Below are 144,179 nucleotides of genomic sequence, written 5' to 3' on the forward strand. Positions count from 1 at the left end.
AATAAGCAGTCACTGCACCCAGTACAGGGATACAGTGTTCCTAAGCGTGTGATCAGTATACTTACAAATAGGCCAGACCTGGGGAAAAACCGGTCACCCTGGTGTGCGGCAGTATGATCAGATAGGGTTTGATGAAGCACCCTCAAATTCATAACTCATTATGGCCTTTAACAAATGAATGATGTCATTGCTAATTACTGACTTCAGCTGCAAACCAGTTTAAGACAATTCACCCCTAGTTTCCATCTTAATCCAGATAAAAACCACAGCCTCCTTCCTTCACAAGGCCTTTCCTCCCCTCCTTGTTGCTGTCCAACAGGGTTTCCATTGTGCTTGGGTTCACATAGGCTTTACTTTTAAGAGAACGTTGGTAGGTGGGGTGGGAAGGTCCACGTTGGCTCCTTTTGTCTTACTTAAAAAGACCTGAAGACACCTCAGAGACCTTCTTTTTCAAAACTTCCCCTTATCTCAATTATGTGAGCCAGGCATCCTCCCTACTCCATCCCTTCTGGCTTGATCACTCATTATTTTCAAGGCCTTCCTTCACTTGCTAATCAGGGTCTTTATTTACAACACATAGCACCAAACTTAAGCTAATCAATTCTTTAATGCCATATTTCTCCTGCACTCGGGCACATGGAATGTTTGCAGCAGCCAGTCAGTCAAGGCTAAAAACCCAGGGACATTGGCTTCCTTGGCCTCGTGTCTTTCTTTTGGAACAATGAAGATTTTAGCATCTTGCCTGGTGCTTTGAAAGGACAGGGTGGTATCTAATGTTATGAGAGTTGCAGGGATATCTGAAGGGGGCACATCCTTTTTTGTTCAGAAAGCTGCATAAAACCATTGACATTCATCTGGAAGGACAAAAGGGAAGGGGAAAGCCTCACAATGGCTCAGTCGGGCAGCCCCTTGTGAGAGGAGCTTGCGTTGAACAGCTGTATGGATGGTCCATAACGTCACCACCAGTTTACTTCCTCGGCTTCCCTTCCACACTAGCTGCAAGTACTGCCTTTGATGTGCTACACAAAAACCCCAGCACATTGTGCCTTTGAGTTACAAGCACGTTCCAACATGGCACCTACCAACCCCTGCCGGGAAGCTACTACCATGCTGCCAGAGTAATTGAAATAGTGCAGCTCAGAGAGTTGCTAACGGGGGGCCGTGGGAGTCGCTATGTTGAGGAGGAACCTGCCAAATACAGGAGATGTGTTTGCCAGATCTCAGGGGCTGCACGCTGAGCTGGGCTCTAACACAGGAAGGGCAGCGCCACTCAGACAATTAGCACCCTGGCTTGATATCTTTGTTCAGCAACCTGAGGCCGTGCTCTCTGTTTAGAAAAAAACTCGGTGAGTCTGCAATCTCCTGAACTACTTTGAAGTGAGAAATACAGCCCTGTGGGAACAAGCCTCTCTCTGCAGCAATGCTGTCTCAGGAGAAAACAAACCCAAGATCACTTTATCCCTGGGTGCATGAGAAAGGAGAGGAGCCGAGTACTGCAGTGTCCATTGACCTCACTGAAAATCAAGGGTGTTCATCGCCTGTTGGAAGTGGGGTCAGAGTTCCCAGGAACGCTGCCTCAGCCCAAGTGATTGCAATCTCTTGGGGCAGGAACCATCCCTTCGCTCTGAGGTTATACAGCACCTGGTTCATGACTGGGGCTCCTAGGATCTACCACCGTCTATAAAATAAGATTCCAGGATGTCTCTCGGAAGCCTAGACAAGCTGTTGAATCAGCGTGAGGCATAATTGGGAGCTTTTTATTGTTTAAAATATGACTAGGCTCAATCATCACTGGGCCCCAGAAGAACTAGATGGAACAGAGACTAGAGGTTCTGGGGTGGTTGGAACGTGACCGCTGAGCAGACAAAGTGGGGTCCGGAGAAGTCATGATTTGTGCCTTTTGTACTTCTTCATGTTGGATGGAGAAGGCCACAAAAAGTCAGGGATGGGTCTGGGTTTTTTCTATTAGAAAACAAGACTCTATGGAGGACCAAATTCGATAGGGTTATAACATCAGAGAAGCCATGCAAGTGAAATTCAATTAACCGAGCGAGGGAGTGATTTTTGACTCCGGGTCCTTTAAACCTTGCGTTTCCTGGTAATTATCTCTTTAACGCTAATGCCTGAGAGACTCATAGGAGAAAGATATCCTTGTTAAAGATGTGGATAGGGGTTGAGAGAGCTCTCAGTCCATATTTCCATGTTTTCAGCTAAGACCCCCTGCAAAAGATAGCATAGGAGAGTGCTCTCGCTGCTGGCATGCTCCCTTGTGGCGGGGCGTTGGTGTGGTAGGCTTTTCTCCATCTGGCTCCCTCTGCTGACAACCTCTCCTGACCTGCAATGGTCTCTCTTCCCGTAACTCAGCCCTCTGGCAGAGTCACGATTCAGTCCCACCCCAAGGCTCACAACTAAAAGTCCAAATGTTCCTTTTAAAATGGGCTTCAGCCCTGATTCTGGGCCCCACGGTCATCACACCCTCCTCTCAGGGCTCTGAGTCATCTTTTCCCCCCTCCCAGGGCCCCACACCACCAGCTAATAGGGAAACCCAGCCCCCAGCCCCTCCACTGGGCTCCAATCCAAGGACCCCAAGACAGGCAGCCAAGGTTCATGCCACTAGACGTCTTCCTACCAGGCTTTTCTCAAGCCCTCTCCACCACAACCGCTCTAGGTTCACCCAACTGTCAGCACTGGGACTCACAGAGTCATCCCCTGGAATCTCCCAATAAAATCACAAACCAATAAGTGTATTTAAACCGACTGCCACCCTCCTTGCACTTGACCTTGCATCCTTCTCTAGCTTCCCTCCTCTATTCCCCAGTTAAAAACCTCCTGGGATTCTCCCTAGCAGATCCGCTCCTGCTCTCTTTTCAGGAAAAAATCACCAGAGCCTGCTCCACCCTAGCATCATTTCAGAAAAATTTGCGTGTTGGGGGGGGGCACAGGGGCAGGGCACAGATCAAAGTTGCATTAGCATAGAGAATATTATATGTGATTATATTGTATCTTACAAGGTCAGGTGGGGGACACCCAAAATATGGAAGACATAATGGAGTAGATAGCCCTATGAAAAGTCTGGGTTGGGCAACTGCCCCCCTTGTTCCATCGTAAATGACACCACTACACCCTGGCTGCTTGCCAGCCTTCTCTACTCCGGCAAGGACCCCGTGACTAGCTAGCTCTCCGTCTGTCTCCCAGTGTTTCTCCTTGACCCACTCTAATCCCCAACAGTGCTTGCAAGGTTCCTCTCTCTTTCCCTCCAACCCCATTTCTGGGCCACTCTTTCTCTCAGCCCCTTCCCAGCTGGGCTTCATCTTCAATTAAGCAGCTGTGTGTTAGTTGGCCTCTCAGGCTCACTTTAACCCTTTCATCACCTGGATAGGGAATACACCCCACCACAGATCGAGATTACCATACTGGCTCAGACCAAGAAGGTGCAAGCAGCTCTGCAGTAGGCAGATATGGCATATGGGGGGGAGGAATAGCTCAGTGGTTTGAGCATTGGCCTGCTAAACCCAGGGTTGTGAGCTCAGTCCTTGAGGGGGCCATTTAGGGATCTGGGGCAAAAACTGGAGATTGGTCCTGCTTTGAGCAGGGGGTTGGACTAGATGACCTCCTGAGGTCCCTTCCAACTCTGATATTCTATGAACCTGCCTCTAAGAGAAGTTTCTTCCTGACCCTCACCTCCATTAGGGGTGACACGTTTCAGAGGGGTAGCCATGTTAGTCTGTATCAGCAAAAACAACGAGGAGTCTTTGTGGCACCTTAGAGATTAATAAATTCATGTCCGGAAGCAGCAGGGTTGATATTCCCTTCCAAAATTTGGATATTATTTTGAACAAGGTTTGACATTCCTGATATTTCTAGGGTTAAAAAAAAAACAAGCAGGGAAAAAATGCAGACCCCCCCTCCCTTCCCCCCAAAAAGAAGACCCAATCCAAGTTGTTTTTCCTTTTGAAAATCAGCTTTAGGGGCAAAATCCTTCAGTCCTTTCTGAGGCTGATTTCTTTGGCATTTAGCCAGCATAAGGCACACAAACTTTGGCCCTAAATACCCCACATGCCAGGCATCCAATTACTCCCTCTGCCCCGTCCTCTGGAGTCCCAGATAGCTGTTGATGTTTTTCAGCACCAAACTGCTTTGCACATCTGGCTTTCTGTTTACAGTGCCTGTCATTCCCTTAGCTGTTATAGGAGTGAATATATTAAAGAGCAGTCTGGGTTTGCAAAGTGACTCCTGCAAGAGACGTGACATATTTATCTTCCCCTTGGCAACTTCCACATCAAATCTGTTTAGTTTTACAAATTTCAACGGGGACATTTATTTCTCCCCTCTAAATTTGCTGGCTCCAACTCACTCCTGGAAAACTGAGCTGTGCTCTTCTTGCTGTGCTCTCTGCATCATCCCTGATCATGAAGATGAGGGTGGGGGAAGAGAATCAGAATTTAGCAGGTAACTGGGTTAATGCAACTGAATCCTGCTTCCTCTGCTGGGCTGAGAGTAGTAGCTACTGGTTTTGTCAGTAAAGGAAGCATATGTGACACATACGGCTCAAACGGTGAGAGGGTGTAGTCCAAAGAGTTGGGCACTGGTCGGAGAGTCAGAAATAAAGATCTGTTTCTGGCTCCGCCACTGGCTTGTTGCGTGACCTTGGGTGAGTCATTTTAAAAACCCCCCTCCCACCACTTTGTTTTGTTTATTTAGACTGTAAGTGCTTTGGGGGCAGGCAGTGCTTTCTCTTACTATAGGGGTGCATCTATGCTGCAGCTGGAGGTGTAATTCCTAGTTTGGGTAGATGCACACGCTTTAGCTCCGCTCAGGTTAGCATGCTAACAATAGCAACCTGGCAGTGGCTGCTCAGGCCATCTACTGGAGTATGTACCTAGGATTCCAGATGGGCTTTTACTCTGGCAGCTTGCTTGAGCTGCCATCTGTGCCAACGTGGCCAGGCAGCTGAGTTGGCATGTCGCCATGTACCCGAGCTGGGAATTACACCTCCCCGCTGTAGTGCAGGGATACCATGTGTATGTGCACCTCCCAGCACAGGGGAGCCCTGATCTGTAACATTGGTACTGGCACCCAAGAAATGAACAGTTTCACTTTTTGTTTCTCGGAGGAGGGGCCGTGCAGTGCTTGATGGTTACTGTTCACAAGAGGATCCTGCCACCTGGCTTCATTCCATGCAGAGCATCAAACCCAGCATTCGGTGCTGAGGAACTGATGCTGAGCAGCTGCAATGTCCCTTGAAGTCAACTTGCAATGCAGGTGCTCAAGGCATTGTAAGGGGTGAAATTCACCCTGTGCGGAGTGCCAGTGCAAAGCCCAGACATCAGCGAAGTCCCACTTCGTAGCGTGATGCTGGTCCTATACCACAGAATGAATTTCACCCTCCCACTCCTGCAATGGGAGCTCTGAGCACAGAGCTGAGAGCAGCCATTTGCTCCTTGTCACAGAGTCCTAGGGTTTAAGGCCAGACGGGACCACCGGATCACCTACTCTGACTGTCTATCAAGCCACTAAACACCATCGCTACACCAAGCCCAACAGCCAGAATTAGACGAAGTATTACAGTCCTCAAAAGAATAAACTGTAGTGTGCCACATGCAGAGAACTAGAGGGACCAAGGTGCATGCCTCTGCAATGGCGGGGAATTGCTTTAGTGAGCTATACCCAGATGATCCCTGCAGGCGAACGCCAGCCCACACGGCAGAGCAAGACAAAAAAACTCCAAGGTCACCGACAAGCTGACCTGGGGTGAAATTCCTTCCTGACCCTGAATCTGGTGATCAGTTGGACTCTGAGCCTGTGAGCTAGAATCAGCCAGCAAAGCACCTGAGAAAGAGAATCTCAGTACCACCTCAGAGCACCAGTCCACCCCATCCATCCAGTGTCCAGTCCCATCTATGTGTACAAGAGATCCCCTGTCTTAACGGCAACTTTGCTTACGAGAAAGCTTGATCAGTTGAGCCTCCATTGGCCCATAAGGAGTTATGGAAAGCAGGAGTGCAGCCCAAATTGGTCTCAGAGGATGTACAACATGGTGATGAAAAGAGGACTGTGGAATTGTGATTGTGCAGGACTCCAATTCCTGCAGGAGGCTGAGGACTTGTGGCTAAACAACAGGGCATCTGGTGTTCAGTGCAGGCTCTGAGAGGGCTTATCTCACCGCTCTTCACAAAACCCCTCCCCTGGCAAATTTCAAGTAGCCTTGGGGACAACCTTGGGGATTCTCCTCTTTGAGGGCCTTTGTCGAATGTGTCCGTGCCGAGGGTGGGGGCTTGCATGTGTGTGGCAGGATTCAGGGAAGATTTCTGTGATTTTCTGCCCTACTCCATTGAATCACACAGTTCTGTGTTTCATAAGGAAGGAGCTGTTTCCCCTCCGGTGAAGGGGGCCCACTTCTGCAGAGTAAAGAGCACACATGGCCATAGCAGAGCTCTTCCTCCCATCATGCAACTCTCTCATTCTGCAGGGAGCCTTCTCTCTCAGAGCTGTAAGGTAGCAGGGGGGGCCCAAAGCAGAAGGAGGTTCAGTCTCGCCTCACCCTGCAAACTCCAAGGGAATCTGATAAACAGGACACAGATCTGGCTTTGCAAAAAAACCTCAGATCTGATCAACTGTGTTATGCAAGCCCCAAACCATGCTTCATTCTGCCGAATCTGTATCACACAGCTCCACCGAGTCAAGCCCAGCGGTTGAAGAGAGCAGGCACTGAGCTCTCTCCCTCAGACAGGCACTGCTGAGGGTAATGTTAATGCCATTAGTAAAAGGTGTCATTTCCAGAGCACGCTAGGGATCCTTCATGTACAGCAAATAAGTAGGCAGGTGTGCGAGTAGCTCATCATCCCCAGTGGGAAACACCTGAAGCTACTCACACAGGTATTGAGAAGCATCTCTAAACAGTAAACACAAGGAGATGCAGGGAGAGGAGCTTGACGTATATACAAACCAACTGTGCAGGAGTAGTTCTACGGGGGAGGTCCACAAAGAAAGCCCAGACCCCTCCAAACAACGAATCCTGATGGGGAACCTCGAGGAGTGGGGTGGGATTCCAGAGTGGATGGGCCAGTATAGCTGAAGGTTATAGGAAAGGATGGGGCAGCATTTAGGTGACAGGACTCAGGAGACCTGGATTCACTTCCCTGCTCTGTCACAGACAACCTGACGAAGTCACTAGGGGCCAGATTTTTAAAGGTGTTTAGGTGCCTATGGATGCAGCTAGCACCTACTCAGTGGGAGTTGGGCACTTTTGAAAATCCCATGATGCGCCTAGCTGCTTCATTCAAGGCCTAGATCTCTTTAAAAATCTGGCCCTAGGTATCTAACAGCCTTAGGAGCCCATGTCTCATTTGCAGAAGGGACTCGGGCACTTTGGAGCCTAACCACATTGAAAGCCAATAGAACTAAGGCTCTCGGTACCTCAGTCAGGTTTGAACATGAGACATAGACTCCTGAGTCACTTAGATGTGTTTGACAATCTCCCCCTTAGCCTCTCTGGGCTTCAGTTCCCCAGGGACAACAGCAGTGCCCGGCCTTATAGGGGTGTGGTGAGAATAAATGCATAGACTCTGTGAGGTGCACAGACACTGTGGTAATGGGGCCATATAAGTACCTAAAATAGAGAGATTACCTGATCTCACATGGAACGTAAGATACCCGACTACCCAGTGTGGACAAATGCCTTCTCCCAGCCCAGTCATCCCTCTGCTTCCAGTTTCCATGGACTGGGTCAAAAATGACCGTTTAGAAGCCACACACTTTGACTGCTGCTGCACTTGGCGGGGGCACTGTCCACAGCCAGCACGAGGACATCAACAGAGCAGCAGGGGCCAGGCGCTTTGAACTAAACAGGACGCCATTTGCTTCCTATGATGTTTATTTTAGCCATTGGTTAAACTTATTGGTCGCTCTCCTGTTCCCAAAGCCCCATCAGCGGCTGGGAGAATTAAGGTTTTGTTTTTGTTCTTGGTTTTATTTTATTTTTTCCATTATAGACATTATTAAAAAAAATAAATTTTACAATAATACATTTTGTTGTTGTTGTTGGTTGATCATTTTAAAAAAAGGAAAGAAAGAAATTACAAAAAAAAGCCACACAGTATATGGATATGGTTATGTATATACATACATATATGTTGATATAGGTGGTCTCTATATACATACACTATATATGTATATATAAAACAAAAGAAAACGGAAAGAGAATAACATACAGAGGCCCCCATCCATGGATGGCCTCTCCCGTCCAACCCAAACCCAACAGGATAAAGGAAAAGATCCCCATCGAAAGAGCAATTTGGAAACATCGAGACAACCTTTTAATGGTGGAGGCTTTTGTCTTTGATTTTAAAATTTTCACCAATCCCAGGAAAGGAAAAGATTTAAAGAGACACCCACCCCACCTTGGAACTGGCAAAAGAATCCCCTGGGTTCCAAGCAGCCTGCATCCTGATCCAGTGTTTGCCCATCCAGTCAGGGATGCAGCCTCAAAGGGGAGATTGGGGTCCGCATGTGAAACGTTCATTGTTCCCCCACACACACACCTTCCCCACAGTGGTTTGAGTGGGGGACGTAAAACACTAGCATGTGGATTTCCCAGGATACAGAATACCAGACTTCATCTGGGGTGGGAATTAAACATATAGAATTCTCAAGCAGCAAAGAGAAACTGAACATGGGAAGGAAAAAAAGTCTCTGTCCTTCGCTCCATCCTCCCACCAGCCTCCTGCAAACAGCTATAGTGATCCTGGCACTGCCAGAGTCCATCCAGGAAGTGGCAGGTCATTCTCTGTCCCTTGGCCTTCACCAAAGCTTCAGTAGGTCACTGCCTGTTCCCCCTAGTTCTGTTCACAGCTTTGGATCCATTGTTTGTGTGTGCACACGTGTAAGTTTGTTGTGAGTCTCAGGCTCTTGCTTCAGAAAGGAAAAAAAACATAAGTACCTATAAAAGAAAATGATCAAAGTTCATCCGCTGGGATGCATGTCCACGCAGAGGTCGGTGCTCCCAGGGCCGGCGTTAACTCTATTCTTGCACATTAAGTGTCTGACACAAGGATTCTCTTTTATTTAATTTCTCAAAAGCAGAAACCCTGGGAGAAAACAAGTTGAGAGAGAGAGAATTCTTGCAAGAGTTTTTGGGTGTGTGTGCGCGCGAGTGTGGGTTTCGTTGGCATTTCCTTCACAATGCGGTTCCTCTCTCCTTTATAACGCCAGTTTCACAAGAAGGAATGGGAGACCAGAGAGGATACCTCTGGCTGAATGTCGGCTGCCAGATGCCTTCTGGTCCACAAAAGTCTTCTGGTCTGGCATAATGTCTGTGGTCAGCAGTGTCTGTGAGCAGAGGAATGGAAAACAGGAGTTTAGTACAGTGGCAGAGCTCTGTGTTTGCATAAGGGAAAGCATCTGATCTTATCTTGGAATAATGTATCTGCTGTAATAAACACTGTTTCTACCTGCTCATAGATTTTAAGACCAGGAGGGACCAATACATCTTCTAGTTTGACTCCTGCATAACTCAGGCCAGAGAATAACAGCCAGTTATCTCTGTACTGTGCCCAGTAACTTGTGTCTGTCTACAGCATATCTTCCAGCAAGGGATCCAATATTGACTTGAAGACATCAAGAGATGGATAATCTACCTCTTCCCTTGGTAGCTTGTTTCAGTGGCTTTTTCCCTCAGCGTTGAAAAATCGTGCTACCAACTGTAGCCAGATCTGGTTGGCTACTAGGGTAGGGTGGGGATCTTTGGGAAATAGCTTTTAATTTCCTTCTGAATTTGGGAGGGGATTTAAAGAAATCAAAGAGCTTGCATTTTTCTCAGATATCGGAATTTTTTTTCCACATTTTTGATTATTTTCAAAACTGAATTTTTCATTTCAAAATCTTGATTTTTTTTCAAAATTTTTAGGGGTTTTTCCCTCAAAATTTTTTGAAAATGTCAACCCTGCTCTGTCATTTGTTAAAAAAACAGGTGAATTTTTTGTGTGTGAAAATTTCATCCAAAATCTCCCCTTTTTTGGTATTTAAAAATGTCGTCAACATTTCAGGAGCTGAAGAAAAAAAACATCGTGTCAACCAGCTCCTCACAAAGCTGCCGGGTCACAGCTGTGCCAAGCCAACTCTGCTACAGCAGATGTAAACAGAACACTTTGAGTCTCAGTCGTTATGGTGCCAGTATGGACGCATCTAGCTGAACAGTAATGCTATGCCTCCCACTGCTATCCTACGGTGCACCAGTGGCCTTGTGAAATCTCCCAGAATGCACTGCATATAGAAGCTGAGCTGAGTACTGTGGGAGAGATACCCAGAGGGCATTGCAACTGAATTGCTTTAGTGCGGATGAGAAGCAAACCTTCAAGGGGTCCTTAAACCGATTCAGCCTGGCTAATGTGGACACACTAAACGGTTTGTGCTTAATCCAGCTGAATAGAAATGGTTCCGTTCTCTCGTGGAGACAAGGCCTAAGATGCTAAGCACTCTCTGGCAAGATGATTGGCCCCTTCAACTTCCCATTGCTTCGTTGCCTGGATAACACCTAGATTCCAAGGTGATAGGGGCTATGGATAGGTCTACACAGCAATTAAGCACCAGTGGCTGGCCTGGGTCAGCTGACTCGGGCTCGCAGGCTGTAAAATTGCAGCGTAGACACTCAGGCTCAGGCTGGAGCCCTATAGGAACACTTAAGATTGAACACATAGAACATTGCAGAATCGGGCCGTAATTAGGGTTCGCACATATTCTAGAGCCAGCAAAACACAACAGGGGTGAGTAGGTGTTAGGGATACACACATGCAGTACCACTGAGATGTGGAAACGGAGTAGGAACAGGCTCATGGGATTTTAAAAGCCTGGCTTTTTTCTTTAATTCCTTAAAGAGTAGCCCTGTAGATACAGCAGTTGAAGACCAGCTCAGCTTAGAGAAACCTTACAGTCCCAGTAGATATGCTGAGCCTCATTTGTAACTGAATCTGGCTCCATCTCTTGCCTCTATTGGCATGTATGCATGGCACAAAGCACCCCTATGCTCACACTTCCATGCTCTCCAGCCTGCCCCTTTCTCTCTTCCCAGGAGATGCCCCTGACACATACCTCCGAGAAGCAGAGACTGTGCTCTTTGGATTTGTTTAGCTTCGGTCCATGTTCCTGTGGAGGAGAGAGAACAAGCCAGGAGGTCTTGCCAAAGGTCTTAGGGTTTCATGCAACCTGAAATCAGACCTGGTAGCCAACTATCATTACCCCCATTTTATAGATGGGCAAACAGAGGCAGAAAGAGCTAAAGTGACTTGCCCAGGATCACACATGAAGTTTGTGGCAGAGGGGAACAGAGCGCAGGAGCCCTAACTCCCAGCCACCTTCTCTAGCCACTATATTACATTCCTTCACGGAGCTGGGAACAGAACCCAGGAGTCCTGACTCCCAGGCACTTGCTTTAAGTAATAGGCCATCCATGCTGCATCGTGGACAGACTGTGCTTGGTCAGAGATTAACACCTGTAACGGCCATGGAACATCACTGGTCACTCCTCACAGTCTGCGACAGACTAAAGGGGGTGCAAGGAAGCATCTTTGTTGGGCAATTCCAGACCAGGCTTCCTCCTTCCTGTCACTTCTCTTTAATCTCCAAAAAAAGCAGTAAGATCTACCTCTGGTGTTACGTTGCGGATGAGACAAATCATTCCCTTTAGCTGGTAAGAAAGGAATGTGCTGGCTGTTCCGTGCCCTTGGTTCTAAAGGCCTGACTCATTCCACCAGCCCCGCTCAAACATACTGTCCCTCCGGAGCACACTAAGCCCAATTTCATGGGAGCTGAACTTTTGTCATTATCCACTGTCCTTGCAGAGCCGGCCTGCAAGGGCATCCCAAACTGTTTTTATTCTGATCACAGGCCTGCAATTACCAGGCTTCCACATTTGCATGGGGCATTTGAAGGCAGTTCAGAGTGTGTGTCTGGTGTTGAAACATTAAGTCTCTCGGTGTGCTCTGCGTATGCTGTGGCTGCCATAAAAGCTTTGAGAAGGAGAGAAGAAAGAAAATTCTCATCCCTCACTCCCTGGGCTGCTTAGCCTCTCTGGTGGACTCCTGCCTAGATCTGGGCAGATAGTGCAAACAAAATAAATCTGCAAATATCCATTCAACTTCTGCAAACTCCGATTGACCACATTCACATCTCTCATATTCCTTGCCTGAAAGTCTTCCAGCAGATGAATCCAGATATCATTATTATTTTTTATATGGCAATACTGCTCGCAGGCCCCACCCAGGTTGGTGGCCCCACTGCGTTCAGTGCCATACAAACATATAGCAAGAGACAGTCCCTGCTCTGAGGAACTCACGGCACAAACACTCACAATGTAAAATTTCACACGCAGGGTATGTCCACACTGCAATTAAAAACCTGCGCCTGGCCTGTGCCAGCTGACAGGTTTGCAAGACTCAGGTTACGGGTCTGTTTAATTGCAGTGTAGATGTCCAGGCTCGGGATGGAGCTCGGGCTCTAGGACCCTGCAAGGTGGGAGGGTCACAGAGCTCAGCTGCAGCCCACGCTGAATCATCTACACCTCAATTAAACAGACCCGCACACCAAGCCCTGCAAGCCCGAGTCAGCTGGCACAGGCCAGCCGTGGGTCTGATTGCAGTGTAGACATAACCTTTGAGAGGAAATTCTGAATCTGCATCAGGATGGGCTTGTTATCTAAGGCCCTGTCTTCCCAGCAGTGTTATCTTGAGGTATAACTCAAGTGTTTCCCCTAAACCAATTTCCTTCCACACACACGCATCTCTAGCTTAAGATAAGTAGTGCTTTCAAATGAGGCTAGCTGGCTTGTTGGGTGGGGGCTGGAGGTCAAGCACTGCAGATGCTGGAGCTAGTCATGCAGTGGGGATACAGCTACTCTGTGCAACTCGAGCGTTGTTTGCTGTGTGGCCACTCGCACGCGAGAGGCGTTAACTCAAGTGTCAATAACTCAAGCTAACCCTGCAGTGAAGACAAACCTGGAAAGCTTGCCTTCACTGGAACGCCAGGTTGTGTTAGAACACATCCTTGACGAGTTATGTTAACTGACATGCTGTCAAACACGACTTTGCTGGGACTGTTGCTTTGAGCATTGTGTTGTAGGCAAACCCTTCTGGATCTATATATAGGCTCAACCCCTGGCATGGTATTAAACACGGAGGCCCCTGTGGACCCTGACACAAGATGTGATTTTTAACATTGTGTTGGTTAAAGGGACTCCTGATGGCTGTGTTCTAACATCACCTACATTTCTAGGGAAGACAAGCCACACATCAGAATCCAGCCAGGGAGCAGAAGCAGTTCAATGTAGCTTAGGCAGCAAATGGCGCTTGTTGTGTGCTGCAGCGGAGGGATTGTGGGGATGGGGAAACAGCCCTGAGAAGAGTTCAGATTCTGTATCAGGTGGGTTGCCCCTACAGACAATTTTGTGACTTGTCTCCCACCAGTAACAGCCATATGGGCCAGCACAAGCATAGACAAGGGCAAGCCGGGGTTTGCATGAACTGAGCTAGCTGGAGGTGATTCCACTTACAAGTTTCCATGGCTTCTGAGGGCTGAGCTAAAAACTGGAGCATAAGTGCCAAGGGGCCACAGCCGCTGCTTGTGCTGCATTTGGGTTTGGCAGCGGGGCAGCTACTCCAACTTCGGGCCATCAGGGCTACTCCGGAGCGTACATGAGCCTAAATATCCTTCCAGTTTGTGTCAGTCTGAAACGGGCTGTGGGTTTTGCCCCATTCCAACCACTGGTTCTAAGCCAGCGGACTGGCCACTCATACCCAAGCCATGCTCTCCCATGAAACCCTTGTGAGAGAGAGCTGAGAAAGGTAAGCTGAGGGAGGGGAATAAGCCTCTGAAAGGAGCAGGTACAGTTCAAGAACAAAAGCACTAACAAGAGGCTCTCCCAGTCTCGCTGCAATAGGGCTTTTAGTGCTGGAGATGGCCATAAAAGCACTGAAGTCTCTCTCTGTGAAGTGAGATGGGGTCATTAGACTTATCTCTTCCTTTCATCCTTTTGCGGTTCCAACAGTTAAAGGGGAAATGGGCAGACTCAGGAAAGTGGGATTTACACTGTCTGAGTGAGTTGCTGGGGCACGGGATTTTCATTCACACTTCAGAGCCCACAGTGCGCCCAGGGAGGCCACCGATGCACAATGGTCAAGTGCACGCACACACACAAATACACATGTGGACACACACATGGGGCTATTGCTGCTCTTCCAAGAAAAACATTTACGGAAGTTCAAAAAATACAAGCTAACTTTTTCTTTTCATTTTCTTGCCCAACGTCAGATAGTGAGTCAGAAGCAGACCGAGACATGAATCCCAGGAGCGTTTTCTAGTCCCCTGGCTCTCACCGACAGAGCACACCCTTAATTCTTGACAAAGGAGTACAAACTGAAAAGCTAAGTGCATAGTTCTCTTCTCAGCGGCCCTGGTGTAAATGTGAGTAACCCCACTAAGGTCAATGTTGGTGTCACTGCACTGGGCTTAGTTCTTCTCTCACTTGCATTAGTGTAAATCTGCAGTAGCTCTGGTGAGGTCAATGGAGTCACACCAGTGCACATGATAGGAGACCGGGCCGGCTCCAGGCCCCAGCGTTCCAAGCAGGTGCGTGGGGCGGCGGTTAGAAAGGAACGGCAGTGTTTCCGCCGCCGCAGCAATTCGGCGGCAGCTTCTCCCTTTTGCTGTCCACGGCAGTTTTTTTCACTGCTTGGGGGGGCAAAAACTAGCTGGCCCTGATAGGAGAATTAGGCCTAATGACGTTAATGGAGATACTCCTGATTTACCCTATTCCTGATGTACCCAGTGGATCAGTGCTCACTCGGGGTCAGATTCTGATCTCACCCAAGTGTACATCAGGAGCAACTCCGCTGACTTTCATGGAGTTATTCCTGATTTACAAAGGAGCGACTGAGCCTGATTTTGGAGTAAATCCAGTGTCACACCACTGAGGTCAGTGGAGTAACACAGGCCAAGTCCTCTGTTGGTATATTTGCGGCAGCTTGGCTAAAGCCAATGGAGCTGTACCTGTTTTCACAAGTAGAGAACACAACCCTCCTCACCGTATAGAGGATCAGAATCAGGCCCTGTGTGTTACTCAGGTATCACTCCTATTAGGGTTGTGCTAATAATGGGTGTTTTGGTTCTCTGGCAATTCTGAAAAAATCAGGGAAAAATTGTTCCAGGGCAAACCGAAAATGATTTTTTTTTAAAAAAATGTCAGCATGTCGAAAAACAAAAAGAAATAAATAAATGTCAGGTCGAATGAAATGTTTTGTCTTGACAAAATCACAATGTTTGGGGTTCTGGACCATTTAAAAATATCTGGAGGGTTTTTCCAATAAAATTACAGGACATTTCAAAGCACAAAGTTGTTCTTAACCCCCCCCCAAAAAATCGAAACATTTTGTTTCATAAAATGTCAAAATGAAACGTTTGATTTTTTCCGATTTTGTAAGGTGTTTTTCAACCAAAACTTGGTTGGATCTGACTCCAATTCCCAACCAAATCTGCATTCCTCACTGAACAAGAGTTACGGCGAAAACATTTTACCTAGCTCTCTTCCCATTGAGTTCTCCCTGAGTAGCAACTGAGCTCAGGGTCTGACCTAGTAGAGTTCACTGGGTTTACTACAAGCAAACCTAGTCCACTAGTAATTGACTCCAGCAATATACCGCCACAGCACCACCACCAGCCCTTCCGTCATCAGGTGGCAAATGGAGCAGAAGATGCAGTAACGCTGATAACAGCGTTGTTTTTCCCTTTCTTCCCACTTAGAAGGAGAACAATTCTGCCAAGCGTGTCTCACAATGAAAACTGAGCCGAGTGCCCACCAAGGCAGCGGCGGGGCCCTGATGTGCCGCAATTCTAGCATGAAATTGAGCTGCTGATTGTCTCACGGAGTGGTAACTAGAAAACATAAGATGTAATTACTCAAGCATGCCGGATCTAATTAGAGGCTGCCCAAGGGTGACATTGCTGCCTTCACATGTGCTCGACAGCCTGAAGGAGAAGAAGAGACTTATTTGTTTCTGCAGAGGTGGATGGAGAATCATCCTCCGGTTGGGACTGTGAGTAGGAGATGCCCGTCTAGCTAGCTAGCTCTTTGGGGCAGGGACTGTGTCTTTCTATGTGTTTGTACACTTCCTAGAGCAGATCAGGGCCTCTGGGCATTACCATCTGATAAACATTAAAAGACAGGGGGGTCTGCAGAGCGATTCCATTATCTCTCTGTACATCACCCCAATAAGTGTGGTAGCTTGATGCTTCCCCTGCCTTCAGCAATGCAGCTTCAGGTGCAGGGATGAGGGGAGCAGTAATTTCCATATGGGTCTGAGGCTTCATCTAGACTAGGATTGAAGGTTATTGGACTGAGTTAGCTATCTCGATTCCAACACCTTCTAAAACTCTAGACCAGATGAGGTAAATTGTACTAAAGCACGTGCTAAACTAGCTGAGTTAAAGCCTTGCTATAGTGCAACTTGCCTTGTCTTCACTAGAGTTTTAGAAAGCATTGTATCGAGCTAGCTAACAACACATCTTTCAGTCCTAGGTATAGCTATACTGCAATCATTGGGCAGAGTAGACCTACTCGAGCTGGCTTTAAACTAGCGAGCTCAAGTACCTGAACAGTGCAGCAGCACCCAAGTTGGACAAGTCCACCTGGGTGGGTAGCCCCTGCTGAAGCACATGCTGCTGCCATTTCACTGCTCTCAGTACCCGAGCCAGCTAGATTAAAGCTAGCCCAGGTGTGTCTCCACAAGCTGCAATCACACCCCGTGACCACCGTGTAGACAGATCACTCCTCTAGGCAAAGCTGTGAAGGAGAATGCCAAATGGGCGTGGCCAGCTCCTGCTGCAGGATGAGAATAATTCCCAAGCAACTGGAAGTCTGCAGGGCCAGAGGAATTTGAGGAGGCCAAGGATGGAACCATGAACTGTGGTTTGAGGTTTAAATTCTAAGACCCTTACCAGCCCATGTGGGTTTGTTGTTGTTTCTGGATTCGATTCAAAAGCAGAAGGGACCTTATTTTCCAGTTCTGCTTCCTGTTTGATTATGGCTGAAATCTCAGGAGGGCAGCTCAGAAGATTTCAATCAAAGGTGGGGGTAAATCCCACAAAATCAGCTATAGTCCTAAGAGATTAGCTATTTGGGGTCAACATCTTTACAGAACCACTTGCCAAGGTTTCAGTGCCCTGGAACCTGAGGACTGGCCCTGATTCAGCCTCTGACATAACCTTAATCTTGATCCAGATCCAACCACCTCCTCCCCAGCCCATCACCAGCAGGATTACATAGCAGTGTATGCACATAGGAGCATACGTGCGTGCCGTAAATCCACGGACTGAGGGGCACTTTCAGCTCCCAGTGCTCAAGACTAGCCTGTGTGTAAAGCCAACCTGGGCAAAAACTGGTAGCCAGTGGGCCACTGCATGGGAAAGCATTAGCCTATGAGATATCCAGCCCAAGCAAGAGAAGGCTAAAAGAAATCAAACCATCTTATACACATAACAGTGAGCACAGCACTGGGGCTGTTCAGGAGACCTGGGGGATTCTGGGTAATAGACATGTATCAGGGGTGGGCAGAGCCCAGGGAGATTCTGGGTAACAGAGAATACAGTACTGGGCAGGGGTCAAGAGGATTCTGGGTAACAGAGAATTTGGTGCTGTAATAACTCAAGAGGTACACTTGCAAACAGCAGCCTTCAATAGACAACCCTCACTTTCCAAGGCCGTAGGCTAAGCCCCGGCAGGCACATCGATGTGTGGAAGGCTTTGGCCAAGATAGGTCCATGCATCCAATTAACATGCGTCTTCTGTAAAGAGGGAGCAGGAGCTGGAGCTGAGGTCCTACCTGAACAGAGGTGCAAGTTGTGATCACACTTGTGTCATAGATGGTGTTGCTGTCATTGATGTCATCTGGCAAAGCAGGGCTCTTTTCTGTCTCAGGTGGCAGGGTGACAGGCAGTGAGGGGTTTTTGGGGGACAGGTTGACATCCGTACCATTGCCGAAGGCCTGAATGGCATTTCCTGCGAGTAGGAAGAGAGACAGTGAAACCACATCCCCAAAGCCCTATCAGCTTCTATGCAGACAACTCACAGGGCAGACGACAATAAATACTGAACATGCTGTGATTCCCCATGGATCTGAACACACTTTACAAACATAGGAATGGATTAACGCTCACAAACTCCCCCTCCTCATGAGACAGGTCAGCATAATCCCCATTTTATAGATGGGGAAACTGAGGCACACAGAGGGGCTGCAGCTTGCCCAAGGCCACACAGCAAGTGGGTGGTAGAGCCCAGCTCAGAGGCCATGGTGGACGTGACATCCAATCACTATACAGCATTACTTCCTTAGACTGGGAATGGAACCCAGGAGTCCTGACTCCCAAGCCACTGTGCTAATCACTAGACCACAATCCCTTTCCAAGGCAAGGAGTAGAACCCAGGAGTCCTGACGGCCAATTCCCTGCTCTAACCACTAGAAATATTGCTTGCTGTGTTTTAGGGTTGCTCCCAGCTGGTTGTATCAAGCTTCATGGTCATCAGGGATCGGGGCCAGAAACTGACTTAGATAATGACTGAGAGGCAGCCACTACCACCTCACGCCCAGACTCTCACACCAGCAGACCGTGAGAGGAGACAGTTGCTGGGGCTCTGTTGGACCAGCCGGACAGCCTCTTCCTCGGGAAGGGGTCTGCTTGCTTCGAGGCAGCTGCAGAAGCAAAAGCCCTCAAGCTTTAGTTGCACACATCCCACTTTGAGAAATATGCCATGGCAGAGAAAGCCAGGAGCCCCTAGCTGGCAGTGGGATGCCAGGGCCGGGGGTGGGAGTGAGCTGGCATCAAACAATGTGGGCAAGTTATTTCTCTTCCTGTCAGGCTGTCATCACTCATTCATACGCTTCTTTCTTCCTGGCCTCGCTCCTTCTCTCTCTCACACACGCTCTCTATCCACCTATTCTTCCAATTCCCTGCTCCTCTCTCCCGCTTCTAATTCCAGCCCTTCTTCCTGCCCAGACCTCATTGCTCTGGGGCCTGTCGCCTTGAGGTTCTGCTTCATTAGCTCTGACACAGCCCCTGCAGATCAAAGTGTTTTCCTCTCCTTAACCCCTCCTCCCTCCCCCAGCCCCAAGCCCGTTTTTCAACTATCACTAAATCCCACCACAGAGGGCATATGTCTTACGAACTCTCATCTCTAGCAGGGACCCCACCCCCTCCCTGAGCCCACGGAAGGGGGCTGAGGGCAGCAGTGCTGGAACTAGGGGTGTTGCCACACCCCCTGGCTTGAAGCAGTAATAACAAACACCAAATGCATGGCTTCCATCATCGGCACCACCACCCCTGATCAAGGGGACTTCGTGTCGAGCATTTACACTTCCCACGGATCTCCCAGGACGGTCCTGGAGTCCTCCCCACTCCAGCCCGTTGCTGTGCAGAGCTTGTCAAGTGGCTCTCCCATGCAGAAGATTGGGCTGGCAGCAGTTCTGCTGCTCCCATAGCAGCTCCTCCTTCCCAGTCTGTCTGTCTCTCACACACACGCACACGAGGCCCTAGCCTGTTTCAAGGTGGCAGCTTGGGGCAATTCTACCCAACGGTACAAGAAAAGCTTCCAAAGGGGGTCGGCAGGGGAAGGGGCAACTAGGCCCCATGCCCAGCGCAGAGATAAATGCTCAGGTGCACTGCCTCCAGCCCCGCTCCCCCCTGCGGCGCCGTCACAGAGCATATGGCAAATGCTGACGGAAGTGGCACCAATTACGTCTTTTCGATTGAGCCCCCGATTCCTCTCCAGCTCTGCATGCAGGAGAGGCATCTCGGGGGTGTGGCGGCAGCGTTTAGGGAAGGCAGAGAAAAGGAGAGAGCGATGGGATGGGAGTGACTGGAAAGCAGAACTAAAAATACTGTCTGGTAGAGGATCTTCCACCTCCACCTCCACCCTCTCCCTATCTTCCTTCCCCATCACGTCCCATCCTCCTCTACCTCCTTCTCATCCTTCATCCCTCTCTGCCCCTTGCTACACTCACCCTCATCCCCCAATTTCAGCATCCCTGCTCCCTTCACCAGGCTTCTCTTCCTGCCCATAGGCATTCTCATCGGCCCTAGATGCACCATGGGCAAAGCACACCAGAGGCAGAGGTTTCCAGCTCCCCCAGACAGGGACAATGCACAGGAGCCAGAAAGCTGGAAGAGATCAGCTGCCAACCACATGGTTCAAAGCCACTGAGTTCAAGGTGCTGCCCTTCCCCCCGACACACCTTAATCTTTCCTCTCTCCACCTTCTGCGCCCTGAGACCCCTATTGCTCATTGCAAAGGAAAAAGAAATACCAAATGAGCAAGGGGGTAGAAGAGTTAGGTAGCATTGCCAGGGTATATGGTTTGATTGTGAGTTTCATGATAGTCGGTGTTTTACTTAGAACCCAGTATCTAATGTAAGTGACTGCATGAGAATCTCAGTTCTTTTGAAACGAAAGCTAAGATTCCAACCTTCCTGGTGTGACAGTCACTAGTCAGCCCATCAAGATACATACAACATTTATAAAGTCAGTGTAGTAGTCTTTGAATATTCCATGTATCTACAGCATCTGTCACACCTGGTTACAGAGAAAAGCTTAAAAACATGACCCAAGTGGTCCTTAAAGGCTCAGAAACTAGAAGGCAAAGAAAAAAAAGCCCCAAAGTTGTGGGAGTATGGGGGTTAATCTTATGCATATTAAACTTATTTCATTATATTGAGGCCCTGACTCGGGGGTTGGGGTTGGCAGTACTGGTAACAGGAGAAATTGAGAAGAGCTGAGGAACTCGGAATTCACAAACCTGAAAGGAATTATACTTGGAGTGGAGACAGGGATTGGGGCTTAAGGACACAGGGTACAGGAAGGCTAGCAAGTTAAAGAAGTATGGACGGGATGAACGGACTATAAAGTGAATAGAAAGCTGGCGAGATCATCGGGCTCAATGGGTATTGATCAACGGCTCGATGTCTAGCTGGCAGCCAGTATCAAGCGGAGTGCCCCAGGGGTTGGTCCTGGGGCCCATTTTGTTCAACATCTTCATTAATGATCTGGATAATGGGATGGATTGCACCCTCAGCAAGTTTGTGGATGACACTAAGCTGGGGGGAGAGGTAGATATCCTGGAGGGTAGGGATAGAGTCCGGAGTGATCTAGACAAATTGGAGGATAGGGCCAAAAGAAATCTGATGAGGTTCAACAAGGACAAGTGCAGAGTCCTGCACTCAGGATGGAAGAATCCCATGCACTGCTACAGGCTGGGGACCGACTGGCTAAGCAGCAATTCTATAGAAAAGGACCTGGGGATTACAGTGGATGAGAAGCTGGATATGAGTCAGCAGTGGGCCCTTGTAGCCAAGAAGGCTAACGGCATATTGGGCTGTATTAGTAGGAGCATTGCCAGCAGATCGAGGGAAGTGATTATTCCCCTCTATTCAGCACTGGTGATGCCACATCTGGAGTATTGCATCCAGTTTTGGGCCCCCCACCATAGAAAGGATGTGGACAAATTGGAAAGAGTCCAGTGGAGGGCAACAAAAATGATTAGGGGTCTGTGGCACATGATTTATGAGGCAAGGCTGAGGGAACTGGGCTTATTTAGTCTGCAGAAGAGAAAAGTGAGGGGGGAGTTGATAGCAGCCTTCAACTACCTGAAGGGGGGTTCCACAGTGGATGGAGCTAGGCTGTTCTCAGTGGTGGCAGATGACAGAACAAGGAGCAATGGTCTCAAGTTGCAGTGGGGGAGGTCTAGGTTGGATATTAGGAAAAACTATTTCCCTAGTTGGGTGGTGAAGTACTGGAATGGGTTACCTAAGGAGGTGGTGGAATCTCCATCCTTAGACGTTTTTAAGGCACGGCTTGACAAAGCCCTGACTGGGATGATTTAGTTGGGGTTGGTCCTGCTTTGAGCAAGGGGTTGGACTAGATGACCTCCTGAGGTCTCTTCCAACCCTAATCTTCTATGATTGTATGTAGATGGAAACAGACCTGAGTCTATCTAGCATATCAATGGCATGTTGCAACTGCAGCGGCTTAACCGAGCTACATGATGAGGTGGGGAACGGGTGTTGGTGGGACAAGGCAATAACACATTTGTTAGCTACCTCTGGACTCCAACATCTCTAGCACTCACAAGTGAAATGAGCTTTGGCAGATCTCAGTCTAAACCCTGGCAGCCATTGAGCCGTACAACAAAACGGACACATGCTTTTGACGGGACTGGTAAGCTCTCCGGAGAACCTGGAGTCTGGAACAGTGGAGGATGAAGCCAGTCCAAAAGTCCCATGCGTCACGCATCTCACACAATGAGATTTGGCAGCTCTGTTGTGCCTGCCTCTGTAGCTTGTAAAATGCCATGCCACTCTCAAACGTGACATAGCAAGAGTCATTCACTTTGTGGGTTGGCTGTGGTGTCACCGACCACTAGGCCACACTCTGGTCCCGGGGCTAGGAAGCCTGACACCCAGCATTCCAGTGCTGCCTCACAAAAAGTACTATAACCCGCTGATGAAGTGTGTCTCCCTGTATGGGCTAGTCCATGTAGAGAATAACAGCCTGCTTAGCGCAACAGCTCGTCTTAGATGGCTGAGGTGTATGCTGTGGCACTAAAGGCCCTGGGTTCAAATCCTGATAACTCATGTGGGGAAAAACAGCGTGTAGAGGTATAATTAAACACTGGGTCCTAATGAACATGCATAAGGGGGCTGTATAGGTAACCTTATCTGCCCAATACCTTTCATCAGCATGAAATCCTCATGATATTTTAAAGGAGAAGTTAAAGAGTAAATGCAAACTATCGGTGAATATGCCCACTTGCATAGTATGTCCTACATGGGGCTGTACAAAGTGTGGCAACTGTGCACATCTGGATGGAGGTGCACTGGTACAGCTGCATAGGGTGAGCAGGCAGGAATAGCAGGAGGGTGGGGTCTGCAGGCCAGGATTATGGGGCAGTGGAAACATTGGGGTGGGGTGGGGAATGGGGCCCCATGATTGGAATAACAGGTGGTGCGCTAAAGGTCAAGAGTGAGGGGAATTGGCGGAGCTGCATTTGGGGAATCCAGAACTGGAAAAACAGGGGTGCTGCTGGTCAGGATTGAGGTGCATTATTAATAATAATTATTATATTATTTCTTTATTTACTATTACAGAGTACCAAGGGAACCAGGGCTCCTACTTCCTTCTCTACAGTGCCTCCTGGTGTGAAAGCGTGCTTGGTAACAGTGCCTTCTGTTTCATGAGTGTGCTAGGCTAATCCTGCAGGGCAGGGCTAAATTGCAATGGCAGAATAATCCAGGCCTGCTTGCACCCTGTTGTTATCCCCAAAACAGATGAAATTAGCTTGGCCATTAAGCAGGAATGGGAATGCTGTTAGCACTAAGGCGAGAGAGCTTGACGGTAACATTTTCAGATGATTAAATTGAATAACAACTGATTAAATGGATACCATTATAATAAGTAACGGAGAGAATGACGCTCCCGGAGCTCAGCACACCAGAGCCTCCTTCATCAAAGGGACCTTGTCAATAGCAATCTGGAAGGTTGTAACGTTTCCCAAAACTCCACAGAAAGCAAGCCCAAGCCAGAAGGAATGTCCTACATCTCCTTCCTGTTCAGAGACATGGAGCAGGAGCTCTGACAAGGTCTCGTGGAGAGGCCAGAATAGCTAGGAGGTTACAGACACCTGCAGCACCACTGCTGAAAGAAGCTTGCAATACTGACGTTGTCAGCTCCCACCAACACAAAAATGAGTGCTTCTGCAGCATAGCATACAGCACTCCTTGGAGTCCTTTGCATCAGTACTCTTAGACTGCTTCCCACAGCTTCTCCTGCTGGGAGAGGCTGGGACTGGAATAGCTGGGAGCTCCCCCACAGCCAGAGCTCCTGCCCTGCTCCCTGGGCAAGGCCAAAGCCCTTTCAGACAAACAAAGAGTGAAGAGCGGTGCCTTACGGAGACATGGATTTTCCGTGAAGTCTCTCAGGAACTTCTCACACTCCTCCTCCATGTTGCCGCTCCCTCTGCAGGAGCACCAGGGTGACACCGTGATGCTGGCGATGCTCGAGTCAATGTAGTTGGGCGTCATATCAAACCCTGCTCAGGAGGAAGGAAAGGGAAAGGGAATCAGGGGCCAGTAGAGCAAAGTCTGACAGAGAGAAACAGCTCTGCGCTCCCTCCTGCCCCGACAGCCTCCCCTCACAGCAGGGTGGGCTTTGCACCAGCTTGGCTCTCGTCTTCCATGCCCAGTGGATTCCCCATGATCCAGGCAGATCTAAAGGGAACTGAAGATGGCCCATTCTGGCCCCCAGCTCTCCCCAACCCAAATGGCTCTGAGAGACCCCCACTACCAGGGACTCTCCCTCCAGCTGCTCACTCAGGAACCAGCTCAGGGTGGGATCCACAGGACAAAAGGGGAAGCAGGTAACTCAGTGGGAGATGGAGGGAGGGTAACAATTTGGTGTTGGGCGAAAGGCTCCGTGTCCCATAACTAGCCCCTGGTATTGTCCTGTCTAAGCAGACACATGGCTCTTGGTCCCTCTGAGCTGGCCTGGTCCCCTGCTCCTTCCTTCTCTCTGTGGGAATCTCATCTGACTCAGACATGCTGCTTGCCTGCTGAACCTGCCCCTGTGTCTCTCTTCAGGCCCAATGAGCAGAGCTGCCCTGACAGCTTCACACGGGGACCGGGCCCACCCATCATCCCCTCTTCGTTCCTGGTGTCAGGATGCCTTTGAGTCCTGGTGTCAGGATCATAACAACACTTCCCAGTTGCCCTCTGCGGCCCCTGCGACACTGCGCGTTAATTGTGGGGCAGGAGAGGCGCTCCGGGTCAGAGCGAAGCCGAGCAAAGTGAAACCCTGGACTGAAGAGCGAAACTGAGTTGGAGTGACAAGGTGGCCGGATTTGCTATCCCTGAAACTCACAGCTCTCTCCCCTGCAACCTGCACCCTAGGATCTAACCTACTGCCAAAGACCGAGGGAGCACCCCTGTGGGGAAAGGCCAATCGGCATGGGCTGAGCATGGCAAACACCTCTGCCACCTTCAGTTGTTTTCTCCCAGTTGCGCCTCTAGAACCAGATTTGTCTCCAGTAATAATACATCCTCCTTTAGCAACAGAGCTTGCTGTACATAGCAAGGCCAGCATCACTGTCCCCCTTTAACACGGGGAAACTTGAGACTTACCCAAGGTCATGCAGCAGGTAGAGCAAGGAATAGAGCCCAGCTCTCCAACCTGGGCCCTATCCACTGGACCACAGCATCTCCATAACCCCACCCCGCAGCCAATGCACAAATGGGTTTGGCGCCTTTGCTCTTGTGAGCAAAGTGGAAGGCTCCTGCAGATACAAGTGGTTGTTCTTGCTGGCTGCAGCAGCCTTGCTAAACTTCCAACATCTGCATCCACTACCACCCCTCCAATACGCCCCAGCACTAAGTTATTGTGTCTCTAAAGTGTCAAGTCCCCCAAGCCACGATCCATAAACCAGTCCCCCCAAACCCAGACACTGATTGAGAAAGGCAACTCCACTGTGCTCTGCATGATGAACAAGACAGACTCACCTATCATCCCTGCGTAGGCGCCCAGACACGCCTGGTAATTATCCCCGGGGCAGCTGGTAAGTGACTGGAAAGAGACTTGACAATTTGTGTGAAAATCTGCCAGTCTCGACCTGGTTACAAAACACAAGAGAGAGAACAGGGTTTGGTTGGTTTGTCTGTTTTATTTTTCTCCCTCAGAACTAGTAAATTCAGTGGTTTTAAAGCAGAGAGAAAAAGAAGTGAAGAGAAAGTATTAGAGAAGAGAGCTACAGGAGAATAATGGCTAGGATCTGCCAGCAATATTTTCATGTATATGATCTCATTCTGTCATCGATCACACTCATGCAGCATCTACCACTGTATATCAACCATGGCTCAACACCGTTCAGGGAGATGGTGTTACTGCATCACCGTAACAGGGCATTTATGTGATTGGGAGACAGATTTGAGTGCAAACACGCACAAATACATTGACACATGGTGACTTACATCAACCTAACTTTGTAGAGTAGACCAGGGTAGGTTTTGAACATAGCTCACACCCAGAACATGAGGATGCTCTGAGGATCAGTTGCCCCCCCCACCCCCTTAGATGGGCCAACTAGTGTGAAAAGCACCAGCAGACTCAAGTGAGAGGTTTCTGTGCATGGATGGGACTCTGGTTAGGGGCAACACTTGAGTAGAACTCGAGTTAACTTTGCACTAAAGACACAAGCCCTCAGAAGCAAGAATCAGAATGCACAGAAACCACGAAGGGGACAGGGTGGGCTGAGGTCCCAGGCCTGCCCCTCAAGAACAAGCAGGTTCCCAGATCTCTTTGCTGATTACGGCCATGCTGATCACCGCAACCTTACAAAATTCCACTCCTCACAGGGAGTAAGATTTCCTGATGGGCGAATGAGCTATTTATAGGGTTTGGGTTGTTTGGGGGGTGGGGAGTGTTGTTTTTCAGGATCATGCCAAAGGTTGGGTGAGTAGATTCAAAGCCTGGGCTAGTACATTTCCATTGGGCTTTTGTAAGGCTGGATTTACAGTGAGGAAATGATATGGCTATACACATATGGAGAGAAAATCAGAGTGCCTAACCCAAGCAGACCCATGCAAATTTCATATGGCTTCTCATAGGAACATAACAATTGCCATAGCAGATCAGACCTGGCTCTGACAGTGGCCAGCATCAGCTGTTTCAGAGGAAGCAGCGAGAAACCCCAGTGGACAATTAAGGAATAATCTGCGCACACGGGAAGATTCTTCCTGATCCTCATCAGTTAGTGGCTGGTTTGTGCCCTGAAGCAGGAGGATTTATATCCCTCAGCTACTCAGCAGCTCACTGGGGACAGAATGAGACAAAGCCCTTCTTTTTACGCACACCCACATTGGGAAACCAAAAGGGAAATATTTCACCTTGTTTCCCCATCGTTGTTTTAAACAGGCTCTCACAAACCCAGGGAAACCCAGGCACAAAGGCCACCACTTCTCCTGCCAGTAAGAGACGCTGGTTTGGAGCAGGAAGGTCTGGGGAAAAGATTCTATGAAACATCAGTGACCCATTCTCTCCTGCCAGGCACCCAGCCACTGTACTATGCACTGCGCACACAGCAAAAACCAGGAGAATTCACATCAGGCCTCTTGCAACCTTGCTCGCAAGGAGAGACACAGATCAAAGCTCTCCTTCATAGCCTACTTTTTCTGCAGCTCACTTGGCAGCTGTCCTTGGGGTCTCCCTTCCTTGCTGCTCCTAGGGATGGATGACACACTGCCCTAAGGCCCACTGAAGTCAGCGAGAGCCTGGCACGCTTTTCCTGACAATTGACGGGGTAGGGATTTCTGAGCTGTTTACAGTTTGTTCCTAAGCCAGGATGGGAATAGGCACTAAGGGACTAATTCTGAGAGGTGCAGAGTGCAATCAGCACACCCCGGCTCTAGAGGGAGCAGAGAGTGCCCAGCACCTCGCAGGATCAAGCCTTAACGCTTTCAAAGCCTGAAGGGCTGGACAACCATTGAGGGGGTTGGGTGACAGGCACATCAGAGCCCCTTCCCACTCCTCTGAGTGCAAACGCTCCCCGCCTGAATGGCTTGTGCTTGCTTGATCTCAGAGAGATGTGGCTTCTGAGCACAGACGAGGCTGATGTGCCTGTCCGGCTTGTTCCGAGTGGCTGGGTCCTGCCATCCCTCAGCCCCCCGGGGGGTGGCAGAAACAGAAGGCTTCAGAGCCTCGCCAGCCAGAACAGCAGGAAAAACTCCCTCTCTTCGCTTCAAACCTCTCTCAACAGCCTGACCTGCAAGCTCCTCTCTGACCCACTGAGGGGATGGTGAGAGCAGCCCTGTTGCAAGGCGTGGGGCCGACTCTTCCCGTTGCAAGAGCTATCGCTGTGCTCTCACATTGCCACAAGTTTCACGCCATTAGTGTCTGGGTCCACGTACACTGAGAGGTGTTAGCATTACGGATGGGCCGAAGCAATAGCTCCTTCTGGGAACATCCCCGCCCCAGCAGTCACAACTAATGGCTGCAGCCAAAACAGGGCTCCCATTGTGCCAGGTGCTGTGACCCCATAGAGCGAGAGAAAGTCTCTGCCCTGGAGAGCTTACAAACCGAAGCAAATTAGACAAACGAGGGCAGTGCCGTCCCCCTGTTTCACAGAGATGCAGAGAGACTAAGGGTCACCCAAGGAAGTTTTCAGAAGCACCAAGAACTGAACTCAGATCTCCTACATCCCTGTCCAATGCCCAAATCACAAGGCTACCCTTTCTTGTGCTTGACGCTTTGGATTCAATAAAACCTGGATCTAAATCACCCTTTGCTGGTTTACACCACGCTGCTACAGTCAGCCAGTTACACGGCTGGCTGTGTATGTTACCCTGGGCCATAGTAGCTACACTAGAAATACTAGGAATAGCAAAGCCATAGCTACACCATTATACAATTACATTGGTATCCATGTGTGTTGCATTATTATTTACATTGCATGTACTGTGAGTAACCCTACACTCATTGGTCCTTGCTTACTCCGGGTTCTTCCACTGAGGAAGGAGTGGTGAGCTGGGGCCATCATTCATGTTGGTGTCCATGTACTGCACACAGATTCCTAGTTACCCTGTAAATACTATAAGGATGGCATACAAGATACTGCCCTAATATGCTTAGCTAGTTATCAGCAGTAGCTGGTGTGCTGGGACATTGCTCACTCTTTAAGTACTGCCTAAATTCAGAGTGCTCTGTAAATTTCATATCCTTGTTTGGCCATGCTGCTGCCAGCATCGTTACAGGATTGTATAATTTCATTGCTGGATCTTATCGGCCCCTGAAATGTTAGAGGTTGGCGTGCAGTTGAAGTTGCCTGGGGTTGGGTTGTTTTTGTGATTTGCCAGTGACATTGAAATACAAAATTGCAGGTTTACAAAGGGAATAAGAAACCAGAGGCTCCGCTTCCCCATATTAGCTCCCCTCTAGGCTCTCATGCTCACCCCAATGCACCACTGGCAGTAGCTCTAAGCAGAATGAAGGTGAAAAACAGGCCATAAGAAAGGGAAAGGATGACAGTGGTATCAGGGACTAGGGGCAATGGGGGAACGGACCAGAACATCCTGCTTCTGAGCATCACATAAAGATGCAAATAAAGCCTCTTCCCTTTCTTCCGTGCCTTTGCTGGGGCTAGTGGCTAAGTCAGTGGATTGAAAGCCAGGCAACTTCAGTTCTATTCCTGGCCCGGCCTCAGACTGCTGGAGAAGTCACTTTGCCTCTGTTTTCCCTCACACCCCTTGTTGTCTTCTCTTGCTTCTCGGTGGCAGGGGAGAGACAACCACCAGAATATTTGTTACGTAATGGGAGGCTCTCGGACACCAAGGTGATGATGGCCACGTGGGAGCATGGCTATTATTATTATGTGTGTTATGGTAGCACCCAGGGACCCCAAGTGAGATCATTGCGTGAGGTGCTGTAAAAACACAGAATGAGACAGTCCCTGCCCTGTAGATCTTACAAAGACAGAACCAAGGGCTGGGGGGAAGGATGGCACAAACAAGCAGAGCGAACACAGTGATGGTCTGCAAATGACATGTTAGTGCCACCATTTCGATTGATGTCTTCCTTCCTTCGGAGGATGGGGTTTTCTTGGGGCTGGCTAAACAGGGAGAGAAAGGGAGGAAGAGGGGACTCTGAAGAGAGGGAGGTGAGAGGAATGAGGATAGATAGATAGATAGATAGATAGATAGATAGATTTCCAGAAAGGCCAATAACCAGGAGCTCCATATGGAGTTAAGGAGTTTGCTTACATTACAGCCTTACAGCTGTAAGGCTTGCTGCCGCCAATCGGGATTTTCTTCTCAGTTACATCAAAGCTGCCTTGCAAATCGTATCATTTCAATCTAAAATTGAACTGGCAGCGCTGGGCAGGGAATTTTCTACAGTTGGGAAAGCTGGCCAAGAAAGAAATGGGGTTTCCTCCCAGGAACAGAAGTAATAGTTGAACAAGAGATGAGTCAACAGAAAAAACCACAAATCCAAGCATAGAACAGCTTTGGCATCTCTAAATGAATACTCTTCTCGATTCAGTTTAGTCAGTTCCAACCATCGAACCCATGGTGCCTTATCATTATGTATATTGCAGTAGACCTGCATACCCCACTGTGCATACACCTAGTGAGAGACAGTTCCTGCCCCGAAGAGCTTACAGTCTAAACAGACAAGACCAGCAGAGGAAGCAGTCTACGTGACAGACCCAGTCACAGGCAGAACATGGAATAGAACCTAAGTCTCCTGAGTCCCAGTCCAGTGCCCTAATACCTAGATTATACGGCCTCACCATAATACCTGGAATAGGTGCCCCATATGCACTGAAAAAAACACCACATTGTGGAACTCAGAAACAATAACAGAATCTCCCTCATCAGGGTTTGCAACATATTGAGGACTGAATTGTGACTCAGCCAAACCGGGTCAATGTAGCCAGGTCCCCTGACATCATATTGCTCTGTGTAGAGAAGACCTTGGCTTTCACAGGGGAGTCTCCCCTGAGCAATTTTTTCTTGCCTCTTTCCCATTTTTTTCTTTTTGCTTCCTTGTTAATTAAATGTCAGCTCTCTACAACCAGTGATTGAATTATCCAATACTACCTGCCTACAGCCATCCAAATGGATCAAAATAAAGGGCGGAAATTGTGTTATTTTTTAAATACGAATGATTTGGTTCCACGGGTTTTTGATCACATTAAATGGAGGAACAAACAAAGCCGTGATTGAATGAAGTGGAAGGATCTGCAGTAATACCCTCCATTTATACAATGCTTTTCATCACAACAGATATCAAAGCCCTCTACAGAATGAGTGACAGATCCTGCCGAAATGAGGCCTCTCCTTGGGTGGAACACAGCAGTTGTTTACGAGCACGTAGCAATAACAATTGAGGGCAGGATGCAAGTGGTTGGAAAACAAGGGTCAGAGGGAAAGTGGTGTAACTTGTGCCAGTCTGGCATTCCATGTGTGTCCAAAACTAAGTGTGGCTGGCTCTGCTGTACATGCCAAAGGATTAGAAGTGAAACATGCAACAGCCACCAGGAAACTGGAAGATAAACAGTCGTCCCATGCGCTGTATCTTATACCCTTCTCCTGCTGCTTATTAAGCCCTTATGTGTAAGTTACACTCATTTTTGCTCTGAATTAGCACTTACACCAGTTTGCTGACCCACTTACTGCCTATCTACAGACTACATTTTCCAGGGCTATGTTAATGGGATGTGCCAATCTTAATGGGATTGGGGCCTTTAGACACTAGGGTAATATAAATAATTAACAGTAATAAATAATAACATTATAACAACAGTAATAATAATAATGCAGATGACACCACCATTTAGTCCACTGATAAATCTGGCCCAGAGACCTGCAGTGGAGCTGCATCTACTTTAGACAGAGAAGAAAGCTGGTCTTGTGGTTAAGACACTGGGACCTGAGAGAAGGGGGCTCAATTGCTGGCTCTGCCACAGACTCCCTGTGTGACCCTGGGTAAGTCACTTAGGGAATGTCTCCGCTGCAACTGGGACTGTGCCTCCCAGCCTGGCTAGGCAGGGTTGTGCTAGGGTCAGCCTGAGCTAGTGCCCTAAACACAGCAGTGTGGATGCTGTGGCACTAGTGGAGGCTTAGGCTAGCCACCCCAGCTCAGATCCACCTGAATCCCTAACTCTGAGCTCTGATGGCTTGGCCAAATCTCCACCAGGGCAGCAATATACACACAGCTATTCATAGCACAGTTCTGTCTACCCGGGCTGGGAGGCAGGCTGCCAGCTGCAGGGCAGACGTACCCTTAATCTCTCTGTGCCTCAGTTCCCCACTGTGACATGGGGTTACTCATCTTCCTCCTTCCCACTGCTCATCTATTTAGACTGTCAGATCTTCAGGGCAGAGATTGTCTCTCACTGTGTCTGTACAGCGCCTAGCTCTGGGCTTTTGCTACTGTAATTACATAACCTGGGCCCAATTTGCCACGTCTCCCATAAACTCATGAACACCTCTACCTGCAGAACACAGGAGACTACAGGACTGGGTATCCTGAACCCCTACTCTTGTGGCTTCCAATGTGCCTGGCACAGACATTCTGTACTGAGAGTAGAGAAGCCCTGACTTCAGCATTAGGGTTAATGATATGCACTACTATCCAGTTGGATCATGAATTCTGGAGTTGCTAAAGCTAAAAGGTCCCAGGGGATTCCTGGATTTGCAGAGCAGCCCTGGTAAAGGGCAATGAAGAAATCTTTCTCCTCCTCTGGATACAACATTCTCTCGCTGGAGTTAGGCAGCGTAAAAACAATAGTTTCCCTCGATTCATTACCAGCCCGGAAACAAACAGCAAGGTATGATACAGCTCACCAGAATTAATGAGCTCAGATATCACTTCCTCCTGCATGTCTCACCCCTGGCGTTTTCAATTCTCCTAAGCAGGCGAGGCGACGCTAAAGGACACAAGTGCTCAGGCAGGAACTTAAAAATGGATCAGTCCTGATTCTCAGTGACGCTAAGGCCCGTTCTGTGCTGCTCGGGAGTGGAAAGGAGACTTAATGTGGGAATAACTGGCCCCATGAGAATAACCTCTGTGCAGAGTGTCTTCCCCGGCTGTTGAATAGCTGGTTTTATCAGGTCCATACATGGAGCCTGCTTCCAGCCCCCTTGGGTAGGGACGTGTCCCCAAAGAGCAGTGTATTACAGCTGTTCTCTACTTCCCAGGGCCTACAGGGGGCCAGCAAGCATGGTAAAGAGTGCAGGATGATTTCAGCTTTGCTTTATTCTGAGACTCAATTGTCCTATGCCCTCTGTCTAGCTAGGTGCCTATATGGCCTTTGCCACCACAGGATCTGAGTGCCTCTCTCCTGTTTGAAGGGATTGCCCAAGAGAAGTATTCTGAATAACCAGCAGCATAACAAATTTGTCTTTAATGACCAAGCGGGAATGGGCAGCACAGAGGACAGCAGGGGAGAGAGAGAAACAGCAAAGGGAAAGGAGATTCTCTATTACACCTTAGCCACCAATTCCCTGGCTTCCATCTCCTGGCTAACGCCTCCCGACATGCTGCAAGCAGAGACACCAACCGAGGGTATGTCTACACTGCAACTGGGGTGCGATTGCAGCTGGGGGGACATACCCCCAGTAGCATAACTAAAACTAGCAGTGAAGATGTGGCGGCATGGGCTTTGCAATGCGAATAAGTACCCAGCGTTCCCGGTGGGCTTGTGCAGCCCACACTGCAGCCTGCGCCGCTACCCCTACGTTGCTGTTTTAAGCCATGCTACCGTGCGTAGAGCTAGTGCAGGGATGTCTACCCAAGCAGCAATCACACTTCAGATTGCAGTGTGGACAGACTCTGAGAGAAAGGAGTGCTTGCTGCTTGCGTGGCGGGAGTGTTCCATTCAGGAGCCACCGATGTGGGTTTTAATTCCCTCTTCTCTTGTGGAAAATGTGAGAACAAAAGCAAATCGGAACGTCCTGGCCCCTGATCCAACTCCCCCACCCTTCAGTACGCGAACTGTACATGTTGTCAGCCCTCAGGAGGGAAGGACGTCAATGCATACATCCGCCCCCCTCCTTCCTCACCCCCAGTTCAGAGCCACCTCCCACTCCTTGCTGGAAACAAACCTCTCCTTCCTGTCATGCTCAGCTCTTTTGTTTTAGTGCCACTCGTAAATCCAAGGCAAAGCTACCCTGATAGCACTCCACTCCTCCTCACAATGCAGTGGATTAGGCTTCAGTAAACCTGCTTGTTTATTTCCCTGGTCTGTGATATTATGCTCCCAAAGGGAAAGACACTTTTCCACAGTCTGCGGCAGAATCAACTCAGTGACAGGCGCCCTGGGCTCCAGCCTACAAGTCTCTGAGCACTCCATCCCATACCCAGTAAAGCACCTACACACCTGTAGAGTCTCAATGACGTCAACTCATGTGTTTAAAGTCAAGCACGTGTTGAAGTGCTTTACTGGAGTGGCTTTGGAGCACTCAGAACCTTGCAGGATTGAGTACCCCCAGGGTCTTCACTGAGGAGTTAATCCGGGCTCTTACCACTGTTTTAGACTAACTCTCCCTCCCGTCCACACCGAAAAACCGTTTACCCAGGTCTGGAGGTGCTTCAAGCCCGGGCTACCTGGCCCAGCTGGGGGGTGCAGGGTAGAACCCAGGCTACACTTTCACTTGGGCTAGAACCCACCTGCTTTGCAATGAGGACGCAGGCTAAATCACTCGAGTGCTGATAGTCCTGTAATGTTTTCCCATAATTCCCTCGGTAAGACAGACAAGTTCTCCCACAATTGACAATTGGCTGGGAAAGAATCAGACTATCTCTGCTCAAAGAACCATCGGTGGGTGCAGAAACAGTGAGGTCACAGTAACTCAGATATGGCTTTGCGCAGCATGGGTACTCACACCCGAGCGAAGCTAACACACGTGTTCAGACAGCCATGCAGATCAACTGGGCTAACTCTGCAGTGAAGACACACCCTAAAAGGGGAAGGAAAGTTGTGCCACCCCTTTGCAAAGATTTCACCCTTTCTGCAAATTTCCTAGCAGGAAGGTGTTTTCAAGGAAACAGCCAAATTTAGGAGAATATTCATAGGAAGCAAATGTGGAGGGACAGAACCTCCCCTGATGTAAACCACTGTAGCTCCATTGATTACGCCAGTTCGCCCCAGATGAGGATAAAGCAAACTGAATTTGCAAACACAGCCATTCATGCTGGAAATCTGATTGTAAGGGTGACACTCCTCCCACCAGGGAATGGAGTTAACACCATGTGACGTAGGGGCACACGACACTATCTCCGGCTATGGCTACGCTGCGGCTGCAGGTGTCATTTCCAGGTTGGGTGGATGCACATCTACTAATGGTGTGGACAGAGGCATGGATTAACCACCCAAGTAGACACCGAGGGTCTTGGATAGGATTGTACTTGAGCGGCCAGCTGCTGCTTCTGCTGCCTAGCACCATTCCAGCCACACAGCTGTTTTTAGCATGCTAGCTTGATCAACGCTCGTGTGTGTGCATCTACCCGAGGTGGAAGTTACCCCTTCAGCTGCACTGTGGACATACCCTCAGTATTTGAATACGGAATGGTCATGAAGAGCTGCTCACCAACAACCCACAGACCAAGAATTGTTCTGCAAATAATCTTGAACAAGGGTCTGTTCACAAACACACAAAAAAGTAAGAGGGAAACTCACAAGAAAGAACACAGGGATTGCCAGACTGGATCAGAACTGTGGTCGACCTAGCCCAGTACCCCATTTCTCTCAGTGGCCAAGGCCAGCTGCTTCTGAGGCACGGGCAAGAAACCCTGCAGCAGGCAACTATGGGATAGTCTTCCCCCGACAAGAAGTTTCTTCCTGACCCCCATTAATTAGAGGTTGGTGAATGCCATGAAGCATGGGGGTTTCTATCCCTCACTGAATACATATTTTAGTACAGATCAATCTGAAAAGGCAGCATCTGTGGAGAAACAGGAGGAAAGGTTTGCTCTTGCTAGTGGTACAACTGGAGATACAACAGCAAGCAGGCTGCAAACAGAAACAGCTCCTGCTGAGAAGTGACACGTGAAAGGAGAAGGGATGCCAGGATAGATGCTGAAGGGAAAGTTAAGCAACAGAGCCCAGTACCAATGGAATGGAAACCTGTGGATACAGCACCCCAGGGGGGGAATGAGAACACCAGTTTGTATCATTCTGATGTGGCTGAGCCACCTTACTGAGCATCTGCTCAACCCCACAGAGTCGAAGACATCGAATGCAACCAGCTGTGAGCTTTGTCAGCTCTGGGTGTGAAGAGCCCTGCCTGCCTTCCCCAGAGAAAGAGCATCGGCAAGGGTGAGGAAAGAATACGGTGCTGCTCAGGAAGCCACTGCTGCTGGCACCTGAGAAGGCTGGGTGCCACTCACCGCTTCCATCTGAGACTTACATTTCACAGCTGGAGTGTGCGCTCTGCTAAGTGGGTGCTGTCTAATAAATAGAGCAGGGGGACTGTGACTCAGAGGACTTGTGCTCTATTCCCTGCCCTATGCCACTGATCTGCTGGGTGACCTTGGGCGAGTCATTTCACCTCTCTGCACCTCAATCTGCCCATCTGCAAAATGGGGATACTACTACCTCCTGGCGTGGGATGGGGGGCATTTGTGAGGATCAATTCATTAATGTGGAGCTCAGGTACTATGGTGATGGGCACCAATGCAAAAGTACAGATAGCATGCTTGCAAGGTGCCTAGAGATCCAGAGAGGGCAGGGACTAGAGAAGGGCAAAGAATTATTATTAGAGATGATCCTGGAAGAGAAATCTAGATCCAAACCAGCCCTACGGGGGTTGTGCAAAATCTGCACCCAGATCTGGATTTCCCAAATGGCCCCTAGCTTCATAATGGGCCAGACCAAATCCCTGAATCCCAGTTGCCACCCAGCTCTGGGCCATTCAGCATCCAGGCAGCTTGAGCCCATCTTTGATGATGCAACATGAGTCGCAGACCATGTGAATTCAGAGCAGGGGAGACCTAGCTCCCACATCTGCCACCTCTCTTCTAGCACCCATTGCCCTTGGTGTTGCTATTACCACCTCCAGACTGACCTCCATGGATGTCCAGCCTGCGCCTCTTCTACTTCTGCCTGACCCCTTTCCTCGGTGCCCATCCCAAACATTCCTGCCCTGCTGCAAAGGAATGAACCACCCTGCAGGAGACAGCCAAAGCTGCAGCTAGACTGCAGGGGACAGAGGGCTGCAGAGTCCTGACTCTAACGGATGGGCAAAGGGGTGGTGTAAGAAGCTCTAACCCCATTGCCCACCGATGCAGGGAATAGTCCCTGTCCCTGAGCTCCCTGGGGGTCTGATCCTCCTTGCAGATGTGCTGGTGTAAATCAGGAGTGACACCACTGAAGTGGTGCTGCATTGGTGTGGACCCAGTGCACGCAAGCTTAGAATCAGACTGCATGAATGCAAGCAGCAGGGAGCGTGTTAGTGCAGCCAGGGGTGTGAGATGCTCCAAAGTAGGTGTGCCCCCCCCACACTTCTTTTTCACACCAGCTGGTGTAACTGCGCTATGCATTGGAAAGCGTGCTCTTCCCATGAACAGGAGGCCACTTCTGAGCATGCACCTCCTAGGGCATTCATACCCACTGCAGGTTGTATGTCTCTAGGGGCTGCAGCAATGCCTCCCCATGCACAAGGCAGAGAGAAGGGAGGGAGACTAAGAACGTAGAGTCTAGTCTACCCTAGGAGTCTGGAGTCCTGGGCTAAGGACCTGATCCAGCTCCCACTGAAGTTAATGGGACCCTTTCCACTGACACCAGCGAGGTTAGATCTGGCCTTAAAAGCCCCCATAATCTCTTGCCAATCTGCAGGCAAGGGGGGACTTGCCCCACTGCAGAAAAACTCTGATGCTTTCTAAACATCCTTGTGCTAAGAAGGTACTTGAGCCCCTTCTTTCCCCCATCCCCACCCCCGCCCTTCCTCAGGAGATAAAGTTCATGACAGCATCTCCCTCTCCCAGAATTAGAGACAAAGTTATGTCAATTCCCTTAAAAAACTGTGGCAAGTTCATCACCGAGCGTGATGGAAATTTGTCAGCCCACTCCCCGGGGCCCTGCTCCTGGCTTGTAGAATCCTCTAAGGCAAATGTTATTCTTTTCATAATACATGACAAGCCAGCTGGTAATCTTTCCATAATATCCAAGCCAGATGTCACTCTTTCCATTATATACAATGAGTTCACAGTCATTGGATGAGATCCTAACTGCCAGGAATAAACCTTATTGGAATAGTTCCATGGCTTCTCAGATTTCTGCCTTTAAGTGCCTCGATGAATAGAGACATAGCCAAGTCCATTTTAGCAGCAACGCGGGGAACTCATGCCAAATTGCTGCTCACAACTCCAGGCAGCAGGTGGGCCCGGGCAGTCTTTGCCTAGAAATCTGAGATCTACTTTGGAGTCAGCTTCCCTGGCAGCTGAGGTCAAATCCCATGAAAGAGGGAGGAGGAGGAGGGAGAGAGAGAGCGAGCGTGCACCAAAAATCTTGGCTGTCAAGTTTTTTTCCTGAAATCCATCCAAGAAAAAAAGGAACAAAAAAGGATTAAAAGAAAAGAACAAAGGAGCCCAACCCAAATGCTGAATTTCAAAGTTAAAATTCTCCGGCTTGTTTCCCCTTTGATGAATTCATCTCGGAAATGTGTTTTCCTTCTGGACGAAAAGGCCAGGACAATTCAATTTGGCCGGGATTCCCTGGCTAAGGTTTCCTTGTGCCCTTTAAAGGAAAACAGGCAGAGCGCTGTTGAATTTGACCACATTAAGTTAGCTAAGTCACCTGCAGCTGTTCCAGTCATGGGAGGTGGGAAGGGTGCAGTGCCAAGATTTTCCAAGTAACTAGTCATTTGGAGTGCCTCCATTGTATTATGACCAACATGGGACAGCTTGAAGGGGCTTGAATGTCAAAGTATGGAGCACTCAGGTCCCTTTAAGACATCTGAACCTGGACACCCAAAATCACTGGTCACTTTGGAAAATCTTGGCCTGCGGTCACTGACATCAGAGCCAAGGTGGTAACAACAAACCACTGCCAATCTGACCTGGGAGAAAATTCCCTCCCGACCCCAAATATGGTGATCAATTAGAACCAGAGCATGTGGGCAAGAACCATCAGCCAGACACCTGGGATCATCTACCAGGATGATCAAAGGAATGGGGAATCTACCTTAGGAGAGAAGACTTAAGGAGCTAGGCTTGTTTAATCTAACGAAACAAAGGCTGCGGGGAGATACGATTGTTCTCTATAAATACATCACAGGGATAAATACCAAGGAGGGGGAAGAGTTATTTAAGATAAGGGCCAATTCTGGCACAAGAACAAATCAATATAAACTGGTCTTCAACAAGTTTAGGCTTGAAATTAGAGGCAGGTTTCTAACCATCATGTGTTGGTAATCCATCGCTGACCATAATGTGGAACTGTATCAAAAACTTTACTGAAATCCAGGTAGATTCTATCTACTTCATTTCCTTTGTCTAGAAAATCAATTACCTTCTCAAAGAAAGAGATCAGGTTGGTCTGGCATGATCTACCTTTAGCAAAACCATGTTGTACTTTATCCCAATTACCATTTACCTCTATGTCTATAATTACTCTCTTTCAAAATTTGTTCTAAGACCTTGCATACAATTGAGGTCAAATTAACAGGTCTGTAGTTTTCACTCTTTTCCCCTTTCTTAAATATAGGTACTTTGTTAGCAATTCTCCAGTCACAGGGTACGACCCCATAGTTTACAGATTCATTAAAAATCTTTGCTCTTGGGCTTGCGATTTCATAAAACAGTACCCTTAAGATTCTTGGATGAAGATTATCTCCCTGCACCGTTTGGTCCCATTAAGTTGTTTGAATTTGGCTTCCAGCTCGGATATGGTAATTTCTACTTCCATATCCTTGTTCCCATTGGCCACCCTGCCGCACCTCCAAGCTCCTAATTACCCCTATTAAAAACTAAGGTCCCTCACAATCTTGTAACATATTTATCCTCACAGCACCCCGTGAGGCAGGGCAGTGCTATTATCCCTATTGTACAGATGGGGAACTGAGACCTGATAGACTAAGGCCCAGAGCCGCAAAGGTATTTAGGCACCTAAATCCCATTGATTCCACTTATACACCTATGAGAATCTGGGCCTCAGAGACTTGCCCAAAGTCACACAATGCCCCCCTGCCCCATCATGTTTGGAGGCAATTCTGGTTTTTATATGAATGAACGTTCTTCGAACCTATGATTAGGCCACAACTGAGATCACAGCCCCATTGTGCTCATTGTTGTATAGACCCAGAGTGAGAGGCAGTCCTTGCTCTAAAGAGCTAAACAGAGAAGACAGACAAATGGTAGGAGGGGAAACAGAGGCACAGGGAAGGGAATCAGCTTACCAAGAGCCACACAGCGGTATAGCCAGGAATAGAACCCACATCTCCTGAACACTAGGCAAGGACCCTAACCATTGGGCCACGCTGCTAATGCGTATAATTGCCTAGTTACGCTTGTACAGTGCTCTCTAATTTCATGTAAGCATTTCAAATGCCGTTTGTCAGTGCTAGCAAGACACCCAAACACCAGCATTAAAAGTCTCTTCCAGAGCATTTCTTAGCCAGCAAGGACTCCTGAGGGCTGTAACACTTTGGTCTCGTTTCTGTGGTTGGGTTTAGCATGGGGGTGCGGTGGGTGGCCTGTGCTAGACAGGATGTCAGACTAGATAATCTGGTTGTCCCTTCAGGCCTTAAACACCATGACTCCATGAGAATGGATGCCAAAGTGCCTAAGTGGCCCTAACCGTGCTCTTTCCTGAGCGCCTGGCAGGGTCTCCACACAGCACCAGAAACAGTTCGAGGAATTCGCTGCCCCATGAACCATATCACGCACTTGAGTATTTCACGCAGAAAACATCCACAATGTGGAAATTATTCAAGATGCGTTTTCACGGGCCCTTTACAAGAACTGAGGCAAAACGGCTTTAATAGACAAAGGCGTCCACACACCAGCTCTGACGTGCCCCTCCCGCAGCAGTTCAGCGCCTGTCTGAGTAGCTGCGATGCGCCATGAAACTCTCAAGAGTGCAACCCGAGGCAGAAGATTTTCAGCCACCCACTGGGTGGGCAGGACGAAAGTGCTAGAAAGAGCAATACCCTCATTGCTGCCAGAGAACTTCCGCGCTCGGCTCGGCCTCTGGCACCGCATCCCCCTGCCTTTGTTTGGTTAGGGGGAGGGTTGGCTATGTCAGAGCATCCCAGGAGTGTGCACCTCACACAGACAAGCCCCTGCTCACCAAGAGCTTTACAAACCCAACAGGGCACACAGTAAACTCGCAGCTGGTAGGCCGGGCTGAGATTTCAGGAGGGATCTGTAGCGGGAAGAGCAGGACTGCACGGGAGGCCGAGAGTATTGGGAGCCCTGGGATTCTGCAGCAGCATTTAACGGGCTCCTCAGACACTGCCCCCTCTGAGCCCTGGGGCCCAATAAGCCATGCCAGGGGAAACCTTACCATGCAGTATCTATGCAGACACTTGCCTTCCCCAGCTCAGCAGCGGCCCCTCTCATTCACTAGCCTGTTCCTTCAGCATAGCCTCCTCAAATTGCCACTCAATCCCCTTCCCTTATGTTCATTCTGCCTGCTCCTCGAGCAACCCTGCTCACCCCTCTCCACGGTCCTCCAGGACACATGCCCATGATGCTCAGTTTGCACCCTGGGTCCACCAGGGTGTGTGCGCAGAGCACAAGTGGGGAGTCAAAGGAAGGGTGACAGATTGGGTAGGGCCCAAGCCCGGGACTTAGACTGGATAAGTAAACATGGATAAGTCACCTAGCCCCTCTATGCCTCAGTTCCCCCTTTGTAAAACAGGGATAACAGTACTGCCCTGCCTCACAGAGGTGTGTTGAGGATAAAGAGTGCAAGGCCCTCAGATAACACTGTAACAGGGTGAGTATAAGTCCCTACACAGATAGGAACAGAGCTGGGTGGATAACTTACACAAAAATGAAATTTGTAGGGCAAAAAATATGTTTTCCATTGAAAACAGAAGCCACTAGATGGATGATGCAGTTCCATCAGATGACCCTGGCAAAATGTATGACCAATAAGGAGAATGATTCTTTTTGCATTTAATTGTTCAAGTTCAGAAGTGATTTATGTCTGAGATGTTGTTAAGAATGCATGCCCGTGAAAACATGTGTGCGACACAAAAGAGTTTGGTGTTTGTGAGGACTGTGGTTGGTTAGCTAAAGGAGTCCAAGGGAAAAGAGAGGGAAGCAGGGGAAAAATCCACAAGAGGAGCATTTATACATGTTTCCTCATCAACATGTCACTGAAAAAAGTAATATGGAAATTTCACTTGGCCCACGAAGAGCTATTGGCCCAGATTTGGAGACTAAAGTCAGTCATTAAGGTTTCAGAGTGTGACACAGAGGAATCTTAGTCATGCTTTAAGTGCAAATCTCAACTGAACCTTAGCTCTGGAATCTGTACCAGGGAATATCTTGTAACAAATGTACACACACCTGCCACTTTATAAAAACCTTCCTGTCATAATGGAAGCTGATGATGAACAAAAGGAAAGAGGGGGAGGGGAAAGAAGAGGAGCACAAAAAAACTAGACCCTGTAAAAACAGCTAAACCTAGAGGCAGTGAATAGCTGTGTCTTTGATGATAAACTTAAGATAAGTTATTATTTAGAGGACTAAGGATTTTGGGTACATTAGATTAGAGAGAGAAATAAATTAGGTCAGATAGCCAATAGGTCGGCTGCAAAGATAAGTCCACTTCTTCTTTGAATTAGGAAATAAAGTCACCCATATTTTTAAGGACACTCCATTTTGATTCATCACGGATAAGTGCACTTGAAAGATTTTTTTATCCACTCGCCTATGTTCAAAACCTATTATTACCCAGGAAGAGACGGAAAGAATTAAATGCACACATCATTTGATTTTAATTGAAGGAATGTTCTATTTCATTGAACTGCTAACTAAGCTGAACAAGAGATTGTGTTTACATAAGCAAACCCTGAGTCAGTATAGACTGGCTGTCACATTAAGTCAATACTTATGAAGGTTCTCTATTTAATTATTCAGTGAGAATTGACTTATTATTGTGTTAAGAGTGTGGTTAGCCTTAAGCAAGGTAGCCACTGAGCTGAAAGATTTCTTTAAACTTTCTTTGAATGCTGATCTGGTTTCTGCTGAAGATTTGAGGTCTTTTATCATCATCATCTTTCCGACTAGTGCAGCCACCTCTCTTGTGCAAAGGAATGAATTAGCGGGGAGGGGAAGAGGTCTCTGTTATTCCTCTCTTTCACCTCTTCCTTTGTTTCTCTTTATTCCCCTTCAGCATTGCACAGGAGGACAGATCCAGCAACCTCCATGCAGAAGTCACTATGCTGGGTGAAGAAGGGACTTTGCATTTTTCTAAAGCACATTTAGGTAAATCATCAATTATTGTGAGTTGGGAGGAGAATTTTCCCCGGGGCAGGTCATTCCATCACTGCAGGGTTCCTTGCACCTCCCTCTGAAGCAGCTAGAGCTGACCACCACCAGAGACAGGATATTGGGCTAGATGGAGCCCTGCTCTGCTCTGCTTTGCTCTGGAGATTCCTAGGTTCCTATTGGAGATTTGCATTTCGGAGTGACTGGCTGGCTCAGAGGAGCATGATGGGCTGTAGAACCATTCACCTCTAGCTCACGAATTCAAACCCAGCCTAGGTCATTACTGGTGCAACTCTGCTGCCATCTGACAGTTGTACAGAAGTGTGCATGTGGTGGGATGCCGTCCTGCTCCCAACACACAGGCATCTGCATTGCAAAAAGCTCTGAAATCATTAGCAGTCTCTGCTGAGACGCCAAGGACTCAGTGCACCGTGGCAGAGACCCCTCCAGTGAGACTGAAGTCATTCGTAGGGGCAAAGCACGAAGGAAGCATGTCACATTGTGTCTGTTGTGTGGATGAGCAATGGGGTCTTTCCCCCTCTCAAGAGCTGTCAACCCAGTGCCAGATTCACCCTACAAGACTGTAAACTGAAAATATAAATTGAGCAAAATTTTAACTGGTGACTGGATAAATGACCCCTTTGCCTGTCCCATTTGGGACCAGTTACTTTGGCACGGTGTGAACAGCAAGGCAAGGAGCAAGGCAATGGAGAATCTGGCCCTCCATGTTTTCCATATACCCATCTGCAGCAGGGAAGGGACAATCCTTGCAGATGGATTGAGTGAGGCCCAAAGGAAGGCTGGAGGTTTCAAGCATAGCAAGCATCCCTTGGTACCAAACCAGGCTGACTAATCAGGGAGTGATGCTGAAGGAAGCTACCATCTAGGCCCCCCTCTCACCCCCAGGGATATCTAATCCTCAGTCTGGGGCCTTAACGGGAAAGGGAGGATTCCTTTATCACACACAGATTTTACACGACAGTCGGAGCATCCTTCATCTAAAGCAGTGCAGGCGTAAAACAGAGCAGGTTGGGTAACAGCCTGAACCCCTTTGGATTCCTTCTTCACAGTCACCCTTTGAGACCTTGATCGAAAGGTACAGCCCACCAGAAAAGCACATCGGTAGTGGCAATTCCAGTGGGCTTGCTGTCAGCTGGTTTCTACTGGTTTCTACTGATCCCTACTGATGAAGCAGAAGGCCAAGGAACCAGTAGTCTGACCCAAGTATTCTGAACTCTAGTTGCCAACAGGAAATGGCTAACATTTGGCAACTGGAATTTCAGCGACAGTGCAACTAGGCACAACTGAGTGCTAACCTGGTGGCATGACAATGAGCAATGGGGAGTTCCCTCTCCCTTCACCATGCGGATATGAGCATCCAAAGACACTCAGCCAAATGCAAGCCTACCGAGTGGGGAAAGCAATCCAATAAGATCTAGTCAAGCTCAGATGATAACGTTAAACCATGCCATAATCCAGAAAGTCCCCAACAGGCAGTCAGCAGGAATGCCTGCTTCCCATCTCACTAGATAGAGAGATTTATCTATTCTATTCATTTCTTCATTTATTTTTCAGAACACTAGGTAAGTCCATGTACATATTTTTCCCCTTCTTCTTTCCGGGGGAATATCTTGACAGCTAAACAGCAGCACTGAGCCACTCTCATTACATGTTGTAATGAAAAAGTTGAGCTGCTCCGATGCTGTTTATCAAGGAAACATTCATTATAAACGACATTTTGCTTGTACTAGCAAAGGATATGAAGCTGGGGACACAGGTTAAATACTATAATCAGTGCCAGAATCGAATAATCACCCTCTCCCCATCCCATAAGTCAATTGTTTTAGGGGGAGAGGATTGGGAAAGGGGAAAGAACCTGAAGAAGAATTAAAAGCCTCCCTGCCTTTGGATGCTGTGGAAATTCAGTCTGTAGAGGATGGGAAATTCTTAAGCACCAGCATCAGTGAAGCATATAAGACCAGATTATTTGTGGTCTTGACTTGCTGATGCAAGATGAAAAATACAGCAAACTGCAGCTGCTGAAATCAGCTTTTTTCCCCCCTCTTTCCTTTCCCCTTAGCTGAGGTTAGTGTTTTGCAAAAGGCTTTTATATTCTGGGAGCTAAAACCTGTCCATTGCAATCAGACTCACAGCACAGGGAGTTTGTCAGAATTCTCAGTGGCAGGGGGGAAGGCTTCCTGGCATAAAAAGCCTCGCAAATCATAACGCTCCCTCCTCTCACTCTTCAGCACTCAGAGAATGGGAGAGGGCCAGGGCTTGGGAACTGGAAGGTCTCTCAGGGGCCTTTCAAAAGGCATCATAACATAAATGAGGAGGAGGATTTCATGCTAAGGCACCTAGAGATCTGGCCTCTCCAACCTCCCCTCTCCACATCCCAAATTTCTTTGAATCCAACCATCTGGTGAGGAAGAACAGAGTTTCAATAAGACTGAGCAATGAAGAGGCAGAGTCAATTGAACAGAGTCGATTTACGGAATGGGCTTAGACTGTGCAGCTCACTTCACCTGTACCCTGGCCAGCATTTCAAGCCAAGTATCTGGTGGCAACAGTTAGTGTAGTAACCCTAGTGCATGCCCAGGCATTCCAGCTTTGCACTGCTGGTCTCCACACTGCAGCGAGGGATCCAGGACTAGACTAGTAAGGAATGCTGCAGTCTAGGACTGACGTGTCTCATTAGAAGTGAGAGAGAAGCTCAAGACTGGAGGAGCAGGGGTCAGCTCAGGTTGAAAAAGGTGCATTGGCTGAGCTACTGGGACAGGGCAGGAAGACTAGAAAAATCAATAGATGCTAGAAAATGAGAGTAAGGCACATTGAGAGACTGGGTAAGTTGCACCAGGGCTGGAATAGCCAAGGGGGCTGCAGAACACAATTACAGTGCACTGGGAAAGTTGGACGGGTAGAGGCGGTGGTCCCAGATCTGGAATAGCAGTGTGGCTTCAGGTTGGTGTTAAAGTACATTAGCAGAGCTGTGGAAGTGCCCAGGACTAGACTACCAGGGGGTGCTGCAGCTGAGAATCGGTGCAATAGTTTGTGTGTTCAGAATGGGGATTTGGGAGTGTTGGGCCTCAGATAGCACATTGAAGGCAGGTCAGGATTGCACGGCATCAGCAGAACAACAGCCCAGGACAGGCGGCAAATCAAGGCTCTGGCAGAGCCGGAGAAGGAGTGAGGGGCCAAGGCCTAGGATGGTGCTACAAGTCCAGAGAGAAGGGCATCAGAAATGATAGGCGGAGGGCTTGGGCAGGAAGCTTGCCCAGCACTTATCCACGTTGGCCTAGGTCCCAGTCCTTTATGTTTGTGAGCCCCATACTAAAGAAGAGGTGGTGTGTGAATTACAGAAACTTGGAGACCCAGCTAGCAGAAAGTCCTGCTCCTTTAGGATCTGGCTAGGATTGGTCACAGCTGTTCAGGGTATTTCATTGGAAGCTGCAGTTTGAAACAGTTCTAGCACATGGCTTAGGGAGACATGTTTGCCTCATTCTCCCCCCAGAATCCTGGGACTTTAGGATTTCTTTTACCCTACAGCAGGCAGGAGAGTCCCTTGCCCAAACCATTGACAACCCTCAGGAATAACCAATCCGAGAGGTGTTGGCACCAGGTCCTTGCAGCAGAACCAAGGGAGTGCCCGAAAATCATGGCACCTGCTGCCATCCCATTGCTTCCTCTGCTTGTGTGTTACAGCCCCTTCCCCCGCCCTGAGTCTGCCCTGCGTAGTTAGTTTGTCAGCTCTTCAGGGCAGGGGCTGTCTGCTCCTCCGTGTCATGCAGCGCCTGGCACAGTGGGGCCCCATTCTTGGCTAGTCCGTAGGCACTACCGTAATAAACAGGATTAATGCTAATAATAATGCCGAGGGCATTTTGCATTTCAGTAGACCTCTGCAGCCTGTAAACTAAAAAAACGTAGCACAGAGGCACACAAACCTGCCTGGAACAGAGTCTAATCAGAAACGCTGATGGCACGGGCACGGCCATTGCACTCCAGGAGACAGCTGACCTTCTTTGTATTGCTCCTGTTACAGTGCAAGCAAATAAACATGCTTCAGCTAGTTCCAAAGCCTAGGCTTGTACCCAGGGGCCCTGGGAGCTTTCTGCAAACTTCCCTGTCAACATTCACGCAATAGGTTGATACACAACTAGGACCCCAGGTACCTGAGTTGGTGGAGTTCCTGGGAACCTTTCCACTGAGTTCCATGGGCTTTGGATTGGACATGAAGGGGCTGGATTTTTTTTTAAAACGGGCTGAGGACCTGCAGCTGCCAGTGAAGTCAATGGGAGTTTGAGGTGCTTAGCACCTCTGAAAATCATGCTGTACATGCAGAAACAGTGTCGGTACCTGGGGGCTGCACACAAGCCGGTCTACAGGTGTTCGGTGTCCAGAAGTAGCATGAACGGAACCGATTCTCCTTGTTGCTCACCCTAATGTAAACCAGGTGTAACGCCACTGAAATCCACAGAGTCATATCAGGGTGCAGGCAGCACAGGTGTGGGAGCAGAGTCAGGCCCAGAGAGGCTTCTTGCTTAGATAGAGCCCCAGGAAGCTCTAGCTCAATCCAAACTCATTTTCCAGGTGAGCTGTTCTCTGGGGTGCTAAAGCACATGGTCCAGCAGGCCCTATGTCTAAAGCCAAGTCCCGTATCAGAACTTCCCAGAATGGGGTGGGCTTGGAAATCCAGGCCAGGCTCTGCAGCCTGGGTGCCCTTTCTAAACCCATCACAATTAGGTCATTGAGCCGGACCCAAGCAGTGCTCAGTGACGTCAGCGGGGGCTGCAGATGCAGCTCAGCACCTCTTAAGATCAGGCCACCAGGTTGCGATTCACCCCAGCACCAAGACCGTGCACCATGTCAACCTCCCTGGACAGCACAACTATAAAACGGGGCTGCTGCATTTGCAGGCCCATTCCAGCTGGCAAACTAAATCAGTTCCAAATCTTCTCCTCCCACCAGGGAACTATACCCAGAGCCAATTCCAGATGGGCACAGAAATCCAGTCCATGTTTCTATTCTCTTTATTCCAGGTGCATGAATCCTCTCTACCTGTAGGAAATGCGTGCTCAGCCTGAGGGCCGCAATGTTTCACTTGCGTCAGCTGCAAGTAAATCCAAGGGTGGATTTCAGTGCCCAAGAGGAATGGATGCTGGTTACGCCTCTGGCGCTGCCTGAGCCCTCAGCCAGGAATCTGTGGCTCTTGTAGAGTGTGTGGCTGTGGCAAGACACCGATGTGTATGCAAACTCACTGCCGGTGCAGACCTACATCCAGCTGGCTGGTTAGCAGAGCAGTAGAGAGCGCAGCCTACCGCAGCTCTCTGGGGGAAGTGCAGCTGTGAAGGGCAAAGCCATGGAGGGGGAGCTAACTGCCTGGGCAAGGTTTGCGTCAGCTGGCACAGCCGCCGATGGTCGAAGGCAGGGGAATAGCTGATCACGCCATGGTGGGAGTGAACAGCATCCCTATTGCTCTGGCAGCATTTGGCTTCACCAGTGCAGGGGTGAAGCCGTTACTGGTTTTGAGGCCCTGCCCTCTTGGCCCTCTACAGTTTGGACTTTTCTAATCCTGCCCTTGCCCATTCGGGGCAGCCTGGGGCATCCGCAGAACACAGTGGGTGTCTCTGGGTAACAGCAATCCAGCCCACAATGGAGCAACGTTAGCGGAGACTGGAGGTAAAGTGCAAGCAGCACGTTGTTCATTTCACCGCCTTCTCTCATACCCACAAGGCCGTTTATATGAGCTGCAGCCCTCCAGGCTGGTACACTGCCTGCTAGTTAAAATATCTCCATCTCCAGCATTCAGAAAATAGCTGTCTACAGTATTGCTTTCAGCTATAATGGAAAACTGATAGCTTTTATCTCCCCAACTTTATGACTATTGATGGGACAGAGGCCAGTGTCTGACGACCATTTAAAAGCCAGCCCTGTGCAGTCAGAGAGCAGCAGCAAAAAGCAGTGAAATCTCCAGAATGATTGTCTGGCTGAGCATATGGCACCAACATCCAGTAAACAAAGCAACTAAAAAAAGAAAGAAAAGAAAAACTTTCCATCTGGGGGCAGGGGAGGGGAATCAGAAAAAAAATATTCCAGTATTGACTTCTGCAAGCATTACTTCTCCAAGGTCAGTCTCAGTCCCGTGGTGTTAGCCATCCAAGCTTCATAAGGGGAGGATGGGAGTTTAAGAACGTCGGAATTGCTGTACTGAATCAGACCAGTGGCTCACCCAGCTCAGTCTTCAGAGTTGCCCACTTTTGCTGTTTTATTATGAGTCTTGCAGCATTTGATGTTTTTTCTTAAAGCTCCAGTTCCTGGATTCATGTCATTACATGAAAATTTCACTTTATGGTTAAAAAACTAAGTTTCAAGCCTTAGCAGTTGGGAAGAAAATTGGGAAAATGTGAGTGTAACCCTAGGGGGTAAGAAAGCAGACGGCAAAGAAAACAAATCCAAAAGTATTGCTGGGCATAGGTCGGAAGTTCATTTTTCTGCAGGATTTTGAGATTTGGACGTTTAGCTGCATTCTAAATTGGAGTAAAAATTTCAAAGGAAAGAAAATTCCAAACCATTTTTTTTGTTGTTGCTGGTCAATCAAAATGTTTCGATTTTGACATTTTTTAATTTGTATTACAATATATAATGTTAGACAAAAATAGTATGTAACACAACATTTAAGAAAACCAGCAAATTGGAGAGACAAGTTTCTGCTGGGAGACAGCCAGTCAGTGCACTAGACTTATCACCTCTAGAAGTCTCAGTGTGGGTCACAAGAACTAATCAGTTTGCTGTTTCCTTGACCTGTTCACCCCCACACGCGCTTCTCACTCCTGATCTATCCTGATGCTCCATTTCAAGGCTCCTTCCACACAGCTCTACCAATGGGCCTCAATCCTGACCCTCAGAACCCTCTGCCATCCCAATGTGATTCTTCCAAACTCTGCCCTCAGTCCCGAAGTACAGCTCTTCCTGGGGTCTGCACACAAGTCTGCCAATGCCCTTCCAGCCTGCCCAGCAACCACAGTCCTGGGTCTTTCCTGAGCAGAGCCTGCCTCTCATGCCAGACTGCCTGGTATTTCTGGGATAAGGAACTCCTGGCCACCCATGCTGCAGGCATGCATTCACTATTTTGTAGCAATTGGCTCTGAACAGCTTCCGCTGCGATTCCATGCAGCTGCTTTCTCGCTGGTGGCTATGCACCGAACCCTCCGAGAATAGGCAGAAACCTTTTTGTAGCTACAGCGGTCTCCATAGCCAGCTCGCGGTCACCGCTTGTGTCTGTAATCTAATTCTGTACGCTCCTTCTACTAGCACAGAATTTACACATGCTTCATCTCCTAACACAGGCTACGGCATCCGGCACCGCAGCAAACAGCCCCATCTGCCTTTTGCCACCACAACCCCGTTCAGTCTGCAAACACCCCTCCTTTAAGGGACTGGGGCCACACATTGCACTAAAACCCAGCCTGTTCCCAAGTGACTAGGGATTGGAGTGAGATTTTCAGAGCTGACTAAGGGATTCAGACGCACAACTTCCATTCATTTCCATGGGACTGAGTATCTAAATCCCTGTGACAAACCTCAGAGCTGACTCTTGGCAGCCTGAGCTGTGGTGGAAGATGGGACTGGAACAGAGACCTGCTGCCTGCAGAGACCTGAGTGGCAGTGAAAGATGAAACTAAGAGTTCTGAATAGAGAAGCACCAGTGCTTCCCAGGCTGCACTGAATAACAGCACTGGGTTCCCAGCTGTTCAGCTCCTGTGTGCCTATTTCTTTGAATGCCCACTAATCCTCTCTCATCAGTTGAGTTGCAGCGCTTTCACCAACTGTTGCATCAGGGCCTGCTCCAAACACTGGAGGGTGTTTACCTGCACATCCCACTCTCCTGGCTTGGGGATGTTTTGAACTGGGCCATCCTGAACGTGGGACTCCCTCGCTTGCCATTTTGAATCTCCGAACTCTGATTCTAACTCATCAGAGCTGTAAATTTTGACTGACCTTCGAAACTGAGCTGCCAACTGGAATCTAGCCCAGGCCAGATGTAAATACTGCTTGACAGCAGTTGAGTTGCCTCTGTGATAAGTTGAGGGGTCTCAGCCAGACCAGTTTCAACTGGACAAGTCACAAATCCAAACATTTTAATGGATGCCGTTGTGGGCAGTCTCAGCAGAGGCCAAAGACTGAATGGATCTTGGAGTGGGAACTCCTCCCTTGGCTCTTACCTTAGAAGAAAGTCCCTCCAAGCCCAGGATGAATCTTGCCCTGCTGTTGCCCATGTTAGATTTGTTCTGTAAAAACGTGACATCAGAGCCTGATCTAAAGCCCATTAAAGCCAGTGGGAGACTTTCCACTGATTTCTAGTGGGCTTTAGATCAGACCTCCTGGCCAAGATTTTCAAATCTGATTTGGGGGGGGGCCAACTGGAATTGGCTTAAAGGGGCCCGGTTTTCCAAGGCCTGGTGCTCAGCATGAGCTGAGAAAACCAGGTGAGCTGATCATCTTAAAAAACAGAGGTCTCCAAAAGCCCTAGTCACTTGGGAACAGCATCTGTCTCCAAGAAGGTGAGAGGCTTCCCCAGCATGAAATTCACCAAAGTCTTCCGTGAAAAGCACGTCTCTCCGGGTGGCTCTGCTTTTTTTGGTTTGTTGGGCTTTTTCCTCTTGCACCAACTGCTGTGAGATAACAGCAGATATCTCTGCTTAAAGGTTCTCCAATTACAGTTCATGTTGCCTTGCATTAGCAGTGGAAGTTGGAGGCTTAATTACCTCCCATCCTGGCAGAGAAGCTTTATCTCGTCCTTGTGTCGCTATTAGGTAGCATTGCTGCTTGTTGATTTGCTTCAGAGTGCAATCAGCACTCTTGGCCCCATGTAAAGATTAACAAGATGAGCATCATGCAACGACTCAGGACTGGTAAGTACAGGCACATATCAGATTCTCAGTGGTCCAGTCAATGAACTTACTGTACGTGGCCCAGTTACCCTCCACTTTCAATGGCAGTTGACTGGTTCTAATTCCATTCTGTACAGAAAGTAGTGTTGCACACTACCCTAGCTGGGTCATTTTCACAAGGGGTAAGTGCTCAGTAGCTCCATTTGGACATCTAAATAAAGGTCACATTTTCCAAAGGGTCCAGCACCCAGCAGCTCCCACTGTCACATTCATGGACAGATTTTCAACCAAACCCAGCACCCAACGTGCTGAGCTCTTGTGAAAATCTGGCCTCAGTTGTGGGTGCTGAGCACTTAGAAATCTGACCCTGAGCTCTGGTCCCAAAAGACAGTGCAACTTTATTTGGTATAACCCAAAGCTTGCACTACTTCCAAAAGGGGATTAGGGAGAGGGACAGAGGCACCTACCCAGACATCACTAGGCCAAGACTGCATCTATTCATAATACCGAAGGAGTATCCACCTTACAGACCTCTTTGTCTATACTCCTTCCCTGACACCTCCTGGCCTTCTCCTCTACAGCTCCTGCCATCCGCCTCCCTGAACCCTCTCTGACTGCCCTCCGTCTCTTTTCACCTTCCTTCACTCTAGTCCTATGTAGTGCCTCTTAACCTCTTCCCACATCCTCCAATCTCATTACCTCTTTAAAGCATGTTTTGGAATAGACAGCCCATAGAGAAGATGCTCCACTAAACTAACTTGCACTACTTTACACTGGCCTGGCTAGTGTGTAAGCGCACCACTGCCCTCTATTGGATGGAATCTGAATTGCTCAACTGTGTGTCCCAAGCCCTGTACTGCAAACAGCTGGCGGAGGTTCTTTCTGAGCTCAGGAGGGTGGGCTCTGTGCTTCCTCTGAAGCAGGAAGATCTGTGTCAAGTCTTAGGCAGCTCCCAGTTTGTTAGACTATCCAGAACTAGCACAAATGTCTGGCCACCATAGTGACACCTCTGTGCTACCCGCAGAGGATCTAAGAGGAAGCCACGCCAGCTGGTCCTGAGGAACGATGAGGTTGACATCCTCCAAAGGAAGGCATCAGAGTTTGTTACTGTGGCAGAGGTTCTGGAGCCATGACTATTCTACGCCACCGTCACTGCACTTGGAGGGGTAACCCGGGAGCTGATACAGGCTGCCTGAGGCTGCAGCCCAATCGAGACAGGTGCAAAGCGAGCAAGAGCAAAGCCGGCATGCTCTATTTATACCCATTCCCAGCATGCTGAGGGTGGAATTACAGCCTTGGCGGTGGCTCGCGGCCAATGCCTTGTTATTTATAAACGTACAGCGCCTTGGAGACAAACAAGGGAGAGGAGACGCCTTTCCAGCAACAAACAGAACTACAAACAAACATCAGGCTCTTTCTGATGCTCCCAAGTGAGCGTAGAGCCTGCCTGCCAGCACATCTTGCCTGGAGCCAAAGAGGATGCGTCTGATACCAGGGGAAAGGTTACCATGCATGGCATCTCGCTACCCTACCAAACCCACCAGAGCTTGATAAGGCTCTAATCCTCCATGGGTTGCTGGGAAATGGCTGCTAGTGACTGGGGAGGTTCCGTTCAGATAAGAGTCTGGCTGCTTAGTCAGCCCCATGAGGTTCCCTTCTGAGCTACCCAGGCTCCAGCACATGCTGGAAAAGCAGTTTCTCTCTCTCTGTGTTCCCACTGCCCTGTCCATCTCATACTAGTAGGAGCCACGTGAAGCAGATGTTCATGTAGATGTAGATTCCTGGATGCTCAAGACTTAGCTGGCAATGGATAAGCCAGTGCCCACCACAGCCAAAAGGCTAATAGCTTTGGGAACAAACCTGTAGGCAAGTGTTCACTTCTCAGCCTTTCCAACAGCTGTGAGAAAGAGAGAGAGAGAGGGCTGGGTGCAGGTTCCAATGGGAACAGCAGGTTCCTAACCCTTCTGCAGGGACAGCGCCGTAGTTAGATGCCATAGACAGAGAGTCTCAGCAGCTAGATAGACAGACAGACAAAGTCATATAGACAGGGGCAGCGGGAGACTCAGATACACTGAGACAAGTCTATCGCTAATGATGTTTTTCCTTGGCCGGTTCTTCCGTGCATCCTTGTAACATCAGTCAAGATTTTCCTCTCTCTGATCTCAGATGACACTCTCCTCCAGCCCACAACACAACAAAAGCGCACAGACCAAACCAACTCAGCTCCCCACGTGCCAACCTCAATGGTCACATCCCCAAACACGCCCTCCCCAAACTGCCTCTGTCACACAACACTCACATTGTCCCGACCCCCAAATTGCTCACCCCAAGGTGCCCCTTACAACATTCCTGCCCAATCCTCCAACCCCCACAAATCATCCCAAACACACCAAAGAGCCCCAGCATCCAGATAACCCCAACACAGACCACCTAACCCACACATATGCGCCTACATTTATCTTAAGACACATGCACCCCAACACACACACACCCCTGGGAGAGACAGTAAATGCAGGTTTCAGAGTAACAGCCGTGTTAGTCTGTATTCGTAAAAAGAAAAAAGAAAAGGAGGACTTGTGGCACCTTAGATACTAATCAGTTTATTTGAGCATGAGCTTTCGTGAGCTACAGCTCACTTCATCGGATGCATAGCATATTGTGGAAACTGCAGAAGACATTATATACACACAGAGACCATGAAACAAAACTTCCTCCCACCCCACTGTCCTGCTCATAACAGCTTATCTAAATTGATCATCAAGGAGGGCCATTTCCAGCACAAATCCAGGTTTTCTCACCCTTCCCCCCCCCCCCCACAGACACACATACAAACTCACTCTCCTGCTGGTAATAGCCCATCCCTCTTTGAAACCTCTCTTTATAATGCGCATGATAATCAAGGTGGGTCATTTCCAGCACTAATCCAGGTTTTCTCACCACCCCCCCCCACACACACACCCCCCTCCAAAAACCCCACACACAAACTCACTCTCCTGCTGGCAATAGCTCATCTTACAATGTGCACAGCAATAATCCAAGTTTAACCAGAACGTCTTGGGGGGGGGGGGTTTGTAGGAAAAAAACAAGGGGAGATAGGCTACCTTGCATAATGATTTAGCCACTCCCAGTCTCTATTCAAGCCCAAATTAATAGTATCCAATTTGCAAATGAATTCCAATTCAGCAGTTTCTCGCTGGAGTCTGGATATGAAGTTTTTTTGCTTTAAGATAGCGACCCTCATGTCTGTGATTGCGTGACCAGAGAGATTGAAGTGTTCTCCGACTGGTTTATGAATGTTATAATTCTTAACATCTGATTTGTGTCCATTTATTCTTTTACGTAGAGACTGTCCAGTTTGACCAATGTACATGGCAGAGGGGCATTGCTGGCACATGATGGCATATATCACATTGGTGGATGTGCAGGTGAACGAGCCTCTGATAGTGTGGCTGATGTTGTTAGGCCCTGTGATGGTGTTCCCTGAATAGATATGTGGGCACAGTTGGCAACGGGCTTTGTTGCAAGGATAGGTTCCTGGGTTAGTGGTTCTGTTGTGTGGTATGTGGTTGTTGGTGAGTATTCGCTTCAGGTTGGGGGGCTGTCTGTAGTAAATGCAGGGTTTGCCCTCCTTTTGGTAGTCTGATACCCACGTCACAGCTGGCCCTGTGCACTCATGGTGCCTGACACCCAGAAGCCTCTTGGCCTCCATCAGGGGATTTTTATTACACTGCCAACAGCTCTGCTCTGCTGTTTGTCCCCAGTGGGACTGGCTGGGTTGCTGCCTTCCCACCGTAAGACTGGCGCTCACAACATTGACGCCTGCTTCTAGCCCCAAGGCCCAAAACACCCCCAAAGCAAACAACACTGAAACTAATCAACCTATACTCCCCCCCGCCCAGTATATTAATAACGGTTTTGAAACAACCACCCTAACCCCAAGCAGAGATTGTTGGGATTTTTAACCCAAAAGGGGAGAAGTGCCAGAGACTCCAGGAAACCCACCAGGGACTTCACTATTGCTATTGATTTTAAGTGGAAAGTGCTCAGATCCCACACTGATGGCTGGCATCACAGAACCCACAGAGAGTCTCTCAGCACCATTAATGCTCAGGCTCAGACTGGCCCGAGAAAGGCCCCCAGAGCAAGTATCACCAAATTCCACAGCTTGGCACAAACGCCAGCTTTGTTGCAGGGATAGGAGAGCAAGTTACGAGGCTGGGCGGGGGTGGGGGAGGAGCAGAGCCAGATTGAGGGTCACTGGCAGAGCTGTGGAGGGCCCCAGAACTAGAATAACTAGGGGTGCTGCTGATGGGGATTGAGGTACCTGGGCAGTCGGGCAGGTAGGGAATTTTTCAACAACACTTACTGTAATTGAAAAAGGCCAATTTGTCGAAACCGAAACTTTTCACTGAAGTGGTGCAGGATCAACAAAACTTTTCCCTGGAAGGTTTCTTGGGCCCAGGATGGAATTCCTCATCAAAATGAGAGAGCCCCAGTGATTAGGGCATGCAGCAGGGATGTGGGAACCCAGGTTCAGGTCCTTTGTCTTCCTGATTTGGAGCAGGGACATAACCCTGGGTCTCCACCATCTCAAGTGGGTGCCCTGACCCCCAGGGTATTCTGCGGTGGGGGGGGTCTCTCCTGCTGGAGCTGTTGCATGTTGCACTGGGTCAGGGCCAGAAAGACTGACTCTATAGCCCAGTGGTAAGGGCACCAAATCAGGGAGAGCAGGGACTTGAACCTGGATCTCTCGCATCCCAGGTGAGTGCCTGGCCACCTTGCTTTTCTGGGGTGGCACTCTGGCTATGTCTACACAGCTAAAAAACTTCAGCGTCCAGGTCAACTGACTCAGGCTCGCACTGCTAGGATAAAAATAGCAGTGTAGACATTCAGGTTCGGGCTGGAGCCCAGGCTCTGAAACCCAGCAAGATGGGAGACAGGCTACAGTCCAAGTGGGAATGCTGACATTGCTAATTTAAGCCTCGGGCATGGGCCCCGTGAGTCCAAGTCAGTTGACCCAGGCTCTGAAATTTGCTGCTGTGGGTACTGCTGTGTAGACAAGTTTCTCTCTCTCTGGTTTTTCTAAAGGTCTCAGTTTTGTCCCAGTGTGGAATCAAGCCAAATGCCAAAACCTCAACTTTTTTCACAAAACAAAGTTCTTCTTTTCTAGGGCTGCCAACCCTCCAGAATGGTCCTGGAGTCTCCAGGAATTAAAGATTCATTTTTAATTAAAGGTTACGTCATGCACAGACACAGAGTGGTGCACATAAACACCCACCCATGCACGCACCCCAGCTATAAACTCAGCCAGAGGATCTGCTCGAGCCATTTCCATTTCAAACACCAGGAACGAAATCTCCTCTCTAGCTCTCAGCCTGACAGTTAAAAAGAAAATTATTCTTTGTTTTTTTTCTGCCTGCATCCCGCAGGGAAACACAGCTCAGGTGTTGGGCCGCATTTGTCCGCAGACAGGTCTCTGCTTTTAAACAGCTTTACAGCTGCAAACAAAAGCAGGTCAAGTGAGCTGCCCAAGCATGTCAGAATCCCATCGCATGTGAACAGGGCTACTGGCTACTCCTCACTGGTAGCTAGGGATGCCTTGGATAGATTAACCCTTTGCAAGGCATGACATTGCTGTGCAAGACCAGCGCTATCCCTTCCTAAGGCCACCAGACAATAAGGAGTCTAAGTAAGCAGACAAGCATGACGTGCCCTCAGGGCTAGAGCAAGGGACTGAGAGTTACAACTCCAGGTGCTATGCTAGGATCTGGAAGGCAGTGTGGGTCTAGCAGGTAGAGCAGGGGCACCGGAAACCAGAATTCCTGAGTTCTGTACAGGCTGACTTCAACATCTACTTTGTACTTTCCTAGCATGTTCACGCAATGTTCTCCAAGTGTTTAATTAATTAATCACAGCTATTGGTGAGGTAGGCCGCTATCACTATCTACATTTTACCAAGAGAACAAACAGGCAGAGAGGATAAGCCCAAACTTTTCAAATTCAGTGGCAAAAGATAGGTACCTAAATAAAAATTTAAGTGCCCGTGTTTAGCTACCCAAGTTTGAAAATTTGGCCCTAAGGGCCACCCAGCTAGCCCATGGCAGAGCCAGGAATGGAACCTTGGAGTCCTGCTTTCACACTCCCTTACTGTAACCACTAGACCCCACTGCACTCCCTGAGGCAGACATAGCATCCTGCCATCCTGACTTCCCGTCCTCTGCTGTAAGCACTAGACCTGCGCTGCCCTCCACGAGCTAAGGCTAGAACCCAGAAGTCTTGCGTCCCCAGCCCCAGGGCTCTGACACACCATTGTACATTCTCTTCTTTGCCAGGAACATATTTCAAAGTGAAAACACACAAGGCAAATGTCGCACACTTTCCTGCACTCCTGCTGCTCTCCCTCCCCTTTCAGTCTAAATTTCGTTTCATGCTGGAAGGGGTCTATAATTTGTGCTCTACAGAGCTACATTCTCTCAGGCACTCTCTCTCAACTCTTTCCTAATGCAGGTTATTTCCCTCTGCGAGCCGGACACATCCACAGCATTTAACTTCTGACAAGTGTCGGGCTTGCAGACCTGCTGACAAAGAACTGCCGTTAATTTGATGCTGCACAGAGCCTGCCCCGTATCATTTATTCATAGACACTGGTGTATTGTATTACTGGTGGATTAAAAGCCACATTCAGAAATTTCAAACTGACTCATTTGCAAGGAGAGGAGAAGTAGATACAGCTTTACGAGTGCAGGGACTGGACTAGATGACCTCTCAAGGTCCCTTCCAGTTCTATGATTCTATTTTGACACTAACCACCGAGAGCCTGCAGCCATGCGACAGGAAGTGGACTCTCCTCCGATATTAAACAAATTCTTTCCGGGGCCAATCTTTCACTGGGGAGAGCAAGGGGAGTTTTTGCTGTATGAATAATAATGCTCAGAGGAAAGTCCGGAGCACTCTCGATTTGGTTTGTACACAGGGGAACCAAGAGCCTTCACTAAGAGTGGAGACATGGGTGTGGGTTTTTAAAGCAAGAGCTCATCTCTGAGTGGTATTTAAATGGTGCCCATTGCTGTAGCATTTGAGCAGTGAGCACCACACAGGTTTTCATGGGGTTATCCCCACAGCACCCCCGTGAGGCAATGTAGTGCTTTATCCCCATTGTACGGCTGGGAGACTGAGGCCGTGTGGACACATCTACCCTGCGTTTTAAAACCCGCCGCAGAGAGTCTCAGAGCCTGGGTCTACAGACTCTGGTTCGCATTACAACACTAAAAATGAAGCCAGGCTGGGCTTCAGAGCCCAAGCTATACAGCTCTATTTAGCGCCGTAGCATGAGACCGAGTCTGTAGTCCTGGGCTCTAAGACTCACTGCTGCGGGTTTTAAAATGCAGTGTAGACATACCCAGACCGGCTAAGTCTATGGTAAGTCAGTGGCAGGGCAGGGAATTGACCACAGGTGCCCAAGCTAACACCCTGATCATCAGGCTGTCTTCCTTCTCCCTACACCCACCTGCCACTGAAAGACAGCTCCCCTACACCCCAATCCTCCAGGCACAAAGCATCGAATGAGGACCCCTTGTTACTTACTATGTCTTACTATTTATATTACTGCAATGACTAGGAGCCTGAACAGAGTCCAGGCCCCAGCATGCTAGGCACTGTACAAACACACAATCAGAGACAGCCCCAGGCCCAAAATGCTCACAGTGTATATAGACAAGACAGAGAAAGGGTGGGAGGGGAACGGGAGGCCCAGAGAGGGGAAGTGACCAGGCCAAGATCTCACAGCAGGTCACTGGCTGAGCTGGTGAATAGAACCCAGATCTTTGGACTCCCACTCCCTGGCCTTAACCGCTAGAGTCTAGACAGTACTTCCCCTTAAGACTGGGCTTGTTAGTAGTGCTAGTGAAATAAAAACCAACAGGGAAAACTGTCTTTCCCTGGTTTGTCAAAATTCAAAATGTAATGAGGAAGGCGGTCACACACAGAAATACATCAACCAGCTCCCCCCATAGAGCAGATTCCATAAAACCCTCTTTAGCTCTGGGCGCTAAATTCCCCGGCGCTTCCAACAAGCCAATGACATTAGACAAAGACTTAAGACAAATTCCTCAGTACAGTTGTAGCCCTTCCCCCGGAAGGTCGGATGACGTGATGATGAGACCGGTGTAAATACCTAGAAAGGTGAGGCCGGGGTAGGCTAGGCAGACAGAGAGACAGATTAAACATGCCAACAGACAGAGGAAGGAATCTGAGCAGCTGTGACAGAACATCACTGCCAAGGCGATGATTGAACCAGCAGAGGGGACACCTCTAAGCATCCAGGTCTTTGGATAAGGAATAAAGCTCCTCTCCAGCAGCAGACGGAGCCTGGACTACACAATCAAGCCTGAGTTCTTCTAGTATCCCACCAAGGTCTAATGGAACACTCAGTCCGCAGGCTGTACCACTGTACACCAAGTGGCTCTACCTCAGTACAGGATCCCCCAGACACCAGTCAGCAATCAGTGGAAATGCTGCAGCCATGGGGGATTGTTTACAACACCACGCACTCATCCAGCAGCAAGAGGGGTGACCAAGAAGGATCTGAGTTAATCTCTTAAATCACAGGTTCCTGTGAGTTAAAACCAGCAAAGGGAATCCACAGAGGATGGACTACATAGCAAGGTGCCTACTGGGGAACATGGAAGCACCATGTCATGACAAGCATGTCAGAGACTAGAGTTGCACCGCCCTGGTCTAAGGGCATGCCGGGTCCCTGGAGTCACTGAGTCCATGGAACCGTGCACCAGTTCACACCAGCACACAATCTGACCCAGACTCAGTAGTTTAAAAACCTAGAAGAGAGCCAACCAGCCAAATGCAGCATGGAGCCAGAGAGCAACCAAACAACCAGAACCAGGATAAACCCAGCCGCCAGCGGCTAACCAGCTCTGCCAGAGCCTAGTGCAGAAGAGACCACTGCAAACCTGTACACAGACCAACCGCACACCCCAGCACTGCAAGGGAGCCAGAGGAGGCCACACAATCACTGCATCATTGTATTGATGCGGTGCTGTGACTGTTCTGTGCCTCCCTCCACACTCCAGGACAACATCCCCTCCGCCCACTCCTCAGCTTGGCGTGGGCAGGTGGGAGGTGAGAGGAGTTGTGAATGGAAGAGGAGGCTTCTCTTACCCCGCCTCCAATGTCCTGGCTCCTTGGAGGGACCGGGAAGGATCCAGGTTTGTTAGGAGACCAGGCAGATGGAAAAGTATTTGCCATCAGGCCTTTGGACCCCACCAGCTCTGCAGGGAATGCCCCATGAGGGTCTGTGGGGCATCCCTGTTCTAGTCTCCCCATCATGCCATGCAGGTGGAGAACCAAGAACAAAGCGTGCACGTGTACATGGCGGGGGAGGGAGAGAGGACAGTTCTTACCGGCAGAGATGGTCCGTCCGGCACATGTTCCGCAGATCCAGGCAGTTGGGCTTCTCCTTGTCCTCGTAGGAGCAGCTGGGGACTATGGTCTGCCGGCGGCGCTCGGCACAGGCCTGGTCCTTGCAGGAGCAGAAGAGCAACCGGTAGGTGTATTCGCTGGGCACCCGGTCGAAGAACTGGCGCAGGGCCTTGTGGCACTTGCGGCGGTTGCAGTGCTCGGTGGCCGAGATCTCCTTGCTGCAGGTGGAGATGTAAGCTGAGCGCAGCCTCTTGCAGTTGTCATTCAGGTTGCAGGCTTTGGCTGCATCTAGGCAGTGGTTACTTTTGGAGTTGGTGGCAGGATCCATTCCTGTCCAAGCAGAGAGAGGGAGAGGGGATGGGCATTACTCAGAGGGGTGGCAGAGTGACTGATGCTGCTGACATGCCCCGAGACTAGAGGTGAAGAGGAGAGGGTGTATGTAACTAGGGGATCCAGAACAGGGTGGCTACAGCTACAGCATTCTAGCATGCCCCCGCACCAAGACTCCGCTGCAGTGTCCAGGCACACACCACACTGTGCCTATTACACTACGAATGGGATAGGCATCACCAGAACCTAGCTGAGCCACTCATTCAACGCAGCAGTCATCAGCCACGTTCCTGCCAGCCGGGATGCCACACAGCAGTGTGGCAACTGCATGTGGTGAGGCACTGAACTGGTTATTTGGCAACACTTCCTTCCATTGAAAATCCATGTCTTGAAGAGACACCTCTGCATTGCAGGTACCTGTGGCAAGGACAAGAGGAGGGCAGCTGCTAGGGTGCCATAAGGGGTGAGGGGTGGGGAAGACAATGGTCCAGCTAGGAATTTATGGCCGTTTTTAGCTTTCCTGGGTGCTTTGCTTCCCCCTCTCCCAGCATATTCTTTCACTAATGCCGCTGTAATTACAGCTTGGCTCTTTCCCAATCAGAGCCTGAACACAGAAGATATTTGCTTTTAAAAAAAGTGTCTGTATATAGACATAGGAGCATAGGCAACAAATTGGTACAATTCCTACAAAAACCATGTGAAAATGCAGCAGTGGCAATGGCTCACTGCGTAGCTACTGGGTAAATAAACCCCCGGGGAGAGTGTGGGATGCTGGCATCACTGCACAGCGAGAGGCATGTGGTGAATGACGTGTGTCACAGTTGGTGCTACTTTACGGTCTCTGTGTAAGCCACTGCAGCCTGACCCAGAGGTGCTGGGCCAGCTGCCACTAGCATGGGGTCGCCTCAAGTAACAGGGTGAAATTCTCCCTTTCGGCCAGAAGTGAGATGCAAGGACCTCGCCTGTGTTATTTACCTAGGGGTGAATTGCACCGTTCATGCAAAGAACAGGGGATGACAATCCGGTGCCCTGCACTGGGCGCAGTCAATCCCACCAGTAAAGTGTGGGTGTAAAGTGCTACCACACTGGTAGCATTTTGCACAAACAGTGCACTGGTGACTGATCACAAGAGGAATCTGGTTCCTATTTACACTAAGGCCCCAGGCTCCTTTACGTTGCCTAAGCTGTGTCAATAAGAGTGCAAAGGCAGGCTCAGCGGAGCATCATGGTCAGGGTGTCTCGCACAGAGAACTGATTTCCAAGGATGAATAGATGCTTGGAACTCACTTCTCCAGAGAGGGTAGCCCTTAAGAGGGTACAAGTCCGCCAACAGGTACAGATTTTACCCTTCATCCACCAGCAAGGTGCCCCAGTTGAGCAAATGGAGCTTTGGGAAGAAAAGAGCATGGTCCATCTGATTGGTCATGCACTGTAGCAAACCACCTGCCCCTCAGAGACCCATCCACCAATGCAGCACCCCGGAGGCCTAACCCAGACCCCCCGAGCCAGCCTGTCGCTGGAGCTCCAGACTGAGGGCAAAGATATAGGTATACTAGGTACACTATATTCTAAGTCCTGCCTCAGCGCAGAGGGTGACCTCTTGTGGTTCCTTCCAGACCTGTGCTTCTATGATTCTATGAGCAGCTGCAGGGTTCATTCTTGTGGGCAGCTCAAACCAAGAGCCATTTCCTGTTCTCTGCCGAGGAAACACCAGGAGGTTGGGGCATTTTTTTTAAAGTGTGTTAATACTTAGGAAAACATATTTGCCAACTTGGCACAGGACCCCTCTCTGCCCCCATCTGCTGGCAAACTCTAACCCTCAGCATCACAAAGGGCCAGACCCAGAGCAACCACCACTCCTCCAGTGACTTCAGTGAGAGTCACAGGAGCTCAGAGCCCCTTAGCCAGGCGCTCTCAGGCATCTGAGTCAGAAAACGTGGGCACTGTCACCCAACTGAGACCTTGGCGTATTCACCCCTGCGATTCGCATGACCAATTCCTGTTAGGAGGGTCACAGAGAGCTGCCACCAGATCAGTGAAAGAATTTTCTGTAGTATCTGGCTGATGAATCTTGCCCATATGCTCAGGGTTTAGCTGATCGCCATATTTGGGGTCAGGAAGGAATTTTCCTCCAGGGCAGATTGGAAGGCCCTGGAGGTTTTTCGCCTTCCTCTGTAGCATGGGGCACGGGTCACTTGCTGGAGGATTCTCTGCTCCTTGAAGTCTTTAAACTACGATTTGAGGACTTCAATAGCACAGATATAGGTGTGAGGTTTTTTTGTAGGAGTGGTGGGTGAAATTCTGTGGCCTGCGTTGTGCAGGAGGTCAGACTAGATGATCATAATGGTCCCTTCTGACCTAAATATCTGAATCTGAATCAGTGTGTATATCTGCAGCCAGAACAGGACCTGTATTTACCACAAATTTCCCTAAGGTCTGCTCAGACTAGAGATATGCAGCTGGAGTGGAAGGGGTTAACCTGAGCCAGGTGAGAAGCAGCAGGGCGATCAGAACTCATCAAATAATATTCAGCGCATAATTTATGCCATGAATTTGCACTATTTTTCCAGTCCATTATTCAATGAATAGGGATTAATTATTTGCCCAGCACTAGAACAGAATCACCTCCTGTGATGGGCCCGGTCCCGGCCAGCTAGCACCTTCCCCTCTGGTTCCCCCAGGGGGCCATGTGACCCCTGCCCATAGACCCAGTGTATACTCGGTGCTTCTGCAGCGAAACAGCTACATGGGTGCAACCCCTCCAGTAGGGGTGCCCTGCCCTGGCGCAAGACAGGGCTGGCTCTGGGGAGGCATATCTGGAGTAAACCACTCCAGCACCAGCCCTTTCTTTTTTTTTTTGCCTGCATTAGGCACTTGCACTAGCATTGTCCCATGGACGCGGACAGCCCCTAGTCTAGCCAAGCCAAGAGCACTGAGCTAGAGACCCAGCAGGGCCGCTTGCAGCCCGGCAGGGCCAGGGAGAAGGGGAGCGGTTAAGTGAAGAGAGCTGCCGGAGAAGCGGAAATGCAGGCCTGCCAAGTGCACAGCTGGATGTGCAGCATCTGCTCTCGGAATCCCAGCAATCAGCAAAAACAAAAACCAAACACAGACATATACAAACACACACACCCTGGACAAGGAACATGGGCTGAAATTTTTGTCAAAAGGATGAATTGCCCAAGGAGAGCTGGGTGCTATTTTAAAGTCATCTGACTGCATCAGTAATTTCTGCCCTAATTTCCCCTCCCCCGCAAACCAGCCAGGATCCTGGATTCGCCCATTGTTCCCCAGTTTCCACTGGCAGAGACAGACGGCAGCATCAAGGAGGGTTTCCTAACAGAAATATTTGCAGAGCCCTGGTAATTAGCAAATGGCAAGCAGCTACCTAGATGGGAAACCTTGGCTTTGTTTTTTCCGCTCCCTGCTTTGTTCCATCAGCGCTCACAGGCCCCACCAAGAGCTCCCCCACAGCCAGCCCTCCTAAGCTGTAGCCTACCGAAGCAGCTGTTAAGAGAATCAGACGGCTTCTAAAGCCATCTCTGCAACTGAGGCATTTCAGGCCTTCCAACACCTCTCCCTGCAGCACCGCCTGCTGGGAAAGGCCAAAACTGGAATGACTGGGTGTTTCCCAACAGCCAGTCCACCTGCACCATTCCCTGCTGCACCTCCTGCTCAGAAAGGCTAGAACTGGGGTAGCTGTGATCGCACTCGCAGCTGGCTCTGATGTGCCATGTCGCACACCCTACTTGAAAAGGCAGGGACAGAAGCAGCTACAATCCCCCCACCCCCAACGCATGCACAGCCAGCTATTTATCCCACACCCTTCCTCAGCAGTGGCTTGGGGAGTGTTCTCTGCTGGGACAGTTGCTTGCCAAGCTCTAGACAAGTGCTAAGTACTAACACAGCATATACGCTAAAAACCTGCCCTGCAAAATACAATACAGAGCACAGAGTTTGCCCAGATTCCTGTCTTCCCAAGCTACATACGTTCTACCCTGCAACTTCCCCTTCCCTAGATACCACAGTGAGGAGCAATAGACAGATGATAAGCAGGCAGACATGCCTGGGGGCAGCACGTATGGTGGTAGACACATGGCAGTTGTCTCTCTCCAGCTCCCAGGGCCTTTTTTCACCTTGTCCCGCACTCGCTGAGCATTTGATCTGAGATCTGGTTTAGACCAGAAGGAATCAGGCACTGGTGCAGCTGGATCATGCTGACTCCGGCCGACCCTCCTCAGAGCCCTCAGAACACTTAACAGAGCAGAGCGTGCAGCATTCTGATGCACTGGCATACATGTGGGATCGATGCACAGTGCTGGCTTAATGTATAATCCTCGTGAGCATCTGCTTCTGTCCTGCCTGAGACCTGCGGGGACCTGGATGCATTTTAATAGAGCCTGTACTTGGAAAAGCACAGTTTCTGGGGAGCTCATTAATAAGGTAGAAGCATTAACATTTCCTGAGGCAGAAAGGCAATGGGGTCTGTGAAGCTGGGGTTTCTGAGGGAGCTCTGGGAGAGTGGCAACTCCAGTCCCCTCCAACTCCCCGAGCTTATCCCAACCCTCACAACAGGTAGGATAGGGCCCAGGGCCCTCCAGGGACAGGAGATGATCCAGAGATTTCCAGGGCAGGAAAGGGGAGGTCACCTGCAACCCCTGTGTATGCTGCCCACTGTGCACAGATCAGGGATATAAGAGCTCGAGCCTGCATCAGGGTCTCCAGGACAGAAGTTAGATGCTTAGCAGTACCCCAGATCCATCTCCCTCCCCATCAGCCCCTGTACAAAGAGGCTTCATAGAATCTCCAGGACAGGTGGGTCCAGGAGAATTTTGAGGCAAAATACTGGTACAAAGTCTGAGTCTCGAATGAGTCGCTGCTAACGTCCCTTAATGTCATTGGAAGCCATGTCTGCTCTCCCTGGGTCTGCCTTTGGCTCCTGGGACAGATGTGTCATTATTCACACTTTTGCCAAAAGCCAGACGCTGCTAGCACACAAAATGAATGAACGTTCACCACCAACTTGCGGCCTGAGCTCAGAGCGCCCCCTTGTCCAGCATGGGTTCCCTTCACTGCAAATATTGGGCAGAGACAGTACCAGGCAGTAGAACACTGTTCTGGCTTGAGCTAAACCTTGTTATGGGTCAGAGAGGGTCACTGCCTTTCATTCAGAATAAATGTAAAGAATCCATTGTGATCATGTGACTGAAGCTCCAGCAGCAGCACCTAAAACATAGGCACATGGCAAGGCTGAGCAGAAGCTGAATCATGTGGCTCAAGGGGTTTCAAGTGCAGGGCTAGGGCCTTGATTGGGGAACAGTTTCTCTGGTCTGTGGGCAAACGCAAGAGGCACAACACAAGGAGACAGAAGGCAGAAGTAGAGAGAAAAAGCCAAGCAGACCTAGCCTGGAAGGACAGTAATGTGGTCCTGAGATAAAGCTAAGAGACAAAGCTCTTTGGGTACAGAGTGCTGACTGGAAAAGGCAGGCCTGGGACAACCAACAAAGAAAATGTCTGTGGGTTTGTTTTGTTCCTCCTGTGTTTGGGGAAACAATTTCTCCTCCCAGCTAGAACAACTGCCAGGGTCCCAAACTTTAACCAGCTGCTCAGGCCAAAAGGGGTACCAATAAAATGTAATGGTGTCTACTGCAAGGGAGACCTAGCAAGCTTTTAATGAAAGGGGAGGAGAGATGGAATCTGGGATAGAGAGAGACAGAGGAAAGCTGGTCTTGTGCTTAAAGAACTGGATGGGCACTCAAAAAATGTGGGTGCAATTCCTGGCTCTGCCACAGACTCCCCTATGTGGCCTCAGGCAAGTTAGTTCATCTTTCTGGGCCTCAGTTCCCCCACCCCAATCTGTAAAATGGGGAGAATAATCCTCCCTTTGTCCCACCCTGCGTCTGCCTCATCTGTTCAGACTGTGAGCTCTTTCGGACAGGAACTGTCTCTCGCGATGTGTGCTTGCGGAGCTTAATGCGAGGGGCTTCTGAGCCAAGTTGGGACCACTGGGCACTACAGTAAGGATACCAGAGCCAGAGGCACAGAAAGCTCTGGAGCCATCTGGTCTCCAGAAGGGAAGCTGTGTGCACAAATGGAGGAGAACACAGCTGAAATTGACCCCATGATGGAAGTGCATTTAGCAGCTTCCCCCACATCACTGTGCCAGCGCCCTCACCTGCTCCGCCAGCACCCTGCTGTTCCAGGCCTGCTGGGCTCTCCACAAACAGCTCTACTGAGGCCTCTGAGTCCTGCCCTGCAGCCCCCTTGCCCTTCCACTTCAGAACACAGGTTGCTAATTGTGCCAACTTGGGCACTGGTTCTATTGATGCAGGAAACAAACACACACAAGGGGCTAGAGGGAGACCCGCCACCGAAGCCATTGGTGATGGTATTTCAGGAGTTCCCAATCAGGTCGGCTGCTCTGCAGCCAGCAAGCGCGGCGTATGTAATATCTCCCTCTTTGCTTCCACAGCCCCTTTTAAAAAGGTTACCGTAATCCCACGGCCATCCCCACAGGCAATCAATGCCAGGCTCGCCCAGCCTCGTTATCGACAAACAACAGTAACAGCTCGTTTGCTTCAGTTGCTTCAGCTTCAGATCGGGGGGAAGCGCCCACTCCCTTCGCAGCCTCATTACTTCCATGCATGCATGGACACAGCACCAAGGGTGCAGGGCAGAAGGAACAAAGGGAGGGGCTGGGAGAAGCAGCTGCACCGAGCCACAGCCTCAGCTGCTCTTAAAAGACACTGGAGAAGAAACTTGTAGGAGCACAGGATAGAGGGAACATCCTGGGCAGGAGGACAGGACAGGAGAGAAGCCCTCAGCAAATGGGCACACAAGGTGGTGCACCAGGGCAGGAATGGGGATGGAGTGGCATCTGAGGCAGGACAGGTGGGGTGGAGTCTAGTCAGGGCAGGAATGGTTGGATCATCTGCAATAATAAAATAAGAGCACCAGAAGGGTAAGGGATGGAGCTGAACAAGGGGTGGGAAAAGGAAACTGCAGGCAAGAATGTGTGCGGGCAGATGGGTGTAGGACATTCAGGCTTTAGAGATTCAGGCTTTTCAGTCCCTGGTTCAATCCCCTCTGGGTTGGCCAAGATGGTGACAGTCACATATGCACCACTTAATCCATCAAGAGAGGGCTAAAGTGGGACTTGACTGGGACACAGGCCTAGCGCAGGCTCCTCCACCCAGGGCTGAATCCCACGCTATGCATAAGTGAGGTGCAAAAGACCAACATACAAATGTCTACCCACTCCCCGTGTTCCCAAACCGGCACCTCCTGCTCACGTTCCCTGGAGCTAGTGGTGATTCCTCCAGGAGTTTGGAGAGACGCCCAAGCAGCAGCTCTAACCTGCTTTGCGGTGACACTTAGCAGCTCTGACAGCTGTTTGGCGAGGAATCGGATCTTTTTGAAATTTAAATAACATGTTTTCCGCATTTGGCTTGGGAGACAACCTGAGGATAATCACATTATGCCCCATGCAGCCGTGAAAGCAACACTCTCCCTTGCTGAGCATTTCTCCATCCTATATCCCAGCCTCCCTCTCTGGCTGGCAGTGCCGCCCCTCGGTATAAGAAGCGTCACTCCTCCCCCTCCCCACCAAATTGCCAGAAACATTTCCTGTTAATCAGGGGTTGGATTTCAGAATAGATCAGCCCATGAATTAATAATCCCCGACTCCAGACACTTCACTTTTCATATTTTTCCACCAACTAAATATTTCCTTGATGATAATTTAATCCAAAATGTGGGGGGGAGAAATGGCTGTGCTGTCTGGAACCCAAAGGCTGAGCTCCCTGGAGCACCTTTGCTTCAGAAGTTAAAACCAGGAGTTCGATTCAGCAATAATATGATCCTCCCTTTGAGCCACCTCTCAACTAGACTGAGAAATCTTCAGGGTAGGAATTAGGTCAGCCAAGGCATTTGTACAGCACCTAGCACAATCGGGGTCCTGATCCTGCCTGGGCATTACTTCAGGGAAAACAATCTAGCTGCTGCCTTCAGTTAGCCCTTTCAGAGCTCAACCGAGAAGAGCACTGATAGGAGATCTATGATCCCCTTCATCTGTGACCTGTCTGCTGAGCTCTTCCCCCCGCCCCACTGTGATGCTGGATGTTTTGTGAGGTGGATAAAACTGAGAACTGGCAAACTCATTTCACACAGGCCACTGAGCTGACAGACAATAACAGCTTGATCTCTCTAAGCCTGTGACCAAAGAGCATAAATAGGGCCCTACCAAATTCACGGTCCATTTTGGTCAATTTCACAGTCAGAGGATTTTAAAAATCATAAATGTCATGATTTCAGCTATTTAAATCTGAAATGTCACTGTGTTGTAATTGTAAAGGTCCTGACCCAAAAAGGAGTTATGTGGGGGGGAGGGTCACAAGTTTATTGTATGGGGGGTTGCACTACTGCTCCTCTTACTTCTGCGCTGCTGCTGGCGACGGCGCTGCCTTCAGAGCTGGGCAGCCGGAGAGCGGCGGCTGCTGGCCGGGATCCCAGCTCTGAAGGCAGAGCCGCCGCCAGCAGCAGCGCAGAAGGAAGGATGGCCTGGCATGGTATTGCCACCCTTCTGCACTGCTGCCTGCAGAGCTGGGCCCTCAGTCAGCAGCCGCCACTCTCCAGCCGCCCAGCTCTGAAGGCAGCAGTGCAGAAGTAAGGGTGGCAATATCGCGACCCCCCTAAAATAACCTGGCAACCCCCTGCAACTCCCTTTTGGGTCAGGGCCCCCAATTTGAGAAACACTGCTCTCCCCTGTGAAATCTGTATAGTATAGGGTAAAAGCAGACAAAAGATCAGATTTCATGGTCCGTGACGCAATTTTCATGGCCATGAATTTGGTAGGGCCCGAAGCATAAGGCTATTACCAACACCCCAGAAAGAAAAGGAGTACTTGTGGCACCTTAGAGACTAGTGATCTATTACCAACACCCCAGAAAGAAAAGGAGTACTTGTGGCACCTTAGAGACTAACCAATTTATTTGAGCATAAGCTTTCGTGAGCTACAGCTCACTTCATCGGATGCATACTGTGGAAAGAGAGTAACCGGTCACTTGTTAGTATCTGCTCACTGTTCAGCAGAGTCAAAAATCTAATGGTGGCAGGCTGCGCTCGCGCCTCCCCTTTCCTTCACCCATGCCCTGAGCTACAGCCCTGGCTGTGGCATGTGAGCTCTCTAAGGCAGGAGCATTCAGATGGCCAGCACAGTGTGTAACCATTATAGGCACACGAGCTACTTCACTGCACTTAAGAGCATTAACCTCTCACCGGAGCAGAGCAATATGTCACTTCACTGCTGACAAAAGCAGCCGCTTGTGCCCTTAACTGGTTTTATTTGGAAGAGTCTGAAGGGACATTTTTCTATTAGCCTACCCCATTGCAGGAACACGCTCTTAAAGAAGCCCTAACCTTCCAGACAGTGCAATGAGCCATGTAATGTACCTCTGAAGAGTAATAAGGTTCCGGCCCTTCCACTCCTCTCCTGCCTCGTATATTACCACAACTGAACTCCGTAGCCATAGTGACACGGCTGCTGGCGAGAAGGCAAATGGTACAGGCTTGGCTTTCATCTCCAGGGTTAAAAGGAGAATGGGTGAAAAGAAGTCAAGGCATTGCAAGTTCTCGTTTTAGCTGGCTGGAGATGTAGGGGACTTGAGAAGAGGGAGAAGCCAATGGAAAGGCAGCACCGATGGGTGGTCATGGAAACTGATGGCCAAAAGTTACAAATGGACTGGGATGATGTTCCAAAGGATGCTCAGTGGGTGGCACTGAAGGAAAGACACCAAGACAGAGAGAGAAATCTGAGGTTCTCAGATTCCTCCTTGGCAGACAGACCACTGAATTCTGTACAGCCAGTCTGCTCTTACTTGATTTCAGTTGCCAGGGCTAATGAGTGACTTGTGGGTCCCAACCTGAGACTCTTTAAAGGGTTTAAAGATTTTCCAAGGGAGGGCACTCAACCTTGTTTGAAAAGTCAGGCCCCTTTAAGTTGTCTTAAACTGCAAACACCCCCAAAAATAAAGATGTAACATCCTTGTTTGGGTTATCGGTAGACATTGAACCTGGGACCTCTGTATCTAAAACCATGAGCTGTTACTGCCTGAACCTCTAAACCTGAAACAAGTAGCAAATTCAAACCTATTTTTCAAGACAGAGACCTAAATTATGATGGACGTAAGATGACAGTTCCTACCAGTAGCTTAAGAGTAAAAATCCTTACTAGGATGTTGTGATCCCAAACCCAACTATTAAATATTCAGGAAATCAGTGTTAAGGTTATTAAGGATTGGAAATGCACAGTTATAGCACCTAGACAACCTTAACTCCAGGCCCACAGTGACAGGCAGAGAGCCCCACGGTGTTAGCATGAGTTACAACTAGAGCTGGGAGAACTTATCCATCCAAAACTTTTTTCACTAAGAAAAAAATGGAGATTAGGAGACACCAAAATGCTTCACAAATTCATGTCAAATTCACTGACTTGTTTCAGTAAAAAAAAAAAAAAAAAAAAAAAAAAAAAAAACCTGAAAAAAGACCACCCCAAAATTCAAGTGTTTAGATTTGAAACAATTTTTCATTTCAAAATGTACTTCAATCTTATATTTTAAAAGTTTAAAAATACATTTAAAAAGCTCAAAAATGAAGCATTTTGTTCAACCGAAAATACACTCTTTCTTCAACATTTTGGTTCACCAAAACATTTTTTAAAAGTCTGTTTCAGGTTGACCAGAATTATTTTTCCACCCCGATTTTACAGGACAGCCACAAACTGAAAAATTAGTTACTGACACAGCTCTAGTTACAACTAATCTCTTTGGCACACCTAGACCCAGGAGTCCTGACAGACTTGACCCCAGGTAAGGGTCTTCCCTCCTCTTAGCAGTTGCACCCAGAGTCTGTTCCAAATACAGCATTGGGTTCTTCTCCTGGGAATCAAGACAAAATTGTGTGCCTGGTTCTTCTAGTCCATTCTCCCTCACTGTCAGGGCAGGGAGCTCCCACTAAGCAGTAGGATAGACCCAGGTGTATACAGATGTTTATATCCTGAGTGTACAGCTGATCTGTCTTGCTTTTAAACCCATTGACTGGAGCGGATCGAAAGCTGGAATTTCCATTCCCTGGGAAATTCCAACACATCAACATTTGCTTTCATCCCAAAATGGGATGAAAAGTTGAAATTAAAAAAAAAAGTGATGGAATGGAAATTCAAAAAAAATTGTAGAAACTTTTCATTTAGACATTTTTGAAAAACATTTTGACATTCCTGAGGGAGCCGCATTGCACTGTGTGAGATATAGTCCTCCAGGGAGCTCTGCTCGTAGGAGACAACAGGGACCCAAATTTCAACACCCATAAGACAATGAGCTAGAAAAATGCAGCTTAATGTTATTGTTTAACTGATTCAAAATGAAAGATTTTGGATCAATTCAATAAAATACTCTGATCTGGGTCAAACTAACCCACAACAAATATTTCATTTTAATTTTCCTCACTGGGAAACTGAAATGAAATATTGCCTGCAGAAAATTTTGATTTTGCAGAAACTTTGTTTTCTATTGGGAAAATCATTTAACAGAAGATTCCCAACCAGCTCCACTATTCGTGGTTTTTTCATAGAAACATAGAAATGTCAGGCTTGGAAGGGACCTCGAGAAGTCATCAAGTCCAGCTCCCTGTGCTGTGGCAGGACGAAGTAAACCAGGACCTGGCAGGTATGTATCAACCTGTTCTCAAAATCCTCCAATGATGGTGATTACACAGTCTCCCTTCAAAGCCTATTCCAGAGTTTAACTACCATTACAGTTACCAAGTTTTCCCTAATATCTAACCTAAATCTGCCTTGCTGCAGATGAAGCCCATTACTTCTTGTCCTACCTTCAGTGACATGGTGAACAATTGATCACAGTCCTCTTTATAACAGCCCTTACCATATTCAAAGCTGTCATCAGGTCCCTCTTCAGCCTTCTTTTCTCAAGACTAAACAAGCCCAGTTTTTCTCCCCTTTCCTTATTGGTCAGGTGTTCTAGACCTTTTGTTGCTCTCCTCTGGATTCTCTCTCCAGTTTGTCCACACCTTTCTTAAAGTGTGGCACCCAGAACTGGACACATTACTCCAGCTAGGGCCTCACCAGTGCAAACTAGAGAGGGACAATTACCTCCCAGGTCTTACATATGATTCTTCTGTTAATACACAGGATATTAGCCTTTTTCATAACTGTAGCACATTGTTGACTCATATCCAATTTGTGATCCACTATAACCTCTACACCCTGTCCAGCAGGCCTCCCACCTAGCCAGTTATTCCCCATTGTGTAGCTGTGCATTTGATTTTTCCTTCCTAAGTGAAGTACTTTGCACTTGTCTTTATTGAATTTCATCTTGGTGATTTCAGACCAATTCTCCAATTTGTCAAGGTCCTTTTGAATTTTAATTGTGTCCTCCAAAGTGCTTGCAACCCCTCCCAGTGTAGTGTCATCTGCAAATTTTATACGCATGTTCTCCACTCCATGAGCCACATCATTAATGAAAATATTGGCTAGTACCAGACCTAGGACTGACCCCTGTGGGACCCCACTAGATACATCTCCCCAGTGTTCTTTAACCTGTTCTTTCACGATTTTGCCATGGGACTAGCATGTGGCTGGATGTTCCTCACTCCTACTCTGCATTTGGGCAACCCTGAGACAGGTGAGCACTAACTCCACAAGGGATCTTATAGCCTTCCATAGGCAAGTGCTCACCAGTGGGACACAGGGCTGCACAAGCTGGCCCGCAGAAAAGAAGTCCTTTCTCCCAGTATAACACTTAAGGCTTAGGGTTCATACTGGTACCCTTCTTCAAACCGTACCACTACAAGGTCCTTTCGTGTCTATTTTGGGCATCTGGAAATCAAGATCCCTCAGGTAAAAAAAACCCAACCAAACCAACCAAAAATCAACTCTGCTTTTTCTCCAGACCTCTTGCTTTGAATCCTGCCAGCTGGACCTGCCCCCACCTCTGGACTCTCTCATAAATCACAGCGTGTCCAGACTGACACAAATGCAGGTGACACAAATGGCCATCTGCCCTCTCCACCCAGGCCTGGCACCTGGTCAGACAGCCTCCTGGAACTCCAGCACAGACGCCCCATTACCCAGTCACTCATTCCCATTCCTGTTCCCCTCGCTGCTGACCCCCCTGCCCAAAGAATGGGAGTGGCAGCAGGGTGTCAGCCCCCCCCAAGAGAGGGGGGAGCTGTGTCTAAGTGTCTCCCTCTGGGAAAATCTTTGCTTAATGGACTTGACACTCCGCTGGGCGAGAGAACACGTTTTGTGTGTCTACGAGACAAATGAGCAAATTACAAGATCTCCAGCCCACTTTATCAATTCCTTATTATCTGATGCTTGGAGGCAGCTAGGTCCAAAGGGAAAAAAAAAAGTCAAACACCAAACCACAACAGCTTTGTAAAAGAAAGAAAGAAAGAAAGAAAGAAAGAAAGAAAGAAAGAAAGAAAGAAAGAAATCCACTCCAAGGAAGAGCCTGCGCTCCTCACGCTGATGGTCATGCCACAGAAGATGAGAAGGTAGCACGTTCCAGTTTCAGTTCCGTCTTGCCAATTTCTCCTCATCTGCTTAAAATTTAGATTGACCTAGCTACATCACTCAGGGGTGTAAAATGTTTCACACCCTAGTGCCATAGTTAAGCCAACCTAACCCCTGGTGCCGATGTGGCTAGCTACCACCACTCGGGGAGATGGATTACCTCCATCAGTGGAAAAACCCTTTCCATTGGTGTAGGTAGCATCCACACTACAAGAGCACAGCAGCACCACCGTATCTGTGCCCCTGGCACCCATAGCTTAGACATGACCCTAGGTAAGTGACTAACAGAGACAGACCAGGAAAATTCTGTGCTGCTGGAAACTGGCACATCTCCACTGAAGTTAATGGAGCCCTGGCGATTTCCATCAGCAGGGAATTTGGCCCTGGATTCATTGCACCTTTCTGGCTATTTCCCCAAGCTGTCCTCTCCCAAGATTCCTCAGTATCTGTTAAAAGAAAAGGAGGACTTGTGGCACCTTAGAGACTAACCAATTTATTTGAGCATAAGCTTTCATGAGCTACAGCTCACTTCATCGGATGCATAAAGTGGAAAATGCAGTGAGGATTTTTTATACACACAGACCATGAAAAAATGGGTGTTTATCACTTCAAACGGTTTTCTCTCCCCCCACCCCACTCTCCTGCTGGTAATAGCTTATCTAAAGTGATCACTCTCCTTACACTGGACCAACATGAGTTATCTAATAACACTTTGCTGCAGAGTCCAATAGGAGGCAAATGCAGAGAGTAGTGCAGGGGTGACCCTACATTGGGTCACCCCTGCACTAAAGTGGGTCTAAAGTGATCACTCTCCTGAAACCTGTCAGTATCTGTTAGTCATCCATTGACTTCAGCGGGAGCAGGAACATGTTGCTTTGCTGGATGCATTTGGCAGATGGATTCCAATGTCAGGAAATGCGAGGCACCAGACACAGCTATAGACCCCTGCTCCCACGGAAGCCAATGGGAATCTTGAATGTCTGAATGGAATGGAGCTAGATAAGAAAGGGGAGGAGCTGCAAGCGATGCCTCACAGTTACTGAGTTCCTAGGAAAAGCTGCAGCCGGGAGGCCCTTGGTGCATAAATCAAGGAATGCATTTCAAATAGAGAGGAAGAAGCGGTGCAGCATAGAACGCACACGTCCACATGGGTCATCTGGCTTGGGAAAGGATCCCACAGGCCTGGAGACAATACAGAGGGGGCAGAGAGAGGGAAGAAGAAAGGAGACACAGAGATAGAGGGAGCTCTTGAGGGCCAGGAGAGAAGGCAATGTCGAGCTGCAAAATTAGAACTACCCTGAATACCCAAAGGAAGAGAATAACACCCAGAGGTCCCGTGCTGCACCCAGACCCCATCTCTGCAAGGTCTCTCAGGACTAGAGCACTCCCCAGAAGATCCAGTTACAAACTCTCCAAGTCTCACGCAGCCCTGGGATCTCAGGTGGAGGTGCTACGTAACCAGCTCCAACAACTGCACAACGCCATTCACCATTTCTAATCCCCCTCACCACAACGGTTAGTTACCAAAGCCACTGTGTGGTTGCAAAGAATACTCCTCACAGCTCAGAAAAATTAGCAGGACGAAGACCCAGGAGACCCAATGTAGGGTCACCCCTGCACTACTCTCTGCATTTGCCTCCTACTGGACTCTGCAGCAAAGTGTTATTAGTTAACTCATGTTGGTCCAGCACTCTGCTCTCAGTTCCACTGTTTTAAACTCCAAGTAACTCCACAAAAATCAGTGCAGTGCCACCAGATTGGCACCAACATCACTGAGATTAGACTCTGCTGCAACATGCGTTAATTATATATCTATACACACTAACCCCAAGAGCCTGCTTCTGGTGCCCTGTATTTCGTGGCATTACCAGCGCACGGTGTGAACCACTACCGAATGAGAAGAGTAAGGCTCAATTCTGTTCTCAGTCACACCAGCACAATCGAAATCTCCCCTGACTGGAGCTACTCTCGATTTGCACTTTTACTTGCTTGCTGCTTTATGTGAAGAGCATCTGCCCTGTAGTGTTTCACGCCTCCTTTGCACGGGTGGAAATAACAGCGTGAGGTGCAGGGCAATTGAGAATGAGGCCCAAAGCATTCTCAGTAGCAGCGCTAGAGATGTCACTGTTATCCATAGCTCCAGGCTGCAACATCTTAGTCACAGAATTATGATTGCAAGGCAACCAGGGGAAGGGGAGCACAATATGAGATATTATGGGGTGGGAGATAGGCTGGAGAGGAAGGGATTGAGGAATGGGAAAGGGAGCTAATGTTTTATCATTCCCCTGGAGGTTGGCAGAAGGTCTATTCACAGGCGAGAGGAAGAGAATATAAAACAGTGAAAGCATGTTTTGTTTTGCTTTTATTACCTGAGAAAATTGAAGCGAGTCTGAATATATCAGAGAGACGAGAGGTGACCGGCTCGTAAGGGGAAGCTTCATAAAATTCTTCTCCTGGAGTAGGGGAAAAAAATAAAATAAAAGAGATTGAAACCCCGCACTGAATAAACCCAACAACCACCCATGCTATTACTGAGCTGCCTCCCCCAGCCACTGTGGGGGAAGCCAGTCATAAAACACGAAGGGGATTAGGTGCTAAATCCCACTGAATTTCAGCAGGATCCAGCCACGGAAATTCCTTTGACTCCTCTACAAATCCTATTCATCCTGGAATGTTCTGATGATTCATTTCTGCAGAGCTGGTCAAAAAAATTTGCCCATAAAAATTTGCCCATAGGAAAATGTAATTGTCAAAATTGAGACTTTCCCCACAGGAAAATGTCAATTTCACCAAAGCTTTTTGATTTCCTGTTTCAGGAGAATTGAAACAAATGTTCATTGCAAATGGACACTTCAAAACTAAATGAATTTTTTTTTTCAGTTCAAAAAAATCTCATTTTGCCACGTCGCTCAAACCTGTTGACGTTTTCCCAGATTCAAAACTTTGGGGGATTTTTCTCCCCTGCTTTGCAGAAAGTGTCAGTATTTTGACAGTACCTTCCGACTCAGAACAGAAAGTTATTTCAACATGTCAGAATTCTCCTCTCACCCCCGAACAGCTCTCGTTCAGGGCTTAGCCTTTGTTAGAATTATGGCCGATTTGGTGGGGAAGAAAGGGCATTTCCAACCTTGATTCGTATTGATAAGCAGCCCCCTACAGTTCCTGGTATCATTGGGTCCCTATCTAAATAATTTTGCAGCCTTCAGCACCATCATATCATAGCTCCTCCCAAACATTAATGAATTTACCTTCAGAGCCCCACTATAAATCTGATGTCATCCTCATTGTACAGATGGGGAAACGGAGGCACAGAGAGGTTTGTGTGAATTGAACAAAGTCATCTTGTAGCAGAGCTCAGAACAGAACCCAAGTCTCTTAACTCCAAATCCATCTTCTCACAAACACTTTCGCACATAGCAGAAAGGTGTATATTCGGGGGAAGGGGGGAATTTGGGTATTTTAATTACAAATCCAAATTTTTTGCTTCCAAGACCTTAACTGGGGTTTAATAACCCAAATCTACAGACCCTAAACAGGCTCAGCAGAATGCAACAGCCCCTTGCTAACAACCCCACCCACGGACCATAACTCTGCCAAAGATCATGGCATATTAACCCTTGGAGCATTGGTATGCAGAGAGCTAAAGAGCTTGTGGCTTTTCTCCAGGGCGGCTGCACAACTCTATGGAACTGAGCAAAGCTGCCAGTATGACCAGTATACATAAAGCACCACACTAGGGGCCAAACCTTGGGACCACTCCCATTGACTTTAATAGGGTCAGAATTTGGAGAATTGCTCTCCAGGGCAATGAGCCCATTACTAAATTGCCTTCAAGCATCTCCAGGAGCGATACTAAAATTAGTTCCAGGTGATGATCTCTCTTGCACGCACACACACAAATTCCTAAACCAAACTGCACCCCAAAGAGCAACCGTCAGCAAAGTTAAGGGTGGGACGACAAGCAGAATAGGTCATGAGAGCATCTGTCCTTCTTAAGGAGAGATTCGTGAAAGGACCATTAATATTAGTCGTGGCCCCTGAATGCTCCCATTGTGCAGGGGCTCTTGCTAGAGAGAGAAAAAGAAAAAAATCAATGGAAGGCCACTCCAAGCTCCCAGCAGAAGACTGACCAACAGCCTTGTGCATCGATTTCCATTGTACCTAGCCATGCTTTCAGTGAGCTCCCAGCACATCTCTGTGGATTGGGAGAGAGCCAGGGCTTGTGGAGAGGGCCTGTCCGAAGACATTTCCTGCCCAGAGGAAGGGTTGGCAGATGCTGAAGTGCCCATCCTGGTGATAAGTGAGCTGGGGTTGCAGTGGAGGGATTAGGAGCAGATGAACTGCCACGCCACACATGGACCCATAAACCAAGGAGGACACTGGGTCTAACCACACTGCCCACACCGGCTCCCTGGAGGTGGAGGCTGGGCTGGGGATGGCTCCTTTCCAAGCTAGCTCTCTGCTGATCAGCAAAGGGGATTCTCCAGGAAAGGGGCAGATGATTAAACAGAGCGGCCTTTTTCCAAACCCAGCAGCCAGGCCCAGAGCCTGCTCTGGGTTACATCAGTATAGACCATTGTCTTCGGCGGCATTGACGCCGGCATAGCGGAGAGGAGAATCTGGTCCTGTCTGCCCAAACCCGTACTAGGAACTGTGGTGCTAGAGTGGGAGGGTGTCTTGTGGATAAGGCATGGTACCAGAACTCTGGGGAGCTGGTTCAATTCCTGGCTTGGCCATAGACTCCTTGTGTGACCTGGAGCAAGACACTGAAGACCTGATTCTTAAAGGTATTTAGCTGTCTAACTCCCATTGCAGTCAAGGAGAGTTAGGTGCCCAAATACCTTTAAGAATATGAGCCTTAATCTCTCCATGTCTGTAAAGCAGGGATGACCATTCTTCTTTCGGCTGTTTAGACTGTAAGCTCCTGAGGCGCGACTGTCTCTTGCTATGTGTATGCGCAGCCCCTGCCACAATAGGGCCCTGATCTCAACTGGGCCCTGAGGGCACTGCTGTAACACAAATTAGAGCTAGCTACTTTTCACTGTTGGCATCGGCTTGCACCCGTCACAACAGACCCCAGAAATAATCATGAGGATCTCCAAGCACTTGGATCCGTGCTGAATTTAGCCTCCCCAGTCCTTGCCAGGAAAGTAGGTATTATTCATCTCTATTCTACATTACCCCCACCACGTGCAGTCAGCAGGGACTGACTCCACCACGTCCAATGGCAAGCACAAGCCTCAACCACTAGAGCTAAAGGAGTCACTATTAACTAGCAGCAATAAGAGGCTCTTATCCCCTAGATGGGCCAGGCCTTAGCATGAAAACACAACATGATTTGGCAGAGCTTACAGAGGGGGAAGTGAAGCATGAAGCGATGGGTATGGACGGGCGACTCTACAGCAAACCAAGCCGTGGGGTTGGGATGACAAGTGGGTGTCAGGAGTAACAGGGGACCTCCAAATTCCACCTTCCGCCTGGGTTTCAGGTCTACAGATGTGAAGAGAACCGACTCTTTTCAGTTCACTGGTGATTCCAAAATGTTTGTTTTGAGCTGAACCAAAACTTTGAGCAAATCAAAACACAGCTTGATTTTGAAACGTTTGAGTTTTGATTTTACCATCTTTAAACTGCTTTGATAATAAAATAAAGAATTTTGAAACAGTCGCTTCAAAGCAAAACACAAACATCGAGATTTTTCACAATTTTTTTTCGCAAAACAAACCTCTCAATCTGTCAATTTTGGTAGACCATGCAGATGGTGAAAGAGAGGCATGGAGGATTCAAATCAGCCCTGATCTAAGCAGCTGCAACTCTTTGAAATCAATGGAAGTTCCATCCTCTTGTGCCAGAGCTGATTTTGCCCAGATAGTTCAAGTGATTTGCCCACTATTCTTAAAGGCAGAGCCAAAATCAGAACCCAGGAGTCCCAATATGGGGTTCCCTGCTTGCTCCCCAACATCAACACACACCGATATCCACACTTTCGGATCTGCTTTTTCATTCTCTTGCTTCAAATTCAAATTTGCAAGGCTGATCTAAAGTAAGGCTACCTGCAGAAAAAAGGGGGCCCTCTCCTCATAAGAGAAGTGCTGGGATACCGCCCTTTACCACCAGGTCACGGATTCAAATCCAACCTAGGTCCATAGCGACCAAAAGCAATCGCTCCCATGAGATGTATGTGTCGTGACTTGAGTGGAATTCAATTTCATTCCTAGTGTTTTAAATTGTTGGTATGACAGTATTTACAATCCTGCACCAAGCTCAGGTTTCCATTGCACTAGGTGCTGTACAAATACAAAGGAAGAGATACTTCCTTCCCCAGAGAGCTTACAGTGTCACTAGGTAAAACAACACAGAATTTGTTCCCATCTGTAGGGTGGGGATAAGGCACAGAGAGACGAAGTGACTTGCCCAAGTCACAGAGGGAGTCTGTGGCAGAACCGGAAATAGAACCCAAACCTCCGGGCTCCTAGTCCAGAGCCTCAACCATCTCTCCAACTGTTGGCTGTTAAACGATCCCTCCAGACCTTGCCATCACAAGAACACTCATCATGCTAATTGTCCTATCTCAGACTCGGTTGCCCTGGGAGTAGGAGGGTGTCTCTCTCTCTCGAGTGAAGGGGAACATGAAGTGAGTTTGCTCTGGCCCACAGGGGATGCACCTACTCTGTGGATGAACAGAGGTCTCACACGGTGACCCAGCTGTTAGTTCCCTTGACAGGGAAGATGCTCAGCCAGAACAGGAGGAGACAGGAGGCTTCTGTTTCTAAAAAGATTTACAAGCCTCCTAACAGACTGTGGCCCATGCCCGCTCTTCCAGGCTCTTCTGGATCATTCAGGATATTATTAGCCTGAGCAAGGCTGCTTTTGTCCCCCATAATTAAGAAGCCACTCAAAACCTTCTGCTCGAAAAGAGGCCTATTAATAGGCAGGAAGCAATCAGGCAGGGCCGGAGCAGCTCCTCCAAGGACGGTTATAAATGCATTTCGCTACAGGAAATCCTTCAAAAAGATCGTGAGGCAAAACGGGCTGCCGGGGAGCTGGGATTGAGCCACCCTCCTTCCCTGCTGCAGAGCAGAAGCAAGACCGGGATGGGACCTGGATAGTGGGGAGATCAGCAAGAGGACAGAGAGAGAGGCTCCCACCTGGCTCCAATAGCTTCCATCGCCATTCGGTGGCCTCTGAGAAATGAATTGGTGGGTCTCAGTCCACTTCCCCCTGGCCAGGTGTCTTCATGGCACGAAGGGGCTGGAGGACTAACTCACGCTTAGCGAGCATGAGCGACAACAGCACAGCTATCGCGCCGGGAGCTGAAACACAAGCCTCCAGACAGTGTCGTGCTCGCGCTGGCCACTCCAGACCGCCGCATCTCAACTGAGCCCAGATCACCTCAGCTCAGACACGGTACAGCCAGTCTCCCACAGGCTGTCCCATGGCCTCACTCTCTGTCCACCTACCTCACCTCCACGGCCCAGGGACCAACCCGGCCGAAGCCGCCAGGAATACACATTACACAGCACAGACACACCAGCCCCAGTTCCAAGCTGTTCCCATGGCGACCGGCTCCTTTTGGCAATGGACTCCTGCCCTGCCCGCTGAATGGGCCTCGTGAGGAGTCCCGCGATCGGGTACCCAGCAGCCAGGAGGAAGGTGCCAATCGCCTTTTGGGAGGGGGCAGCAGCGCTGCAGGCCCACAAGAGAAACCAGAAGGCGCCTGCTGGAATTAGAGACCACGGACTGACCTCCTGGAGGTGATCAGAGCAGACTGAGGGGAGCCTCAGTGATGTGAGAGAACAGAATTCCAGCCTCCAGGCTGGAAAGGAGAAGAGCAGGAGGAACACAGAGAAAAGGCAAGCTACAAGGCGGCAGTGTCATCTCATGCACAGAGCACTGGACTGGGGAATCACGAGACCAAAATGCTATTCCTGGCTCTGCCCCAGACCCTGCTTTGTGTCCATGGAGGAGCCGCTTCTCTCTGTGCCTTCCCTTCCCATGTCTACTCGAGCTAGATTGTGAGAGCTTTAAGGCAGAGGCTGTCTCTGACTATCTCAGTTGATGCCTCTGCTACAGTACTACAAACGAATATTGAAAACAACAACAACCCCACCCTCCTCATGTGTTATTTTGGCCTGTTACCACGGGCTGGTGAAATTGAAAGGCTGTTAAAAGGAAAGGAAACACTTACGATCATTCTGTAAGAGTCCCTCGTTTAAATCCTGCCAACACGTTCACCATGCTGGGTTTGCTAATGCTCTGATGACAAATGGCACCTTTATTAAAGTGTGTTTAGGAAACACTAACCTCTCGCTATATTGCTTTGCCAATGCAATAAATAATTAAACACCGGCTGAACCTTGCTGCTCGCTAGGAAAATTACCCAGTATTAAAAGGGCATCAAACTTCCCCTAAGCTGGCTGAGATGCAATTAACCGCTGGGAAAGGCACTGGGGTGAAACGAGCCAGGCTTAATGCAGGGGACTAAGCTGCCATGCACCAGGAGAATGCAAAACTTGCTCACTTGAGAAAAGTGAGCGAAGAGCAGGCTATTGGCCAGATGCATTGTGGGAGAATTAGCCTCTCTGAAGCATCACATATTGGCAGTGTCAGAGACAGGATACTGGCCAGATAGACCACTCTGATCCAGTGTGATAGGTGGGGGATCACTGCATTGAGAGATCTAGTTATGGAAGGAGATGGGATACCTGAACAGATTGTCCAAAGGTCTGCTGCACTACAGTGAGTCTACCTGCATAACGAGGTCTCTGAAACAAGATGGGATTTTGTATGATGGCTTTGGATGGTCCTGCAGAGCTCCCTGCTATCCTAGTCCTGGGTTCCCCACATAGCTCTGCCAATGCCCCTCCATGCTGGGCATCAGCACAACCTTCTACAGCTGGTCTGTTACCTACTGGTTAGACCACAGGAGAGGAGTCAGGAGTCTTCCTGGGTTCTATTCCTGGCTTCCCCACCGACTCTGTGCATGAATTTGGGCCCTTTGGCCTTGTCATCACGATGGGAAAAGGTGTGTTCTTACCCCATTAGCTAATATGTGGTAAGACAAGGTAAAATCTGAGTGAAGGCAAAGCCGTGCCGTTCTCATGTGAATTAACAAGTTGAGGTAAACCTAGGATCCTGGCCAGAGTTGCCATCTCACCCTGCTAACCTGTGTGAAAGCTACAGCCTTCCTTGTCTTCACTAGGATTTTACCCCATGTTAGCCAACACATGGTAAGAACACACCCTTTTTTCCCTTCTGTGTCTTAGTTTCTTTCTGTGCCTCAGTTTTCTGCTCTGTGAAATGGGGCTAGTATTCTTCCCTCCCTCCTGAAGTTGTTGTTAGGCTAAATTCATTCATGTGTGCAAAGCCCTTTGAAATTGCTGACTGCACGGTGCTGAGGGGCAAATCACCATTAAGTAGAGATTCCTGCTTCCAGCCTGACTTTCTGGCCATCCAGGAGCAGAGCTGACCTAGAGGCTAGGGTTTACCTCCACCAGCTGACACGTGTTAAAACTACAACTTGCCTCATCTTCGCTTGCAATTTAACATCAGAAAAAAGTGTGTTTTAACCAAGCATGGGTGAAGGTCTAAGGGAGTCACCAGGGGCCAAAGGTTTCAGAGGTACTCAGCACCCACAGTCAGGGCCAGATTTTCAGCACGTTGGGTGCTGAGTGCTTTTGGAAACCTGGTCCCAATGTTGACTGCACACAAACTTACAACACTTTAATTAAATGAGTGCAAACCTCTGGGCGGGTACTCTTATTCCAGTTTAAAGCTGGTTCTATTGGTTGAGCTTACCCCTGTACGTTTACCCACACACTGTAAAACAACACAAGCCTGGTTTAACCTCACTGAACAGTGTCCACACACAAAGTTTCACTGATTGAACTAAACTAGTTTAAAAATCACACTGATAGTTGAACAGGTGCCACTTTGTGGGTGGGCCGCGTTCTATTCTATCTCCAGCCTGGAGCCGCCAGGGAGCCACCGATGGACGAGAGACCCGTGTAAGGAAAAGAGGAGGGTTACAGTTTTGGTTGCGCCGCATGGTTAGAAAGAGGAACTAGTCCCCTTTCACTCCCCACCACACTCCCTTGGCTCTTAATTACATGAGAGGAAAAAATGAATTGCTTTCACTTGCAGGATGCACTCCTATGACCCTCTCTCTCCCCAGCTCCTTTCATCCTCTCTCTCCTGTTCTACCCTCTCTGCTTTATCCTTCCTTCCCCCAATTTTTCCTCCCTCCACCCCACAATCAGTTCCCACTGAGGCACCTAAATATGGGCTGAGTTTTTCATGGGACCTGCTGTGTGCTGAATCTGCTGGTCACTCCATTCAGGTGCCCAAGCAGGAGCCTTCGGGTACAGAGCTCTTTGAAAAACCTGGCCCTGAATCTTTAATGAGGCAGCATGGTCCAGCGGCTGATGCATCTGACTAGGAGTCAAGAGACATGCGGTACAGTCCTAGCTGTGACACTGACTTGCTGTGTAACCCTGGGCAAGTCATTTAATGTTCGCTGATTCTATTTCCCCCACCCATCTTTAAAATGGGATAGTGAAACTCACCCCACTTTGTAAAACACTTGCAGATCCAATGTCCTTTGTAAGTGGCAGTTATTGTTTCCCCAGGGCTCTTCTGAGTTCTCTACATGCTACCTGACCCTGGGCACTAGAATGTTGTCACTCTTTATCACCTGCTTTGTGTGTGCAAGACACCCCAATACACATAACCCACTTTTCACCTCTCTCTTACAAGGAAGCAACATCCACCATTTCATCTGCATGTGCCAGGAGCATTCCCAGGCACCCAATGGTCTGCAATCCGCATTGTGGGCAAACGTATTAAGGAAAAGCTACAGAGATTGCTATGGATAGGGCTGGACATGTCTTGGCTGGCTCATCGTTGCGGGACAGCAAGGATGGATGATGCACCTCTGGCTGGAAAAGATCGTCCAAGGGGCAGCACAGGTGCAAGGGAAATGGGAGGGAGGAAATTTGCTCGCTACAAATAGCAGCCCAGTGGCAGCTGGGATTGAGGCAGAGACTCAGGCTCATTCTAGTCACCAATGATAAATTTTCCCATATCACAGAGCAACCCACTGGGGGATAGTCAGAAATGACTAGCGGCCCCTGCTCCATGCAGACCCAGGACGGAAATGACCAGGGGGGCGGCTACAGACTCAGGATTGAGGGGTATGGGCAGAGCTGCGAGAAGGAATCTTACCAGCACCTGCCCACAATACACCAAATTCCAGCCAGCACTCCCAGCCCCTAAGGTCTGGGGGGTCCCCAATTCCACATCCTAGCACAGCCAGTCAGCTGAGCCACTGATTGTGATATATAGCAAGGGGGAGGGGAGGGCCCCCGACTTGCTGATGTAGGGAGGGGAGGGATGGGAAGAGACAGCTTCCTCCCCCTTCCCTTTGATGAGGAGGAGAGAGTAGATAATTCTCTCTCCAATAAACAAACCGGCCCAGCGCTGGCAAAATCCAATTTCAATTACCTGCACCGCTCCCCTCTCTGATTTACACCCTCACTGGCCTGCAATCACGGCTGCCTCTGGTGCATCTCGAGGCAGTTCATTTGTGGAAACAGCCAGCTCCGAGATCCCCTCGTGCCCTTCCCACTGCTCTCACTCAACCCCCACCCTTGCAGGAGAATGGCCAGTATTAAGAAGGTGCCTGGTTTTCTCCCAGAGAGCAGACTTAGGGCAGCTGACAGACTGCACATGGGGCTTTAGTACAGCCTACAGCCTGTTCCCAACACATGCCCCTCTATGGCATGCACGCAGCATCAAAGGCCCGTAAAGAGTCAATGGAGCCTAATGGCCAAAGCAGTAGCTTGGAAGCCAGGAACTCCTGAGTTGTAGTCCCCTTCCTCACTCTTCTTTTGGGGGAAAACTGAGGCACGGGGAGCAGATGATCAGTCCCATCCTGAACTCAAGCAAGAGTTCTGCACTCACAGGGGTTGAAGCCGGAATCACATTGTAACAGATACAGGACCACTGAAAGCTTCTTGTCCTGAACGGGGATCAAACCCCAGCCCTCTTGCTCCCTGAGCACAGGCCCCTGCTCCTTGAGCTAAAGGAGAGTCTGCATAAGCTGCAAGCAGTGCAGGGCCTGTGGCACTTGGCTGCGCAGTTCCAACACCACCCACCAGAACTGGCACGTAGCACTGTTAGAACAATCCTTTCTGCACTTATATAGACTCTTGTACCCGAGGATCTCAAGACACTTTACAGCGAAGGGGAAGGAACTTGCCCAAGGTCACTCATTGAATCAGTGGCAGAGCCAAGAACAGGAGCCAGGGCCATAGTTTGCTCACACTGATGCCAGCATAAGTCTGAAGCAACTCCACTAACTCCAGTGCAGTTGCCATAATCCAGGCTGGAACAGAGCAGAAGACAACTAGGAGTCTGCTTCACCAGCCACGAGCCCACCCTGCCTGGCAGATGAGAATTCCCAGAGACAGCAAGTAAGGGGATAAGGTGCCGTTCCCACCTGGCGAGCCTGGGCTTCCACTGGACACAGACAGGCAGGAGCCAATACAGTGCAGGAGAGGGAAATGCTCCGCAAGCAAGGCCTGGGGGACACTCATATAGATACACGAGACTAGATTGACAGCCTGGAGCCTGCTCTGAGAGGGGGGCAGGCAAACAGCCCATGCACAGGCACCAACTGGAGACCTGGCCCTTTGACCCCACTAACGCAAACTGGAAATTAACTCCCCGCTCCCTGCGCGCTGGGCTCCCCTCTCCGTGACCTGTCTCGATGCCCCGACGTGTCTTCTCATTACAGCCCAATCTGCTCCACCGTGCGCGGCCCCTTCCGGGGTGAGGCTGCCTAGGATCAGCCTGGCATTCGCAGCTTGGATACGAAAAGGCAGCCGCACCAGAGAGGAGCCCAGCCCCACACTCCTCTCACTCCCATCAACCCCTGTTCCAGCCCAGTGTGGTTCTTGTGAGGATGCTCCTTCCAGAATACTAATCAGCTGTTTAACATGGAGAGAGAGGCAGTTCCAAAGCCGGTCAGCCTGGGACTGCCCTCTGCGGTGGTGCAGCTCACCGAGCTCTCAGCCCCTGCCATTGGCGATGGCGGTGGGGGTGTGTGTAGGCACTAGGAAGCCTCAAGTCTGGCAAATTCCCAAGGCAGGGATGGGATGTGCCCGAGTGTAGAGGAAGAGAGAGTCTGGGAAAAGGGGATGGTGAGAAAGAATCTAGAGGGGGAGAGTGGAGAAAAGGGAGAAGAGTCTGGAGGGGAAGGGGAGAGTTTGGTTCTTTCTTCCCCATCCCCACCCATCGATTTGCCTTCTGTTTGATAATGAACAAGGTGAGAGAGCTACCTGGGATCTAAACACTGAAACCTTGGGGGTTGAAAGCTGAGACATGCCAGTCCAAGACAGCCCTACTGATACCACTCCAGCTCTACCCAGGCTTACACCAGCCCATGCTGCACAATAAGGCACAGAATAAACTTGAACGTTCCCCATGTAATTCCACTAATGCCCCATATTCCTGACCTGAAGAACACCCCCTGCTATTCCAGTCCTGGACTCCCCTCACAACTCTGCAAATGCCCCTCAGTCCTTTCCTGCTGTTCCAGTCCTGGACTCTCCCCACACACACACTGCTCCACTAATACTCTTCACTCCAGACCAGCTGGCCCCCCTGCCACTCTCGTAGTAAACCCTCCTCCCAAATACACTAATGAAGAATCTGATTCTTCGCTGCCTGGCACTTGTGTCACCCGTTATCCCACCTGTGCAGAACAGGTGTGAATTGCTCCCAAATCAGGACACCAGCGGGAATGTTTTACTTCCCCTTTGCACAGGTGTAAATGGCAACGAGAGAGAGAGAGAGTCAGGCTCTGAACACATCTCCTAACTCACGCCTGCTTCATCAGCTCCCAGGACTAGCCACATGGGGTTCCTGGCCTTGCCAGAGTGGATCAGAACAGCTAGTGGATCAGAACTGTTCCCTCTCCACCCACCCCCAGCCACACACACCACTACTGAGCTAGCAGATCAGAACCCACCCACCTGCCAACAATCCAATGGGCCGAAACCACCCCTCCAGCCATATCAAATGGATCAGAAGCAGAACAGCCCCCAGCTACTCCTGAGCAAACAGACTGGAACATCGCATAATGGTGCAGAAGGGCACCTTTACCACTTGCCCGTGGGATCAGCCCTCACCCTCACATAGCTCTGACGAGGCTAATCCATCAGAACAACTGCATATGGGGCACCCCCCTCTCCATGGACCAGGCCCGCCCCACGCAGGACGCTTACCCTCCGTCAGCCCGAGGTGTATACTCCAGTAGATCTGAAGGCACTGCAGCTCCTTCTTCATGCCCCGCTTGCAGTGGCAGTCGTAGAGTGAGCTCTCCTGCAGCACCTCGAGAGCCGCCTGGCACTCCTTGTTGGCCAGCATGGTATTCCTGTCCCGGCCAGCCAGGCACTGGCGCAGGGTGCGGTAACGGGAGCTGCAGCTCGACTCGGCAGCGCACAGCTCATTGGCGCGGACACAGTCCACTGGGGTACGCCAGCCATGAGGGTCTTGGCCAGATGCCAGGGAATGGAGGATCTTGTCTGGACAAGGGGCAGGGGATGGGAAGAAAAGAAAGGCCAGAGCGAGGTGAGTGATGATAGCCACAGGGCAGGGACGAGAGCCCTGCAGCAAAGCAACGCACTGCCCTTTCAAAGCCCCTCATACTGACAAATAGCCCCCTGCCCAGCCAGCCTCCCGCTAGACCTGGGTCCTCCTCTCCCAATCCTGCTGATGCAACATGATCCTGACCCATAGTTCCTACTGCTCCACCAGCCAGGTCCGCACCCCCACCGAGCTCTGCCTCTTCAGCTGGATCCTGACCTGCAATCCCTCCCCCCTCCTCCTATATTAGCCCTGGGTTCCCCACCCCCCTCGGTGCTGCTCTGCTACACCCTCAGCTATACCAGTCCTGGACCAAGGAATCCATTTTGAAGCACTTGGAGGAAGGAAGGTGATCAGGAACAGTCAACCTGGATTCACCACGAGCAAGTCATGCTTGACTAACCTGACTGCCTTCTATGATGAGATAACTGGCTGTATGGATATGGGGAAAGTGATGGACGTGATATATCTTGACTTTAGCAAAGCTTTTGATACGGTCTCCCACAGTATTCTTGCCAGCAAGTTAAAATGTATGGATTGGATAAATGGACTATACGGTGGACAGAAAGCTGGCTAGATTGTCGGGCTCAGTGGGTAGTGATCAACGGCTCAATGTCTAGTTGGCAGACAGTATCAAGCGGAGTTCCCCAGGGGTCGGTCCTGGGGCCGGTTTTGTTCAACATCTTCATTAATGGATGATTGGATGGATTGCACCCTCAGCAAGTTCACAGATGACACTAAGCTGTGGGGAGAGGTAGATATGCTGGAGGGTAGGGATAGGGTCCAGAGTGACCTAGACAAATTGAAAAATTGGGCCAAATCTGATGCGGTTCAACAAGGACAAGTGCAGAGTCCTGCATTTAGGACTGAAGAATCTCATGCACGGCTACAGGCTGGGGACTGACTGGCTAAGCGGCAGTTCTACAGAAAAGGACCCAAGGATTACAGTGGACGAGAAGCTGGATATGAGTCAACAGTGTGCCCTTATAGCCAGGAAGGCTACTGGCATATTGGGCTGCATTAGTAGGAGCATTGCCAGCAGATCGAGGGAAGTGATTATTCCCCTCTATTAGGCACTGGTAAGGCCACATTTGCAGTATTGCGTCTAGATTGGGGCCCCCCACTATAGAAAGGATGTGGACAAATTGGAAAGAGTCCAGCGGAGGGCAAAGAAAATCATTCGGGGGCTGGGGCACATGATTTACAAGGAGAGGCTGAGGGAACTGGGATTATTTAATCTTCAGAAGAGAAGAGTGAGGGGGGATTTGATAGCAGCCTTCAAATACCTGAAGGGGGGTTCCAAAGAGGATGGAGCTCAGCTGTTCTTACTGGTGGCAGATGACAGAACAGGGAGCAATGGTCTCAAGTCTCAAGTGGGGGAGGTTTAGGTTGGATATTAGGAAACACTATTTCACTAGGAGGGTGATGAAGCACTGGAATGGGTTACCTAGGGAGGTGGTGGAATCTCCATCCTTAGAGGGTTTTAAGGCCTGACTTGACAAAGCCCTGGCTGGGATGATTTAGTTGGGATTGGTCCTGCTTTGAGCAGGGGGTTGGACTAGATGACCTCCTGAGGTCTCTTCCAACCCTAATCTTCTATGATTCTATGACCCCAGTTCAGCTCTGCAGCCCACCTGCTCTTTCAGACCTGGGATTCTCTTGAGCAGAAACTGTCTGTCATGCCTAGCTCATAAGAGACTAAGTGGTGCCACAGCCTCATTTCTCCTGCGGCCAGGTTCCCAGAGTTCACTACCTCTCATAGCACTAGTAGATTGGTCCTTATAACCCTCAGTTATCCCCATTTTCCAGGTGGGGAAACTGAGGCACCACACCATGAAGCAACTCAAGCAACATCACATAGCAAATTAGGAGCAGAGAGGGGAATAGAAGCCTGAAATCATTGCTCTCAGTCAGCTGCTCTAGCTACTAGAGAACATTGCACTGCACATATAAAGCCGTATATTTGTAGTCAGTGATCACATCAATATGAGTTTCATTGCTTTTCAGTCTGAAGTATCCTTACAATATAATGAAAATCCTGCATATTAAAAATATGAGAGGCAATGAAAAGTTGTACCATGCAATAAATCTGGCTTAGCTCTTATGGTGACAGTCACAGAAGGGTTAATTTTTCACTCTCTGAAGGACCTAGACAACAACCTTCCATGGAGGCCATCATCAGGGTTTGAACTCCCTGCCTTCAACACCAACCTCTGCCATTTGAGCTAGATGAGTAAGTCCAGTAGCTGGCAGCCGTAGTAAACTGTTATCCTCCAGGGGAGCAGCCACTACAGGGGAATGCAGCATGCACTGTGCTAGCATGAGACATTGGGAAGCATTAGCAGGTCCTCAAGATCACTGATCAGCTACAGAGAGCTCGTTTCCAGGGCTGCGATGTTTGTCACTGACTAGCCTTATTAGAGCTTAGAGAAGAGGTGGTGCAGGCCTAGTCTCTCCCACTGAAAGAAAAGACCAGCTCACAAACCTGCAGTAAGTCATCCCTCAGTAGACACTTAGAGCAGGACTCCCCCGCAAGAGTCAAACTCCTACTGGACTCTTCAACGCCCTCCTCCTGGTTATAAGGGTTTTACTCATCCACCCTGGGGGCCGGAGGGGGAGAAAAATACCATGTGACTTATGCAACCGATCGCAACACTGCTCAAAAAATGAAGGCCGTCTCAGTGGATCATGTGCTGTCAATCCACAGGATAAAACAAAGCCCACTGACTCCATTGCGTCACTCCAGGTGTGTCCCAATGTCAGGTTCACAGAACCCAGGATGTTCCACCTAAAAGGGTCTTCTTCTCAGCTTGCAGCCATCCATTGAAATAAGGGTGGGACGGGGACCTTTGTAAATCTGGTCATGCTCCACTTCCAGGTCTCTCTGCCACTCCTGTCCCAGGCTGCACTGATATGTCAAGGAAGGCCCATGTTGTCACCTGATTATGTGTAACCTCTATTCAAGTTAAGGGCCAGATTTTCAACAGAGCTCAGTGTCCATCACGCATCCGCTGGTTCCCAACTCAATGGGTTTGTTGGGGTTTAGTCCCCCACTAGTGACTGCAATGACTTCATTGGGATGACCCCCCCTTTCCCACCAGCGTCGGGTTATGGACTAGTGGATGGTGTGCCAGACTGGGAGTCAGGAGAGCTTTACTCTATTCCCAGCTCTACCACTGCGCTTATGTGGGACCATGGGCAAGGCACATCACTGCCCTGTGCCTCAGTTTCCCCTCCTGCTTTTTGTCTGTCTTCTCTATTTAAATTGTTAGCTCTTAGGGACTGTCTCTTACTGTATGTATATACAGCACCGAGCACAATGCGGTCCAAATCTTGACTGAGACTTCTAAGTGCTGCCATAATGCAAATAATAGTAATAAATAATCTATCCTATTGCTGCTTATTACGACGTCCCCCAGTATGGAACAGCCTGCAACTTAGGCATACTGGGAGGGCAAGATAAGCAAATCCCATGAATATGGTGGGAGTTTATTTCTCATCTTCTAGGTTGAAACCACCAGGCTCCTCTCTCCTGTGGCCAGATCTCTAGAGGCGCAATAACTCCCAAAGCCCATATGTGGCCTTTACATAGCTCCTGAACTTGTCCAGGAGATAGACAGGCACATGTAATAGGCCCACCCTGACAGAGGAGGAAACTGAGCGTCAGCAAAGTGAAATGACATTCCAGCCCCTACAGGGAGTCACTGTGAGACAGAACCCAGGATTCCTGACTCCCCAGTCTGAGTTCAACCCACTAGATCACACCTCTTTTCCATTTAAGCTCTGATTCTGATATTCCGTCCTTGCTGCAAATCCCCAGTGACTTTAATGCAGGGTGGTGGCTGAGAACTTCCTGTATCTCACTGTTTAATTCCAAAGTCAACAGGGGTCCTGATCTGTTGTCTGTAAACCAGCCCTCACACAGAGAGAGCACAACACTCTGTTCTGTGAATCTGGAATGAGTCTGCTGAAGTGACTCTGGATTTGTAGCACTGTATCCTTGAGCAGACGGTGGCCTGGCTGCACCGGATAGCGGCAGGCAGAAGAGGGAAGAGTCCACCTCGCCAAAAGAAATGCCTCAAAAAGTAGCAAATTCCAAAAGAAATAAATAAAGCTGGAGTATTCTGTGCTCATGGAAGGTGTTGACCTGGCAGTTTTTGTGCAAACAACAGAGAGGGCCTTGAGCAGTCCCCACCCTGCTAAGAACTGGACCACAGCCCAGAAGGCAGTGCCCCTCTTCCTGCAAACCCAAATGCTGTTTCTAAAGGGAAGCCGATGTCTCGAGCAATCTGCCCTGGGAGCTGCTGGCAGATTCCACCTTCCCCAGGGTGCTGGGGCAAGATGGACAGTTAATATGCAGGGCCTGGTTCTCCTCCCACTCACCCCGGAGGGAATCGGGAGCTGCTGGAGTTCCCAGTAGGAATCGGCTGTGGTGGGCAGCTCAGAGTATCAGTGGTACCGAATATAGAACCACTTTTGCTCAAGCTCACTGGTTGTAACTGATGAGTCGATTTGGGAATAAGGAGCAGATCCTCTCCCCACACCCAGAACACACAGGGGCTCTTCTCACCTTCTGGAGCACGGAACACAGCATATCTCACATGACCCATCTCCTTCAAATGCAGGCCACCCAAGGGGCCCTGATGGACATCAGTCCTGGCTTCTCTTCTTGCCTGGCTGAGTAATGCCCTGAGTTTTCTCAGCCGCACGTCACTAGTGGGTGAAAGCATTCAACACCCTCTAGCTTTGAAGGGGTTCGGAACCTGGCTCTGCTTCCAAATCCTGCAGCTCAGCCCTGTCTCTGCTTAAACCAGAGCCAGGCAAAGGGTTGGGTAACCCGCTGGCTAAGCGTGCGTCCAATCACCCTCTAGTGGCTGGTCCACATAGGAGATAAGAGTCTACTCCTGCTGCCAGCTAGTGAGTTGCACCTACCGCTCAAGCAGTAGCAGTCTGTGCTGAATCATTGCAAGTTAAAACCCTGCTGGGAATCTGGGCACTGGGTTATTCTGTTTGGATCAAAGCACAAACATGGAGCTCCCAGCCAAGTTCACTAAGGCTCAGGCAGCCTCTGAGGGTATATGTACACTGCAGCTGGGAGATGTAATTCCCAGCTCCGGCAGACATACCCATGCTAGCTCTGCTTGAGCTAGCATGCTAAAAATAGCAGTTTGGCCATGGCAGCTCAGGCAGTGGCTCGAGCCAGCTGGCAGAGTATGCACCTAGGAAATCAGATGGAGTTATACGCAGGCGGCTAACCCAGGCTGCCGCCCGTGCTGCCGGAGTCACACCGCTATTTTTTGTGGGCTGGCTGGAGCTAGCATATGTACGTCTACTTAACCTGGGAATTACACCTCTCAGCTGCAGTGTAGACATAGCCGAGTGAATGTGCAACTGTTTCACATCAAAATTACACAAAATTCCCCTCTGGTTTCCAAAAAAAAAAAAAGAAAAAGTGAACAAAACTCTCCTGTTTCAACGAGCAATCCTGAAGCGCCCAGCTGCTTTTATAGTGATTACATTCGCAGGAACTTGGAAGGTAAGGAGATATGTAATTATCCAATAAGACTAGTGGTCTGATACAGCTTATTTGGGGCTCTAATAAAAACCAGTAAAGACTCTGCAAAACTCAAGCAGACAGTAACCAAAGGAAATATTTGCACAAAAGGGAATCACTAGGGACATTTCCTCCATCCCTTTCCCCATGACTGAACACTGTCCAGGGCTCAGCACTACCTCCTTTCCCTGCCCCAGCCTCCCCTTCATCCAGCCAGCTCCCAGATGTATTCCCCAGCAGCCCAAGTTCTGGTTTGTTGTGCAAACTGGATTCAAGATAGGCCATCAGGCAGCTGAACCATCTGGTGCTCCCTGCCACAGCTCTCTCCCAAAGTAGTTTCCCCTGTACGATTCCAGCAGACCTCACTGAAACATTCACACACATGCTTCATCCCTGACCGGTCCTCCTTCCAGACTGTGCAGGCGTTAAATACCTCAAGCCTCCAGCAGGTTTTTAAATGGGTCTCGCAGCTGTATTGCATCTGTTGCTCACTGTACAGCAAGGTCATGCTGGCCAGTTTGGCTGCAGGGTTTGCTCTGTTAGGGAAGATTGTGCAGGACGTGGCTCCTTCCCTTTGGTGTTCAGGGACATATCTCCTTGGACCAGCATCTCTGCAGTCTTTCTAAAGCACAGATCCAAAGATGGGAAACAGTCCATCCTCCATCAAGCCATTCCAGAAATTCAGCAGCTGCAGAGCACCAGCCTTTCACCCCTGCAGAGTTCGGGACCAGTTCTAGTTCAGGTCCTCAGTGCATTGAGTCTGGCAGGTTTCATTCTTAGCCCCGGTGAAAGTTTGTGCCCCTTGTGCCAAAACATGCCACTGGAAATGTCAGCTGGCAGTACTGGAATAGCAGAGAGGGCTGCAGGCCAGGAATGAGGGGCATCAGCACAGCTGTGGGGGAGCCTAGAGCTGGAATAGCAGCAAGGAGGGGGGCTATGGGTTGGCAGTGATGGGCACTAGCAGTGTGGGAATAGCAGGGGTGCTGTAAGCCACGGCTGAACCACGTTGAGGGCTCACGGATGATCAGTGGAGTATGCTGGAGGTCTTCACTGGGTCACCAAAAGAGCTTTGGAGGTATAGGACCTGATTCTTAGTTATGCTGTTGGGGCAGCATAAAGGGCCAGGAAACAGCCCCCTGGTTGGTGTAGTGCTGTAGAGCTGCATAAAAGCAATATACTAGCCCAGCTCCCCAGGAAGGTGGGGATGGGACAGTGGCGGGGAAGGGGCAGGGCTTGCATATTGCACTGTGGCCATTCTCTGCTTTCATGGGAAGGAGAACATAAGCTAGAGCAGCCCTGAGGTTTATTGGCTCTCCATAGGCCTCGTCCTGGAAAATGTTACTGAAGTGAGCAAACGAATTTGAGGGGAAGGGAATGTAATCCCTAGCCAATGTGGCCAGCTCCTGTGATTTTATCAGGAGTCTCACAATAATTGCTTTATTTTCTTAAAGCCCCAGCTTCTGGAGTCAGGTGAGTACAGGAGAATGTCAGCTTCCATAAAAAGAAAAAGTTTGGTGCTAGCCCTACTGGTTGGGAGAAAAAGCTTCAAGATGTGACGTGGAAAGGCTCAAAAACCAAAGGCAAAGAAACAAACCCCAAATGGGATTTTTTTTTAACCTCATGAGTTTTGGGGCATCGGACTCAGGATTCTTGAACACTTGGAGTTGGCGATGCTGGAGATTGGATACAGCCATGCAGGGTATACTAGATACTCAGCTTACACACAGCTAGCGCTGACCTTCACATGAGCTGGCAGGAGATCTACTAAAAACGGTGTGTCTTTCCCTTCCACTTAGCTCCTGCCCCTAAGCAGAGTCATGCCTGGACTCCCTGCCTCCCCCGTCTCTCTCTCTCTTTTCCTCCTTCTCCAACCAGTATAATTGGATCCAGACATAATCATTCCATTTCTAAGCAGGGGCTTCATTGGATTTATTCGAGGGGGGAGGGGGGTATTTCTTTATACTGAACAATATTCCACCGAATTTAAAACCAGGCCTTTCACCAACAGGTTGGAAATGAAACCCGCACGTCCCATGGACTGGCGGCGAAGATTCCATATGCTGGAGCCTAACATACAGGTGAAGGTGGAAGAAAAATGCCTCTTTAAATACCCAGCCAGAAAGGCTCCCTTCTTCTCTGTGCCTGGGGTGTGACAGATTGTACCCCCACACACACACACTTCAGTCCTTGCTAATGCCCATGGGCCTGCGCCCGCCCAGCCTTCAAAGGTGAACTCCTGATTTTACAGCCCTGCCTTCTGCGCCACGGAAGTGATTCTTTCCCGCCGTGTGCTCTGATAACGAAAAACACTAGATATAAACAGAAAATGTCCAGCTGGGTCTAGCCTCAATGTACCAATTCCATCTTATCCCCCGCCGAGGGTCACTCTGGCCAGGTATGGAAGTGAGACAGTGACACCTAGAGGCAGCTGGGAGGCCCATGCTAGCTTCATTCTGAGAGCAGATCCGATTCCACCTGCAGCAAGGACAGCGAGGGTCGCTTGGCTTTGTTGTGAGTGTCTTTAGCCTTGCTCACTGCTTTCCTACCGCCCTGCATAGCGGCTGAGGATGACCTTTTCATTCGCTATTATGTCCATGGTTTGCTCTTCTTCTCTGCACTCTCAGACACGTGCCGTCCTGGGAGCTGAGTGGTGCCCTAGGTTCGGTACCTAACACAAGCTTTTCATGCGTGGACCTGAGATCAAACCTTCACTTACGTTGCAAGTTAGTGATTTATCCTGCGCGTCCTTTGAGAATATTAGTACACCATTCAGTGCACAGGCAGAGAGAACAAAAAGCTAAGGACTGGGAATAACCAGCATTGAAGGGGAGTTGTGCAGTCCAGGACTGAAATAGCAGGAGGGATTGCAGGTCAAAACGGAGGGGCATTGGCAGAGCTAGAGGGTGAGGCAGTAGCCAGAACTAGAATAGCAGGGGGTGCTGCAGGTCAGGAGAGAGGTGCCACGGCAGAGCTGTGCGTGGGGAGAGGACTGGACAGGGAATGGTGGAGGTCAGAACTGAGGGGCAGTGGCACAGCTTGGGGAGGGAGCCCGGGACTGAAATAGCAGCGGGCATTCCAGGTCTGAATCGAGATGCCTTTGCAGAGCTGTTCACTGGAAATGTGTCCATCACTTGCCCTTAGGCCAAAGAGCAGAGAGTAGATTTACTTCTCATTTCAGCAGATCTCTGACCTTTTGGGCCATCACTGAATCTTGTTCCATTTGGGCAGACATGAAAGGTGTCCCGATAACTGGCACTGTCGGTGTAAGAGACCGTAGCTCGAGACCGCATCCAGCCGAGCGATGAGGAGCAAATTTACCCTTGCCCTGCTGGAAGTTCTTCTCGTCCTACTGATACTATACTCCACGTGGGCTGGAGGAGGGATCCATGAGGCAGAACGGCACTGGGATATTGCTGTCAGACCTCCGGTTCCAAGCACGATCTCAGAGCTGAGCAGGCTTGTTCTCCCCATTCCACAACCGCAGCCACTCTGAGCCAGCCCCTCACATATGGAAAGCTAAACGCTTTGCCCAGGCAACCAAAAACTCCAGAAAGGGCTGCTGGAGGGAGGGATCTGCCCATCTCCCCAAAGCTAGCTCTTCCTCCCAGTCCCCCATCTCTGCACACACTCAAATTTACATCAGGGATGACGTTGTCCCTTAGTTTCTCAAGGTCTCGCTGCTGAGTTAAGCCCCAGTAGGCCTAGATCCAGACCCAGGTCTCCCCTTTCTCAGGAGACAAAGGGAAATCCATGCTCCAATCTTTCCCAACAAGGTTCCACAGCTCGGTCTGAAGTGCCTTCTCCATCCTGCCATCCTCACTGGATTCCCTTCAGCCATGCTCCTCACACCCCAGCCCAGCCTCCAGCTTGACTCCCAAGCTGCACGCGTGAATGCACGGGATTGGTTTACATCAGGGGCTGAAGGGCAGGCGTGGCAAAGGGGGAGCCAGGTCCGGAGGCCATGCTGCTCCAGAAAATGCTGCCAAGGCAGATGAGAAAGACAAAAAGCCTTGTTCTGATGTAATGAAAAGAGAGCCTGGGATTGCAGAAAGAGCCCATGGGGAGGGAGGTCCAGTGTGCATATGGAAAGGCATTGCTCCTGCACTGACCCTGGCATGAGCAGAGATGCCCACCAGTGGCAATGATGGGAAATGCAACAGCAAATCTACCAGTGGAGACATGGAGAGCTGGACATGGGCATGTTCCGGTGGCCCTATCTCTGCTACCTGGCCTGCCCACCCTCCAGTGCTAGGACCAGAATTTTTCCATCTGGCACAGCCATCCCAAGCCAGATACTACCCCAGCATGGCTTCTTGGCTGGCGTATTTGCTGGGACTGTCCTGGTCCGGTAGCCAGTGGGGCACCATGTTGGGGCCCAATCCAGCAAAGCACCAAGCACCCTAAGCTCCCGTTGTGGGCACCTCTGAAATAGCCCCTACACAGATAATGACCCAGCTCCTGCTTCTTAAATCCCATGGAGAGCTTGTGCATTTAGCTCATTACAAGCAGGGGTCGGAAACAGGAGGGGGAGCTATGGGGGACCACTGTTCCCCAAACCTGCTAGACAAGAGGGAGCCCCCCTCTGCTTTCAGAAGAAGACTGGAAGCTGGGTATCCCTGCATGCCCCCCTTGCTTCCACCCCAGATTATGAGCTCCTTCTTTACAATGTGCCCCTTGTCATCCCAGTGCCGACCTGAATCTGCATCACAAGCATCAATGGTGCCTGTTTCTCTGCTCTGTGCCCCCAGCACAGATTAAACCCTCCCTGCTCAGCCCATCCTGCCAGGGAGGAGGAGGTCTGGGACAATCACAGACCAAACACATGAGGCCAAGTTCACTCCATTGACTCCAGTGATACATTGGGCCCTGCCCTCCACCATCCGCAGCCCAGGCCCAGCTGTTGTATCAGGAAGCCTGAAGTTATCTGATGGTGCCTTGCGCTCCTCTCCCATTCATAGCATTGAAATGCTCCTCAGAGCCCCCAGGAGGGAGTTTGCATGGAGGGGCAGGGTTAGTGTTTTCCTGCACCCGGCGCATACGCACACACTGAATTTATATCAATAAAACATCTGCAGAGAATTTACATCTAATCCCCAGCAATCTCCATGGCATCAGAGCACAGGGAGGATTTGTAGCTGGATGCACAAACCTCAGTCATAGAGCCAGCAAACATTCCAATGGGAGCACGGGCCTCAGTCAGAATACCCCTCGCTCCCCCCAGCTTACTCGGTCACATCACCTGTAATATGGGTCTAAGGTCTTGGCAGAGCCCATTGGACATGGGGTGCTTTATAAGCAAATATTCACTGCCCTAACTTAACTCAGCAGTACTGCTCTCTCCTCTTGCTACACATGCAACCCCTGCGCTCCATCGTGGTGGTGGCATTTGTTTCACCCCAACAGCAATGGCTTTCTTTGCTCACTGGATCGAGGGGACAGATTATCAAGGGCTCAATACCTGCAGCTGGAGCCAGGCTTTCACAAGAGCTCAGCTCCCTTTTAGGTAGCTAACTAAGGCTCTGCTCAGCACCTAGTGTACGTGCAGCATGGCAATTCTGGCCCCACTGTCTAGAACCATGAGTAAGCTTTGCCTGCAATGAGTCTGTTAGTCCTTCAATTTGCACCTCTCCCTGATTCCTCTCCAGGCAATTCTCCTGGCCCAGCCTGAGCCACAGAAGATTGGGACCATTACAAAGAAATAAGGACCCAAAGGAGAAAGATCCTGTTTCTAAACAGCCTCCTCGTGGGGGTGAAATGAAGTGGGCTTGTGGCTGCTCAGTATCACAGCCTGCTGCTTAGCTGGAGTGTCCTGGGTTGGCAGGGCTGGGGGTCGGATTCTAGGACTGTTCCCTCCATCCCAAGACTCTCACGTTTAGCTTCCCAGCCAGCCAAATGTGCATGCAAATAAACAAGGAGTTAATGCCTAACAACTAAAATAATTTGGTGGTTGATGTTTCCCCCACCCCAGCCTCTTCTGTGAGCAGAGCCTGAGTCCCCACCACACCCCCTGCTCTCAGCCAGAGCCAGTGCAGCAGAGGGGTCTGTGCATTCACTCTCTGACCCCTTCCTACCTCCCGCTCTCCTGTTCTTGCTGCCCGCAAAGCCCTCAAGCCATTGGGAATGACAACATGCCCTACAAGTGGCAACTCCATCTTCCATCATCCCCAGCCCAGAGCCATGTCATCCCCCGCCGCCCCCCCCCACACACACACCCCCTCTATGGAGTCAGGCACTCCCACTTGCTGTCAGAAGAGAACCAGGCAGCAAGCTATGTCGCCTCATACCCAAGCTTATCCCAAAGACCCTGCTACAGAGACACTTTGATGTGTAACGCACTGATTGCAAAGGAGACCGTCACCCCCTGCCCAAGGGAACCATTCAGACTCTCCTACGGCAGATGAGAAAATATCCTCCCATCCGCCCAGGTCCAAAATGACATCCTTCCCCGACACCCTTCCCTGGCAATCAACAAAAATAGCCTTTCAAAAGCCATGCTCTTGTCACTAAGTGATTGCAAACCTGTGCCCAGCAGCAATAGAAACCAAGAGCAGACGGTTTATTCTCCTACTAGCCAAGGACACAGGAACTTATTGTGGAAATATTAAACCTAGACACAGATCTCTTGCTGGGGGCTTCCCATGCTGTACCCCCCGCCTCCTCCAGTCAAAACAAAAGTCCGGGGGAAGGCTCCTGGAGCAGATGTGTTCTCCTGAACTCCCACTTGTGCCATGGCCAACCTCCAAGTCTCCCTCATCCCTCTTCGCCCCCATGACCCTGAACATCCTTCTGCCCATTGCCTCTCTCATCTTCCAACCCTAGTCCACTTCATGCAGGGTTAAGTTCTGAAAGCCAAGGGGATTTCAGCAGAGTTCCCCAGGAGTTCAGTGCTGCAGGGTTGTGTGTGAGACCCAGAGACAGAGCTGCAGGTACTGTCTGTAACTGTATCTCCATGCGCGAGTGGAATTGTAACACAAGGGACATTACCTGCCAGATGAGAATATTGAGAAGAACCCAGACGATAATTCGCCAAGGTGATAACGTGCTTTGGGGGAAAGGGGAGCTTTTTTGCTTTTATTTCACCTAAAATACATTGCAACTCCTCCCTTGCCAGGGCTGCACCTTCCCCATCTCTGGATGAGGCTGCTCCAGAAATACAAGCTTTCCACTTGGCAAAATAGCCTGCTAAATAAGTCACACATGATCTAAAACAACAGGCACTTGGATTGCAACAGTGATGGCAATTCCTCCCCCCCGCCCCAACCCCGACACACAATTCACTTTCTAAATCAGTTCTCCATGCACACTTTAAAACCAGCCAGCAAAACCCGTGAGACTTGCCTCACATCAGCTTTGAATCACAGGGTTTTGGAAAGGGATTGAATCACGGGGGTTCTTTTAAAAATAATAATACAAAAAAGCCGCCACCATAAGGGCTGGTATAGAGGGGAATTAACACGCAGCCGGGCAGCTTTCTGCAACACGCTGCCTACCAATTCACCAGCAATACTCCTCTTCGGACGGAAGGATCAGAATATCTGACTCAATTCCTCCACAACTTGGAGAGGTGAGGCTGTGCGGACAGGAGAGGCTTTCGGGGGGTGGGGGGGTGTCATCGTAAATCTGATAGTTTAAAAAGTTGCCCCCTAGATAAGAGCCTGATTTCTGCTCATCCCCCTCCCTTCCCTGGACCCCAATTCCTTCTCAGTAGGAATCGCTGCTGAGACATTTAGCTGAATTGAAACCTATAAGCGTCTCTCAATCTCTGTATTTCATTCCGGACTGTAGCCCACTTTAAAGCGAGGGTCTGTGCCAAGCTTTGCCGTTGTGTGTTGGGTTTGTCTTTTAATATAAAACATGTCCGCTCTTAAACGCTGTCCAAGCACCAGAGCTTCTGGGGTTTGACAAAGGACTCACAACCACCAAACAAACCAGAGAGTAATGATTTGCATCCTAATCAGGATTACTCACCTAAAAAGAGGAGGATGCAGAAAACGTTTGCTAAAATCATGTTAGTAAATCCAATAGCTCCCCACGTGTAAATATATATTTATATCTCTCTCCCAAATCCAGGCAAAAAGAAATCCTGAGATTTCTCTGATGAACTTACAAAAAAATGGTTTCTTTCAGCGCCCACCCCCCCAAAAAATACACCCCAGCTCTGCAGCCAGCCAGCTAGCCTCTCTCTCTCTCTCTCTTTAGCTCTTCCAGTGATGAACAATTCTGGTTCTATTCCTCCCAAGCATCTTTCGGGGGCGAAAGGGTAGCCGAGAGGAGGTGGAAATGGGTGTGGGGGGGAAATAGACGAATATCCACAGCGTGATCTGAGTAGACACAATCCGGCGGGGTCCTTGAGACAGCTGGGAATGTGGGGCGCTCACGACTCCTGCCTTCCCCCCCTTGGCTCACACAGTTTGCTGATGGAAATTCCGGCAAACTGGGGATGTTTGCGTGTGTCTCTCTCTCTCTGCCTTCTCGGGGAGGGTGGAGAGAAGGGGCTGACTCTGATATCCCCGGCGGTGGAAAGCAGCAGCGTCAACCGGGGAGCAGCGGCGGCAGCTTCCTCCAGCCCGGCCACTGACCAGCCGGTCTCTGGGACGGGAACTGACCAGAGCCTGGAGTGAAACGCGCCAGCCCAGAACGGCCCCTTCCCTTCAACTTCGCCTCCCTGTCTCAGCTGATTCTCCGCTCCTCACCCCCCGCCAGCAGCAATCCGGAGAGGCCGGGGTCGGTGGGGTGGGGAGGCAAAGCCGGGTGATGGGAGAAGACAAAGGGCAGCCCGCGATGACCAGCAGCCTCCTCGCAAAGCGCAGCGGGCGGGTCGAGGCTGTGTCTTTGCTTGGGGAGGCGGAGAGGGGGTGTACAGATAAGGCAGGCTCCCCCCACCACCACCACTACACACACACACACACTATTTAAAGAGGCGGAGGGTCCCCTTGCTCTCAGGCAAGACGCAGCCCTCCCGCTCCAAGGAAGAAGCCAGGAAACTTTGCCACCGCACAAAGACACAGGCGCTGGCTGGCTCCAACCCTTGCTGGGAGCCGCGTCCCCATCGGCTGGGCTCTTAAGTACTTTTCTCGCCCTTCCGTGCCACAGTGGGAGACCCCCGAGGAGAGCTACATAGCTGCAACGCTGGGCTTTGGGATGCGGCTTCCCCCCCCCCCCCCCCCGCCCTCAAGGCAGCAGGGGATGTGGCTGCATCCAACCCGGCACGGGAGAAGCAGCCCTCTCCTGCGCCAACAGTCCCGGGGATCCTTCCTCGGTCGGCGAGGGCTGGCGCAGCCGGTGAATGTGCAGGCTCCCGCGGAGCGCCTTTGATGAACGCAGAGAGAGGAAACAAGGGAGGGAGGAAAGGCATGGGGCGGAGGGGCAGTTTGTCCCAAGGCAGATGCACAGTTCACCCTGCAAAGTGCATTGCTTTGCCCTTCTTTTTTGGGGGGAAGGGTGCGACATGAACTATACATTACCAATTGCATGTAATCGGAATTTTAAACATTAAATACATTAATTAATTAGGATCCGCTTCCTTGGAGGAGGGGGGAAATGAAGCGAGGTGCCAGCTGATCTCAGCCTGTGTGTGTAGGAGGAATGTCACACACACGTCTGAGCGCCCACAGCCAGTGCGATCTTCCCGAGCTCCAGCCAATGCCAAACTCAGACCTCGCACTGGGCTTTTATTTCTCTTCTCCTTTTACAGACGGACAAAAGGCGTTTTTTTTTTAAATGGTGCTGCAAAGCAAGAGTACCTCCCCCAAATGTCCCCTACCATTCTCCCAAGCCTCCTGAAAGACACCGAAACGTTCCCAGTGCGCACACAGGCAATCAACTTCCCTGCTCTGGATCTGCTGGCTTTACTGCCCTCTTCGTTGCTGTGGGGACCAGACCCTGGGGTACCTCTGGCCTGGAGACACCCTGCGGCCTAGGCTCCAGTGCCTGATGGTTCTCGGCTCTGCATTGCTCTCTTGGTGACCAGCCCCCGTTTCTGCACTGGGGGAATGTCCATGTGGAGGGTGCCCTGGACTCTCCCTGCGGCCCAGACATGGGGGCTGGGGAAGAGCCTTGCTCTCTGTAGCAGGGGGCCGAAGGCTGCAGAGGCATACGAAGGCGGCAGCCGTTACCAGCCTGTGTCTGAGTCATGCTGAGGTTGTGACCCAAACGGCCAAGAGCTGGGAGATCCCAGGTGAATTCAGCACCGGTGAAAGCTGCTGGGTGGGAAGTCCAGGAGACTGTCCCCCCGTTCGTGCCAGAGCAGACAGTGCACAGGAAGGTGCTGCGCCAGCCCAGCTGCATGCCACTCTGCTCACCTGGAGCAGCCCCTGCTCTTCTGCTCCTGTTCCTCTCTCAGCAGCTCTGCCAATGCCCCTCAGTAGTGACCTGAAGCCAGCACCCCTTCTCTTGTGTCACTCCTGGGCTCCCCACTCACAGCTCTGCTGCTGCCCTTCAGTCATAAGAACGGCCACACTGGGTCAGACCAAAGGTCCATCTAGCCCAGTATCCTCCTGTCCTCTGACAGTGGCCAATACCAGGTGCCCCCGAGGGAATGAACAGAACAGGGAATCATCAAGTGATTCGTCCCGTCACCCATTCCCAGCTTCTGGCAAACAGAGGCTAGGGACACCATCCCTGCCCATCCTGGCTAATGGCCATTGATAGACCTATCCTCCATGAACTTATCTAGTTCTTTTTTGAACCCTATTATAGTCTGGCCTTCATGACATCCTCTGGCAAGGAGTTCCACAGATTGACAATGTGTTGTGTGAAGAAATGCTTCCTGTTGTTTGTTTTAAATCTGCTGCCTATTCATTTCATTAGGTGACCCATAGTTCTTGTGTTAGGAGAAGGAGGAAATAACACTTTCTTATTTACTCTCTCCACACCAGTCATGATTTTATAGATGTCTATCATATCCCCCTTTAGTCGTCTCTTTTCGAAGCTGCCCAGACTTATTAATCTCTCCTCATACGGAAGTTGTTCCATACCCCTAATCATTTTGGTTGCCCTTTTCTGAACCTTTTCCAACTCCAATATATCTTTTTTGAGACGGGGCGACCACATCTGCATGCAGTATTCCAGATGTGGGTGTACCATGGCTTTATATAGAGGCAATATGATATTTTCTTATCTAACCCTTTTTTAATGATTCCCAACATTGTGTTCACTTTTTTCACTGCTGCTGCACACTGAGTGGATGTTTTCAGAGAACTATCCACAATGACTCCAAGATCTCTTTCTTGAGTGGTAACAGCTAATTTAGACCCCATCATTTTAGATGCAGAGTTGGGATTATGTTTTCCAATGCCCAGTACTTTGCAGTTATCAACACTGACACACAGTCCTGACACACAGCACCTCTGGCAGCTACACACAGCTCTGCCAGTGCCCTTCAGTCCTGACCTGCCACTGCCACCCTCCCCACTACTCCAGTCCTGAGCAGAGACTGCCAATCATGCTGAAATATGCAGTGGGTTCTGAGATATGGTCCAATACCCAACAGCAACAATAAAGATCCCTCTTCACCAGCCTAACCAAACTCTGACCCAGGGTCTCCAAAGACAGGTGGCCAGTGCATTAACCCACTGCGTTCCAGACTGGGGCAAGGGGAGGTGATTTTCTATCGCCACATAATAATGGATACGCAGAGGTCAAGGTGGCATGAGCCCTGGTGCAATCAGAAGGCCTGGGACTCCCAGAGCAGAGATTCAGCCGCTTTGCAGGGGGGTTAGTCTGGCTGTCATTATGAGCTGCCTGCTTAGGAAAATTCCACCTTGACCCTTAAGGAGCAAGCGTCCAGCTCACCCGCTGCCCCGTGCAGCAGGCAGCATTAGCTTCTGTTCTGTACTGGGTGATGATGGAGGCCTAAAAGGTGACACGCACCCAAAATCCAGCAGGACAGATGGTTGTGAGGTCCAGACAGGCCACTCAGGAGCCTTCTCATAGCCACCACTGAAGGGTGTTTATCTGCATCATCACCAGCAGGACCCAGGAGCCAAGCCACCTGTGGGTTTAAATCTTGAAGTCCTTCCTTCCGCACTGCTTGCTCCCCGGAGCGGGTGGCATGGCTCAGGAGCACACACTTCCTGCTTTGTTTCTTCAGCGTGCAGAGCAACTAACATACGCCCCCCCTAATGTGGCTGCTGCTTCTCTCAGCAGAGGCAGCTTTGGCTTTTCCATTTGGCTTTGGCACTCGCTGACTGGGAGTGCTGCAGGCTGCCTTGAAAGCTGCACGCTCCCTGTCACGGCCAGGCACTCCCCTGTCACATGTGGAAGGACTTGGAAGGGCTGGCTGCTGGGTCTCATTTCCCTGCTCTTTAATGCCATATGATTCCTCTTCTCCACTGGTCAGGAGGGGGTGTGGATTAAAAGCCCTGTAGAATGTCATGTTCTACCAGCTGTTCTGATAGCTACACTCGGTCCCTCCAGAAGAGCATTTCAGAGAACCTATTAAAATCTGCAGTTACCAGGGCCTGGATGGAGACAGAGCAAATTTGGAAACTCTAAATCGCCCTTTAGCCACAGAGAACTAAGTCCTTGGCTGATCATTTCTTGCATTTGTTCAGAGGTGACAGGCTCAGCGTGCTTGCAATCAGATCTATCACAGGTGAAGTGAGCCTTCACAAAGAGCACCCATCCTGCCAGCTGCTGAGTACTGTTCATTTCTGGGATTGAAAGCACTCAGCGCCCTCCAGGATTGTACAATAATGTGTGGAAGACATTAAAAGAAAAGACACTGGTTAAGAGCCTGGGGCATTGTACTGTAACTCAGGAGCCCCTACTGCTGACCTAGGACAAGTCTCTTTGCTCCTTAGGCTATTGTGGGCACAGATTTTAAAAAACCCAATTACATTGTTGCAACAAGTGTTCTAGCCAGAGCTGGTGATTTTATCAGTTAAAACCGGAGATTTCAAAGGCAGTTAGATGCCTGTGTGTTTTTGCAAATCCCATTAGGCACCCATCTTCATCTTTAGGCATCTACGTACCTTTACAAATCAGGCCCTAGGCCCTCCTCCTCTGAATCTGGAAAACACAGGGCATATTGTGAGCATCAGTGCAGTGTCAACAACAGGTCACAACAAGAGGTTGGTTCACAGTCCTGTTAGCTGTAAAGTGCTTTCCCAATGGGATGGACTTCTGCTAAGGGGGCGCTGTGTGATTTTAGTGCCAAAACACAGCTAGCTTGAACAACAATGCCTTTCCCCTTGGGTCATCTGCAGGAATTGAACCTGGGACTTCAGGATCTACATTTAAAAAAAAATAAGCATCCACTGCCTGAGCTAAAGGACCCAGCTCATTAAGTGACCACCCTGCTGCAGGCACAGCAACTACTAGCTAGCAACACAAAATCCTGGTGAACACGAACTACGCTTGCATTACAGAGCACTGATTCCGTTGCATTACAGCCTTCGATTTAACATGGAGCATCCAGCAATCTGCACTTTGATTTGTAATTTACTTCAAAAACAATGTAGTGAGAGCTCCTTAAATCAAGGCACTGAGTCTTGAAAGGGACATCCATAAATGAGGCACCACGTCTGCACTGCCTGGCTGTCTGCACAGCATTGCCTAATCTCCCAGGGTCCTGACCCAGTGGGGACCAGCGTAAAGGCCAATCTCTTCTTTGATTATTCCAAAATCCTAGCAAGGCGTCAGGAATGGGATGTCCCCAGGTCATCACTGAGATTATGGGTACATCCAAATATGGTCCTGCTGGTAGTGAATCTTGCATATGCAACTTTAGAAGATGCATTTGCAACTGTGGCCCTAATTGTATACACAAAGCCTAAATCACGTGCTGAATTTACAGGCAAGATGAACATTAATAGCACAGCATGACCAGATACGGGCTGACAGTGCAATTGTACTAAGGTATCTGCACCATACAGTGCAAGTAATGTGATTAATTCCAAAAATAACCATTTACACATCAACAGACCATCTTCTTTATTAGCAGTGCTGCATAGACTAAAACATGCCTTTCAGACGAGGAACATTTTACATTACACAACCCTGCTGGTAAGAGCTAGTATGCCTGGGTGCCAGCCGACGCCAGCTGCTTTCATCATGTAAAAAGATGGACAGAACCAAAAAGCAGCTCTGACTTCCTGTGAACCTTGGGGCAGTTTGTGCAAACAGGGCCCTTTCTTTACTATGGGCTGAACTGAAAACCTAGATCCGAGCATTCCTGCTTTTGTGATGCCAGGCAGATCTGAGAAAGGAGGGATTGGACCAGGAAGGGGTGAAATGGGTCAGGACTGAGAGGCATCCACAGAACTGTGTAGCAGTCCCAGGCCTGCAATAGCTGGAGGTTTAAAGGTTCAGGATTGAGGTGCATTGTCAGAGCCGTAGGGAGGGTCCCAGGGCTGGAATAGCTGGGGTGCTGTGATGCATACCGGCAAGTGTTGCTGTGCGATAGGACCTCACACTGTGCCTGCCTGCAGTAGGTGGCATTATTGTCTGACAGCCTCAAACAACGCATTTCCCCACAACTATTTATACATGTTTGTAACACTATTCTGTAGGTGTGCCAGGCAACTTCAATCCCTTTGTGCAATGACAACACTAATCACACAAGCCGAATTCAGAGCGAACACAGGCTGGCAGAGTGCTGGCGTTGCTTTTGGGATATTCCATCCAGTCTCCTCCTGTGCCTCAGGGATACCATTGACGAAGCCCAAAATTCAGGGCAGTACTTGATGCTTGGCCCCATTTGGGGGTTGATATTTAGGGTCACAGGATGCAGTCCCTTTACTCTCCTTGTGTAACCGGCCCAGCCTTCTAATGGTCCTATAGGCAAGCCCCATGCTGGAGTCCATGCTAATTGGAAGGGACTGTTCTTCTTGGGTCTCACTTTATTTCTTGAGTAAACTGATAAATGTGACCAAAGGATTCCCCTCCCTCCCCCCATTTCCATTTAAGTCCCTTTAATACATGCTGAATTTGCTTACTTTCTCGCCTTTGGAGTCTAATTCTGTAAGGAATTACCACATTAGCTAGAGTCAAGGTTGTTAAAGTGATGGATTACTCATTAACACTGTAATCCTCGGGCGGGTGGGACCGGTCTGAGCACTGTCCAAACCCCAAAGCTTCAGCGCTGACTCCAGCATCCTTCCACCCAGGGTCTGCCTTGTCTGTTTTGACGGTAAACGCTTCGGGCCAGGAGCGGTGTACACACAGCACCTAGCACAACGAGTTCCAGATCTGTGCTGGCAGCTCAGTGGGCTACTGGAATGCTAAGAACACCTCCAGCAGCGTTCTGAGGGCTGGGGCTGGGCCTCGGCCTCTGTTTCCCTTCCTAGTCTTTTTGTCATCAGTTCATTCAGTGAACTTCCTGAGGCAGGGACGGTTTGTGCAGCATCTCATCCGCAGGGGCTCTGATCTCAGGTGGGGCCTCTAGACACCTCCTCGGTGGTACCAACCGTGAACAACTCGGGAAGGCTGCAGCTGCCATTCCCAGCGTGATGGATGATGCTCTGGGCCCTGTATGGCCATGGGATGATCAGCCAACCCTGAAGCACAATGCAAAAGAAACCTCAGTCCACCCAATGATCTGGCCCCAAGGTAGTGCTGTTGGAGTGGAAAAGCATGAGCTAATGGAATGACCACTCCAGGCCTGGCTGCCTCCCTAAACGTCTTCGTGACGTAGCCTGTCAGCAGGCCTCTCCCCCAACATCTCCAAGGTCACCCTCCTCACAGTGCCTGGGCTGGCCCCTCGAATCCCTAAGCCAAAAATATAAAATTAAATCAACTGCCACCTCCAGGTCCCCTTGGCCTGTTCCTACACTGAACACTTCCCAGCTTCTCACCACTCTGTAGTCCTGGAGAATGACCTCAGAGCTTCTCCCTCCAACCCCCCTTCTACTCTGGGCTTCCTTCCTTCATAGTCACCAGCGAGTTCTTCCCCCAGTGGGGGCTCATCTTCAAATGGGGCTGGCCTATGCTCCAGCACATGTTAATTGGCCTCTCAGATCCCATTAACCCTTTCCGAGCCAGGATAGGCTATACAGCCCCGCACAGGGCCATATAGATACCATCAATGGACCACCAAGGAGATATGGAGTGGACTCATCCATTCTTTGCTTTGCTTTAATGAGCTCCCCGAGATGCATGGCTGTCCTCCATCCATCCATTGGCTCTGCTCTGTGGATGGCTGCCATAGTTCTTGGCCTTAGCGGCTGCCACTGAAGCAACTGCCTTTGGAAAACAGATGCTCCCAAGTGGTTATTAACAACTTCATCTCTCACCAGTCAGAATGCTGGACATGCCTTGCCAGGTTGATCATTTGTTCATTAGCCACCAAATGAATTACTTGTTAATTACAAATCTGATGAACAACCAGCAATCCCCATCTGCCTTGGTGAAGAGAGTAGCTGGAAGTGCAGAGGTTCAGGCGGCCTTCTGTTACAGGAGTAAGGAGGCAAAGATGTGGCTTAATTTTACTACCACTATATTTCTTTTGATGTTGGGGGAGGCAGTACCTAGTAGTCAGAGCAAAGGGGTGGAGAGCCAGGCTTCCTAGGTTCTACTCCCAGCTCTGATGGGAGGATGATCTACTCATGAAAGCAGGGGAGTGACATTCAGGACACCTGCGTTCCATCTCCTGGCTCTGGGAGGGGAACTTGGCCACGTGGTTAGAGCAGGCGACTGGATTCTCATTCCTCCTCTGCAGCGGACTCTCTGTGTGGCCTTAGGCAAGTCTCTTCAGTGCTCTGTGGCTCGGCTTCCCTTTCTGTAAAAGACCTGGAACAATGCCTCTCACCCTGAGCTGTTGTGAGGGTGTAAAGTGATGGAGATGCTCAGATGAAAGGTGCTAGAGAAGGACAATGGACTGTATTATTTATTATAGTAAAGGAGATACTGCTTCTCTCAGGCTAATGGAAACGCACTCTGTCTGTAGACCAAGTGCCTAATGCCTGGGAGTTTGCGGTATTCTTGTACCTGCTCTGCACAACAGCAGTAAGGCAGAGCCTTCAGGAGCCAGTATCTGCAGTGAGTGCTGGCTGCTGCCAAGACCTGAACCAGCTGGGTTTCAACATGCACTGCCACTGAGGTTTGGACTCTGGCCTGTGGTGGGGGCAGAGCTGTTGCTCCTCAGCTGACCATTTAGGATAGACTTTCCCAGCTGAGGATCTCACTCTCTGGGCAATGAGAGCCAGACCAAGGAAGGAACAGGGCTTAGCTCTCTTCTCCTGGTTCTTCCTATTCCTACCAGGTAGAATTCCTACCAGATTCTCAAAGGTCCTTAGGCTCTGGACTCTCATTCGAGCTAGACTAGCTCACCTCTGGGGCATTCCCCAGCCCTTGATCTACTGAAAAAGGAGAATGCAGAGTCCGCCCGGACTCTGGTTGCCCAGAGAGTAGGGCTGCCAACCCTCCAGGACTGATCTGGAATCACCAAAAATTAAAAATGAATCTTTAATTAAAGATTGTCACATGATGAAACCTCCAGGAATATGTCCAACCAAAATTGGCAGCCTTACCGGAGAAGCATGTTATCTTGGAACTGTGACTATTGACGGTCTCAGTCTAGTTCATTGCTGAGCCAGGGTCAGTGCTCCCAGCCAGGACTTTGCTCCAGTCCCTGACACAAGTGCCTTTTCATCGTGTTAATAAAAGCGCCTGACAGAAGGGAAAACAAATGAACAAAATCCCAAGGCCACGGAGGTAATAGACCCTCTGCTAGCATTACCTGCGCAGCTGCCCTGCCATAACTTACTTGCATCTCCTGGCACGGCACAGGGCCGGCCCCCCATTACTTACAGCCCTGCGGAATAGCCTCCAGTGATCAATACATGAGACACTGAAATGGTACGTGAGTGCCAGGCAGACCTAGGCAGAGGCTGGGGAGACACAAGGAGCTCTGAGCAGCAGTGCTCTGTCTCCATCTCTCCCTCCCAGAGCCTGGCCGGGGCTGGGAGTTCTGCATAAAGCCTAGTGTTTGCCAGGGTGCTGCTGTACACAGAGCCCCGCGCAGGATGGTGATTGCAGCCTAGCAGGCAGAGGGATCAGATCTAGCTGGCTCCGACTGGCAAAGGGCACCTAGACGTGGGGACAGCCTCTCATTCCGCCCTGCTGGATGTGGCACCATTGAGTGTGGCCACTGACTTCACGGGGAGCAGGGCCTTACATCTTCACTGTGCTGCTGGGAAAGCAAGCAGGATTCAACCAGTTCGGCCTTCAGCTTCCACTCCCTGAGTCAGTGGTGCCCTGAGCCATCCATTCCTCTCTGTGGTCACTAGGGGTCTGCTCACTCTGTGTCCTGTTGCCCTTCCCACCTACACTGAAGCTCCTGGGCCAGTTCCAGCACTGCAGCATGGATTCCTGGGTGCAAGAGGCTGTGACGCCCCTCCTTCCAAGCAGCCACCAGATGGAGTCTTGGCTTTCCTTGCCAACCGGAACTCTGAGCCAGGACAAAAACCACAGGGGACATTGCAAGAGGTGGAGAGAGGTTCATTTTAAATTGCTCACAAGCACATCAGATCTACGTCCACATGGGTGCCACTTTGTTAGGCTGGCAACATACATCCTAGGGCAGTGATGTAGTTAAAGTGTGTTGCGGGGGTAGGGGTACAATTAATAAGCATGTGCAAAGGGCAGCTGGAAAGAGACCATTGCTATGTCTTTACTTTTAAGGGTTTACATTGCAGCAATACCTAGGAGCCCCCAAGGCATGGGCCAAGTCCCCATTGCATTAAGCCCTGCAGAGGCACCACTTGCACTAAAAGTGCACTAGCCAATATAATTCTCTCGAGGAAGGTGAGTCTTTGTCCACTTCTAGTGGTTGGTCTGGGGGGGGGTGGGGAAGAGAGAGAGAGCGTCTACTAGCTGCCAGCCCACAGAGCTGCTCTTTGGCTCAAAGTTCTCAAAGCCCATCTCACTGGTGGCCTATGGCATGGTTGCTCTATAACCCTACAACCTGCTTGTGCGAAGGCCTGTGTGTTGTGATAGGCCAGCTGGAGGGGGGTGAGCACACGTCCCTGTGTCAGATAAAATACCGGGTTGCTCCAGGATGGGTGGTTGTCAGCTACTAATAGTTACAGCCCACAGAGAATTCGAGCCCTGTCCTTTAAGCCTAGAGCAGCTAATGGACTTAGACCCAGGTCTACAAAGGTATTTAGCCTCTAACTTCCACTGAAATCAATAAAAGTTAGGAGCCTAAATATCTTTGTGGCCGTGGGCCTTTCTGCTTCAGGGTGAGTGGAAAGAGACTGTCCTTGCAGGGCCCGTTCCAGAGTCCATGGGAGTTTTTCCATGGATTTCCATGGTTGCTGGATCAGAAGGTTTTGAGCTCTAGCCTCCTTCACGACCCCGCAGCCCCTTGAGTTTGCAGTCCCGCTGACGGTAGTGGAGCCGTGGTGGCCAGCAGACAGCCTGATCTTGGGAGTGGTTGGCAAGGTGTCTTGCTGTACAGGGGCATGTGCTATTTCTACCCCCACTGATGTTTTCCAAGCCAGCTCTCCCTCTTCAACTGCTGTGGGGGAATGCTCCCCGCCTTGCTGCCTTCCCTCACACAACTGAGGTCTTTCTACAGATGTAATTGTTAGTGTGGAAAAAGATGCTTGATAAGAGCAGCGGCTTTTTTTTTTTTTAAAAAAAAAAAAAGGCAAGCAGAGGAGCCAGGCAAATATAGAATCTCCTGCTTGGTCTGACCCCTTTGAGTCAACACTCCTCTATTTGTCAAACGTTAAACCTCCTGCATATGAAGTTGATGGAACAGTGTCTGCCAGCTTGGTAATGTCCTTGTCTGGAGAGTTTGCTCAGAGAGAGACATCTGACCAGGACAAGTTTCCATTAAGCAAGCCAGCAGCTTTGTATTCTCTCGGAATGATAGTAATTAAAGCAAAGTAATTCAGCTCTGATGCTGCTCGTGAACCCGTCATTCCCTCGCTGTCTATGAGACGAGATTCTTTCAAGGTCACTCCTGTCATTCTCCTTTGCTTTCCCTTCTCCTGCTTTCCTTTCCAAACCTCCCATGCAGTGGGCGCGCGCGCACACACACACAAAACTTGAAACAATCATGTCAGACTCATAGAAACATGAGTCTCGAAGGAACCTCAAGAAGTCATCCAATCCATCTCTTCACACTGAGGCAGGATGGAGTATACTTAGGCAGATCTACACTACAGCCTAAGTCAATATAATTTACGTCGCTCAGGGGTGTGAAAAAGCCTCCCCGCCGACATAGCTTCTGCTTCTCGCCAAGATGGAGTAATTGTGCCAATGGGAGAGCGCTCACCCGTCAGCATAGTGTGCACAACTGCACCCATAGACTTGCCCTCAGAGCATCTCCTGTCCTTCTCGGACCGAGGCTAGTTTTCAGCCAGCAGCTCTCATTGACTCCAACTGAGGTTAAGCTCAGCACAATCTAGCCCTTTGCCTTCTCTCTCTCTCTCACACACACGCACACACACCCACCCACCTCCACCCTCAAGTGATACAACCTCTCACCTCTTCTAGAGATAAGGGCATTTGGATGCGGGGGTTTGACTTCAAACCTGAGCATCACAGGTGTTTGAAATCCAAACCCACAGCTGGATCTGAATTTTAGAAATGAGACCAGCATAGTCTAGAAATCAGAGCATGAGTCAGAACATCAGGGTTCAATTCCTGGCCCTGCCACCAAGCTACTGATTGACCTTGTCAAGTCACATATCCGTGCCTTAGTTTCCCCATACAATGGCAGTTATAACCCCGGCCTCCCTCTGAGGAACTTTGTGAGGAGTGATTAAGTAATGTTGGTGAAGTGCTTTGAACATCAAGAGCCACAGGAGCGTTACCAACGGACTAAACCCACACACTAGAGCTGGGTGTCCAAAATCCAGATCTGGTTCCAAGTTTTGCCGCTCAAACCCACCTCTGGTATTAAGGGCTTGTAAGTTCAAAATAGTTCACTTCAGAAAGTTTCGCAAATATACGTTCTTTGTAACAATGTGTTTGGCTGGAACCAAGTGCTCTACAACTAACTAGTTATCGACATTATGGCAGCAGCTCGAGGCCCATTGCACTCTGTGCGGTACAGACACACAGTAGTACAGACAGGCCCTTGTCCCAAAGAATTTACTTTCTAAACAGACAAATGCAGAGAGAGGAAGGAACTTCCCCACGGTCACAGAGGGGGTCAGTAGCAGAGCCAGGAACAGAACCCTGTCCTAAGTCAGTGCCTCATCCACTGGACCACACAGTCTCCCAGTGTTTATAAAAAGAACCCCCAAATCACAAGTGGGACAATGTCTCTCCCCAACACACAAAATCAGTTCAACTCTCACCATTGTCTCATCCTTTCCTTGCATTCTCCAGCTGGCTGGCTGGCTCCACCTTTTGCCTCTTGTCTTATGCGGAGATTAGAAGCTTCTTGGGGCAGGGACCATCGGTTTGTTCTTGTTTGTACAGCACCTAGTATGTCGGGGCGCTGGTCTATGACAGGGGCTCCTTGCCACTACCACAATGCAAATAATCATAGTAAGTCATTGATCCCAGAGGGCTATACCATGACTTGCACCATAGACCCACACAGTGGAGCACAAATCCTTTACAGAGGCTGCATGGGTCTAGCTGCGCATGAATAAGTGGGGGGTAGGCATGCATCCTTACCTCAAGGGCACCCCCTTATGCCTGGATGCAGCATTGCAGGGGACTTCACCTCTTGCACCTGCACCTCCACCCCCCAGTAGCCACCTCCTTGGACACAAGGCCAAGCCCAGTCAACATCAACATCTTTCCATAGCTCGGCTCCCTCAGTCAAGCCATGTAACAATTCACTCCCCTTCCTGGTTAACAAAAGGTCCAACTTAAAGTCCAAACCAAATGCATAAACTAATAGTTCTGCCCCCTCTGGCACCCCTGAAATTTTCTGCTTCTGGGCCCCTTCGGAGCTTTTCTTGCTTTCTTCCCCACCAGGCTTCTCCCACTGCTTCCCTTGCCAGGGACTGCAGTAGTTTGCCTCTGAGGCCCTACCTCAAGGCTTCCCCCCCAGGAAGCTATTCTGCTCCCCGTGGGTAATTCAGCCTGACTTATGGCTCGTCCCGGAGGGGAACTCCCCTTGTTCCTCCCACTACCGAGTTCCCAGCTCAATTTAAGTAATGCCGTCCCGTGACAGTCACTCACACCCTCCTCAGAGCGGATGGGATTGATGGGACAGGGCACAGCCTGGCCTCCATCCCCTCTACTCAGGGCAGGGGCCGAGGAATCGGAAAGCAGCAGCAAGGGCAAGATGCTTCAGGCCCTATACCCAGCCGACACCAGGGATGAGAGGAAGACGAGAGCGCTAGTTCTTTTACACTTGTTCCTTTCTCATTGTGCGGAGAACTAACAAGGGCTGCTTGGCGGCAGCACACTCAGAGCTATCGAGCGGGTTCCCAGATCTGCTCTGCCAGAGAGAAAGCGATAGTTGCATAAGGACATGATTCTCCCGGCTAATTGAACGCTCGGATACTGGGCCTCATCCAAGACACTTAAGAAGATGATCAATGCGCGTGCTGCTATATATACAGAATATCTACATATGCTTCCCCACATACAGAGGGCCCTTTGGAACGGGACCAGCAGGTACCTGAGTAAGATCCCCGAGGAATCATCAGGCAGAGCATTTGGAACAATTTAGAGGGCCAGACACAGGTGATCTCTGCTCTGCTCCACTCCATTTGTGCCTTGTGGTGTGCTATTGGGAACTCCTACTCCTCTGACCCAGTGCAGGGAGGGGCAGGCTGGGGGCATGACAGGATAACAATGTGCACTAGCCATCTCCAGATGGCATGTGGTCCCTTGGGGACCATTTCCACCTGGCATAGGTTAGAGCAACCTCGTGGTTGCTCTCACCTTCCCCTGGGGCCAGGCAGAGAATCAGGAAACTGGAATCTTGTCTCCAATCCAGTGACAGTCTAAACGGCCCATGGGGCACTCTGGGTTGGCTGTTCCTCAGTTCCTAGGTAGACAGAATCAGATATTGCCATTTCTGAAGCTTCCAGGCTTTGCTCGGAACAAGCTTTATTTATTAATTTTTCAGTGTTTACTTAAAACATGAGCGGGTCGAGGAGATTTCTCCCATGGCCCTCTGCCAGCAAGTGGTCAATTAGCCCAAAGAGTGTGGTATTAGGTAAGTACTGACGAGACCCAGAGCTGAGCTGTCAAGTTTTATGTTCATACACACATCAGCCTCTGCAGTCCCAAATTATATTTGACATTTAATTAAAACTCCAAGGCACCTGAGCAAAAGAAAAAAAAATTGGGTTGAAAGAGTGGTGGATGGGGATTTTCTTCCTAAGGAAGGGATTTGTTTGACTCCAATCTCTGTTCATCATTTTAATCATTTGCTTGAATCTGGTGGCTTTAGGAGGTTTGTACAGTGCTGGGAGGCTGTATTTAATGGGCAAGGTGTGTGCGATTGTGTGTGTATGTATGTGAGAGGAGAGACAGAGGTTTGTCTGAAGACCAAGGCCGAGGTTTGACATGGAGCGATGGTTTCTTTGAATCACCTGGACTGGTGCAATGTGGCTATAGAGCAGCTATAAGCTCACCACTAGGGAGCAGCCCTTGGCACAGGAGGGCCCTAGGCCGGCTACAGACCTGACACCACCAGCTCTGTGCCACCCCTGCAGCAGCTGGGTGCCAGCTGTGGATCAAGCTACATGCAGAACGGAGGTGGACTGGAGTGGAGCCAGGAAGCTGCACCCCAGCAATTCTGCACCCCTGAAAAGCCCCATAAGGCAGGGGTGTAGGCTGCCCTGGTGTGCACTGGGAGCTGCAGTGCCCTCACAGCCAGCGATTAGAGAAACTGCTTCCCTTCTGTTCTTGCACTGGGCCCAGCACACAGCAAGGCTGCCAGCATGTGCTTTAAAGGGGAGAGCGTGAGCATTGGAAGGAGGGTAAGCTGCAAGCAGTTCCTCTGCCTGCCCTCCGCAGCCAGCTCTCCTTGTAAGCACAAAGCTGCTCCTGGGATACATTTTATGGGGGGGGGTAGCAGCAAAAGCCACCTCCCCCCTTTCTGCTGGTGTGTGAGCAAGGAGCCTTATAAAAGGGCTGGCTGGCTCCAAGGGATGGGGATGGGCTAGAGACCCTTCGGCCTCAATACTGAGGGTTTGAATCCATCCCACTAATTATATGGATCCACGTGAACTCAGCCCAGGTCCGAGTAAGTTAGGGCTCCCTGCCACTGCTGTACATCAGCTGAATGTGGTCCAACCACGCTCGGTCAGGCCAGGCAAACGGGCTTCCAGAGGTGGATTCTATCACCCAAGTGGTGCTTTACCGTAAGCCACAGCAACCAGGGTGGACGGCAGCTGATGAATCTGTGGGGGGAGGCCTTGAGCATGTTCCTGGACTGCTGCCTACCTACACATGCAGGGCTGGGCCGGGCCCCCCTGAGTGCAGCTTCTAGTCTACAGGCGGCAGCCGTCTTTCAGAGCTGCTGCAGAGGGAAACCAAGCGTTCTACCAGCTCGTCCAGCCACCAAGAAGCTAAAGTGAAGTCACAGGGACACGGGAGTCTCCCAGTACCTTGCAGAACGAGGATTCAAGATTCAGTGTGCTGTAGCCAAAGCTTAGCTCAATCAGCTCAAGCCATGGGACAACGTGGCTTTTAGGATAAGCGATTGCTCCAGAAGGTTAGATTGGCATGCACAGAGCTCCCACAGGGCTAGACACTGAAGACATCAGCTGGAATAGGCCCAGGCCATCTTGCTGGGCCTTGTTTTCCTGGCTGCAGGGCCTCTGGGGTAGTAGATGAAAAGGAAACTCAGGGACATTAGAATCCATAGGTGCGAAGACTGTGGGGTTTGCTGGTGCACCACCATGCAGGTCTATGAAATATACCCCATTGGCCAGAAGGAATCAGAAGGTGGGTCTCAAATGGTGGTGCCACAAAATCAAGTGACTCCCACAGGGAGTCTATAGCAGATCTGGGATCAAACAGATCTCCTGAACCCTTACTCACAGCTGCGAGCACAAGCACATCCTTGTTCTTCAGCTGAGACACCCCACCTGAGGGACCCCATAGGCCTGGCAAGCCCCACTCCTCCCTGCACCCCAGTGGAAAAACCCATAGGATCCTGCCATCACAGAGAGCAGGGAACAGGGCCAGCTGTCAGAGGAGACAGATGCTTTTAAAGTGCCCTGTGAATAACTTGGGGGGGAGGGGCGGGGAGGAAAAGATAATGAGAGAGGCGAGGGGCCAGTTCCAGTATCAGCCACTCAGCCTTAATCAGGCAATGAAACAAATCAAGTTTCGCTAAAAGCTCCAGAGCCCAGGCTGGGCTCCCCTCAGCACTCGGGGCTGGTCCTAGGGAATGCGATTTCCATCCATTAGCTGGACATTAGAGGAGGGTAATTGAGATGGTTTGCATCGGGGCAGGGAGCACTTGAGTGGAGATGACATAATTGAATGAACATTCTCATGCCCTCGCTGTTGAGGTGAATTAGCCAAGCTGGGCCTCATGTCAGGAAACAATGTTAAATTCCTATATATCAACATTACTGACCTGTGCTGAAAGCCTCCACAGCGTGGGAGGAGGAGACGCAGCAAAGGGCAGAGGCAGCGAGGTGCTCTGGGCACAGGCCCTGTTCTAGAAATGGTGACAATGAAGCTCCACAGGGGCCTGAGCAGCATCAGCATTGTGAGGGTCTGCAGGATTGTCTCCCCCCTCAGGACTTGTTGCCAGAAGGGAGAAGACATACGGTGTCCCCTTTGGACACCAATTCCCCAAGGGGCCCAGCATAGAGGCCTGCATGCACCCACCCACGCTCATGTGCTGTTGCATGGAACCAATCCCCTTTGAGCTGCGGAGCTGTGCCACACTGGGAATGTGGCACCCAGAGGCTCCGTGGCTTGGGCGAGCAGTTGCCTATTGGTGTCAGCGCTTGGCTCTTTGCCTGTTTCTCCGCTATAAGGCACCAAAGCATTCTCCCTCTTGCTGGCTGTACATCCATGACCAGCTGCACTGAGTATCAGAAAGATTTGCCCTCCAAGCACCAGCCATCTGGCTCCTCCAGCCAGCACGGAGCCCCAAGGTTCCGCTCCGTGACGGTACCTTGCCCACCTAGCAGATTGGAGAGGCCACACACCCTTCCCCTCCCCTCGTCCGTGGTGTTGGCAGCAGCTGCATCTCTTGGCTGCTCTTCCAGATGGACAGATGGGCCTGCGTCATCAGAAGCAGAAAGGACAAGCTAGGCACTAAGAGCACAGCCAGTCATGTGCTGGTGCAGCCTGCAGTGGCCATACACGGCTACCCCTCTTCTCCATCGTGCCCCCTGCTTCCCAGTCGGGAGACCCCCACTGGGACCTCTTCCCCCCCCCCCCCCCCCGAGAAGCTCCAGGAGCAAAGCTGTGCCTAGGTACAATAACCGTCTCCCAGCAGCGTGCCCCTCTGATGCTTTTTGTTCCAGTTCTTACTAGGCCAAAGCTTAGAGGGACTTGGGAATTTCTGGTTCACCTTCATGGCCAGTAAATTTCCAGCCTGCAAAAATAGGTTCCGTGATCTTGTATTCCTGCCAGGAGCCATAATAAGAGGGCTGGTTTTCCAGGCAGGCGCACAATTCATCTGAGTGGGTTCAATTGTGGAAAATTTCCACACACAGGGAGGGGAAAGGAGAGATGTACAGCCAGGGGACGACAGGGAGGGGAGAGAGAGATGCAAAGAAAAGGCTGGAAGGTTAGAGAGAGAGAGAGAGAGAGGAGCGATGGAAAGAAGGGAGAGATGGAAAAAAGGGTAGAGGGAGGGAGACACCCATAAGTGGAGAAAGGAGAGGAAGTTACAGGGAGAGACAGAAGGAGAGGGGGAAATGCCTCTGCAGCTTCCTCCTCATGCTCAGCGGGCAGCATCCCACTCCTGCTCCCCTGGAGCATCCTGTCGGCCCCCGTCATGACTCTATTCTGGCTGCCAAGGGGGCTGGCAAGCACCAGGCCACTTTCAAAATTAAAAGGCTCTAAAAGGACAATGAGAGAGTGTTGCCCACCCACTGCACAGAGATGCAGAGAACACGTCCCCACTGGGCAGCCGGGCTCCTAGCAGCTCAGCTGGGTGAAAGGAACTCAGAGGTGAGCACGATTTATCCCAGAGAGGATCGCCTCGTTCTGCTACAGCCGGGACTTATGAACACAGATGTGGGGGCATGTCAGACGCACAGAGCCACCTGACCTACTGATGGCAAAGTGCCAACTGGCTGTGCATTATGATCGGTCTGTAAAGCCAGCAGACCAGTGAGCTACTGCAGTGGGGAGTGCTGCAGGGGAAGAAACAAACAACCTTGCTGTTCATTCAACAGCTTCACCGTGAAGCACTGGGGCCAGCTAGAAGCTGGAGCAGCAGGAGGCTGGGTTGAGATTTGGGTGGGAGACTGCCTTGGAAAAGTTGGTGTGCTATCAGAATGGCTGCAGCATGCTGGTGATTTGCTCTCCCTTCTGAGTCAGTGCTGAGCCTGTGTCAATCGGCAAAGTGCTATCAAAGTGGTGGGGGGCAATGCTGGTTTACGCCAGCTGAGGATCTGTTTGGCTGGGATGTACAACTGAGGCCCTGAGTGGTCATGAAAGATACCACTAGCACTTGTTCTTTTGCAAAAACGGAGCTCTTAACCCCAATGTCCTGACCAACCCAGAATGTAATTTTCCAAGTTATATCTCCTTGCATCCCCTGTGTATTCACAGTTAGGTACAGGATTCTGCTTCACAGTGTCACCACCCAGCTGCGGCGTTCTGTCCCAAAGGTGACTGGTTTTCAATGGGCCGGTGAAAAGATCCCTGCGTACAGTTCGTAAAGGTTGGGGGGGTGGGGAGAACCTTATGGGGAGATGAAAGAAGCTGAAAAAAAAAAAAAACGTTAAGGGCTAAATCAACCAGGAGCTATTGCCTAAGCCCATGTCTGACAGCATGTTCCCAGAGTTTCAAGAGGCAGGCTACAATATTACTTGCCCCATTTTCATTCCGATGCACCGAATCTCAGCACTAGGCACACTGAATAATGCCAAACAAAGGGAGGTGCTTATGAAACACTGTGCTCACTTGTGATAATAGAGGAAGGAAAAGCTTTGTCAGGGTAACTCTGATTGTCTGGGAACACAAGCTCCCTGTGTCAGTTCAAGAGAGGCGGCTGCTGCTGGGAGAACATCTCGCCCGGCATTGTTACTCTGCCGCCTTTTTTTTTTTTTTAGGAGCTGAATGCCAGCATCTATGTGGGTGGCAAAGCAACTGCCCTCATTTTATCAACCACTGGGGCTGGCGCTGCACATGGCAGCCATGTCTGCAAAGGCTCAGCCCCTTCGTTTAGGGCAGGCTGGGCAAGGAAGGGAACCACTGGCCTTGGGATTGCCCTGGGAGAACATACGTCCATGCTGCAATCAGAGGTGTGATTGCAGCATTGACAGACATAACCCTGACAGCTTTACCCACCCTAGCATGGCTGTGTAAATGCAGCAGCAGCTTCAGCACAGCCTGCATGAGTCTGCCCAGAACCCTGGGTCTGCATGCCTGTTCCTAGCCCATGCCAGGGTCGGTGCAACCACATCTAAGCTGCCCTTTTTAGCCACACTAGCACAGGTACGTCCAGCTGTGCTGCAATCACACTTCAGATTGCCATGTAGACATTCCCAGGGCAGTGCGAAGGAGATGAACGTGCAGGTTGGGATTTTTAGAAGTGTTCCCATGGAGCCAGTCAGAGTTTATACCATAGTCTTCACTGGGAGAAGAGGTGCCAGAATCTACCTTTGAGCTCTAGGAGACATAGGGAGGGTTTGTGGGCTGAGCACAGGACTGGGAGCCAGGGATGCCTGAATTTCTAATCCAGGCTCTGAAACCATCTTTGGCCACACTTGGAAATGCTCCTGACTGAACTCATGGCAACTGCAGGTACTCATCAGCCATGAGCACCACACTCCTACCCTTTATGTGCCTCAGTTTCCCATTCTATAGCAGGATAGATTCATAGATTAAGACCAGAAGGAGCCCTGATAATACTCTAATCTGACCTCCTGCAGAGTCTAGGCCGGAGAACCTCACTTAGGGATTCCTGCATCTGGCCCATAATTTCTGGTTGAGCTAGAGCATGGTGTTCAGAAAGACACCCAGCCTTGATTTAAGACTAAGTGATAGAGAATCCACCACAGCCCTTGGTAAATTTGTTAATTTCCATCACTTGTTAAAAATGTGTACCTTGTTTCTGGTCTCAATTAATCTAGCATCAGCTTCCAGACATTGAAACCTTGCTCTGATTTTATCTACTGCTATCAGAAATCTCCTCCCCGCGTAGGTGCATATAGACCACAATCAAGTCCCCTCCTAAATTTCTCTTGGATAACCCAAATAGACAGCTTCCAAAAAAAAAAAAAAACCCACCACACCCATACTCATGTAGCTCTTTTCTGAGCCCTTTCCAGTTTTTCTTCCACATCCCTTTTGAAGGGCTGACACCAGAACGGGACACAATATTCTAACAGTCTCTCCATTGCCATACAAACCAGGAATATCAACACTGCCTTACTCCTACTCAACATACCACTTCTTATACATCCAAAAGATCACCTTGGCCCTCTCAGGCACAGCATCACACTGGGAGCTCACGTTCAGCTGGTTATCCACCAGGCCTTTTAATGTTCATTCCCCCTTTCTAATGCCCCTGGAACTCTATGGATGAAAAGCACTAAAAAATGGCTTAGTACAAATACTTATCCTAATAATTTAGAGCTTAGGAAGCCAGATAGGAACAAAATAAGACCCAGCCAAAGGGATCACAATTGGAATCTCACTAGTGTCTGGGAAAATCATGCAGGAGAAGGAGAGAAACGCACACCAGTAAGTGAAACATATCCCAGTTCCTCCTAACCAAGAGAGGATGCCCTCCCAGATGTGCGAGGAAGTAAGAGGAGCAAGCAAAGGACTTTAAAGAACATAAACAATGTGATCAAGGGGCAGATCAGAAGACCTAGGCAAACCCAAGGAGCAAGTGAACAGGATAATTAGAGGAGCTGCAGTTGCAGAGAGCCCAAAGCCGCGCAGAATATTTTAAACTCTGTGCTCAGCAAAACTCTTCAGCTAGATCCACAGCAGAAAGGGAGAAATTGGCCCATTATAAAAAAGTGACTGTGGTAAATTAGAGACAGGGGAAATAAGGAAGTGGCAGATTTGTTAATGAGCTATTTTACTGCTGTCTGCACAGAGCAGGGAGATGGAGAGAGAGAAAGAAGGCTGAAATAGGGGGAAGACGATCTCCTGGAATGAGTGGGGAGGAGCATGCAGAGATCACAAGAGACAGGGCCAGGGAAATATTGGAGCAAGAAATGGGAGTGAATCAACCCCCAGGATCACAACCCCTTCAAAGCCTGGAACCTCCTGGAGCAATTAGTTTATAACCTGAAGCCTGGGATGCGATTCCCCTTCTCTGTTTGCATAGATAAAAATGCTACTATTGATCATAAAATGGCAGGGCTGGATCTCTGGCTGCTGTAAATTGGAGTAACTCCAGAGACAGTCTCCACTGAAAGGAATTCTACACCAATTCATTCCATTATTGTCCTCATTTATATTGTGGTCGAGTCGAGAGTCCCCCCATCAGGGAGCAGGGCCCCAGGGTGAGAGACACTGTATAAACAAGTCAAAGACAGTCCCTGTTCTAGACAGCTTCCAGTCTAGGATTATTTATCCACCTCTGGTATCCTGTCACAGAAAGGCTAGAGGAATAGAACCCAGGTGTCCTGACTTCCAGTCCTCTGCTCTGTCCCACGAGACCCCATTCCCCTTGCACAGCTGAGACTAGAACCCAGGAGTCCTGACTCCCACTCACCTCTGCTCTAATCCACTAGATTCCACTGCCTTTCCAGATCTGGGAGTAGAACCCTGGAGTCCTGTCACCTAGTTCCTTTTGCTAGATCTTTCCCCATTGACCAACTTGTGGACAAAGTTTGTGGGAGACAAGGAGAAAAGCAGAATTTACTTACAAGCAGAAGATCATTCTAAACCAACTGGGAGTTCAGAGTTGTCAAGAGAGGAGGACTGGTGGGCATTCGGATAGAGCAGGTAGTGGGACTGAAATAAACCTGAAGGGGTGGGAATAGATGTAGACAACCAAGTGGCCTTTTGTTGCCTAGAATTTGACCATCTGGGTGCTTCTCTCAGGAGCCTAAGTGAGATCCCAGAATAGCAGGTGTGTAAACACTTTAATTCCCATTAATGCTCACTGGTGCTTCTGTTTGTTTCTTAGTTTTAATAAAGAGTTTACAAATGTCTTTTTCCCCTGCTTTCCCAGTAATTGAAGGCTCATTAATAAAGAATGACTAGCTCAACTACAGCTCGACATTCTTGGCGACAAGGAGGGAGGCTCATGAATATTCATGGTGATTGTATTTGCCTTCTTCTGACTTTCATAAAAATGCCTCAACAAATAGTGCTCCCCTCCCCACGCATGTTCAGAAAAACAGCTTGAGCACCAACATCTCCAGTAAACTCCTCCCAAGCCTGCTCTCTTCCTTTCATCCCCCACCCCCCAGTCCTCCCTCCCTGGTGCCTTCTGAAATGCAGCTAGGATCATTAAACACCCTCTCAGTCACAGCTGCTCAAATACGACAATGTCCCAGCATAGGCTTCAGGAAGGGGAAGGGAAACACAAACAAGGTGTTAGTAATATAACTGAGTGCAGGCATTAGCATTGCAAAAAGGGGGCACAGGTTAAAATAAGATTGGAAAGCTGGCTGCGAAGCTGAATAGCTGTGGTCGCTACATACCTAAGCGGTGTCTATTTCAGAGACATTCGTGGGGGCAGATTTTGTCCCAGGTGGTTGCAAATATATTTGCAACCTCTTGAAAGGGGCTACGCAACTGTACTCTATTCTCATTCCTATGCTGTGCCTATCACCATGGTTTCTGTGCACCTTGGGCAAAGTAGAATAAGTGGAATGGCTGATCTTGCCACAGAGTTGGGTCCTGAGTGCATTGACTGCTAAAAATACAGACCAAGGACCGCCTGGAGGATCAAAAGCTCCCCGACTTTACAGAAGGTGAGAGCCAGTTGCAACTAGTTCCCATCAACCTGAACCAGATGCCCGGATCTGAATATCCCAGAACTCTGCAGCAGTGGGCCCCTCACTGCTAAAGCCCAGATGGGCAAGTGAGTGCTCTGAACCAACAGTGACCACCCCCAACCCCCTCTCAATGAGTGTGGTATGCCCCCCACAATAGAACATCCTGGAACTGGCTCTCAGTGCACTGGCAATTCAGCACCACGGCCAATACAGAAAACAGCCCCAACAAGCATATGCAGGAAGGCGAAAAAGATTCTCTCCCCTTCCCAAAAGCTAACCAGCATGTGGCACGTTCCAAAGGCCACTGGGTATGCCTAGCGCCCAATGGGTTAGGAGCCCAGCTCTTGTCTACTAGACAGACAGCAAAGACAACAGAGAAGAGGCAAGGGGGGGGGGTAAAACTTGTCCCCAGTTTTTGTGGCAACCAAAGGGAAAGAGCTGCCTACTTTTACCAGACTTAAGACCTCTCCTCCACAGCAGAAACAGAACTACCCCTCATTCCTTTGCTTTCATTGTTGACTCACTCCCTTTTCATTTCTGTTTCCGGGCCCTTTTGCCCATAAATGGGGGATAGAAGATTTGGGCTGAAATTAGGTACAAGTACTGCTGTAACACACTGGCAACATGTGCCTCTCTAACAGGGTTAACTCACCAGTAGAGCGCCTCCTCCTGGCTGCTTTGGGAATAACAGCATCTAGGTCCAACATCCCTCTCTTGATGGTTGCTCACACGACACCCTCTCTGCCCAAGACTCAGTATTACCTCTTCATGACTTGACCCTCCAGCCAGATCACTGTAAAGTCCTCCCTTTCTGGGGTATCAGAGTCCCACCTGATTAGCTAGCCTCATCTGCTCCTGACTGTCTTCCAGTCCAGTACTAGGTCCTGTGCCACTTTCCTAGCAGCTGGCAGGGGAACGCAGGCCTACCCCCTTCTCCTGGTCCCAGTCCAGGGACCCTATGTCTCACAGTTATGGTCTCTTTGCTCCCAGACCCTGTTGCTATTTCCTACCTTTCTGCTTTATTGTCTACCCCCTAGATTTACCAGCCCAAACACCCTCTTCCCAGGGAGTAACTACAGACTACTTCCCCTGTAGCCTTCTTCTAGTCTCAGCTTGCTGGCTTTATACAAGATCAGCCATCCCCTGCCCAACTGGTCTTCTTCTTCAATCAGCCTTTCAATCCCCCCCTCCCCTCGCCAGCTCTCCCCAAGGAGCAGCCTATCAGGTGGATTGACTCACTCAACCTGCTCTGTCTTGTGTGGGCTGGACACCCCCATCACAGTATCCCATCCCCTTCTAGTGGGCATGGCACTATAGGATAACAGCCTGCTATAGCTACTAGGTAATGGAATTACTCCTTTAGCACAAGTTCTAGAGAGATCTGTTGTGAAGGAGCAGATCCTAGTTCAACCCTTGCAGTCATGGTGGGGGCCTTATACTCTCACTGTCTCCTACAGGTTCCTTAACTCTTGCTACCTTAATGGCAATTTCAAGCCTTGCTCGTTCAGTGGAAGGGGAGAACAGAGGGAAGGGAAAGGGGGGGGGAGGGTTGCGGGTGGTACCTGCACATAGCTGTGCCAATCAACATTTCAGCAAATAACCTTCTCCCCACACTCAGCCTATGATCAGACTTTTAAGGCCTCTTTTAGATGTCGAAAGCCATTTTCTGATCCACTGCCATGAGCTGCCCCACAGGTCCCCAGCAATATCCCCGAATCCCTTGATTATCTTTATTGCCTCTAGCTTCCTCCCAAAGCCTTCTCTGCCGCGTCAGCAGGAATATTTATATCATCCCTTTCTGTGGGCACAATATCTTGCCTGGCTGATATTAGCAGCCTGTTTCCCCCTGGCTTCATGTTACCTATCATTTTGGTCTCTTCCTTGCCTAGCTGGGCAAGTCCAATCTCCATCCCTTTTCCTGCTTAAACTAGATTTAAGAGTCCAGTAATATCATCACCCCCCTCCTGGCCCCCTCTTCTCGCAGTTACAAAGCACAGCACCTGGCTGGTCTCCACTGCGTGAAGCAGGGCAATATTCTCTCTGACAGATGAGGGCATTCTCATAATATGCTGACCCTTTGGTGGGGCTTTTCACATCAGGCTCTCAGAGTGCTTTCTGAGCAATTATTTATACCTACCATCTGAGTGATGTGAATGCCTGTGTTAGATATGGGGACAGTGAGGCTCAGAGAGGTGAAGTGACTTGCCCTAGGCCACACAGTGAGACAGCAGCAGAGCTCAGTATAGAACCCAGGTGTCCTGATTCCCAGGAGCCAGTTCTAACAACCAGACCACACTCCCCTCCCAGAGCTAGACAAAGAATCCAGAACTCCTGGCTCCCAGTCTCCTGCCCCGTCACACGTCTCCCTCAGACTTAGGAACAGAATCTCAACTCTAGCCCCTAGACAGTAATGACCCCCATCCAGCCTCCCTCATCAGGCACAGCTAGTCCAGAAGCTGGACCAGCCACAGCATGCCCCCCCTGCTCTTTCACTTAGAAACCTAGTGCTCCTTTCCATCCCTTTGGATGCCCCTTCCAGCATCTCCTGATCAGACTTGGGGTATATCCGCACCTGGCACTGGCCTGCTTGATGTTGGAGTCCTGCAGTTGCCACACAGACCAAGTTCTTAGGAGCCACAAATCCTTTGATCTGACTAATTCTGCAATGGCTGGGAAGTGCCCTTTCCTCCCCAGTAACTAACACTGGGGTGTCACTGCACAGAACGGGCTGCCATGACCTCCCCTGGCCAGGTCCAGCATGGGGGTGTGCTTGCTCAGGTCAGGAGCCAGCACTGACCTCATGCTCCTCCGCAGCAGGCTATCCATTCAGGAGTGCTGCTGGACAGAGACAACAGCAGGAGCGGCTGTGGGGAGCCTGGCAGGAGCATCTGGAAGGGCAAGGGGGAGCAGCAGAGGTGACCGGGAGAGGTTGCAGAGCCAGAGAGACGGTGACCCAGATTAGTGGCTCTAGCCATCTGCTTTTCCCTTGCCTGTGATTTACCGCTTTCATTTTCCTTGGCGGTGGGAGCTGAGCTTAATTAAAGATATTTTTATGTGCATTAATAATGTTTGCAGTTATGCAAGCTAAAACAGTGGGGTGAAGGAAATCAGAACCAGTGCTTCAGGGTAGAAGTTCATCATCTGTGGAGGAATTCTTCTTCCCCAGCCCCCATGCGTGGCATCACACAATTGTTCAGGTGCTCCATGGGGAGAGAGGGGCTTTGCGTTCCTCTGCAGCCCCAGAGACGGGATCGGATGCAGGGTTGGCTGGACCGATGGCCTGAGGTGTTATGGCCTGTGTGAGGCCAGGTCTTTGTTCCACACCAGGAGTGCACGGTGATGGGGAGGGGAGAGCACACTCCCCTCAGGTGAGAAGGCAGACAAAGGGGAGAGACGCCAAGAGCGCTGCAGGAGCAGCTTGCTGTGAAGGGGAGTGAGATTAAACCAGGCATGGAGAGCAAGATTGTGGCTTGAAGAATGCACCTCCACTTCAGTGTAAGGACACCCCTTCCAGCCCCACAAGCTCCTTTGGCATCGCCTAGGGAGAGCTTCATCCGGAGCCTGAACAGAGCAAAGCACCGGTCCTCCATGTCACACCTGCGGCAAGAGCCGATCCTGCCTCTGCTCTCATCCGGAGGAGATTGCAGTCAAGTCTCACTGTCTCATCCCGGAAGCAGGCCTCTGCTATGCAACAGCAGGGCCTGGCCTAGCCAGCTGTGCCAGGCACTCCCAGCCAGTGCTTACAGTAGATTGAAACAGGATGGGAGAGCGCCCATAGCGTCAGCCCAGCAGGACAGATAGCTGTCGGGGAGCGATGCTCATCCCAGCCAGAGAGGAGAGCAGGAACCTCCCTTCTGCTTTTAAGGAAGGGGGGAAATGCACTCCCCCCATCCCTACCTTACCTCCAGTCCCCACCACATTCCCAAATTACTACCCCCTCCTGAGTTTGCTTCTCTAAGTAATGGGACACAGGGGGTGTCACTTCTCCTCCCTCTGACTGCCTCTGGCTCAGAAAACATCATGGGAGGGGTCGTCACCTGCCCCCACCCCCGCTGCAGGTGTAACCCGGCCGCATGAGCCGGTAGCCCCCTGTATTTCTCAGAAGGTCTGAATCTAATTTAAATCCTGTTAGTGCTGGATTCCCTGTGCACTGGGGCAGGTTGGGTTACAGAGCTCCTCGCCATGCCAAATCCAATGAGGCAGCTGGGATTTAATGAAGGCAATAAATCCAGACACACAATAACCCGTGTGTGCTACACGCTCCCAGGTGGGGCCCTGGTGCTACATCCTCAGCTGGTGTAAATCGGCATAGCTCCACTGGAGCCAATGGGGCTACTACAGCTAAGGATCTGGCCCATGTTTTAATTAACACATTGCTCTTTTATCTAGGGCGCTCAATGAGCTTTACTCACATTAACTAATTCAGCTTCATAACCCTCCTCTCTAGCAGCGCAGTGTCCTTATCCCCATTTCACAGAGAGGAAGTCATAAGTTCGAGGTCAGTGTCAGAGCTGGAAATAGACCCAAGGAGTCCTGACGCCTAGCCTCCTGCTGCAGAGGGTAAACTACGCTGTCCCTTCGGTGGGGACAGACCCAGGAATCCTACCTCCCCTCCATCCCCACTCTAACCACTAGACTGTGCTCCTCCAACAACAGAATGCAGGAGTCCTGACTCCCAGTCCTGTTCTTCAGCCACAGGACCAGCTTCTTCTCCAACAAGATAGAAGCTTGTCCTCTAGAAGTCTCCATTGATACCTGATAAACAACAGCCAGCACCGCTTGAGAAAGGACAATCCTGAGGCAGTGCTGATAAGAATCTCTGCTTTGTGGATGGGTGATCCATGGGGGCATCTAATATACTGTTCTACACAGAACTGAGTGCTACTACACCAAGTGAGAGGAGTAGGAAGGAAGGGACAGATGCACCGTCCCTTGACCTTCATGCTTCAGGGCTTAGACCAACTTGTAATTGACGGGGGTTAGGAAATAACTTTCCTTATGGACAGGTTATCCCATAACTGCGCATTGCACTTTCTTCACAATTAGCAGATGCCGACGACCCCTGTCAGAGACAGGATCATTGACTAAATGCACCCCCTAGTCTGATCCAGTCTGGCAAAGCTTATGTTTCTTTGGAGGGGAAATGCAAGCAGAAACTCTCCCATTCTGAGAGCTCATTTGGTTCTTCATTAGAGATGGGCCCAGATCTGAACACCTTCTGCCTTTGGCATGGCTGGAAGCCTCACACAGACATTCTTTGATGGGCAGAAACAAAGACTTGGATGCATTTCCACCAGCCCAATCTTGGGGTAATTGAGATCTGCGCATCCAACCCTGTTATTACTTTCCATCAGATTCACCCTGTGGGGTGCGCCCCTCATTAGTTCTTCTCTCTGGACAGAGGGCTGGGGCAGCCTCTCAGTTACACTGGGGTAGAACAGGAGTAACCCAGAGCAAAGGAGCCTTGTATTGAGCTCTTCCGTCCATGGAGGTTGTTTTCCCCGGAAAAGAACAACAAGGCAGAAATCTCCCATTTCCATCAGCACCAGGCGGCTCATAGATCCAAATGCTGCAGAACCTTGGGGACATGTACTTTGCAGCTCAGGGATATCCTAATAGAACCAAACCCCCTTCACTTCCAAACTCCCGGGGCAGAAACCAAGCTCCAGATCAAGCCCGTCTTTCATTGTCATTCATCCCTAGTGTCTCTGAGAAACTTGACTGAAAAACTGGGTGACAGTAATAACAACAACGGGGAGGAACCTCTCTCGGATGCAGATGCTGCAGTATCAGAGGCAAGATTCCCCTAGGCAAGCCATTTCAAGCAGAACAAACACTTCCGTCTTCCAGGAGCCCCACTGTCTCGCAGACATAATGCAAAAAGAGTTCATTCGTTTTTTATTTAAGGTACAAATATTAATAATAAGCGGCATTGGAGGCTTGGAAACACTGCAGCCTCGGGCGATGTCCTCGCTCACACACCACACACCCGCTCATGTACTGTCCGTGCACACAGGGGAAGTGAGATGCACACTTAGCGTTAAAAGTCACTGCATAGGAAAAAAGCAAAGCTAGCCTCCGCCCACAGAGGATTCAGTAGCCTCTGTCCAACTAGCAGGATTAGCCCATTTTTTCTAGGTTGCTTCAGAATGGCAACGCTCCAAATTCCTGAATAAATAGGGCACACCGGAACGCCTGACTCACAGAATGATCAGCTGCCAAGCCTATGGGTCTGGATAGGGAAACATCTGTAAGAGATGGGCACCGGCTAGAAAAAGTAAAGGGGTGATAAGGGTGAACCCCAGAGCTTTAGGGGCACCTGGCATTGGCCACTGTCAGAAGACAGGTTTCAGAGTAGCAGCAGTGTTAGTCTGTATCCCCAAAAAGAAAAGGAGGACTTGTGGCACCTTAGAGACTAACAAATTTATTTGAGCATAAGCTTTCGTGAGCTACAGCTCACTTCATTGGATGCAACTGTAGCTCACGAAAGCTTATGCTCAAATAAATTTGTTAGTCTCTAAGGTGCCACAAGTCCTCCTGTTCTTTTTGTCTGAAGACAGGTTACTGGGCTAGATGGATCTTTGGTCTGACCTTGTCTGGCGTTCTTCTGTTCTTGGGATCTGGCTTTAGAACCACACCCTAGCAAACCCACGGGGACAGCTGTGCCTCAAAATGAGAAGCAGGGGACTGATCCAAAGTCCACTGAGATCAGGAAGAGTCTTTCCATTGACTCCAATGGGTTTAGATCGGGACCTAGTTATACACACACTAAAGACGCTATTAGAAATGATCAGCCAGTCTCTGCTGTACCAGAGGGGCCAGTCAAGGGAATGTGAGGCTGCTACTGCTTTGGAGATCCTTTTGAGAGCATGTGCTATAAAGTCTGTGCTATAAAGGCACTGCAATGGCTGCTCCCACGTGCAGCTACTCCAGAAATTCCCCAAGATAATGTACTTAGCAACTTCCCTTCCACCTTCCAGCTGGTGATCTCAAAGGGTTTGGCTGCAACCCCTCCGGGAGGGCAGTCAGCATCATTATGCTCATTTTAGAGATGGGGAAACTGAGGCACTGAGCAATTACAGGCCAGGTGCTTAGCTGGTCCAATTGACTTCAATGGAGCAATACCCATTCACACCATGGGGGGGGGATCAGGCCTCCTGATTCCAACAGAGCAGCACTGATTTACACCAGCTGGGAATCTGGCCCTTAATCTCTGTGCCTCAGTTTTCCCAATTTGGTTGCCTGGCCTAAGATCCTCTGGCCTGAATTTCAGAGGGGCCGAGCACCCATAGGTCACTATGGCTTCAATTGAAGATGGTGGTGCTCAGCACCTCTGCCAGTCAGGCCCCAGCCATACTCAGCTTGGCACCCACATACTGAAGGACCCCAAAGGAATGGACCCTGTCTGCATGGGGGTGAAACCCAGAACAGCTAGTGCTGGGGCAAAGACTGTTCAGTCCCTAGGAGGTGGGTAAATCAAGTGTCTTTCATTCTAGTCCCTGCCTGCTGCGATGGCTCTCCAAGATGGATAGACTGAGCACTTCATTGCAGAGTACTCTGAATGACCACGAAGCCATTGATATCACCCAGCAGCCAACCAGGTCAAAGTCTATTAACTGGTGCCGTAAATCTATCTTCTCCCCATTAAGCCCATCCCTAGAAGGGAATATGTGGCTTCATCTCAGGCTGCCTGCCACAGTCCCATGCTTCAGCAGCTCCCTCTCCTTCCAAGCTTCCCCAAATGTGACAGTATTTCATCCGCTCTGCCACTCGAGGGGCAATAATGCAAAGCATCTTCAAGCTGCCTCCTTTGTATCAGGCTAAGTAATTCACGTCAACAGACAGCCACTGTCCTCCACAGCAGGATCCCTGCTCATCCAGGCAGCCACTCCGTCTCCGACCTGCTGAGCTAAGCAAATAGCTGGAGCCCCCCCAACGATGGCTGATGACATCCCATGAATTTCAGCACTACCTGGATCAGCTGAGTCCACAGCTGAATTTAGTGCTTGAGAGATCAAGGGACTATAATACTGGCTAGAGTAAGGCCCAGGGGGACACAAGAGCAGTGCAAGCTTTTCCCATGTAGCTCTGATACGCCTCAGTTCTGACCTGCCGTCCCCCTGCTACTAGTGACCTCTCGAGGTCCCTTCCAGCCCGACATTTCTAGGATTCTGTTATTCCAGTTCCCTATGCACAATATACATCCATTTCTGACAATGCCTTGCAACCCTGACCTGCAGCCCCCCTGCTGCTCCACTCCTGAGCTCCCCGCACACCTCTCTGACAATGTCCCTCAAGCCTGCTCTGCAGCCCTGCTGGCTACCCCAGCCCGGGGCTCACACATCAGCTCATTTCCTAGTACCTGGGGCTGGCTGAGCTGCACTCTAGTCTCTTCCGCTGCAACCCCTGCAACGATGTGTCAGAGGGTTCAATGTGTTGCTTTGTTTCAGAGCTGTATCACCCCCCTGTCCGTAAGCTAATCACCAAGAGCTGGAGCTGCCCATTCTGGCTCTGGCAGCCCTGCACTTAGGGCAAAGTGTGAGACATCTCCCCCATGCCAGGCCACAGAACAAGCCCCTCAGCCGTTACCTCATGGGCCAGCTTGGTGTGGGCGTCAGGGCAAAAGGGCATGTGGGTCAAGTGCTTTCAGTCTTCCAGGTCAGGTTAACAAGCATCGGGGGCTGGGCCAGTAGAGGATGGTCTGGAGAGCATACTAACGAAGAAGCTGATCTGACTGCTGAGGAGAGTTATTGCTGGATGCTGAGATCTCCAGTCAGCCTTTTCCCCACATGCTGCGAACAACACAGGTCCTCAAGGCTTGTCCTCTCCTGGCGGGGGACGGCTCAGAGACATGCTGCTGAACTGTCCCCATCAGTGCAGGCTATGGTTCCCCAGGTGCGGGCTGTGAGCCATCAGTACCAGCGAAAGCAGGGCTCTTTCCTGGAGCTCTGTTGGGCAGTGTCTAGGCACCACTCGGTTTCTGAGATCTCTCAGGCACGGGCTCTGTTTGCTTGGGTCTTACTCGGGGGGAAAAAACCCATAAGGATGGAGCATTAAAGACATAAACCAACATCTTCTCCCAACACCAAGCAGTAAGAGGAGCGGGGTGCATGGAATTTGACTTTCCAAACCAAGAATGAAGACCCACCAGAAAGACATATATGCTCATATTGTCTTCAGTGGCTCCAAGCCCCAGGGCACATCAGGAAAGAGAGAGAGCACATGCCAAAAACAGGCCAGTTTTCAAACAGAGAGACTGTGGCAGGAGTGAGACCTAGTGGTTAGAGCAGATTAGTCGTCAGGACACCTGAGTTGTATGCCGAACTCTAGGAGGGAGCAAGGACTAGCAGTTAGATCCAAGGGGCTGGAAATCAGGACTCCTCTGTTTGATTCTGAACTAAGAAAGACACAATGTGTCTCGTGGACAATATTAATGGCAGTGTCATTTTCAGTCTGTGAGGCTGCATTCTGTTGGGCAATGACAGGCCGACGTGCACAACGAAAAGCAGGCTGCCCTCTCTAGGGCTTTGTCTCCCTCCCGCTATTCTCTTCACCCACTGATCAACACGCCCAGCCCTGTGCCCATTCAGCATGAGCCGAGCACCCCCTGGGAGGGCACTAGCTCTTTAAGGACACAGTATCTTCAACTAAAACTTCCTGGCTGACAGGTTCCTGGGCCTCTTCTGTAAGTGTGCAATGCTTGCTTGGAGTGATTCCCCCAGGGACCCTGGTAACTCCAGACTCCTTTGTTGTCCCGCCCCCCCCCCCCACACACACACACACACACTCCCCCCTCCATTCAGCCTCCCACAATTGTGTCCAGAACGCAGTAGTTCTGGCTCCCAATGCCCCTGTTCTAACCCCTGAACAAACTCCCTCCTAAAGGTCTGAATAGAACCTAGGAGCCCTAACCAGTCAACCACACTCCCCTCCCACAGTTGCAGATAGAACCCAGGAGTCCTAATGCAGTGTCACAGTTGAGACAGAGTCCTCAATCAGGATTAAGGGCCGCCTCATGCCGGGGACTGTAGAAGCACATAAGAAGACACAGTCCCTGCCCCAAAGGGTGAGCAGAGAGGGACAGAATCAGGTCTATACAACACCCTCTCTCCACAGAGGTACATCCAAGCATAAGAGGGTCAGTCTGTGTGTCGGTAAGGGTCCGGACTAAACTCTTGGGTCCAGACCTCTCCTACACGTGTGGCTGGCTTGCTCCTTGTTTAAACCCTGCCTCTCCCACACCTCTCTCATGGACAATGGGGGAGAGCGTTCAGTTACAAAGCTTCAGCTAGCAAGAGAGAGAGAGAGAGAAAAAAAAAGACAGACAAAAATATTACAAGCCCATGGAGCTGCTGAGCTGAGCATTCCAGGAGCAATGCATTAAAGACTGGAGTTGGCCAAGGAATAAATCAGCCTAGCAAACACTAATCTCCCCTCTCAAGGGGGTGCAGGGCGTGTACCAACCACGGTGCTTCACTGTTGCCTTCAGAAGTCAGCAGCCCCCACTGTCCCCAGGGCCCCGGCCATCCCCTCCTTCGCCCCTGCCTCCCTGCGCTGCCTTCATCTCCTATCTAAAGCCAAGCACTCAAGAGGATGGTGGATTAGATTAGAAAAGCCAGAGCCGGCAGAGACAAATTGGAAGTGCCCAGCTCCGAAGGCAGGCTGTCCCCCGGCTCCTTCGGCGCATACTAAATCTTCATTTAGCCAGCCGCCCACGCCAATTAACTCGGGGCCTCTAGTTAGAGGCTTGGCATTGATTGGCTTGTCCCCCAGGAGCCTGAGCAGCAATCATGGGCCTGTGTCCAATTCCATTGCTCCCTGCTCAGAAGCTGGGAGAGTGGAGGCTGGGAAGAGATTTGGGCGGGGGGGGGGGGGGGTGTCAAGCTGGGGTTCTCCAGACAGTGGTGCGGGAAGAGACCAGGCTATGAAGGAAACCTGAGGTGGGAAGCAAAAACTTCATCCCCTTCATCTCTCTCCATTTTCACCTCTGGTTGCCTTTTCCATGACACCAAAGGGCACAATTGTATGCGGACCCTGGCTGCCTGCCTGGGACACCTCCCCACTCCATTGCATTTGCCAGCCCAGCCTATTAAAAGGGGATGCAGAAGGGCAGAAATTCAGAATTTTTAAAGCGACCATGTGCTTCTAAAACCCCGCAATGCTGTTCTGCTGCCAGCTATTTTTCTCATTTCAGGGCTTTAAACAGAACACACTGTACACCTCGAGGTCCCCTCTCTACATACCCAAGGATATCACACGCATGGGATCCTTTGGCTCACATCTACAACCCTTCAGCTATAACTCAGACAGAGCAGCTCTCAGAACGCCATGTTCATTTGCTCATAGGGTTTAAAGCCAGAAGAGACCATTCTGGTCATCTAGTCTGCCCTCCTGCACAGCACAGGCCAGAGAATCATAGAAATGGAGGGCTGGAAGGGGCCTGGAGAAGAATTTCACCCAGTGATTCCTGCATCTAGCCCCTCACTTCTGGCTCAGCTAAAGAATTTCTCTTAGAAAGTGATATCCAACCTCAACGTAAAGATGCCAAGTGATGGATCCACAACCCTTGGTATAAGTTGCTCCAATGATTAATTGTCCTCACTGTTAAAAATGTACACCTTATTTCTAGTCTGGCTTCAGCTCATTCTGCCTCTGCTACATTAAAGAGCTCTTCTATTACCTGAAATCTCCTTTTTGATATAGGTATGTCTAGACAGCGATCAGGTCACCTCCTAACCTTCTGATGGATAAACTGAATAGATTGAGCTTCTCTAGTCTCACACAGTAAGGCTGGTTTTCCAGACCTCAGATCATTCTTGTAGCTCTTACCTGAGCCACTCTTCCCATTACCATGTCTTCAGTTCAGTGGAAGAGAACAGGGTATGCTCCAGAAGGTTCCTTGGACAGTAGGATCCAGTGTAGTACACTGTCTAAGTGCACTGTGTCTGCGGCGTAGGGGCTGACCCACCAAGAGGACAACAACCTGCTACTGTTAAGTAGTAATGGAGTTATTCTTTTAGCTCAGTGATAGAAGCCCATCTCTAATGCTGAAAGTCCCAGGTTCAAATCCCGCTGATGATCCTAGAAGCAGATTGTTACACAAGCTGAGTGGGTTTGATTGCATCTCTTTGTGATGCTATTTGCAGTTACCCAAGATGTCTGGGGGTGAATCACTATCCCCTGTTCACACCAGGGAAACACCTGCTGGCAATGTAGGTGTTCTGCTCCAGGCTCTGTGAGCCTCACTCTTTCCCAATGGAAGCTAGAAGTTTACACACTCCACTTTGTTACACACCAGTGCCCAATCCCCTATCTTCTGGGCACCTGCAGTGTACACCGATCTGCTGCTTCTGTGGAAGCAGTGCACCTCAGGCAAATGATTTCACCTCACTTCAGTACTCTCCTTAGCACAAGGCACTTAGACAGGTTCATAGTAAAACCAAAGTGAAGTTTATTTAACAGAGCTTGAGGTAAAGGTTCAATATAACCAAGTATAAGGATTTGGAAATGTAAGATGCAAATCTATAGCCTATCCTTACTAACAAGCGACTTTCCTATCCAATAAGTTATTTCATACCCAAGGTTAGTCCTTGCAGCCCAAGTCCAGTCCAAAGAGCTGGGACCCACTTTTCATGAGACATCCCTGCTGACAGTCTTCTCCTGTAATGCATATCTCCTTGTCCTCTCTTAGACAGTTGCAGACTATTGTCCTTCGACCCAGGGGTCCCTTGTTCAGAGAGTTTTCTTAGGGTTCTTTTGTCTTTGCAAATGCTGAAGCCTGCAGCTGTCCCAAATGGTAAAAACAGATTGGCTCATTCGAGAGATGTCTATTGTTCTCATGTCGATTGGGTCACCTGTAAGACTCCCCCCCTTCAGGGGACAGGTTTCACTCCCATAGCTCTAAAATTGTTTCTCATACAAACATCACACCATAGCCACAACCATCAGCTAGTTCTTGGCTTTCGGCAGAGACAGGTGACACCCTTTGATGAAATACTGAGAAGACAGTTGGACAAAGGGGTAATGGGCCTGCCTGTGTCACACTCTTCTGCTACCAAAGGTTACATGCAGATCCCATCCTCTGCGAAGGGGACCAGTGTGTGATTATTACCAACATAATTCTCCTACGAGGCTGAAGAGTTTCTGGACCTGGTTGTGAAATAAAAATAAAAGGTTTAATGTGTGGCTAGTGCAAGATATTAGGTAAAGCAAAGGTCAGGAGAAAAGAATGGTCTCATTTTGCTAGGTATGGCCTTCTGCACATGCATTGAGAGCGGCTCCCGGTTCCGGTTCCCCTCTGGGGACACCCAAATCTGGGCAAATCAAAGCCAACACAAACTAAGGGCCTGATCCAATTTCCACTCAGTGGAGAGGTTCCCAGGCAGCACTCGCACTGAAGTCAGGCACTCTGCCTGGGTATGGAGATCAGCATATGCCCCATTTAAAATAACTTCAAGCTCTCCAGGTGAATGACATGTCAGATTATGTCAAAATGACCACGGAAGCTGACATTCGAGCCTTGTCCTTCCACCTGGGGTGACACAGTGACACTGATACCCCAAGGGAGAGAGAGTTGATAGTGGTATGACTGGTGTGGAGGAAGTACATAAGGAAGTGTCATTTACTCCTTCTCGTAACACAAGGGGTCACACCAAATGAAATGGATAGGCAGCAGGTTTAAAACAAACAAAAGGAAGCATTTCTTCACACAACGCCCAGTCAGTCTGTGGAACTCTTGGCCAGAGGATGTTGTGAAGGCCAAGACTGTAACAGAATTAAAAAAAGAATTAAAGAATTAAATTAAAAAAAAAAAAGAGCTAGATAAATTCAAGGAGGATAGGTCCCATCAATAGCCATTAGCCAGGGTGAGCAGGGATGGTGTCCCTAGCCTCTGTTTGCCAGAAGCTGGGAGTGGGTGACAGGGGACGCATCACTTGATGATGACCTGCTCTGTTCATTCCCTCTGGGGCACCTGGCACTGGCCACTGTCGGAAGACAGGATCCTGGGCTAGATGGACCTGTGGTGTGACCCAGTGTGGCCGTTCTCTTTTTTTTTTTTTTTGGGGGGGGGGGGGCAGAATAGAGAGCATGGAGGCTACTATGTAGGATGGATGGAGGGATCGATCTACATTTGTTACGCAATCCCAAGATCTTCCAGCGGCCATTCCACATCCACTCTATTAGCCATAGTGCTGCACCTATGTTTATACAAGGAGGGGCCTAGAAGGCATGTCAGAGCAGGTTCAGTTCCCCAGTGCTACATGTGTGCATGAATGTTGTCAGTCAGCAAGGAAGGGTGTGGGCTGAGCCGAGCTCTGCTGGGAGAGCAGGCTGCAGGGAGAAGCAGCTGTAAATGTGGATCCAATTGGCTTGCTCTGGGTAATATTTCCTGATTATTTCACTGCAGCATGCTGAGGCTGCGGAGTAATCGAATTAGGCAAATATTATGGGGAAGAAAATGGGCAGATAAGTAGCTTAAAGTGATCAAAATGACCTGAAGGTAGCCGTGCAAATGGTCTGTATAATATCCTGTAATAACCCTGTCCAGGCAGCTGCTCGGAGGCTGGATTCCAGTAACAAGGTGTCGGATTAGAATAACTGTCTGCAGGAGGCTAGAGAAGAGGCTGCAAAAATTAGGGTGGAGCGGCTCCCCAAGGAGGGAAGGCCTTGCAGAACATGAGGGAGAGGAGCTTGATGATTCTGGGGCATAGCTCCCATCAGTCCTTGGTCTTTGTACTTTTCCCACATGGTTTTTATTCTTCATGTTTCCCGTGCACGTTCTGGACTCACTCCCCAGCCGGCAGGTCCTTACAGCCCTGCAGGTGGCTCAGCTGAGAATCCTTGCCTTAGTCCAAAGGGAAAGGGCCATCTCAACCTGTAAACTGCTTATATGGCTCACTTAATACAAAGGCAGAATCGCCAGAGCTGGTGCTGGAGCCTTCTCCTCTGCAGCTGCCGCCTCCCACTGTGTCTCCACCTCAGTGACTCACCGTCCCCTTTTCCAATCACCTCAGCGCGCATCTCTTTAATTTCCTTATTGCCTCTTAATTCCTTTGTCCCTCTGCTTCTTTCAAGCTCTGTTGGATAGAGCTGTTCTGATCATCCTGGCAGAGACTCTGTGGTGTAGGACAAAAGGGAGTGGGGAAGAGATATCAGGGAACTGGCTATGGCTTCCTAATTCCTTCCAAGCCCCAGTCCCAGCAGCCTCAGGCTGCTCTAACCTATTCCATCTGGCACTGGTCCCCTTGACAGGAGATATGGCCGGAAGCTTTTTACCAGCTCTCTCTGGGGATGAGTGTTTAAGAGCCAGGGAATGTCCCACATTCTGCAGGAAATGAGGGTGGGTAGCATAACCTGCACATGCGGGAAGAGAAGCACCCCAGTCCTAGAGGGCAAGTCACTATTAACGCCAACGGGCCATGCTGCTCTCACAACTGCTTGTGGCTGGCTGCATCATAAAAGGCCTGTCCTCTGCCCCTCACCGCCACCTTCTCCTCTGCTGCCTCGCAGCTCTGCTCCTCTCCTGCCGTCTCCATGGGCGCACAAGAGAGACTCAGACTGGACAGAAGACACTTCATTCCCTTCTCTGAACAAGCTGGATAAATCACTGGGACAAAGACTCCGACAAGGGCAGGCGGGATCGATATGGGACAGCACAGTTACAGAGCCAGGAGAAAACACAAAACAGACAATAGCTGGGAGGGATGGGGAGACTGACATCGGCAGAGCTGGGGAGGGGAAGCCCCAGAGTTCATGCTGTGGGGCATCAGCAGAACTATCGGAGCTGGGACAGCCCAGGGTTGGGACAGAGGCGGGGGGGGGGGGGGCGCGCAGCAGATCAGAATTGAGGCACATCAGCAAAGCTGTGCGGGTGGCCGGAGCCCAGGGTTGGGATAGAAAGGATGGTGCTGGGGCAGGATTGAGGTACGTCCGCAAAACTGGGAAAGGGAGCCCAGTCCTCAAATAGCACGGAAGCCATGGGGCATGACTGAAAGGCACCAGCAGAGATTTGCATGGTAGGGAACCCTGGACTGGCTGCAGCCCAAGATGAAGGGATCTTCGGAAGAGCTCTGGTGGGAAGCCCAGGAAAGGAAGAGGCTGGTGGTGGGAACTGCAGGGCTGTACATAAGGATGTTGTTATAGATGTAGAGGAGAGCAGCCCAAAGACCAGTCTCAGTCTCCCAATTCCAGGGTGAACTCAGGGCTGTCTGTTTAAAATGCACAGGCATCCTTTTCCACCCTGCCTGTCCCTTTCGACAGGGCAGGGAGCTGGGGGAAGGGAAAGGGATACGATAAAAATAATTCTCCTCCAGGCATTGACCAATGAAACAAGATTGAGCTGTCAATCTGGCTGTATTTCCCCTGGGAGGCTGACAGCATTAACGCCTTAGCAGGGTGAGGAAAGTGAAACCTCTTTGGGACACCAGCAATTGCCAGTGGAAATAAAGGGTATTTTCAAAACATTGCAGAGATCAAGAGAAAACCACCCTCCCATTCCCTCCCCTGCACCCCAAGCCCCCCTCCCCCTGCAACTCAGTACAGCTGGGGAAGGGCAAGCAGAGGGCCCTGTAGTTGTACAGGGGAGTGGTAGCAGTTCTGCGTGGAAGTCGTTATACTACACACAGAACTGGTCGAGAACTTTCCCCATCAGAAAACGCTAATTTGTTGACATCAAAACTGTCCAAGGGAGAAGATCAGATCTGACAAGTTTCCCGTTTCAAAAACATTTTGAAACA

General features: G+C 49.8%; 1 protein-coding gene across 1 annotated transcript; it reads right to left on the minus strand.

Annotated features, from left to right (window-relative positions):
* Positions 1 to 7,855: 7,855 nt before the first annotated feature.
* On the minus strand, positions 7,856 to 104,311 carry GFRA2 (GDNF family receptor alpha 2). The gene is made up of 9 exons (XM_074940029.1): positions 103,427 to 104,311; positions 89,544 to 89,843; positions 77,625 to 77,708; positions 61,322 to 61,670; positions 25,581 to 25,690; positions 23,978 to 24,118; positions 17,865 to 18,040; positions 11,086 to 11,139; positions 7,856 to 9,327 (listed from the first exon to the last, which is right to left on the minus strand). The coding sequence occupies exons 1-9, from the start codon at positions 103,464 to 103,466 to the stop codon at positions 9,199 to 9,201; spliced, it is 1,383 nt and encodes a 460-aa protein (XP_074796130.1). The 5' UTR covers positions 103,467 to 104,311; the 3' UTR covers positions 7,856 to 9,198.
* Positions 104,312 to 144,179: the final 39,868 nt, after the last annotated feature.

This window comes from Natator depressus, chromosome 26, assembly GCF_965152275.1.
Source record: "Natator depressus isolate rNatDep1 chromosome 26, rNatDep2.hap1, whole genome shotgun sequence".
NCBI lineage: Eukaryota > Metazoa > Chordata > Testudines > Cheloniidae > Natator > Natator depressus.

What these genes read in the sequence shown, in the direction of transcription:
- GFRA2 (XM_074940029.1), bottom strand. Translation starts at nt 103,466, where the DNA reads ATGATTTTAGCAAACGTTTTCTGCATCCTCCTCTTTTTAG. An exon ending in ACTCGCTTCAATTTTCTCAG is followed by an intron (nt 61,671 to 77,624) that starts GTAATAAAAGCA and finishes CTGCTTGGACAG; the next exon opens with GAATGGATCCTGCCACCAAC. An exon ending in CGCCTACGCAGGGATGATAG is followed by an intron (nt 24,119 to 25,580) that starts GTGAGTCTGTCT and finishes CCTCCTGAGCAG; the next exon opens with GGTTTGATATGACGCCCAAC.